General features: G+C 38.3%; 5 protein-coding genes and 2 non-coding genes across 9 annotated transcripts; 5 read left to right on the top strand and 2 right to left on the bottom strand.

Annotated features, from left to right (window-relative positions):
* Positions 1 to 38302: 38302 nt before the first annotated feature.
* Positions 38303 to 44118, bottom strand: LOC140155783 (uncharacterized). 2 transcript variants are annotated; one of them, XM_072178747.1, is made up of 3 exons: positions 44006 to 44118; positions 38657 to 39481; positions 38303 to 38521 (listed from the first exon to the last, which is right to left on the bottom strand). In XM_072178747.1, the coding sequence occupies exon 2, from the start codon at positions 39416 to 39418 to the stop codon at positions 38690 to 38692; it is 729 nt and encodes a 242-aa protein (XP_072034848.1). In that variant the 5' UTR covers positions 39419 to 39481; positions 44006 to 44118; the 3' UTR covers positions 38303 to 38521; positions 38657 to 38689. The 2 variants fall into 2 exon arrangements, with proteins under 2 accessions (XP_072034848.1, XP_072034847.1); XM_072178746.1 differs by having other exon boundaries at positions 38303 to 39481.
* A 4157-nt stretch (positions 44119 to 48275) lies between these two features.
* On the bottom strand, positions 48276 to 61417 carry LOC140155782 (2-oxoglutarate and iron-dependent oxygenase JMJD4-like). 2 transcript variants are annotated; one of them, XM_072178744.1, is made up of 7 exons: positions 61266 to 61417; positions 53494 to 53743; positions 52890 to 53055; positions 51031 to 51165; positions 49804 to 50071; positions 49522 to 49665; positions 48276 to 48985 (listed from the first exon to the last, which is right to left on the bottom strand). In XM_072178744.1, the coding sequence occupies exons 2-7, from the start codon at positions 53741 to 53743 to the stop codon at positions 48443 to 48445; spliced, it is 1506 nt and encodes a 501-aa protein (XP_072034845.1). In that variant the 5' UTR covers positions 61266 to 61417; the 3' UTR covers positions 48276 to 48442. The 2 variants fall into 2 exon arrangements, with proteins under 2 accessions (XP_072034845.1, XP_072034844.1); XM_072178743.1 differs by having other exon boundaries at positions 61270 to 61417.
* Positions 61418 to 61622: 205 nt separating this feature from the next.
* Positions 61623 to 78926, top strand: LOC140155781 (nucleolar protein 58-like). Its single transcript, XM_072178742.1, has 14 exons — positions 61623 to 61733; positions 64522 to 64598; positions 65035 to 65087; positions 65206 to 65330; positions 66010 to 66146; positions 66613 to 66677; positions 67354 to 67488; positions 69968 to 70113; positions 74231 to 74357; positions 74839 to 75002; positions 75780 to 75914; positions 76493 to 76826; positions 77231 to 77331; positions 78622 to 78926. Exons 1-14 carry the CDS (start codon positions 61689 to 61691, stop codon positions 78670 to 78672), a joined length of 1695 nt encoding a protein of 564 aa, XP_072034843.1. The 5' UTR covers positions 61623 to 61688; the 3' UTR covers positions 78673 to 78926.
* Positions 65422 to 65510, top strand: LOC140156116 (small nucleolar RNA SNORD70). The gene has a single exon (XR_011859481.1). It is a non-coding gene; the product is annotated as a small nucleolar RNA SNORD70 (small nucleolar RNA).
* On the top strand, positions 66838 to 66924 carry LOC140156117 (small nucleolar RNA SNORD70). The gene has a single exon (XR_011859482.1). It is a non-coding gene; the product is annotated as a small nucleolar RNA SNORD70 (small nucleolar RNA).
* Positions 78927 to 84585: 5659 nt separating the features above from the next.
* LOC140154695 (uncharacterized) lies at positions 84586 to 85509 on the top strand. The gene has a single exon (XM_072177262.1). The coding sequence runs from the start codon at positions 84586 to 84588 to the stop codon at positions 85507 to 85509; it is 924 nt and encodes a 307-aa protein (XP_072033363.1).
* Positions 85510 to 87622: 2113 nt separating this feature from the next.
* On the top strand, positions 87623 to 107471 carry LOC140154307 (leukocyte surface antigen CD53-like). Its single transcript, XM_072176882.1, has 11 exons — positions 87623 to 87694; positions 96888 to 96948; positions 97535 to 97624; positions 98797 to 98845; positions 103700 to 103752; positions 103958 to 104032; positions 105596 to 105664; positions 105931 to 106020; positions 106294 to 106380; positions 106715 to 106796; positions 107366 to 107471. The coding sequence occupies exons 2-11, from the start codon at positions 96892 to 96894 to the stop codon at positions 107398 to 107400; spliced, it is 687 nt and encodes a 228-aa protein (XP_072032983.1). The 5' UTR covers positions 87623 to 87694; positions 96888 to 96891; the 3' UTR covers positions 107401 to 107471.
* The last annotated feature ends 301 nt before the right edge of the window (positions 107472 to 107772 follow it).

The following is a 107772-nucleotide window of genomic DNA, read 5'->3' as shown; positions in this document are numbered from 1 at the left end:
ATGAGCCACAGCAGTGCATATTGTAATCAATCATGCACACACAGCTGCAAGGGAGTGGTGCCTGATGGCAGTGCTGTGGTGGGTGGTTCATGATTGGAAGGTTGCAGGTTCGGATCCCGGGATACCATGGTGTTGTTCATTTAAACTTAAGGCTCTTGCTGCACAGGATGGCAAACTTTCCACAAGAAGTTAGACTAGGGAATCAGGTCCAAATGACAATGCACACTTAGGCCTGTTTGAGATTGCTTTGACATGACCTTCACCTTGAATGCATCTGTACCTTAAACCTTAATGAAGCTATAATTGTTGCAATGGTGCACCCACTTTGAAAATTGCATGGCAAGAGGCCAATTTTGGGGCGCAAATTATGATGCGATACAAATTGAATTTTTAGCACTTGATATATTGAATGGTATAGGATCTGTAGTACTACAAAAGGAGGTTCCAATACACCTCCATAGCAGGATGTAATATTCTAGCCAGTCAGGCATGCAATTCTAAAAAGTTGACATCGACTATCAGATTGACATGCACAAATCAGACAACTAGCACAGATCTCAAATCATTATTCACCAAATGGGAGGTACTTTACTACCCAACATCAAAGTTAAGGTCAATGTGTGGGTGTGGGTATGAAGCCGGCCATGTCTGTACATTGGACTATTTTACAGGATAGCGATAACAAAGGTGCTATAATATATTATACATGTCTATTTACAATATCACTGTTGAATTCATAGTTCATTGTGTTTACTTCACAGGGTCCTGAAATGCAATTAATCATTCTAATAATGTAAATGAGACTGATTAGAAAAACGGGGTTGGTATCCCAGCAATGTCCATAAACACGGAGTAAAACAACACCCAAATCACATCTGTAGCAAAAAGACTACAAAGTTGCAGCAGTTAGGACAGTGCATTGTGTGCTTACTTTCATAAAATGACCAAATAAGCACAACGTTTTACACTAAATAAAACTTGACATACATATGAAGAGATAATACTTTACAACGGGGTCATTTTGCATCTCAAAAAACAGATGTGAAAAGTAGCATTGTTCAGTGGCATAAAAAAGTAAAAGCTTGACGGGGATACATAACATGTTGTTATCCAGCATCATGCCACCTTTCACTTACTACACTTTTGCCCAATCCTAAGAAAACTTTAAAGCTATTTAATTTCGGTAGTACTTAATTTTGCTAATTGCTAATGACCACCATTTTTGTGGGTATTTAATTTCGCTAATCCAGCAATTCATATTTACAATTCAATGTAAAACTGTCAAATTTGCGGGTATTTAATTTTGCAAATTAAGGCTTCTAGCGAAATTAAATCCCAAGCCAAATTAAATGGTTTTATAGTTTATGAAAATGTACAAAATTTGGATTCAGAATTGAAATTGAACTTATAGAGGTTATCCGTGTTCTATAAGCTGCATATCCTATCAACGACTGCTATACCTTGTTTAGGACTTTCAAGAGAAGTACCTGCATGTGCAACCATGACTGTTTCAAAATAGCCCGCCAAAGTCATGCAGGTAACTCAGAGGTTGTGCATTGAATTGGTTTGAATGAGGAATACTACGGGACCCAGTGCCTTTTGTTAGAAGTTACACATGAGTAAAGTGGATAACCTCTATTGGAGAAATAGATAAAGAGCAAATGAAAGTATGAGAACACTGGAGTATCAGAACAAAGAGAGCCAGGAGAATGACAAGCAAACCATTCCTTTTTCAAAATTTGGCAGCACAGGCTGAATATTGTGTAATTGTTTTATACCAGTCGCTCCGGAACCGGGGGTAGGGGGAATAACTTTGGCCAGGTGCAATTCCCACCAAATATTTAAAATCTTCCAGAGTGTCTGTATATGGTTTTATTTTGCTGTTGAGTATTTAATGACTGTAGGTACTATATTTTTTTTATCACATCACTTTATTGTACTTCTGTACAGATCCACCCTCTTATGTCAACAGAACTGACAGGAATTGGCGGTTTATCAAGATGAACTCACTCGATGGCTCACTCCGTTGTAAAGGTTACTTATCTATCTCCTTAATGTACATTTTACAATAAAGAGAATACCACATGGATGCATATTTTGTAAATTGATTGATATTTTTCTTCTTTTTTAATGAATAGCCTTGGTAAATAAATACGAACAAGCATACAAATATAGCATGAATTCATACAGAATCATATAGGTTGGGAAATGCCTTAGAAGTCTGGCCCCTTACTTTAGCATAGACTTGCCTGACACCCCTTCCAAAAAGTCCCAGCTATACCACTGAACTTGTGACATGGTCACATCAGGAGCTATCAGGCAAAATTGGATGTCATCAGGGGTGTGTCCAGAAACCTTTAACTTGGGGCTAAGAGTCTACCTGAGGACTGATGGCTGAAAATATGCAAAAATATGCTGCTGATTGTATAGGCAATCCTAGAGGCTGAAGCCCAAAGTCACTAGTCTTTGAATTGGATTCTGCCTCTGCTGGTGGCATACCAGTTTTTAGGAGTTTTTAGGGGAGAACTTTTTGTTTTGTTTTTGTTTCCTTAAAAAGAAAGTGTACAACCAGTGTGTCCTCCCAACCATGACATATGGCTCAGAAACTTGAGCCATGACTCGGAGAATGGAGCAGAAGTTGAGAGTGGCTCAACAAAGTATGGAAAGGAGCATGCTAGGGATCACAAAAAGAAGGGGCAAAATCCCTGCTGTGACCTTCACCCAATTGTTGGTGGATTGTGGGGCAATACTGTAAAAGTTGACAATTTTGTGATTTAATTTTCACAGCACTTTTTCACTTTCCAAGCAACTACCGCGAAATTCATTTTGTATGTAGAGGTCAATTCAACTGAGCTTTGTAGGATCACATTAGGCAGAGATGGCTTATTTTGGATATTTAGTTATTTTATTTATTTTTCACCCAACTTACCTGGGTGAAAAATCAATCAAATAATTAACTGTCCAAAGCTATAACATTATATAAGGCACCTCCGCCTAATGACAAATTTTAAAACAAGTGAAACAGTTATATAAAATTGGCACAAGCAAAAAATTAATTGTGCGAAAATTGCTACTTTTCTACTATAAATATGCAAAGCAAATATCCATATTCCCATGTATAACAGAGACCTGCATTCCATATTGCACAATGATTAAATATTGGAGCAATTCATCATGTAGAGATTTGCTGGAAATGAATAGCATTAAACACACATGCTCATGATGGTGCCACTAAATACACATTGAACAAAACAAATACTAAGGCATTCATTCATTCACAGACATTTACATTTGAGACACAAAATATGTTACCACAGTAGGTTTCAATGGAGCACACTAGGAAAATTTTAAGTTGAGTTGCAAGCAGGTTTAACAAACAAATCCTTAACATTTTCGAATTGTTTTACTGTCATTTTGCAGTACAACTTTAATATAGCCACTATTATTTTGATTAGAGTTGGAATTGAATTGTTAACATGTGAGCCTGATATCAAAGCCATGACAATTTAATTTAATTGACTTTCTTTTATCCCAGAGATTTCTTACAAAACAGGACTTGCTACTGTGCTATGCATGCACCAGAATCATATCTGAAGAAGTAAATTGTGAAATATTGTAATAAGAATTCTGGGGTAATACTGGAGCCAGAAACAATATATATTAAACCAGTGGTGTAGCATCATAGGGGCACATTCCCCCCCCCCCCCCAATTGATTTGAAAGTAAAAATTCACATAGGAAAACTGCTGAAAAATGGCTTTGTGCCTCCAATCAGGTCTGGTGCCCCATCATGGTTGTTGCCCCCCCCAACCAATAGCATGACTCACGCTGCGCCACTGTATATAATGTGTGAAATGGATGGACAGACAGGCAGAAAACATGCATATGCAAATAAATGCATATAAACAAAAGTTAAATTTTTCCTCGCTACTTTTCTTCCCTTGTATCACCCTATATTACCAGGCACCTGCTATTTAAAGTACAGTCAATCATATCCAAACTGCATACACTACAGCTGTGATGCAGTCTGATGATCTGAAAAGAAATGCAACAAACATATACCCAGACAGACAGACAAACAAACCTGTCTCACTATTGTATCACCCTGTATCCATCCAAGCAGCTGACTGGTCTCATCCTCTATTTACTTGAATGGTGCGTGTGATTGATGCAGATAGATGCTTGCAGACACTGACTCATCAGTCAATCACAAGAGAACTTCCTATCATCTGAAAGGAAAAACTGTCTTATGTGGTATATATCAACATTAATATTTTTTATCATTATAATTATTATTGTTTTTCTTGTAATTTGTGCACCATACAAGAAACAAACTTGTTTATGGATCTTATTAACTATTACAATCATTGTTTTTTGTGTGTGTGTGTGTTGTTTTTTTTTTTTTGGGGGTTGCACTAACATAATTTTTTTCATTAAATGCTAATATCACAATTTATTCTGCAACTGTTGTGTAAAATAATTTATTAATCTATGTAAATGTATGCATAATTTGGGTGATAATATTTAAAAAAATTAATGTGCAAATATGTTCTACTGAATACATCCTGTCATCCAAATTGTAATAAATTTGCAATAATTAATTTTGTGTAATTGTTAGTACTCATCTGAGAATGTAGGTGGAAATTTAGTTTACACTATCTATTATTACAACAAAAGAGTTGCATTATTTGATTTGCATAATATTAAGCAGCACATTTGCATGAATCCATTCGCCCCTCTTAATGATCATTCTAACATTATTTTACAGGGGCATAGCCTGCTTTCTTGGTCGGGTGGGATGGGGGAACAAAAATTTTGGGAGCAAAATATTATCGTTTTTCAGAGAGAATGTGCATATAAAATCTTTGAGCTTCCAAAAAAGGGCAATGTCGTGCATAGTAAGTAAATATTTTGATTTTATACTATTTTGGCCCATGATCGGGATGAATTAATTGATTGGCCCATTTTTTTCCTTGCCTTCATAATTTTCTCAGGGTGGGCACTTTGCCCCTGACCACACCCCCCCCCCCTCCCCCGGCTATGCTACAGCGTTTTAAGATATTTTAGCTACAAATCTCAAATTACAAGGCAAGTTTACACCCCTGTTGACCTGCCCAATGCATTTATTTAAAACTCAACTCTCTATCAGGGGCACAGGCAGGTAGTGCAATGTACCCCTTGGCAAAAAGGTCTCTCTTTTCAAAGGTGAAATATACAAATGTGCCCAGGTCCAAATTATGAAGAAACATAAACAAAGGGGCCACGTTTAGGGGGTCCAATCCATGTGTGATTTGATGCACAGTGAGACAGTTTGTTGATTCCCCCACTCCATTCACTTTGCTCCCCATGTCCCCCCCCCCTGAAAAAAAATCCTGGTGCCACCACTGAATGGTGTACTAAAATACCATGTGAAAGACATAAGCCTGAAGTAAGTTAGTTTAGTTACATTAGAATTTAATAATTTTTAGTACACCTGGGATCTCGGGTTAAGGAAAAATGCCTACTTTGGCAAATTCCGCACCAATATCACCCATGTATATCATCAGCTATGTGGTATTCGGCATTCACTATACAACTCAAGTGCAGTATAATGAACAGCATGTAAGTTAATTTTGCTTTTGTCAGGCAAGATTAATTGAAACCCGGTCAATTGTCATTTGAAAATAACCATTTTGAATAGGACATTCTAATATATAATAACACCAAAATAATCTTTACACATAGCGGTCAACTTTGAAGTGCTAATTATGTCAGGGATCTAAATTCTTTTATTTCATTTTCTTTATTTCTTTTCTTTTTATATATCACTTTTGTCGGTCAGGATTAATTGCAACCCGGTCAATCGTATTGGACTGTTTTGAATAGGACAAATGTCACTAAAATCTGAAGGTTTTTTATATAGAGTCATTGCACTATACCTTTCATCTTTCAGAGGTCTGCCATTTACTCTTCCAGTATTATTCAGGGTGAGGAGTAGTGCACTGATCTTCCAGGGAAAGTAAACCCTCACAGGTTTGAATCTCAAGCTTTGCATCTCAGGCTTGACAACATTTTTGGTTCACTAGTATAACCACCAAAATCTCATGCTCAGTTTTGACCATAGATAGTGTCTCCTTCACTATCTATGTTTTGACCAAAATACTTTTAGGATGCACCATACAACAGACAATTATAACTAATACTCTGCTTGAATTGAACAAGGGTGCTGATCCAAGGTGATCATACCTGGGGTGGTGTCACTGGTAAAATGCTACGCATCAGTATTATAATTAGGGACGGCGGTCCCAGATAGGTCGTCAAAAAGGGTTGAACGTAGAGTGGTGTTGATGTTTTTTACGGGGTCCATTTTTGGGCATGTCAACATTAAGTTGCAATCAATGATTCAATAAGAGGGAAATGATTGTGTGATTTACTAGGCTTGGATGAATAACAAAAAAACAGCAATCCTTACCCAAAGATTCACTTAGTGTAAGTGGGGATGTGAGATTACTTTACTGGTGTACAGCAACATTTAAATACATTTTCAAAACTAAAACAAATATCATTTGTGACTTTTCCAATGCCACAAATTTGAAAGACACATGATGCTTGGCAGGGCACCTTTATATAATTTATGTAATGCGATCAAGCAAAATCAGTCGGAACTCGGAAATAGTACATTTTCAGTTTCCTGTAGATAGTAAAAAGCATGTACAAAGCTGTATTTTGCAGAAAACCCTATTGAAATTGAACAACCAGGGGGGTTCCAAAGATATGAGCAATCACCAACTGAAGAGTTTCCAAAACAAGAGGAAACAAAAGGAAATAGTTTCTTTGTTTGCCTATATCTCAAAATCAATATTTCCGAGTTCCAACCGATTTTGCTTGATCGCATCACATATATGCACTGAGATACCCCGCATAAAAAGTATTGGAACACTAAAACAAAAGCAATGTCTTAAAGACACTAAAATTAAATTGCAAAATAAAGTAGTCGTTATTTGGCACAATGCAATTTTCCACTTACCTATATACGCATGTGAATGACAAATAGTGGAGTTTGAAGGTGACAAATTAAAATATTTCCTCCTTCAATTAGATTTCTGCTACGCGTACTTTCTGTTACGGGTTCAACAGTGGTGGCACCATGGTTGGGTGAGGGAAAAATCCCCCTTTTTCACTTTTCCCCCAATGCCACCCCCTCTGAAAAAATATTCCTGGCACCGCCACTGGGGTTCAATAAAGCCTGACGGATGAACGCTCACTCCGCTGTGTTCAATATCTGCATACATTGAGAGAAAAGTAATGCAGTTTTTGTCACTTTTGGAAAGCTCTCTTTTTATAAGTTGGGAAAACATGGAAAATAAAGTATCATACCATATGAGGTATCAAAATACATTTTATAATTTAGTTTTAGTGTCTTTAATAAATGGCTTTTGCTTTTTAAAGCACTTTAAAAGTGTTCGGATACTTTTTAATTTATATTAAACCTTGCCACGTGAATATAAACTTAAGTACTTTGTACCTTCATAACCCGGGTCCATAACCTGAATATATGACTTCTTCCCATTTCATAAAAATAAAGCACTAATTTTTTCAAAGCAAATTAATACAAGTTGCTCATCAGAGCATGCTAATACAAGTCACACTTGACTTAACAACAATTATACCAAACTAGCCCATGCTGGGGATTTTCAGGCCAGCGGAAAAATCGCTCACCTTTCACATACATTTATGGCTAAAATTCCTTGGTAATATTATTCTTCATGATCATGATATTGATTTGTAGGATCATCCTGCCTGGCTTATTGGTACATGGAATTGGGAATTTGGTACTGCAAATCACACAAATATACAATTTCTGCACCACTGGAAAAAGCGTTTTATACTGGGATATAAAATAATAATATTTCCAAAACCTGACATTGTGTCTCTTGCATATAAGCGTTCAGACAGAAATGTTTATAATTACACAATGCTTCAAAACTACCTATTATACGAGTATGTGGCATGTTTTAGAGTGTATTCACAGCAATTTTTGGATATAGTGATGCTCCCTTTACAAGTCATATTTTGTAGCATTAATAGTCAAACCAGGAATATCCTTGGTCATATAAACCTTGGGTGCAGGGGTCACATTCTTGTGCGTCTGAACGCCCAGGGACCCCTTGTTTTTGTTTTGGATGGTTTGGACCCAAATTACAAGTTGAAATTGACCAAAGGGTACAATCAAAATGCATGGACCCCTTCAATCCCGGCCTTCAATTTTACGATGCACAGGAGCTAAAATTATGGGTAAATCCTTTGTCGAGTTGCTCATAATAATATTTCGTCACTGTCGATACAAAAAAGTATTTGACCATTTATAAAGTTCATGCAGCAGAACCCCTTAAAATTCTCATATCCCTTAAATGTGGGTTTTGCAGGGCTTAGTGTCTGGAAAACATCAATTGGGCCCTTTAAATTTTGGTGCTCATGTTATCCCTGCTTGGGCGACTCTACACGCGGGGAGGCTGGATCCACATTAACGCATTCCTGTGTTTCAATGTGATCTCCTCTTGTGCGCAGAGATGGCATCGTGTCATGAGCGTCCTACACACACCTGGACACACTGTAAAACACTTACCATGCTTACAAGAAATGTGCTCACTATGCGATCATTTCCCAGATGCGGATTTAAGCGTTACATAGACACCTTTTATTATGGATGCACATCCCTGGAGATCGCATTGATGTATTTTAATGTGGCACTTGCTCTTGTGTGGATTCACAAAGTCAATTAATGGGTCTCATTTTGGCAACAAGTATAGAGAATGGTTTTTTTAATCAATGGACACATCTCCGTACAAAACAAATTGAGAACTCCTCTGGGCTCAAGATTGTCTTCAGCAATTTAAGCCTCATCTTGCCAGATGATACAAAAAGTATGACATGTCTCAAAAACTGGTTCAAATTGACATAAACCTGTATCCTATGATAGAAAATATGTGACTCCTGCATACAACTGAGCCCGGATGTCGCCAGTGCCACTATTGAGATATGCTCCATCGAACTTAACAATAAACAATAGGAAAGAAAGGATTTATTGACTGTTTTATTGATTTTTCACTACTTAAATGTCAAGTACTATAGACATGATATACATCATTTTAAAGCTAATTTCAAGCAGAATATTTTGGTTGAATATCTCAAAAATGATGATTGGCGACATCCGGGCTCAGTTGTGGCGAGGAGTCACATATAAACAAATTATTTTTTGTGGCAGAACTGCTCATGTGCTTAAAACATATTTTGACTTTGGGTGTATACATATGATGGTTGGAGTAAAATGTGTCAAGCAGAGTGAATGCAGTGCTTTTTGCTCCCAGAATAACCTTTTGGGAACAAATGTTTGTACAGCACGCAAAAATCTGCCATTTTGGAGCTAAAATGGTAAAATATGCGAGAGATGTTAATCTGGAACGCATCAACACATATGCATCTGGTAAAATACAAGATTTATTTGGTCACAAAAAAAGCCTAATACACATTTGCATAACATTGGGGGATGATTGCATCCAGGATTGCATGGCCCCTCCTCTGGAGACCCCCCCCCCCACACACACCTATTTGGCCATGTGTCTTGAACTCGCCCCATTTTGAGTTGCGCAGCCTTTTTGAGCTTATTTACGCCTTCCGAGGTTTAAGTTGACATAAAATGTTAAATATGCACTCCACCCCATACAAACTATACATTTCCCGAAAGGAAATTGCATGAGGAATCCAAATATGCCATTAAAAAAATTGTAGGGGATATTGTTAAGTTGTCGCGACTGAAATTGTCAGCTAAAATTTTACTTTTTCATTTGTTATCTTTCAAACCATATTTTTTTAACCTCTGCCCCTATCTTTAATTGCTCATCATATTTGAACTCCCCATGAAATTTCCCTTCAGAAAATGTATACTTGTATAGGGGTAGGGCATATATACCTATTTTCTTACTTGACCTTTGTTCTGTGACCTTTGACCCCACCTTTGACCTAAAACATAGCTTATCTAATACCTCTTTACTTATGGACACTTGGGTCCAAGTTACATGGAGATGGGCCTTTTAATTTGTAAATGGGAGCAATTAAAAAAATATAACAGCAATGCTCATAATGCTGTGTCTTCCATAGGATTTGTACAGCCCGCTTCCTCAGCCACGGCTTCCTCAGCCACCGCCACCCTGAATATTCCAAAAACAAATGGACATATCTCCAACACCCTAAAACACACATTCATGAATTTCGCACAGCATGTAGTATAGAGTTTCAGCTTTAAATTGACACCACACTTATGTCTGTGGTTGTCAAGTTATAAACATTTTTGGCGGAAGGATCTGGAAAAATGCAACGCCGCCACCCTTTTTGGGTGGTGAGTTCAAAACACATGGCCATTTATATCTATGTTGCAAAAATATGGTTGGTCACATCCATACATGTATAAAGATATGCTATATGCATTTAATTTCTATAATTATGCATGATGACATCATTAATTCACCGACTGCTACCAATTTCCCCCAAATCACCTGCCAATGTAGAATCAATGGACATTAACAATTGATGGATTGTCTGTTTGGTCTACCAACAGGTGTTTTGTAGACAAAATCCCATTGTCCCGATTCAACCATAATTAATATGGTAATAAATGAATTCAAGTGTAGTTTTGCAGCTTTTTGCTTTTGACTTAAGTTTCCTACATTATTTTTCAAGCAGATTTTTCAAGACTAACAAATAAAAGTGGGTATGGTACTGTCTGAAGCCTAAAAATTAAAGATTTGTAAATTGTATTTTTTTTAGCTGACCCTAAAATCTTAAAAAATAGTCAGTTTTGTTTTCATATTTGAATTTTCATATTTTTGGCATGAAATTCGCAAAATGTTTGTTTTCGTACTACACAACTCTTAGATAGGAAAAAACAAGCCTGACAAACCTGATAAATCATAGTTTACTAACATAGTTTGTGGTAAAATGTTTTTAATGTTATATGTGGCAAAAAATTAAAAAAATTACCGACCACCGACTTTGGAGCGACACAAGCTAATGAAGCTCATGTCATCTTTCCCCCTTTAATAAGCAATACACAAATGGAGCCTACAAAACATGAACTTGGGTGTAAAAATTAATTGTGAACCATTTTCACACTTATTCCGTTTCTGGCAAATAAATCTTACGGGTCATACACATAGTTGAAAATGTGGATTTTTTTTCTTCCCCTTTTTCAATGAAGCCTGTGATTTGTATCTACACATGTGGGTGTATATTCACCCACAATTGATTCTTCTTCATACCTACACACTATGCATTATTAATATTTTTTCAAGCTGCTTATTTTAATCCAGTACATGGGTGAAAAAAAGAAAAGGTTTTGTTCAGAATATTTTGTTTACCTTACTTTAGTCTGGATCAATGACCATGAAAATGAAATCAATTCAATCACATTCATGCAATTTTTTTAATGCAATTTAGTTATATGTTGTGCATACATATGATTCACTGGGCGGATCAAATCTTTTCTTATACAAAATGCTTTTTAAGAAGAGTGGGTGTAGCTGACAACACTATATATTATTTTACACAGTTGAAGTCAGAAAATTGACAATGATTAACAGCTCCTTAGTTTAGGTGGACCAAGCATGATGCGGTATCCTACATGTAGGGATCTTGCGAGTTCACAGGCATAATTCATTGCCATGTTCTGTCATTTGACAAAGGTTTTTAGACTAAGATATCGTACAATTTGTATTTTCTGACTATCAACAGCCCGAAATTTACAACACAACAGCCTATGGAGCGCTGGAATACATGTAATTATTGGTAACTCACAAATCCAATGCCTGAATCAACTGAAATTTTTGGAAATAAGTTTTTTTCATGCATATCTAGATTGAACCCTACCCTAAAAAGAGAGATGCTAAAATACCCTGTAAGCAAGAGTAACATTGAATTTTGCCATAGAAGCCTTAAGTAATTTGGGGAAACACCATTTTTGGAATTTATTTTGTTTAAAAATGACTCCTTTTAAAGCCTCCTTTTTCTATTTCAGAATTGTTAATCAGCACATGAAAACAACAAATATCAAAATATTAAGAAATATTATGAAAAGTGCTATGGACAAATTCTATTACACTTGGTCCACTTTAAAATTGTGAAAAATAGCCGTGTGTAAACATTGCTTCACACTACAAGCAAGTTATTTCTTTGTAATTCATTCAGGTGTATTCAGTGTATTGTGAGTCAAGCTCTAAGAATTAATAACAATGAATTAGAATAAAGATATCAGATTGATTTTAAAGCCTGCTCTGATTCACCACCACCCAGACCAGTGAATGCATTTTCATTTTGTTGTATATCTCACTCTATCAACAGAAGCATTCAAGAGGGGCACACCATATACACCTGATATTCATTTTTCGTCTTTGCAAAACCCTTTTCTTTATCTCTTACTGTTTTTGTGTAAATGGCATTAAGAAAAAATCACATTTGGCTTCAAATAGTGTATTCTTGTTTACTTTTACTGGAAGCAATGTACCCCAACCATCCTCACTAGACTGAGCATAGCTTTACAATTCACTTCTTTAAAATACCGATTATTATTATTATTTATATATTTCACAGTACAATTACCGAATAGGGTGCAACTTGCTAGACTTGAGTCCATTCCTGGTTTACGGAGTTTAGGGTTAGGGTTTATGGTTGGGGTAGGGCAGTCTTGTAAAGACTAGACGAGTTGCACCCTATTCGGCAATCTCCCCTATTTAACATTTTGTTTGATCCATTTATTATTTTTTATCTACCAGGAAACTAAGATTACAGTTTGACTACAAGGGGGAATAAAAAATTATATTTGGGGAATTGAATTGGCCAATTTCGCTTAAAGACAAAATGAGCACCTCAAAATGAAAGCGTGCAGCAGCTTTGAGACAAACTATTTTTTTGCCTCAAATGAGTTTGCAATTGGAGCTAATCAAAGAGTTAGCCAAGGTTGAAGAGTGTAACCCATATTAATCATTCTAAACTAAATAAGTACTTATCAGATCGTCAAGTGGCAAAAACAAATAGTACAATCTTTAGCATGATAATACAAGTGGATGGTGTATACATGCCACTGTTAATGTACACTGGACTTCACCCTCCAGACATGCTACCTATGATTAGCGTAGATATTTTGCTGCTACTAGTATCAGTGACTGACTGTGTGGGATGTGGGTGTTATCATTAAAATAGATTTAATTATTTAAAATAATAGTTATATATGAATTTGAAGTAAAATTTAATTTTTAATTGATGTCCAATCTCATCTCTGCCACATTCTACTTTCCTCTAACTTAATGTGTACTGAAATTAAGGAACTAGAACTTTCAAGAATTAAGAAAATTTGCAATATCTAACTTTAACAATAATCAGTCTACATTATGACTACATGTAGTTAGCAGTAGGTATCCATCTTTGGGTCAAATATCATTTATTCAACTATATTGATTTGTGATGAAGTGGCAAAAATTATACTGTTCTATAGCAGACTTGATATGCAATTCAGCTCATTAATATGCATTATTCGCAGATAAAGAGACAAAACTGAACAGCATGATCATGTACTGGAAAGTTCAGCAGCTGTTGTATTTGAGATGATAGTGAATGATAATATTTATCTCATCTGTGCTTCCGAATAACCATCCCATCAACATGACTTAAGCTCAACACATAAATTTTAACTGTGATTACTTTGTATAAGGGCAAAAATAATTTCAACACATTTTGTGGCAGTGGAGGTTGGTCTCACTAGTAATGGTCCATCATTATTTGATTTCTTCATTATGTTCAATCTTGTGGGTACATTACTGAATTTGTCTGTTTGAGAGAAGTGTTCACAAAAACCTAGATGTAGATCACAACAAATTACATCATTGCTATGGATGAAAGTCCATCCAATAAAGTTGCTTCTGTTTTATATATTATTAAACTCATCCGAAACTAATGACATCATCTTAGCTGCTGTCATCAATATCCCATCATGCAAACACCCTTACACCAACTCTGTATCCTAGCAATTAATGCCATTTGTTGTGATTTACACTGGTTTCTGAGGTGATCGTCATCAGCATAATGTGTCGATGCAGCCATCTTCAACTTGATTTAGATAAGGTCTAAATATCTTCCATCAGGGCAAAGGGATCTGCATGTTTGTATACAAAATGCACTCATGTGAAAACGATGCAACCAATGCCACTTGGAGTCACTTCCACCTCAATGGTTTGCTGGAAATCATTAAGGAAATATGATATAGTACCTTGTCTCTTGTTGATCTGACCTTTTCTCATCATATAGATACTGATATAGACAGACAAGACTATTTAACATTTACCACCAAGTTGTTTTTAGATGGCCTTTAATTGGCATTGCACCTTCATGTAAATGTGCACAGACATGTATGATTTGCTCGGGGAAAAATGGGACACAAGTCACAACTTTTCTTGCATTACTTACAATGTAAGTCCTCCATGTTTGTCTTTTTAAAGACAAAAATGCATGAATTTTGTGCTGTTATATCGCAAAGAATTTGCCCTCAATTCTTAAATGTTGTTAGCATACTTCGAAGGATTTCAGTCATTTCACAGGTATATCTGAACTGAACAGAAAAATTATGCATCTCTGTCTTCTCACAGGCAAAACAACCAAGAGGACCAAGAAGCGTAATCATGATTAAATGTCAATTGTAGTCTAGGGGTACATTAAAAAAAAAACTTGTTTGACTGTTATTAATGACAATACACAATGTATAACATACATCATAAAAAGAATAACACCAAAATAATCAAACATACCTTCTACTATAATTCCTTTCATGATCATTTATTAGTATCTAAATCAACTGCCATACAATCAAATTAAAATTCATGTTCAACATGTTATTGTATTTCTTGCCATGGTTTTGAAAACTAAAAAGGAAAGTTTCATAATTTATATATTTCAAGAGGTATTTAATTTTGTGAATCAGAGAGACATTTTCTAATTTTATTCATTCATTAGCAGACTATGGAAAACTGATGGTATCAACAAAGAAAATGGTATTCTTGGTTTACCGCGTGTGAATTAAAAATCTAAAAAAAATCCAAGAACACACATAAGCTCAAATCAAGGTTCTGAATACACATTACAAATACAGGTACATTGTACTGTACTATGAATATTTGATTTCTTCACAGATAACACCCAGCCTTTATGAATACTTATCTTGAATACAAAGTGATATCTATTATTAATATAGAATATGAATAAATGCAATTCCATGGTATCGAATTGACAAGTAATTTAAAATGATTCTTGTACAGGAAAAATATTTCTCACTTACTTTTTAGAGATGATTTTATGTTGATAAAAACAGTAAATAAACAAACAAATGAATTTTAATACTTCTACACAGGCCCATAGCAAGGATTTGGGGGGGGGGTGCATGGGGTTAAAAACCAAGTAAAAAGTGGACCTTTCATGAATTTTTCATTCAAAAGGGATGATTTCAATGTTTTTACAGAAAAAAGCAGACCTGTTGTGAACGTTTTCTTGAAAAAGAGCTGATTTTCAATGTTGTTTTTTTAAACTGATTTTGTTTAAAATTTAATTGGCAGCAAGGCAATAGCCAGAGGGGTGTCCAGGTGTCATTTGGATGCCCTGTTTTCAATTTGGACACCCTAAAATTCTGATTTTTACAATGGAGTGAATAGGAAGTGGACACCCTGATTGTGTAGAATAAGGTATTTTGGACACCCTATAAAGACACCCCTCTGGCTTACAAATGTATGCCTTGATTGGCAGTGGGGAAGGGGGTCGCATCCCTCCTGGCTACGAGCCTGCTTCTACAAAATAATAAAGGCCTTACATACTCTCAATTTACATGATTCATTTGGTATCACATTCATTAAAAGCCTATATATATCTTATATACATTGTAGGCTGTTGCAGCCAAAGTGAAATAGAATACAGTGATACTGGTGCTAGGAATACGAATGCATGACAATCAGTAGATTGTATCACAGATATTGGAATATATCTGTGATTGTATACTGAATCTCTCAATTGAATAGACGGTTACTACCAAGGTCAAGGTGGAATTGAATAATTGTGATCACTCTGTTAACTCAAGCTGAATGAAGTGTTCAATTTCTTTTGTACATTTTTGTTTTTTTCTGTGACAAAGTATTCTAATCTCTACAGCCATTGAGAGCGTCTGAGTTGATATACAGACAAAATTAATTCAAGATTCAATTGACACCATCAAAATACCCGTAAAAATAACACAAATTTGCCAGAATCTATACCAGGTTTTTAAAATAAGCAAAGTATTTTACTGGTTGACTGCATTGCCACAAATATTCATGGATTCTATTGCAGTTTGTACAACAATATTTGGCTGCTTTAAAAGTTTAATTGAAATACATTCCAATGATTTTTATTCAAATTTAACCTTGTTATCGCATATTGATGGTTACAATAAGACACCAGTGGTAATAATTCAACAAAGTGTTGCAATTACGTAAACTATGTAGTTATGTACATTTTTATACTACATTGGGCAATTTCACTCATTATTTCCAGTTGAGTTCCATACATTGTATACCCCCTATGAGAGACATGACCTTAATCTCCCACACAAGGGGTGTAGATTTCAAACAGAGTCAGCCATTCAGGTAACCACATTTGAAATTCACGCTCCCTGTGTGGAAGATTGAGGTCACTGTCTTCTAAAGTGGCCATATGGATTTCTACAGGAATAGCCCGCTACCTTCTTGTATAATAAAACCTTCATGAATACACATGAATGTGCCTACACTATTCTAAACTATAATTTCTATAACAAGTGATAACAGATAACCATAGATCTGCAATACCCAGAAATACCAATAATTCATGTCTTGTACTCTTCAAAATATACAGAGATTTATTACAAAAAATTATCTCAAATATATGTACACATACACTCTAAATTAAATAACATCTATGCTAGGGTAGAATTTTGGTGAGAGTACATTAGTGAGTGCGGGGTGCATTGGTGTTTGCCTGCAAACAAAGACACACACAATACTTTGAACATTTAAACCGCTGACCTACCTGCAAATAAGCATTTTAGATGTTTCATGTTCTTTATTGTGCATTTTTACAAAAATGTATTAGTTGGTACTGGTGCAGACTGTGTGGTGTATGTATATTGCATATCATACCCAGCTAAAATAGATACATTGTACACACACAAAACCCACCATTTTGCTGGTGCCGATGTGTATGCGTGGAAAGAATGTGCGGTATTGCATGCACACATTTTTTAAATATGCAATTATGCATACCTTGTAAAATATGTGCAGGGGTGTGCATGTGTTTATGTTTGTGTGCGTATGAGTGCCAGATACTGTATTCTCTCTAATAAATGCCCCCCTCATATTTTTTTTAAAGTTAAAGTACAGCATGTAGGTAAGCTTAAAACTGGCATTTGTTGAGTGCCATTTTGCCGAAGTGGCTCACTAAGAACTAAAACAGGAACTAAAATGGAAGTGACCTGGTTTTTTTTCTTTGTCCAAACACTTATAATTGTGCAGACTCCTGTCCTGCCATTAGAAGAGTTTATTAGAGAGAAGACAGTAAATACATGTCATGTAAATGATGAAAATGTGCATGTAATTTGTGAAAAATACATTGTACAAATAAAATAAAATTTATAATAGCATGTTTTGTTTTCATCAAGTGCCTTTTTTAATTTAAATTATTTTAAATTAAATTATGTACATACGTTGCTAAAATACATGTAAGTACACTGAACATTTGAGCCATGATTTACTTTATAATGTGATTTGATGTGATTAAAATTTCACCAAAATTCTACCCAACACAGCTAATCACGCACCATCAAAATTCTTGCATCAGAATTCATTAAATATGGTTTACAACAAAAATGAGATTGCGATAAATTTTCAAGTTCAAACTTCAAAACTAATATTTCAAGTTCAAGGCATAAGCCACAATGCAAGGTTGTATTTATTTTAATATTAAAGATGATGATCTACAATGTAGACACACATTTTATCAAATCTCATACTTGCAGTACAGTATTTCTTAAAATCAATACATGGGAAAATCTAGCAGATGTACTGCTCTTATTCTTTAAACAAACAAATAAAAATAAATAAACAAACATAAAAAAAAAAATTAAGACTTTGGAGTTGTCTACCTGGAAACAGGCCAGTGATCCTTTTGTACATAGTATTTCATGTGGTTTTTGACACTAAGACCTACATGTACCATTGCTGCAAATGCAGATAGACATTTAACCTACTTATGTAATTAGCCTAAGAGGAGGAGGTAATTCAAATTCTAAATCTAATGCTGCAATTCATAAAGAAATTCACCTCATACTGATTTGGCCCACATCTATATGAGCCAATTTTCATATTTTTGTACCTCACATTGAGGCCTAAATACCAAAATAAACAAATTGCCAAATTTTGAGGTAAATTACAATAGCTGTTTTGATATTAGAAGTAAAAACATGTTTCACAACATTGGGTTATTCCTTCATGTAATTTTACACGAAATTAGGGTTAGGGTTAGAGTTAGGGTTAGTTTAGGGTTAGGATTAGGGTTAGGGTTAGGGTTAGGATTAGGATTAGGCTTAGGGTTAGGGTTAGGATTAGGGTTAGAGTTAGGATTAGATTACACGAAATAATTACATGAAGGATCGACCCAACATTGGTCCATAGAACTGTATGTGTGGTAAATCACATTTGGGGATGAGGCTATCACTTTTTCGACAGAGGAGCCATCAATGCTGCATGTACCGTACATGTACTGGGTACATACATATTATGTATAATCAAAATTCAAACAGTTTTTAACGTCTCAAGTGTTTCTAAGCAAACATTCCATTGCCGATTACAGGCTTTCTGTGCACACAGATACTGGAATCATATACTGTAGGTTTGTGGTCACACTTTTTTTTGCCTCCTATTCAATTATGTACATAATGTACATGTATGTACTATGCAGTAAAACAAGACCAAATGTTGCACTTTCTGACAAAATATGCATTACATGTACAATATGTAGTCTGCCTGGTTAAGGTTCTGAGAAATCAAATTAGATATCAAACTTCAACAATACAGAGAGCAAAAGAATTAAGGTACCAGCTATGTTCACCCTGTATATATTCTAAACAAAGACAAATTTGTCCAACCTCATTTGTTGAAATTGGTTGAGAATTAAAGAAACAATGATTAACAAGGCGGTTCTCGAACCACGAGTCTCGCCTGCTTTTGTGACCGCCTGCTTTAGCGATAACTGTTGGTAGAGAGGTAAATGAATTTGGCGGTTATCGGCTGGGCACGATTATCTGGCCGATGCTAACTGTACCCACCAAGTTTCATGCCCATGCAACAGTTTTTACTAATATGACCTCAACTGAACCCTGGTGGCCCTGAAATGACCTTCTAAAATTTTGGCTCTAAATGTTGACTGTACTCCTCGTGCTAAGTTTCATGCCCATACGACAGTTTTTACTAATTTGACCTCAGATGACCCCTGGTGGCCTCGAAATGACCTTCCAAAAATTTGGCTCTAAATGTTGACTGTACCCATCAAGTTTCATGCCCATACTGAGTTTTACTAATTTGTCCTCAGATGACCCCTGGTGACCCCGAAATGACCTTCCAAAAATTTGGCTTTAAATGTTGACTGTACCCACCAAGTTTCATGCCCATCCGACAGTTTTTACTAATTTGACCTCAGATGACCCCTGGTAACCTCAAAATGACCTTCCAAAATTTGGCTTTAAATGTTGACTGTACCCACCAAGTTTCATGTCCATCCAACAGTTTTACTAATTTGACCTCAGATGACCCGAAATGACCTTCCAAAATTTGGCTTGAAATGTTGACTGTACCCACCAAGTTTCATGTCCATACGACAGTTTTTACTAATTTGACCTCAGATGACCCCTGGTGACCCCAAAATGACCTTCCAAAATTTGGCTTTAACTGATGACTGTACCCACCAATTTTCATGCCCATACGACAGTTTTTACTAATTTGACCTCAGATGACCCCTGGTGACCCCAAAATGAACCTCCAAAAATTTGCCTTGAAATGTTGACTGTACCCATCAAGTTTCATGCCCATACGAGTTTTAATAACTTGACCTCAGATGACCCCTGAGTGACCTCGGATGACCCGTAATGACCTTCCAAAAATTTGGCAAAACCAAAGAACTATTTCATCAAAGTAATAAATCAAAACAGAAAGATGCTTCCTTTACGAGTTATCACTCATTGAAAGTGCTACTTTGCTATACTTTACATGGAAAGCGACTATCTTAAAGTCGTCATATTTCCTTAATTTCATGACCGATCAAACTGTTATTGGGACATGTGATGCAGTTGAAAATTAATTATTAAAAGATTTGGTGACCTCAGTTGACCTTTGACCTTGTATGTGACCTTTGACCTCACGAAATTGGATAAAGTATGTTGCGCTGAAAAATCAAATTTGGCAATACCAAAGAACTATTTCATCAAATAAATCAAAACAGAAAGATGCTTCCTTTACGAGTTATCACTCATTGAAAGTGCTACTTTGCTATACTTAACAAAGAAAGCGACTATCTTAAAGTCGTCATATTTCCATAATTACATGACCGATCAAGCTGTTATTGGGATCTCCAGATAAGCTGTTCACAAGGGTTTTTGTTGCTTGATACGCATCAAATACGCATAAATTATGCAAATTAGGTACTTAATTAGCATATTTTGCGCTGAAAATCTAATCAGGTCGAGAACATCTGGCCACGCTTCTCCCCACCAAGTTCGTCACTGTACCCCATACGGATCTCCAGATAATCTGTTCACAAGGTATTTTGCTTATTACGCATAAATTATGCAAATTAGGTACTTAATTACCATATTTTGCGCTCAAAATCTAATCAGGTTGACACCCTTTGGTCATGCTACCCCCTATAAAGTTTCATCATCATAGCACTTACGGTTCTCAAGATAACGCGTTCACAAGCTTTTTCCGAACACACACACGCACGCACACACTTGCACACGTGACACGAGTGCGTACCCACAATAACTTTGTGCACGCAAGTGTATACCCACAATATCTTCGGGTGCATACCCACAAATTACAATAAATGCATACTGGCGGTACCCAAAATAACTTGCACACACGTGTGCGTACACACCTACCCACATAACCCTGAAAATGGGGACATGGGTAGAGATGTAGGAAATTGGGGACAACCTATTGCATGACATTATGTTTGAAATTTTTATTGCTTATGTGTAGGTATACCCTACTTATCAACAATCTGTAGTGGGAATTACAAATTTCAAATTCCTTGTCCTAGTGATTTTTTACATTGGAACTGTGGACACACACCAATACACACTCAATGAGATTTTTAACATGAAATATGGGGATATAGAATATCCCCATTTTAAATGTAAAGTTCTGGAAGTGTGTATGGGTATTTAACATATTAACTGGGGACATTGGAACTGTGGACACACACCAATACACACCCAAATGAGTTTTTAACATGAAAGAGGGGAAAGCGGAGTGCGTTCATATAAAATGTGAACAACCCCTCTCAAGTTCTGGAAGGGTGTGTATATAAATGTTTAAAGCCAATTTTAGCTACTTTAGGAAAAGTATTGAGAACTAAAATGAAATGAAATAATAAGGAACCCTGAAAGTACATTGTATGTTTTAATTCTCCCAGTCCTGGGGTTCTTTCAGATCTGGAAAAATTATTCTTGTGCAATATTTGCCACATTTCCCTTCAACATGGCAGGATTCCCACAGGAGTCAATTGGGGAAGTAGGGATATCTCCAATTCTCTTTTGATTACATGGGGGTGTGGCAGAATGTTGCAATTGGTCGTATGCCATGAACTGGGTACGCTAAAATGGGGGAGCCATTTTTTTGTCAAGTTTCATTCAAGTTTATTCTTAAAGTACCTGACTGTGTTCAAAGTATTTGGTATCAATTTATTGCTAGAGGTCTGCTCTAAAAATAAAACCATTTCCAGCACATTTGGACTAGTATTGCATTAGTGTTGCATTTGAACTACAGGGTGTCCCAAAAAAGAGGCCCCACATTAGCCCTCTTTTTCTCCTATTTCTGAAAAGTTGATCAAATATATTTTGGTATGTAAAGAAACCCTAAATCGTTAGCTTTAATTAAACCAAAACAATTCTTTCAATCGGCTCACAATTTTTGAAGATATGCCCTCTTTAAGAAATGTACGGTACCTGTTTTTCACTCTGTCCATGGATGAGGTTTGGCTACATCAAAGATTTAAACGAAACACACGGTTAATGACATGGATAGATAATAGCATTAGTCTTGGGAAAGCATTCACTATAAGCGAGGATCACCAGCTAGCTTCAAACATCTTAGCAACCCTGTATTACTGCTGCATTCGCAAGTATCCGGCGCACAAGGCCTTAAGGATGGTACGCAGCGCAATTAATGCAATGAGAACTAGGGCTGAAACCTGTATTCGTCACGGAGGCAACCAGGTAGAGGGCAGAGCAGCACAGTAAACTCACTTCAAAAGAACCAAAGACAAACTAGTCCCAAACAAAAATGTTTGGTAGACTCATAACCGGTGCGATCTTACCTTTCCGATGTTGATTAAGATACTTCTTGCATCGATCCCGAGATCTTGGAAAAAACCAATAGTCATTTTGTCCCACATAAATGAATAAATAACAAAAACCCCGATCCCCGAGTGGACTCACCCATTCGGTGACGTCACCTACGATAATCATCCCTTATCCGACTTGGGCAGCCCCTACTCGGCCAAACTTGTAGGGGCGGCGGGGTCGGATAATCAACATCGGAAAGGTAAGATCGCACCGGTTATGAGTCTACCAAACATTTTGTTTGGGACTAGACTCAGTACACCGGTCGATCTTACCGTTCCGATGTTGATTAAGATACTTCTTGCATCAACATCTGAAAGATCGATCTAGCAAGTAACCGACGGATGGAGGTACAAGATTGGCCAGCATCTGATAAGGATCGGGAGAGTGGGTAGCATGGTAATCGCGAGGTCAAACTATTTCCCCCCTCACGGCCGGAAACAGAAAGACTACGTGAACAGACAAAAACCCTGAACTGAAAGTTCAGTGGTTAGAAATAGAAACACTGGTTCTTACCATGTTGGAATTCTGATTGTCCGCAAAACACCTGATACCCAACCACCATATTATCCCCGCAGAATACCCCTGGAGAACTTATCGCCTGGTCGTTGGTTTACGTTTTGTAGTAAACCGTGGAAAAGGACGACGGGTTCTTCCAAGACACAGCCTGACAAATCTCTTCTATGGGGACCCCCTATGGTAGGCCCACGAAGATGAGATAGATCTGGTTGAGTGGGCCTTGGGGCGGCGTCTTTTGCCGCCCCGAGTCCACCAACACCTGGACCAGCCACCGTGCCAGAGTCTGTTTAGCGGCTGGACCGTGCGGTTCTGCGTGAGTGATAAATAAGCGGTCATGAGCCCCTCTTAAGGTTTGTGTTCGGCCAAGGTAGTGCTGTAAGCGCCCTCACGGGCACCACAACCTGTCTTGACTATTGACGAACCCTGCCCAATACTGGGGAGGAAGAGGGCGAGTGTCGGAATGTACTTCGCTCATTTTTGCAAGGAAATCCGGCGAAGAAACAGCGTCGCTCCGTTGTTAGTAATCACGGAGGCTGACTTGAGACTGCGTGCAACTCTGAGCAGCGCCGTCCCGAAGCCAACGCCAGAAGAAAGGCCGCCTTAAGAGTGGCGTATTTAAATTCGCTTTTGACAGGGGCTCAAAGGGGACCCTTAATATACTCCAAGACTGTGTTGAGGTCCCATGGAGGGACCACCTTCCTTTCGGCGGGCGCTTCGTTGAACATACCGTCGAGAAGAAGACTTAGGGACCCATCTGAATTGATAGTCGACCCGTCTTCAAATCCCGATGAATCGAGAGAATGGCTGACTTATAGTTGGCTATCGTTGCCTGCTGAAGTCCTGACCTGAACTTTTCTGTCAGAAAATCTGCCACTAGAGGCACAGGGGCTCTAGTGGGAGATGTATTTCTCTCATCGCACCATGCGTAGTAGGGAGCCAAACGCTGACTATACGTGCGGAGGGTAGACTCTCGTCTACCCCGGCGATGAGAGAAGCAGCTTCTGATGAAAAGCCTCCCTCCGCCGCCGCGTTCCCTGATAAGGGCCATGCAGCTAACTGCAGGTGCTCTAGTGGTAGACTTGGTACCTCTCCTCCGGGCATCCGGAGTAGATTTAATAACTTCGGGAGTACTCGCGGCTGAGCCGCTAGTAGATCCACCATCGGTCGAAACCACAGGTGTTTCGGCCAGAACGGTGCTATCAGAATGACGTTGCAATCCTCCCTCCCGATCTTGGTCACCACCCTTGCGAGCAGTGAGATCGGGGGGAAAGCGTAAGCAGTCATTCCTCCCCAGTCTACGGCCAGAGCGTCCACGGCGAATGCCTGTGGGTCTGCGACCCTTGAGCAATACACGGCAGCTGATGATTTCGATGAGATGCGAACAAATCTATCGAGGGGTGGTACATCACCTCGAAGATCGTCTGGGCGACCTGCGGAGCAAGGGACCATTCTGTAGGTCCCGACACCTTTCCTCGTGACAGATCGTCCGCGAGGATGTTGGTGACTCCCGCTATGTGCATCGCTCTCAACGTAATCTGCCTGGCCTTGCACCACCCTATCAGGCGTAGTGCGTGCAGGCATAACCGTGGTGACCTGGTGCCCCTTGTCTGTTGAGGTAGGCCACCACGGTTGTGTTGTCTGTTTGGACAACGATATGAGATCCCGATCACCTTCTCGAAATGCTGGAGAGTTCTCTCCACTGCCCAAAGTTCGAGAAGGTTGATATGGAACTCCGTCTCCGTGGCCGACCATAGGCCCGAGACTGAGTCCCCGTGGATGTGGCCCCCCCCAGCCCAGCTTTGGCGCGTCGGTCGTCACTACGTGACGCACCGCTTGTGCAGGAAACCTGACACCTTGAGTCAAATTGGGCTGATGGGTCCACCACCAGAGTTCCTCTCGCGATCTCCGACATCGGAACCGCGAGGGATATTGGGTGACGACTGGGCCTGTAAAAGGCTAGAAGGTGTAGTTGTATAGGCCTCATGTGAAAGCGGCAGTGCGGTGCGAGGTCTACCATACTGGCCATAAGGCCCAAAACCTTCATCCATGCCACAGCGGGTGCCCCTCTGACTCGGCCAAGAGTCGGGCACACCTCGCCATGTTCGTCACCCTCTCGGGTGAGGGCACCGCGATCCCCGCCTTGAGGTTGATCTGGGCCCCTAAGAATAGTGGTGTCTCGTCGGGACCAGATTGGATTTCTTGACGTTGATCAGAAATCCCAGGTCCCGCACCGTACGGACTACTAACTCCACGAGACACTGTGTCTCCAGCGAGGTGCGTCAGTAAATGAACCAATCGTCCAGGTAGCAACACATGTTGACTCCCTGCGCTTCAGGTACGCTGCCACCGCCCTGACCAGGAGTGTAAACACTCTGGGGGAGGTGGACACGCCGAATGGCAGGCATCGAAACTGGTAAGTTTGACCCTGTACCTTGAAGCGTAGAAACCTCTGATCTTGAGGTGCGATCGGAACATGCAGATATGCGTCCGAGAGATCTAGCGATGCCGCCCACATACCCTTGATGGGGCAGGCTAGCACCGGCGAAGTCTCCATTCTGAACCTCTTGGGCCTGATGAACTCGTTCAACGGCTTGAGGTTCCGAATGGGCCTCCAGTCGCCGGACTTCTTTGGAGCCAGAAAAAATCGTGCTCCAAAACCCCTTGGTGAAAGGGGGGTAGACCGGGACAATCGCTTGCTTCGTGAGAAGCTGAGTGACCTCTGACAGTAGTGCCCGGCGCTGGGGGCGTCTGGCGGCACTACCGTGGACCTCTGAATCGTGCAGGCGCCCGAGGGGTGGCTGGTAAATTCCAGCCTGTAACCCCCACTGACCACTGACAATACCCAGGCGCCCGGTGAGATGGCATGCCATCTCTGGGCGTAATGCACAGCGGCCGCCCACAGGGGAATCCCCTGTGGAAGTCCAAACCTGCCGGCATGGACTGTCGACCGCCCGTGCCCTCAGGACCGATCTGGTTTGCCACCCTTAGAAGAACGGCTCTTCTTAGGGGGCTTGCCATCTGGTCCAGCACTACTCTTGCGCTTCCCAGTTTTCTTGGGAGGTGCTGGAGTAGCCTCGGGCTCGGTGTAGTCTGTGGTGCGCGTCCTGCTGAAGCCGGAGCTGGCGCTGAAGAACGCTTAGAAGACTTCTTCTTCTTGTGCTTCTTCTTCGCCTTACTGCCCTTCCCCTGGTCAGGGCAGCCTCCGACTTCTTCAGAGTGCTCTCATTGGTGGCCTTCTTTGCCCGGTCCTCAACCGTGGCGCAAAGGCCTGTCCAAAGAGTAGCCCCTGTCCCACCGAGTCTGACTTCTTCATTGCATCAGCAAAGTCGGAGCCGTAAGTTGACTGGAGGGACAGACAGGCATTCTCCGGCGAGATGACATCCTATGGGCTAGGCCCATAGAACTCTCGTTGAGGTTAGCTGTTAGCACCGCTAACAGATTAACCTCGCGGAAGAGTTCGGCGTTGCCCGTGGTCGTTCGCTACCTTCCTACCGAGGTGCTCGGCAAGCGTGGTAGCGACGCTAGAGACTCTGATAAGCGGCGTGCTCGCTTATCGATGAGCTTTAGCTCCTCCTCCCACTGGGGAGAGCGACCCGTCGCCTTGGCGCTAGCGGCAGGCGCTTGGCAACGCCTGGATCCATGTCAGGGACCCTGAGGTAGGTTTCGTAGTCCTCCTGCGAAACACGCGGTGGAAGCGTGCAAGCACGCGGGCGTCGAAGCTCCAGCGAGCCTGACAGCCCTCACGAAACCTACCCTTGAGGTCCGCCGGGAATGCAAGTGCGGGCGACCCTTGTGTGGACGCCGCTAGCTGGGCATCCTACTGAAAAGATGCCTGGTCCTCCTGAACGGACTCCTCCTGAGAGAAAGCCAGGCCCAAACCTTGGGCCACACGGCTCATCACCTCAGCGGTGTCCGCAGGCAGACCATTGCTAGCGAGTTCCTCACGGGAAGCGGGGAAGGATACCTGAAGCTAGCTGCACAGTCTCATCAGACTGTGAGTCGCTACTGGTTTCATCTTCCGACTCCTTTCCCTCGCCTTCAGACTCTGACTCACTCTCTGATGAGGAAGAGATCTGACGACGGGCATCTGAAGGTGGACAGGGAGGTGTCGCCACCGTGTGGCTAGCCAACTGAACACCAGCAGAAGAGGGAGTACTCCCGCTAGACCCCGAGATGCTGGCTCTAGCCCCCCGGGACCCGCACGCTCTCGCTGCTGTCGCCCTAGCCATAGCAGTGTGCGGCCTACCCTGAGCTGTATCAGGGTTAGCCACTCGCCGCCGGTTGGGTAACAACTGGTGGTACTGCTTGCCCAACGCTAGGCGGCACTTGCCACGGTGGCAGACCGTGGAAGAAACCACCCTGCGGCGGATACCACGGGCATACCCTGTTGGTAGCTGACCCTGAAAGGATCCGCCACCAGGGAAACCCCATGGAACGGCAGTACCCGTACCGCCTCCCCCTGTTGCCACAGAGACTGTGGTAACCAGGACGAGTACTGCGGTACCTGCGTGGTTGTAGCGTAGGTGCCCGGTAGGGCTCCCGGCTGCGTACCACTGTACCCATGCCTCACAGCGTTCCCCGCTAGAGGATCAAGCCGTGTGTATGGGTACCCCGCTATACTGGCTGTCCCTTGGCTAAAAGGAGCTTGCCTAGTATCACGGGTAGCTGAGCGTGTATACCCTCGATCAGTCACCTCGCTACCTGAATAGGCAGTATCAATCAATGGAGCCATGCTCCGCTGAATAGATAGTGATCGATCATAAGAGGGTAATTGACCCATTGACTGTAATGGATCACCACGCTCTGCTGGCTCTCGAGGACATAAGTGGGTTGTTGATCAGCCAGGCTGTTCAAACTACCTACCCTAACCTCTTGAGCCTCGCCCAAGGTCGCTGTGTGTGGCGGACCACTCACGGCAGCTATGGCTGCGCGTGCATAGTGGCTACCACTGAAGTCAAGCCGTAGCTCGTCTCGGTAGCTGCCACTGTTTGCACTTGGGTCGCTGTCCCGTGAGAGACTGCGAGCCCAACCCCGTATAGCCGCTAGCCAGTCCCGGAGGACAGCCGGCAGCCATTCCAAGGCCCAGGGAATCACTCGGCGGTCCCACCATGGAACGCTGCCGTGTGACAACCCCAGTTGGTTCTGCTAAGACTACACCTGAAGCGTTAGCCCGGTATCGTCTCTGCTAAACCCATGCACGCGTTTTCATTCGACCCTTGCGGGAACGAAAGGCGTGCTGCGTGCGTGGATCAACAGGCAAGCCCGGGTTCCACTGGCACGCTGCGTGCTACAGACCGGCCGAGGCAAGTCCGCTGCACGCTGTATGCTAGGATTCAACCCAGGCAAGCCCGGGGTACCCTTGGCATACTGTCCGTCGCCGGCTACTTCAGCGGGTGCTAGACCCGCTCGTTCGCCAGCAATAGACGGGTGTCCACCTGCAAGAAGCTCGCTAGAGATCTCACTGGTAGACTGGTACTGCGCCTGTTAGGGGCAAGTGCCGCCCTGCTGCCTGCTACGAGCTTAGACGTAAAGTCAGTGCTTTCGCTGGCTGCTAGGCCTTCGGGCTCGCTAGCAGTCCCGGAGGGTCCGCCTGCTTGCCGGGACCGGAGCCCCAGAGGTTACCTTAAGCGTGGCCCTTGCCTGCCTCGCTAGTACCTACCATATCAATCTTACCTGTAGGCTTCTGTTTCTTAGTCTTCGTCTTCTGTCTGTGTCGAAGACCTAAGCAGCGCTACTTTCTAAATCCTCGAAGTGGATGTCCGATAAGCCTATGCAAAAGGAAGCACACTTATTTGATTTAGAGCAATCCCTGTGGGAGTAGCAGAGTGGATGCGGGTCCCACTCTGGCACAAGGGAAGGGCATGATTGACAAGGCCTAGACATTGTAGTAAACGGGGAGCGTACAGCACTACCCCCGAACACAAGCTCAAGCCCAATAAACAGACCCACACGCACAGTGGCTGACGCTGATGTAGTGGTATGATATAAATATATATATACAAAGGGATGAAAAACTGAAAACCTTTTGGGGAAGATTTGTCAGGCTGGTCCTTCGAAACCCACGAACTCTTAGCAGTAACTTCGTCATCAGACGCGTGCTGAAAGATATAACGATAGAGCACACCATAAACATAGCGATAATCACTCACCATACATGTATACACAGTACTGTACAAACATCTATTGTAACTTACTAGTCTGTTATAGTTGTTTTACGTGAGAACAAAAATAAAATGGCGTCCTAAGGGCGGCCATTTTGAAAACGTGTGTCCCGTATACGAACGGAAACACACATACAAGCTAAGTTTTTGGATCGTACTATGTCGTCAAAACTATCTCCCTAGCGACTATACTGGTTGGTTTTTACCTCAGTGTAACAAACAAACTGTATATCTCGTCCTTTGGTTCGTAATGATACTTAGCGTTGGTAAAGAAAAATCCACACGTCTATCTCATCTAGAAACCAAGGAGGATAAGGGATGATTATCGTGTGTGACGTCACCGAATGGGTGAGTCCACTCGGGGATCGGGGTTTTTGTTATTTATTCATTTATGTGGGACAAAATGACTATTGGTTTTTCCGCATCTCGGGATCGATGCAAGAAGTATCTTAATCAACATCGGAAGCGGTAAGATCGACCGGTGTACTGAGTCTAAACAGCCCTTTTCAGGGTACCTTTTATTCCAAAAGAGAAATGACTTATGTTGTCAATAAAAAGAAAGCAAGAAACGAGAAAAACATAAGTAATTGCAAGTATAGCAAAAGAAGTCCCATCCCACATCAATTTCGCCCAAATTAATGACACTTAACAAAATCCATAACCCATAAGCCCACCGGTAAAGCCCATTCCCTTAAATAAAGTTGTTATATTATAAAGTTATCATCGAGGAATGTTTTAGATTCATGCATGGTATATGCACTTTTCAATCTTTGAAGTAGCGAAACCTCCTCCGTGGACAGAGTGAAAACGGATACATTTCTTTAAAAGGACATATCTTCAAAAGTTATGAGCCGATTGAAATAATTGTTTTGGTTTATTAAAGCTAACGATTGTAGGTTTCTTTACATACCACAATATATTTGATCAACTTTTCAGAAATAGGAGAAAAAGAGGGCGCAATGTAGGGCCTCTTTTTTTTTGGGACACCCTGTACAAGTGTAGGGAATTGAAGGAAAGGATGTATACAAACAAACTAAGCATGATTCAAATGTGGTTATTCCAACAGGTTGTGTTCTTTATGTTGGAATAGATATGATACATGAAAACAATAAATTTGTACTTGGGTTCAAGACCATGAAGACAATATGTGCTCAATATCCGCCTAATAATATACCATATTTAAAGTCACCCTGTATAGTACCATTTTGCATAGAGATGACAAATAATATATGTACTTAACAGAATGTACAAAGGGCCATTTAATTACATAGAAGAAAATGAAGTTTGTATTCCATGACTACACTTACTACATTAAACCTGTTTAATTTTGATGAATTTCGTACTAATGAGTCAAACATAATCACCCTGTATAATATGTTGATCACCCTGTATACTTAATATTTGAGTATAACTATGGGCAGAAACTCACGACTCATGTATTTCTCTTTCTAATTTACATTTTCAGTGATGAAATATAGGACTGCTACTTAAATAAAGAAGTTAATTGATCTTCAAATTAATTTTTTGCATCAAAAAATACAGTCGAATTTGACCACCTGTATGATCAACACAGAACACCACCAGTCGTCCCGTTTATGATTTGTTTGTGGGCCATTGTCATATTTTTTTTAATCCACATCTGTTTTGACTTGTACATTTTGGGAGAAAAAGATGACTCCGGTATATCAAAATTTCAAAATATGTATTTTTTTTTTATGTTACACCCTATAGGAATTTTACCCGCCCTGAATATTGGATCTCTTTTTGCCGTATCTAACATCCTTGTAATAAGCTTTCCAAAAATATATATGTGTGTGCACTTTAAATGTAAGGAATAAAAGTTATGCTTACTGCAGTACATATTGGTGACGTTTATGTCATTTTTCAGTGTGTAATATTCATGACATACGACCAATTACAGACACTTATTTCATGGATTCTTACTAGTCAATTGGGGAAGAACCGCGAAATAAGGATATCTTCATGTTTCTCTTTTGTTTACATGGGGATGTGGCAGAATATAACAATCAGACACTTATTTCATGCTGAAATTGGGGATACACACAAGGATTCTTACCAGTCAATTGGGGAATCGAATTGGACACAAGGGTGTGGCAGAGTGTCGCTCTCACAGACACTTATTTCATGCTGCAATTGGGGATACACACAAGGGTTCTTACCAGTCAATTGGGGAAGTACCGCAAATGTGAATATATTCATTGGGCATTTAGGTGTGGCAGTGTCACAGTGGCAGGGTTCTTACCAGTCAATTGGGGAAGTACCGCGAAATGTGAATATATCCATTGGGCATTAAGGTGTGGCAGTGTCGCTATCACAGACACTTATTTCATGCTGCAATTGGGGATACACACAAGGATTCTTACCAGTCAATTGGGGAAGTACCGCGAAATGGGAATATATTCATTGAGCACAAAGGTGTGGCAGTGTCGCTATCACAGGCACTTACTTCATGCTGAAAATTTGCTATTTCAGATTATCCACACCCCCCCCATTTCCAACTCCTTTTCCTCTCAATATTGCATGGGAATTCCCATCACGAAAATGCCTAGATTGAATGGCTATAATGCCTATTGCTCGGGAATTCCATTTATGTAAATACCTATTGTTTGGGAATTCCCATCAGAAAAATGCCTCTTGCATTGGAAATTCTCATCACAAAGTAAAGTACTCAAACAAAAATGTGCAATTGTAAAGAAAAAAATAACCAAAACATGAGATTAAAATTGGTCTGAAACTGGGGTAAGGGCTCTGGTATGAACGTTTGTCATTTAGACAGTATTTTTTGTGGAACATGAGAGCACATCATGCATCAGACATATCGAATTGAATTCTGAATACGAGGAATGTCCTGATGATATCAAATACCGGTAATTTTGATTTTTTTTGAAATTTGTGATATAATTGGCAAGATTTTTTGGCAGGGCCAGAGGGGTTGGGAAGTGATTTTTGGCAGGCCCAGAGGGGGCAAATGATTAAAAATTGATATTTTTGATATTTAACAGTCCTCAAAGTAAACTTTCTAAATCTAATGATAAATCCAAGCAATCCAGGTAAATCATCCACATAGTAAATTGCTCAACCAGGCCATCCTACACTCATTGCATTATGTTCTGATGTTCTGATCTGATGAGTGTAGGTCGGCCTAGCCTGCTTGGCTTGCCTTCATGAAACAATGTTGTAAACAACAATGTTTTAATCAACCACCAAGTTCATTTTAAATATAAATCTAATGATGTGTACTTGCAGTGTATGTAGCTGGGATGAAAAGCTGACAATCAAATGAAATGTTTGACCTTTCGTATTGAAGATATGGATTTTTTCCCAAAAACACCTAATTTTTATTTTTTGTGGTGTTTTGGGGAAAAATACATATCTTCAATAGCTACATACACTTTTTATCCCAGCTACATACACTTTAAGTACATATCATTAGATTTATAAAGTTTACTTCGAGGACTGTTAAATATCAAAAATATCAATTTTTAATCATTTTCCCCCTCTGGGCCTGCCAAAAATCACTTCCCAACCCCTCTCGGCCTGCCAAAAAATCTTGCCCCTCCCCCTCCCATGCTAAATTTTTTGGGATCTAAATGTGCAAACCTTAAGGGATCTGGAATGAGCGTTTTGACAGTATTTTTTTGTGGGACATGAGAGCACATCATGATGATCAGACATATCCATAATAATAATGATATCAAATAATTTTCATTTTTTGAAATTCACGATATAATACAAATTTTATGACAAATTATTAAAATTTGATATTTTTCACATTTTTGATATATAACAGTCCTCAAGTAAATTTTATAAATCTAATGATATATTCTTAAAGTGTATGTAGCTGGGAGGAAAAGCCGACAATCAATTGAAAATTTTGACCTTTCATATTGAAGATATGGATTTTTTCCCAAAAAGACCTAACTGATCGTTCCAGCGTAGGCCTCTAAATACCATACCAAACTATTCATGATTATTGATAACATGAATAAAATCAAAGCAATTTTTATTACCGTATTATTATGTGGGATGTCTATAAAATTAATGTAGTAAATTATCCGGTTTTTTTGGTTTGTTTGTTTTAAAATTAGTAATTGAAGTATAAGCCTACTGTACAGTTAAAATATTATGCAAGAAGACATCAAAAGGTGTTCATCATTGCGTGTAAGAACACTCACTAAATTTACCACTCTTAGAAATTGAGCAACTCCTTATGAATTAATTAAGCAACACCCAATATAACAAAATATATATTTTCCCGGTACATACTTCTCATTCGACGTGTAATACTTTTTGACGTCACGAAAAGTATTATACATAAAATATTATATGTAACATGTGGAGTCTGCAGACTGCCTTAAGCGGTACCCTTGGACAATAGTATTACCCATATACGGATTCATCAATAATTACCATTTTATTCATTCATTAACATAATAGCAAAATTTGAACCTCTAAACTCAATATAGATATTGTTAAATCTATCATGTTACCTACTGAATACCTGGGTTTCTTCACGTATCATTTAATAAAGTGTTAAGTGTATGCTTATAGTTCCTAAATGCTGCAATTGGGGATACACACAAGGATTCTTACCAGTCAATTGGGGAAATGCCGCAAAATAAGGATATACCCCATTCCTCTTTTTTATAACATGAAGGTGTGGCAGAATGTCAAAATCACAGACACTTATTTCATTCAGGATAGATACAAGGATTCAATTGGGGAAGTACCGTGAAATAGGGATATCTTCATTTCTTTTTGTTACATGGGGATGTGGCAATCAGACACTTATTTCATGCTGAAATTGGGGATACACAAAAGGTTTCTTACCAGTCAACTGGGGAAGTATCGCAAATTGGGCACAAAGGTGTGGCACAGTGTCGCTCTCACAGACACTTATTTCATGCTGCAATTGGGGATACACACAAGGATTCTTCCCAGTCAATTGGGGAAAAATAATACCGCAAAAATAAGGATATCCCCATTCGATCTTCTTTTGATAACAGAATGTCACAATTGAAACCTAAGTATGGGCCCAATTTTCAGCAGCTGTTCTCGTAAAAGATTCTTCTCTACAGACTCCAGTACAAGGTATCAATTTGGAATTGGAGTGGCATAATTATAGTTTCTGTATTTTCTCATCTTCTCTGGTTTAATCAACAGTTCACACACCATGCAAAATGGAACAGGACATTGGTAAATGCCAGTTTAGGGATTGTGCAAGGTCTTGATCGATGTGAATAAAGTGTTAAGTTTGTCACCCATTTTCTCTTGTGTGCTGTATGAGCATAAGAATTTATAAAGATGTTGTTTTAACAATAATAATTTTCCCTATCCAGTAACGATGTCCCGTGTTATATGAGATGATAGATATTGGCCTATACTGGTACACAAAGAAATGTTAGTACCAAACTGGGGATGACGTACTACAATTACAAATCAGCAGGCCTAGGACCAGGCTAAGGTAGCCTAGGTCAACATAGTAGGCCTTATCCTGACAAAACCAAATCAACATCAAAGTTAAGGTCAGCACGGAATATCCCCATTTCAGCGGTATTTCCCCAATTGACTGGTAAGGATCCTTGTGTATCCCCATTTACAGCATGAAACAAGTGTACATAAATTATGGGTATAATCAGAAATAATGGCACCAAAGTGTGACAAAGTGGTCAAAATTACAAAGAGTGTTCTTGCGACAAGTGAGTTTTGGAACATTTATTTTGCGCCATGTAGTCTTTATATTTTCATAAGTAGACTATTAAGTGACTAATTTGAAAGAATGTGGTACTTAATAATAGCAAACATTTCAGAAAACCCATGCAAAACTTTTTTAACTTGTACATTTTTACAGTGCATGTTTCAAATACAAGTACCTCTTTTCACGCTAGCATGTAACACTCCTGACCATATGGGGAAGAAAATTGGGCATATTATTTTTTACATGACAGCTATGACACCATATACATGTACAAAACACAGTTTTTGAAGGATGAATTTCCGTGCTGGTCTTTTTCATACAACAACCTCACGGTGCCATTATTTTTTACTTTACCCATTATACATACCATTCTAGTTTTACTGTTTATAATACAGTGGCCATAAACCAGTAGAAGGGCATATTAGATACCATTGTCAAATGAATAGAACTCACACCCTAGCATGTGATTTACTATGAGTATGAACATCACAAATTGAAAATCTAGGCCCCCTATAAATAATATAAACACCGGAATATAAACTCGTTAATGAAGAAAACAGCATGAAATCAAAACAGTACTCTGATATCCACATTGCTGATATGAAATTCTGAATAGATATCAACAAGTAATCATGGTAATGACAAATTGGCTTCTGACAGAGTTACAACAATCCCCAGAAATCAAGATTGGCAGCCAGAATGTTGACAAATTTCTGTAGGCTACATACTTGTCAATTTCAGCTTATAACCATGCAAAATTTAGTTGCAACCCAGCAAACACAAAAGCGTTTTAAAAAGCGTTTTAAATAAGTTATATTTTGGCTTTTGGTTTAGGTAAAAACGTTTTAATAACATTAAAATGTCGGGTTATATAAAGGTCATGATAACGTTTTAAAACGTTTTGTATGAAAACACACTCCAACAATATTTTTTAAATGTTTTCAAAAAATGTTATTTTAAACTATTTTTGCAAACATTTTTGCCAAATATTTTGTCAATACTTAAATAACATTATGTTAAAATATTTGAACCCAGCAAACACAGAAATGTTCTTAAAATGATTTTTTTAAACCTTTTAATAACATTTATATGTCAGGTTATATAAAGGTCATGAAAACGTTTTTAAAACGTTATTGCAAATATTTTGGGCAAACATTTTTCGCAAAATATTTTTTTTTTTTTTTTTTAACATTCTGTTTAGAATGTTTTGTATCAAGTTTTCAAAAATGTTTTTGGAATGTTATTAAAACATTTTTATACCCTTTATATGTTTGCTGAGCAGTAGATTATCAAAAATGTTTTTTAAGGTTATGAAAACGTTTTATACTCTTAATATACCCTTTATATAACCCGACATTTAATCGTTTTCTGACAACCTTTTATATCCTTTTTGCGAATGATGTCGAAAAACGTTTTGTGTTTGCTGGGAAGTTACTTACGTTGAAGTTGAAAAATATGCACAAGTCAAATGAGCTGCTGGCCACATTAGGTTCACTTTTGTCCATGGAAACGGGGACATCAAATTGGGTTGGCTTATTATATTTTGTCAGTGGAAATGGGGAGATCACATCAGTTATTTTTTTTTTCTGTGGAAATGGGGACACACTCAGCTTGATTTTGACTGTGCAAATGGGGACGTCACAACAGTGTGGTTTTTGTCTGTTGATATGGGGATGTCACCTAAACTGTGTGTAAACTGCATTGTTAAAGCATCTTACACACATGTGTGTGGCAGATTGGGATAAAACCATGCAAACTGGGTATGTACCTCAAATCACCCCAGATTTTCAAAAATGCATTTTACATCAAATTTTAACATATTATGACCATTAGAGAATTGGGGATATCCCCATTTCACCGTATGTCCCCAATTGATTGGTACGAATCCTTGTGTGTATCCCCAATTTCAGCATGAAACAAGTGCACACCCCCACACACGGACACACACACACCATAGTGATTACTAAGTCTCTCCCTGAACATTCAGGCGAGACAAGCGAGACAAAAACCCAAGAAGGAACAAAATCAAAAGTTGCAATTCTAATTAACATTCTAACAAATGCAAAGCACCACACTATTTCTCATGTTTGAGAATGCTCAAGTGTGCAAGTCAATAGGGCATCAAATGGAGCAATCTGCAAAGTTCTTTTGAATTTGCATTTCCTTGGGATTTTGGATGACCATGTCTTTATTTCTTGACCAATTTCAATGATGGAGGTCTTGAATCTGAAAGATGCAGCTATCGGCTAATGGTTCTAATGACATGATCTGTCTTTGTTTAGGATATAGTAACAGGGGTGAAAATAACTGGTACCGTACCTTAAATCTTTGGCTATCTGTAATTAATGAAAACAGGGACTGTCTTTTGGAATTTGCAGGAGAGCATTAAATAGCTCTTCTGGAGCCTTCAAGGAGAGTTGTTACAATAGAATGTAAGGAGAGAATGGTCAACTAAGGAGAGCTAAAAATCACTCTCCTATATCAGATTTAAGGAGAGCAGTAGAGAGTGATTGCTCTCGCTCTCCTCAAAAGACAGTCCCTGATGAAAACCCTTTAGAAAATGATAGATCATTAATCATAATCAAATTATTTATGTTTAAATCTAGAATGGTTGAAGTCCCTGTATGATTACATTAAAATGACATTTTTACTGTGTAACTTACAACAAAATACTACAAATCTTATGTGTATGAAACACAACTACAGATTATTTTTCAATTTCAGATGGGTTGAATGTCAACATTCATAGATTGTCACTCTAATGGAAAGTGGCTTTATACCTCTAAAGGAGAACTGTTCATAGTATGTATCACACCTGTCCAGCAGTTGGGCATATTACATTTTGCATTAGCCTAAATCAGGTAGGAATAAAACCATGGTAACTGTAAGTTTGATTATTTTTTAATTTCATATTCTGTTTGTACCCGAAACAAAACAAGTCACTAAAGATAAATATGCAGGATGGGAAATAAGAAGCGCCAGACCAGGGGCTACTTTGTAAAAACAAATAGCCCCTGGTTCATGTGGTTTTACAGGGAACCAGGGGCTAATTTCAATGAACCAGGGGCCATTTTGAAAGCACATAATTACTGATGTTCGACAATGTTATGATAAATACCTTAATAACCAAATGAACAGGCAGAGAATGTAAGAAATATAACCTAAATTCTATGAACAAAATGCACAACTCTGATTAATAGTCAAAATGACCAAAATCGGTGGCCCATGGTCACGTAGGTATTTCCTTGAGTTGTGAACCAGGAGCCTTTTGGGGCTATACGGGAGCCAAATAGCCTCTGGCCCTCACTTATTTCCCAGCCTGTAAATATGCAGGAACACGAAAAACAGATGATCTGAGTGCTGCTCCTTTTCTGGCTCACGAGAAAACTCAACTTGGTCACCCATGTACTGCCCATGGATGCAACCTGTTCTATAAACATAATGAAAACAAATGAAAGCTTACAAATAAATGCCTAATAATATGAAAACCAAATCATTCAAGCTACATGTACAGCACAGCTTCAGCAAGAGGCATTTTTACACAAATTCTTTCCTTAATGCGCACCTTATTTCACATACCACACTTGCGTGCATCTCTTCATGATTGACTTTGCTCATATCTTCTCATGGCAGCCAAACCATCATCTATTGCTATTTGCAACGGTGATCCCTCTTCAAACGCATTATCAGTCAATTCAATCTTCTGTAAATTTGAGAGTCCTGTCGTTAGTTTAGCTGGCAATGTGGTTAGCCTATTCCTGAGCAGCCACAGTTCACGAAGCGCTGACAACTGCATGATCTCATCAGGCAAACTCTCCAGTTGATTATCACTGAGGATGAAGATCTCCAGATGTGTCATTTTGCCGATGATCGGTGGAAGTGTGGTTAGCTTATTCTGTCGGATGTATAACTCTCTTAATCCACTCATCTCACATACTGCCTCAGGAAACTGCTCAAAGTCATTACCATCCAGCCACAACTCCTTGACCGTTTCCAGCCTGGATATGTGTGGTGGAAGAGATCTCAGTGAGTTGAAGTCTATCTTCAATACTCTCAGGTTGACTAATGTACACACAACATCTGGAAACTTCTCAAATGAGTTCTTGGTAAGATGTAATTCTTCTAAATCTTTGAAATTCCTGAACTTGGGTGGTAGCTCCTTGATATTATTCTTGGTCAGATCTATACCAATAATATTGACTTCAGCTAGGACTTCATCTGGTACTTCTTCCAGCTTATTTTTCCCTCTACCTTTCAGTTCCAAACACTGTTTTAGATCACCTCTGGCATTGAACATGGGTGAAAAACTCATCTTACGAGTCGCCATGTTGACTTTTACTCTCGTCCTGCTAATAGTTTTTCAGAATTTGATCAACAACCGCCTGGGATCCTAAAAAGAGAAAAAGAAATTAGAGAAAAAAAGCGTAAATTTAATTATTTAATAATGCACTGCTATCTGCATGGTATGATCAGAACTGCACATTCATATAATTCATATACCGGTCAGGGTTCGAATTCGGCTGTATCGCATAGAAGTTTGCTCCACATTTTGAAGTACATGTAACTGCTACCCAATTTTGCATTTGTATAGAGCACTTTTTATAGTGCTTTAGTATATGGAAGTATCCTGATTATGATGAATTAGCCAAAAACTGCTACGCAAAATTTTTAAACGAATACGAACCCTGATACTGGTAATTCACAAACTTCATTCAGATATAGTTCTAAGTTCTGTAATCACACACAGGTGAGCGGTGATCGTATGGCATGACAATCTAAATTTTAATTTTTATACTCGATCGCTTTTGCAGAAAATTGATTCTCACACATGCTCAGTATTTACTTCCGACGTTCCGTTTTCAGAGCAGCCGAAAAATCGATACAAATCACTGATGCAAGAGCGAGTTGGAGAAATCTCATCTCCCAAGCGATGTTGCTTGACATGTTAATGCATCAATCATTTCCTATCAACTGGATCTATTTATTTGCTAATTAAAGTCTTAGCTTAGAGCAAGGGTTATCTATATTTTGATGTCTAAACTTGAATTTCAAGTGCAATTTTAACATTTTTGATGTGATGCTGATCCCCTGACAGGCCCTGTCATGATTCCATTGCCTTAAAAGTTACGTACATACACACACGCATGCACGGATCTGTCGGATCATACTTCATCAATTTCTACTAGCTAGATTTCGATAGCTTAATTTGATTTGAAGCTATTGGTGAGTGCATTCAAAGCCAGACGTCTCGCGTAAGCTCTAGTCTAGCTATTGCAAATGGGAAATGCATGAATTGAAATCAGAAATGCTAACGGAAGACATCACAACGGCACCAACTCTGCACAGCTTCAGGAGGCGGCTCGCAAAGGTTTTTTTTTCACACTCTCACATTTTTTTGCGCACATTCGACCTGACCTAAAGTAATTCCACCAAAGTTGGCGATAGTACGACTTTTTCTAGTTGAAGCTGCCAACTCAACCAGATCCAGAAATGCAAGGCTTTTTAATGCTGGCTGGGGGGGGGGGGGGCGGGGGCAATTTGCATTTGTTTAAATACACTATCACTGTCAGTGTCACTATGATGACTATCACTGTGAATACATAGGTATCCCAGGCAAACCTTAGTTAACACATTTGCTTGTCAGCGAAATTCGCAGAGACCGGGGCCCAAACACAAAACAATGCATATTTACATAGAAATTTGAATTTTTTTTTTTCGAGAATAGGCGGTGAAGGAAACCTACATAAATATGTTTTCTATACTTCACTTGACCCAAATATATGATTTTTTATGGTGACTGATAATCAAGTCGCACATGGAATTTTAGAGGGATTTTGATAGCAGTTCCATTAAAAAAAGCTGCTATCGCCATGAGACTAAGTCTAAGATCTAGAAACACCCCTAAATTAGGTATAATACAAAAAAAATTGAACTTTTTTGATTCTCATCAAAGTAATCTCATATTAAAGAGCTAAATGAAAGAAAACTGATGAGGCATAAATGAATGTCATACGACATGTGGTTGCGGAGATATGCTAATTTGAATGTCTCAATTTTTCAGCCAATTTCCTGAACAAACTTTTTGTGCATGCACATATTAAAATGCTTATAGGCCTATACTGTGCATACTGTACACAATTTTAAGAAACAAGCACTTGCTATTTACCGGTACTGAACTGTAAATGTAATCCTAGATTGATTGAATTTGTATTGATGTGAACATAAGGGCCTATCATTTTCTTTGGAAGGAGGGGTCCCAAATATACAGGGGGGGTCATAATTTTTGGAAAGAAAAATAGGGGGGTCATAAAATTGATGACCAAAATGTAGGGAGTTGCAAGATGACCACAGATAGTGTGTTTATCTTATTCAAAAAGACTGAATACAATTTTAGCCTCTTCAGGGGGTACATGTAAGGTGTATCAGTGGGTGGTGGGGAGGGGTCATAAAATTTTGTTGCCGAAATAGGGGGTTATAATTTTATTGATGCTGACTTTTTGTAAATTTGGGAGCCCACAGAAAATGATAGCCCCTAATATACTAAATGAACATGTATGAGTAACATTTTGTTTTATTTCTGTTTTCTGATGCAGATTCCAGCTTTGACAGAGGATGGAAACCAGGGACTGTCTTTGGAATTTGCAGGAGAGCATTGAATAGCTCTTCTAGAGCCTTCAAGAGCTGTTTAGAACATTTACAATAAAATGTAATGAGAAAATGGTCAACTAAGGAAAGCTAAAAATCACTCTCCTATATCCGATTTAAGGAGAGCAGTAGAGACAAAAGGCAGTCCCTGGGAAACCACAGTGAGGGCCAACAGCACATATGCAAAAATAAAGAAAAACCTATTCAAAAAGATGAAATTTGTGTTGAAGTGTCTTATTTTTTGTCATTGAAAAACTCACGGTTTTGATACTACCCACCCGAGTACACCTTTACACTGATACAAGGGGGGGGGGTAATTTGTTTGAGGGGGCACCCTTTAAAATGTTTAATTATCATAAGCACTAGCTGATCACCCCCCTCCCCAGGAAAATGTTTTGAGCAGGCACCCTTTGGAGCACTGGCTGGCGCATGCTCCCTATTCCGAAGATCATTGCGGAAACTCGAGGGCCAGTTCACTTGATCATCAGAATGGGGTCACTCCTGCTCAAGTATGAACCCCCCGCCCGCCCCCAGCGTAAGTTTTGTCTTTGAGCAGGCACCCTTTGGAGCACTGGCTGGCGCATGCTCCCTATTCCGAAGATCACTGCGGAAACGCGAGGGCCAGTTCACTTGATCATCAGAATGGGGTCACTCCTGCTCAAGTATGAACCCCCGCCCTCCCTTCCCCAGCGTAAGTTTTGTCTTTGAGCAGGCACCCTTTGGAGCACTGGCTGGCGCATGCAGCATGCTCCCTATTCCGAAGATCATTGCGGAAACTCGAGGGCCAGTTCACTTGATCATCAGAATGGGGTCACTCCTGCTCAAGTATGAACCCCCCGCCCCCCTCCCCCAGCGTAAGTTTTGTCTTTGAGCAGGCACCCTTTGGAGCACTGGCTGGCGCATGCTCCCTATTCCAAAGATCATTGCGGAAACTCGAGGGCCAGTTCACTTGATCATCAGAAAGTATGGGGTCACTCCTGCTCAAGTTACCCCCCCCCCCCATGATGTAGCGTCATAAGACTACGTCCCCCCATCAATTTGAACATTTAGAAAATCAAATAGGAAAATGGCCAAAAAAAGCGGCCTGTGTGTCCCCCCACACCCGGCCATCATACCCGATGTGTCCACAGTGCTAGCGCTATGCATGATGGGATAGGAATAGGAAAGGTCCAAATTTGCTTCTTCCCCCGACTCAAAGTCGGCACAGAATGAGAATCTATCCCAGCATCCACAGCATGAGCCCATTCAATTAGTATACACAAACCATGCCGGGTTAAACATGCTCACTCACTGGCAAAAGTCGCCGAATTCATACTACACAAAGTCCCCAGTTCACTCACTTTTTGAGCAAGGCATCCATCCAATCTCATCAAACCAAACATTTTTATGTACAAAAACTACATTTATTCACCGCGTGCTCCATTTAACTTACCGCTCAACTCCGTTATTTAGATATTTGGAGAGTAATTTCCGAAAACAATTAGATCGAAATCGTCACTTTCAAACCCACTAGAAAGTCGCCAAAATTTGCCGCGACCACGCATGCGAATCATCTGACCTCTTCCGGGTTATGATCAAGTTCAACCTTTTGACTTGACCTTGTAAGCTTTGGAACTGTTTTTAACTCAATCTAATTCCCCAAAAATTTTTTTCAAAAACATCGCCGTAAAATTTCCTACCGGTAATGAATTTCCAAAATGGCGCCGGTCGCGCGATTTCCCTATGCTGAGAGAGGCTGAATATTGCGCATGCTCAGGTAAGGAATGCTACCTAAATGCCGTTTTGGGGAATTTTGCTAGCTATCTTTTTGATGAAAGTCCATCTTTGACAAGATGTAACTTTGTTACGGAAAGTGCTATGACAAAAATGTTTTCAGTTTTGGCTTTCTTTACTCAATGGCTTTAATTTGATATGTAAAATGATGCAGTTTGATGGCAAATTTGAATTCACCTAGGCTATACACATACACACACTCACATCATGCGTCACCAACGAACGATTGAACAATGAGGCCTCATGAATAATATGCAAGAATTCTTAGCATACAAAGCAAGGGGTTAGTCTGTATATTTTCTTGTCTGTGGTACATTTTAAAATCATTATTTACATACAAATTCATGAATTTATATAGGGTGCAAAATTCTGCACCGTTTACGAACGCTGAAACGCCAAGCTCCGATCTAAAATAGATTACCCCTGGGCCCCTGCTGTAAGACGATACTCTGATAATTAATTAGAAACATTTTGACAATATCCGATCTTGTCTTACCTTAAAAGAAATCGCAATTTCCACTGAATTGTGCCTTCTTTTTAGCTTTAAATCTTAATTCTGCCACGCCTGTGTATTGCAATCAATCAGCTCAGCAACTAGCTCGATGTCAGAAGTGAAAAGCATAGTTGCCAGTTTCTTTTCCTCATTCCTAAAATGTTACTTGATGCAAATCCAAAAGCTTCCAAAGTGATCGTGTTGTGGATTTTTATTAAAAAGGAGGGGGAGAACTGATGCAAAAAAATTTCATCAAAATTTTTGGGGCCCCCCTTTTCAGACCTCAAAACGTCAGGGCCCCACTTTTTGACATGAAAATTATGGGTCAACCCCATAGAAAAGCATATAAACTCAATTAGCTTCAGTTTTCTCAGGAAAATTTGTAATTTTTTCAGCCCCCACAGGAGGGTCACAACTTTTAAGGGCTCTCTTTATGCATCCGTCCCCCCTAACAAGTGTTTGTGAGCGGTCCCTAACTTTCTTTTCCTGAATATCATCAATCCAAAAGTAATTAATACAAAATATAATTCACTGTTTCATTTGAATTAGAATATTAAATATATTTATGATAATCCACGATTTTTTAAAATACAAAGTTAGGCCACATAAAATTTAAAATTTGTTTCATGTCCCCATTTTGGAAAAGTGATTCATGCACTGACTAATAAACTTGTGAGCATTAAAATTTAAAAATATGATAATTGAAAAATAAAGATCTGAAGCTGAGACGAATATACCTAAATATTCGTCTCAGATCTGGAGTGATCCCAGAAAGTGAGGAGGGAGGTGGACACAAAACAAATTGATTTTTTTATTTGGCCTTGTCATTATCATTTCATTGAAAACTGCACTGAAGCCATCACACAGTTGTAAGATCTGGACCTGGATAAGAACATTAGACTGATTGATTGGTAGTGGGACTGTGTGATTGTGAAGGAATATTCATTGTGAAGATCCCTTATGTTTGACAATTTTCTTATTTTATGATGTCCTTTCAGTTTCACCCAATTCTGCTGTTCTGGACACTGGGCAGGTATCAACAACCGGTTACAACCTAATTTACAACTTAGGCGGCTTGTGACCGAGTTGGCATGATCTAATATTTTTGAAATTTCAGATTTTATAGGCCACCTACTTGTGTTTTTGATAGCTTGAAAACTTGTTTAATAGGTCTATTCTTGCGATATGATTTTTTTTAATGTAGAACTGAGGGACAAGACAGTATTAGCCCCTATAGGCCGAGCCTTTATTAAAGATTAAACACCATGTACTCGGGCATGTACTCAGAGAACCAAAAAGGCAAAGACCGCTCCACCTCGAAAAAGACAAGCAGTTTTTTGGGTATAGCATTTTTAAGGATTGCCACTGTCAAAAGGCCCTACATAGTAGGGCTAGACAGTAAACTAAACTGAGTATACCCTCGGCCTAACATGTCAGTATATTTTGTTTTAATCCTCCTTTTTTCAATACAGGAGAACTTTCTGATGACAAGCCAGCGTCAATTCAATTTGAATCAACGTGGCAACTCTTTACCCGTTACTGTATGGCAGCTAGTGTAGCGCCATCATAAATATTGCTTGTGTGTTTGCCCAAAACATAAATTTGGCCCTAGAACTTGAAAGAGAGGCTAGGGCTAGACTGGCTGCATTAGCAGAGCTAAACTTTTTTTTCCTGAATTAAAAAAAAATCAATATTGTTTTTCAGATGAAATATAGCTAAGTACTTAAACTGGGAATAAATGTATAAATTACATATTTAATTTTTGGTCAAAAAAAAAGAGACAAAAACAAAACAACAACAAACAAACAAATGGACAAAACCTTTAATTTGCATGCTTTTGTACAGACTTGGCACAAATTGCAATCAGAATACCACTCCAATTTCAGTCTTTTGTTATTTTAATAAATAATTCTAGGCCAAATCTGCATAGATTGAGATTAGTCTTTGATGTTTCATCTCAACAAGATACTTGTTTTAATTCCAAATAAATTAGTGCTGTATACTTCTGGAACCAGGAGTAGATCTTGCAACTGTGTGGGGGTATGTAGAGTTGGCACAATTTCAATCAAGAGGTTTACTGAACTTACTGTGAATAGATATTTTTACACCACGACAGTCCATAAAGACCCTAGGATATATCTGGATGTGTGGCCCAATGCCCCAAATAGGTCTTTGTCATGTCCACTTTGTCTAAAATTTGTTGGTTCCAACAAAAACCTGGGTATGCCCCTACCAGAAAAAGTTAAGCAGTGGATTGTTCATAAGATCATCAACAAATCCTGCATTTTGACAACTATCCTTTAATGTGTTAAACCCCACTTGTAAAAAAAAAGGTAATAATAACTACAGACCATAGTACCATTGTTCATACTTTATTGCACATTTCAATATTGGCATGTTTAAATATAAACTCAACATGATTAAAGTTATATCAGACCCATTGACATAACCAGTGCCCCCCAAACAAAAACACTGGGAAGAAGAGCAAGAAATAGGAAAATATTAGGCTCGCACATAAATACTACAACTTATGATCAGAAATTGGGAAATTTTAAATCTTGCCCCGAAAAGGTCATGTCTGGTTACGCCACTGATCAGACCAGCACAAACCTCTGACTGGGTTATGATAATTTTCTTCATTTGCCCTTGACTACAAGAACAAACCAAAGGATCAGTAGATCCCTATGAACAAACTTGACATGTTAAAAATGGTGATTGCATTTTGCATGTTCCTAAGAACTTAACAGGGCCGGCAATTGCCGCGCCAGTTTTGAGCAAAGCAGAAAAAAAAGTATTAGAAAAAATTATTTCTCCTATATTTAAAGCATGGTTTCTTGCGTGTACATATGCGGCACGTTGATCATGCAGACACGCACATAAAAAGTATGTACACGCACCATTCGCACTAAGTAACGCTAAGCTAACGCAGAACACCATACTGAACTTCAAAGCTAGTGCCGGTGACTCGAGGTAGATTTATAGACTATAACTACGCTCGCTGCGCTTAAATCGGGGGAAATTACAATAATCATACAGTGATTTGCCAATCTCACACAAAACCGGGACCTTATTTTGGCCTTAACTTAAGCTTAGAATATACGCAATTTTGTTGAAAAAACAATAGGAAATGGCCTCTAAGCGCATTCAGAAACAAAAATTTTCAAGGGACCTTATGCGGGCCCCTGGAGCATTTAAAGCTCCACTCACTGTGCTCAAATTGGATCGTATATTGCGAGCGCAGCACCACTTTTAAATTACTTGCACTGAGCCTGCTTGAGTAGGGAGGAGTTGAACCTTGTAAAAATGTTGAGGTATCACAAAGTACAGAAAAAAATGTATCCATCTGTAGAATTATTTTGAAAGTTAATGCAAGAAGCCTTATTGCAATAGCTGCCAGGTGTCAGATGTGTGCAAAATAAAATGCAGAAATTGTCAAATGTCTATAGGGCAGCTATTGCAGATAGGCCCTTTTCTGTACTAAACATGCTACTGTAAAAGTGGAAATTTTCACACGATTAATTTTTCACGCTTTGCCAATTTTGAACTGTTTCCTTTGTTTTTTAATTTGTGATTCTAAGTTTTCTTAAATTGACTTATATACAATTACAAAAGGAATATATTTGTGTGTTGTTATTTTAGCAGCTTGGAACGGGAAAAGCGCGAAAATAAATGTATCGTGAAAATTTTCACTTTAACAGTAGTACCCCTGCAATTGATCATCATCTTGTTTGTTTAATATTGTAACTATTGCCTTAGTGTTACGTGTTGCACTCATTTTTGTGTATTATAAAACCACACTTTAAGGGATCTAAAATGAGCGTTTATTGCGTTTTGACAGTATTTTTTGTGGGACATGAGAGCACCTCAGACCTATCGAATTGCATTCTGAATACTGAAGCATGTCTTTCTGATATCAAATCATTTTCATTTTTGAAAATCACAATATAATACAAATTTTATGACAAATTATAAAAATTTGATATTTTTCAAATTTTGATATATAACAGTCCTCGGTAAATTATATAAATCTAATGTTATATTCTTAAAGTGTATGTAGCAGGGAGGAAAAGCCGACGGTCAATTGAAAATTTTGACCTTTCATATTGAAGATATGGATTTCATATCTTCAATACGAAAGGTCAAAATTTTCAATTGATCGTCGGATTTTCATTTTACCTACATACACTTTAAGTATAAATCATCAGATTTCTAAAGTTTACTTCAAGTACTGTTAAATATCAAAATATCAATTTTAATGATTTGCCATAAAATGTGTATTAAATTGCGAATTTCAAAAAATCAAAATTATTTGATATCAGAATGACATTCTTCGTATTCAGAATGCAATTCGATATGTCTGATGTGCTCTGATGTCCCAAAATAAATACTATCCAAACGTTCATACCCCAGCCCTTAATAACACAATCATTTAAGTACACTTTACAGGGAGTACTCATTCAATGCATCACAGATATTTCTGTAAATTTGTTTTGGATCATCACATAACACATTATTTTCAAGTTCTTGGAACTCCTCATTCTTCATCAGACATTCTAGAATTTTCTTGACCTGATCAATATCAAACACTGCATGCCAAACACTCTCTTGACTTGAATCAGGTAATCTTTGGCATGCAGATATTTCATTAATAGCCATGCTTTCAAATGTGCCAGACAACAGGTGTGTAGATGTATCATCCTCACACAGGCTTTTACTATTTTCAGTTGTAGGCAATTCACCAGAAAGTTTTTGAGTTTTGCACACTTCAAGGGATTTTGTATGCTCATAGTTCAGTTTGCTTACACTGTCGTCGTCATGGGTATTGTCATGTTTCAGTTGATCTAGATCAGATGATTTGGAAACGACCTGTTCAGACATTTGTCTGGAACACCTTCTAAGCAACTGGAGTCTATGAGAAGCAATGATGTGTAAAAAGAGAAAGAATTCTGCATAATCAATTCCAGTACTGGCTTTCATGATCAACTGTAAAGAAAAAAGAAGGAAAAGGAAAACATTGTTAATAATAGTTTGTAGTCGTTTGCATCTGACTGACACACACACCCCACACCTGTTTGTAACCACCGCTAACCAAAGACCTCAACCAGAACAAGGGACACACTACCTGCACCCCCTATATAAACTTATCCTTATGTCACATGAATCTGTGTGTTCCTGTGAGTCACATGATTAGCTTTACCGCTGCAGTCACAATCTAATGAAGTCCCACAGATGTGGCGGTGAAATATTATAAGTAAGTCACTATTTTGTTGAGAACTGTTTAAAACATTCCTTTTACCACACACATTTGTGTTTCAGTCACCTCATCAGTCATCATGGATCGACTGTTTAAGTTGTAATTACCCTACACCTCTGATGATGTTATTAATAATTTGTTTTGATGCTACACTCTATATACAGTGGACATCTAGTTACACACAGATTTCTCACATGTGTGTGCCCTCGTATGCAACACAATTGTGCCCACAACACACACACAAAAAACATGCACACATACTGACCTGGCATTGGTTATGCCATCCTTCCATATCTATGCAATCACTGATAGACTTTTGTATTGTACACAATTCTTGTTGCAAGAATTCCCACATGATATCAATGTTACAGCCATTGAGCCAGTTATGATTGATTGAAATAGTATCTTCCTGAAATAAGGAAACACAAAATACGGTTTATGTTGCATGTTATATTAATTCTAATTGATCATACACGCAAAAATGTTATAAAGCATTGGAGATCCAAACATGTTTTATCTTAAATATGTGCATACAAATCAAACTTACCAGATTGTAAACTTGATGATGCCATCCACTGGGCACAAAGATGACTTCCCCTGCTTCCTGAACTACTTCAAATGGTTGGCATGCATTCTTATAGTTGGGATATTTCTTCCCATCATGCAGTTCACAGGAAGTGACATCATATGGTAGATTACCAAGGTGATCCTTGAGATGCCTCTCTTCACCTGGAGGAAATAGGAGCCACTTTTTACGTCCACAAATATTAGCTGACCAACTGAATGACCGGAACACATCTGCATGAAATGGAGTCCTACACAAGGAAACAAAATTTCTTTTAAATCCAAAAGATAATGATCGTGTGAAAAGCAGAACCTTAAAAACCCATGCTGCATATTGTATATTAAGTTTGAGATCAATTCTTCACATTTTTGCATTCAATATCCCACTCTTTTGAAATACTGTCCTCAATACTTTTTATAAAACGGGCAGAGTTCCCTGTTTGATTGATTTTATATTTTGATTTCATTTTGACAACTAGAAAAAAGATTCAAATTAGACTGATCGTATAGCGCTACATAACAAATTTAATTTTCAATCTATTTAAACCGGCAGTCCGAGACAGCAGATTTTGCATTGGGCCTGATAATATTCAACAATGCACACCTGGCCCATCCACCAGTAGATTTTTTAGATGATATGAGACAAGATATACGATGGCCCTTTGGGACAGTTTCTAGACTACTTCTATGTAATTTATATTAATTTTTTCAGATTTTTTTGTTGATCTATTCTTTCTTCCCAAGTTGGGAATTGTATACAGTGATTGCACTTCCAAGCTTTTTGATGCTCTGTCTGGATGGCTGTGTGTATTCCCCATGGAGTGCTGAAAAACTGCTGATTAGTGCAAACATGGACATTTCATGGCTGTACCTAGGGGATTGGTAATATGTTTTGAACCATGTTGGCTGCACCAAGAGACCCAACATGATTATTCATCTAAATGAACCTTTTCTCATTAATTATATGGGCCCATCAATCCCAATGCCTAAAAAGAAGAAGACCAGTGAACACTGAACAGGAACATAAGCAAGCATGTCATGCTTAAGACAAATGCTTTAGATCATGAGGACAACTCCCCAAATGGGAGATGGAATTTACTTGGAGTTGGATGTCACTCAAAAGTCAGTAGCTTTACAATTTCACTGGCCCAGCAGCCCATTAGAAAACCGAGACCTAAGTCAGACCCTGTACAATAATGACTCTACCTACCACGACCCTTTGGGTCCCATGTACACAAATCTGTAGTCATCATCGGTTCTATCTGACCGCAAATCCCAAAATTCATTAAGCCAATCAGATGTGAAGTAAATAGGTGTCTCATAGGCCTGGTACTCAGTGAACACACTATTATAGGAAAAGGAATGTGAGAAACTTATTGTGTAAATATGAACTGACAGAGCCAGCTACAATCCTGGAAAAAGTCTCAGGGTACTTCAGAACCATGGATGAAAATGGACCCCTGTCCCCCATACAATGTTAATGTTGTTGGGCCCAATAAACACTGATTGGTGGGTGAGGAGGAATATGGCTTCAAGACGGATTCAAGCTACATTCACAACATTGTTTGAAAAACACCAAGTAACAATTACATGAATGATGAGACAAACACAGAGCATGATGCAGCAAGTGTCCTAATACATTTTTTCCAGGAGTGTAGATATAAATGAGTTGGACACAGCTCACAGTCGCAGCTCGCAGGGGAATTTGAAAAATGCCTAACTTACCAGGGGCTGGGAGCCTAAATTTGGCTGTTATCACCCAGAATTAAGCTACACTTTTGAATAATTTAACAGGGGAGATAGCACCCATCCTCAAACCAAATTGTAGCTCTGCTTGTACCATTGTTAGCTCAATCGATAAGGCGTTCGACTATGGTGCGAGAGGTTGTGGGTTCGAACCCTGGCGGTGCCTAGTACACTCTCGTGGAAAAATTGAGTAAGCTTGAAATTCCCCTGGACAAGGAACTTACTGCTAATTTGTCTCGTTGTAACCCGTACGAAACTCGGGGAGCTGATCCTGGTTGCGATGGTTATTTGTGGAATGCCTAGGGTGTGCGCTCTTGAAGCTGCAAAGTCCCTGAATTGTTGTTTAATGGTTTGTGGAATGATGTGGGCCGTGAGTGGTCAGCGACAACCTGTAAAGTGTGCTGAGGCTTGTGGATCAACGTCTAGGCGTTGTACCCAAAGCGTAGCGCACTATAAATCATACCCAAACAGTATATAAAATCAACATCCAATATAAGCTTAGTTACTCAAATTAATAAATTCAAAATATAGTTAATTACAAGAATATACTGCAGTTTAATTGGGAAGCAAACTGCCTTAAGGGGGTACTACACCCCTGGCCAATTTTGTGCTTATTTTTGCATTTTTCTCAACAATTATAGCGCATTGGTGGTAAGTAAGATATGTATATTATAGGGGCAAGGACGACAACTACTGCAGTGAACATTCAGCAACTCAAGGCAAGTAGTTATTGATTTATTGATCAAATATTGGTTTTCCCCCCTTTTTGACTGTAACCCCACAACTGTTGTCTGTGCTGAAATGAAATTTCCAGTGCAGTAGTTGTAGTCCTTGCCCCTATAATATACATATCTTACTTGTCACCAATCCGCTATAGTTTTTGAGAAAAATCCAAAAATAGGCACAAAATTGGGCAGGGGTGTAGTACCCCCTTAAGGGTGGACGAGATATTGTTGGTCGAAGCAACCAAAAAAAATCGATTGTCATCATCTAAATCAATATATTATTGAAAAATAACACTTTGATGTTTTGCAAGAGTGCATTCTACAAATCATATACTTTGAAAACTTGCTTAATTTATTGTTGCTAATGAGTCATGTACGTTTTACAAAAGTGTTGTTGTTTGAGCCCTTTTTACAACATTACTCAAGAACCACAGGATCTACAAAGGATATCTTTGATATTTGGATTCTTCTACACACTCGCTATGAATTGAGCAATGCAATTTATGCCAAACCTACCTACCATTCGCAAGATGCTGCGAACTACCAAATCGCAACAATTTAAAATAGTTGCTAACCTTAATACAAACAATGACCTTACTGAACAAAGTGCCAATCCTTGAGATACAAGCATCCCTCCTTGGATTTGTGTCCTTTGCTGATATGGTCCTTCCAGTACTCAATGTAGTTGACAAGTTTCATGTCTGTTTTCGGTTGGGCATAATATTGCACTTTATTGCAGTCTGCTACCGGCACAAGAGCATCACCTGTAAAATACAAGACTAAATGTAAATGAAGGTTGATCCAGGAATGATCCTTACACCACCCGCACACATACGCACCCAACATGCACACTACACCAACAATATAGGCTACACAGCACATACCTATTTTTCAACTTACAACTTGGGGTAAACATTGCATTATTAAGTTTTTTTTATAATTTCCTAATTTTTTCCTCAATTACTCCATAAAAGGTACATTTAAAATTCATGTTACCATAGTTAAATGTAGTATTAAGGCTTTCATTACTAATGAACAACCCTTCTACATCTATGTGTATGCCAAAAAAGATCATCATAATGCAGGCAGGTAAATAACATACAAGTTCAAAGAGTCTATTCCCTGAAATTTATTCTCACTTTTTAGGTTAGGTATTAATATTCTTAGTAAATAGGTTAAAACATTAATAAAAAAACATTTACCAAAGTTTGATGCCAAAAAGTCCAGATTTGGTTGTCCATCTTCTTTGACCCATTCCTTTACACTCCTCCACTTTGCAGTGACATATGAAGACAATAGGCAAGGTCTATTCGGCAAAAGATATTTGACAAAAAAGTCTTGATAACTTATCCTTTCTGTAATGTGGTCGACACTCTTCACTGGTTCTTTTCTTATTTGGTCAATGACAACAGATTGTATTTTATGGAGTGTTTCTTGAGTTAGACTATCCATCTGTGAATAAAGAACAAACCCCATTTAGTAATTAGGTGGGCCTAATTAGATGAACTGGCCAAAGCAATATAATAAAATCCAGGCCTCCAAGTGGGGGGGGTCAGTGCAAATGACAATATTGGGACATGCCGCCAATGTGGGTAGCATTTTTGAGCTTTTGATATACAATGACCTCATTTTCTTGGTCAATTTTGTTATATGGATGGGTCCTTTTTTATATTTCATGCAGCGGCACACCCCTACCCAAACCAAACTTGAGTACCTCCCAGAATAAAATACAACATTATTCAATATCAATACAAATGACTATATGGGGACATGCCGTAAACATGTGTAGCATTTTCGACCTTTTGGTATATCAATGACCCCTTTTTCTTAGCCAATTTTGGTATGGATGCGTCCTTTTTTTTAATATCCTCAATTTTTTCAGAAAATAGCCCTTTAAATTTTCCCAAAATTTTGGGGAAAAGTTGTAACAATTAATTATAAGACAATTTGTGTTAAATTTGGCCGAAAATGTTGAATTTTGGTATATCGATGGGTCCAAATTTCTTGAAAAATTGGTATATTGATGGGTCCACTTTCAAATTTTCAGCGGCACACCCCTTCCCATGCCAAACTTGAGTACCTCCCAGAATAAAATACAACATTATTCAATCTTAGAAACAATTAGGATTTACTCTGCATCCACATGCATTACATAATGCATCTTTTGTGGATCAAATATATTTCATCAATTGATGGCACACATTACAGTGATGGACAGATGATGCACTGATAATCATACAATAAAATAAAATAATTTTGCAACCCGTGGCCAGAAGACAAAACTTTGTCACATAAAAGTGATTGGTCAGTTACACCAGTGGAGGCAGCGGCACTGAACTCATGTCGCAGTTTCAAAGGTTCACCCTGCATTCATAAAAGTACATGTACTCACATGTTCAGTTTTGTGATATCCTTAAAAATAACACTATACTTCCTGCACCTCTTTTCTTCATCAAAAAATTCACAGCAAAAAAATACAATTTCCTCGCCACCATCATGACCGTGTTTATCTCTATGAGATTAAATTTTTGTTATGGTGACGATCGATACGGTCACAAAGTACAAATTTGGTAATTTTTACACCTTCAAATGTACCCAAATTTTTCACACATGCACTAGACTACCCCGTAGTCCACTTGCCCATTCTGCATTATACTCTGGGTATTGTATTTGAGCTTAAAACTCTTGATTTAATTAATGTGTGCACAATAATGATAGATTTTCACATCTGATCTTTTTAGTCACCCTACACCCTCTGTTTGTTAGATCCCCAAGTGGACTACTGACATTGGATTGCGGTCAGAGATGCTTAACACGGCTGTCTATGAGCTTCTATGGATGAGATTGTCGGAAATCTGGCCTACTAAAATTGGCCATGATGTAATGCATCATTAAACGGATCTGGCTAGTGATTGGTCGCCCAGATCTCGTTATGGTTTAAATCCTCCGGGTATCTATCATTACCATTAATAACTACATGATACACAAGTCTGCCGCCATTGTGTGGTGTAATTGCATGAACGCGTCACTAAGTGCATGAGCGCGTATTGTATTTGCTTGCGGTTAAATTTGATTGATAAACAAGTGTGATTGACAGTGTGAGTGTCAGGGACTTTGCCCACGCAAAATCGCGTTTAAAATTGGAAGTCCATAGTCTATTTTGAACCTGGAATTTCGCGATTAATAAACTTGGAGATTTTAAAATCAGAATTGTTCAGTGAAGTGCCAATACAATTATGACATTATGTTGCAATTTATGTTACATTCAATAATATAAGCCTACGTACAATTTACTTTTACTGTCACTAATATGATTATATAAACTTTTTCATAACAATTTTATACTAAATACTAGTATATATTTTGATGTAATAAATATCAGTATAATTTCGAGTTCAACTGAATGCTTTCATCATGATTAACATGCTTTTATTTATCAAAAATAGACTATGGCATAGTCTACACATGCACCAAATAGCCTATGTTTTGTTTAAGTCTTATCTTCATGTGAGGAACAGTAAGAAGTGATATTTTGTTTTTTAAAAATGGATACTGTGTACCCTGGACCAGATATGCATGGGAGCCTCAGACCTTTGTTATGAAGAAGGCCAGTGGAAATCGTATTCGTAGTGACGGAGGTGTGAGTACCTCGGGCTACTGTCACGTCGGTAGAGTCTCCTTCATCAGGTGCCATCACCAACCTAGACTTAATGAGCACAACTTGGATGGATGGATGGATGCTTTTAATGTGAATTTTAATATGAATTCTCTTGGTCGGGGCCACGTCACATCCATTCATGCATTGGAGTGAAAACAACTTATCGCATATTTTTATGTGCAGACCAGAGAGTCGAACCTGGCACAATAGTGTCATAGCTTGTAATACACTCCAGAGTTCAGTGAATGCGAATGTTGTTTTCACTCCAATGCTATTGTCAGCCGGTTCATGCCCGGATGTCCGACCGACAGAATATGATATTTGTAGTTCTATTATAAACTATTTCGTGATCCTAGCATCATCTTTTTATGACATTTTTCAGTAGATATCCGCGAAAAAAGCTTATTCCCAAAATTTCAGTTGATTCCGATTTTGCGCTTGCGAGTTATGCATGATTTAGTGTATTACACTGCTCCATAGGCCACTGTTGTAATTTCGTTCTGGTATACCAGAACGAAATTCAAATTTGGCGATATTTTTTGGTAAACGAATTAATCTGCAAGAAATATTTGGTACATAAACATTATGTAGCCAGAGGTATCCAGTGGTATAAAAATCTCAACTTTTTTTGAGAAAAGTGGGGGGATGAGGCTGTGGATTAGTCCTAAACCTTAAACATCATTTTCTGAGGCGCGGAAGTACACCAAATTGGTGTCGGGTGACCTTTGACATTCTTTTGTGGCGAGTGACATGGTCTTTCAATTCACGCCGAGTGTCCTTGACAGGCTTGACTTTGCTTCAGTGGTCATGAAAGAATTCAAAAGATAACCTCTGCCCCAATAATCCCAAGCTATTGTCTGAAACTGCACCTCGGAAGATGTATGGTAAGAACTCAGTCCTCAAATGATAGTCATATAACGACCAAAAGATAATGCTTCCGTCAATTGCAAGCCCGGCTACCAGGGACCCGGGCACAGCGGGGACATAGCGGGGGAGATTACCAAAGGCAATTGTAATAATCCCGCTATGCCCCGGTATTGTCCCGGTACCGGGCACAAATTGTGGGCGAAACCCCCGGTACTGTCCCCGCCCATGCCAGCCGGGTTTCAAAGTGCTGTATTAAATTTTCAATGTTTTTAATCAGCAAATCCAAAATTTAAGTATTTTCATGGCCCCGCTACCGGGACGACTGATTGTACATCCCGGGTACAGTCCCGGGTACCGGGGACGTACTTTCTGGTAATTTCAGGGTGACAGTCCCGGGTATTGTGTCTACAGTGCCCGGGTCCCTGGTAGCCGGGCTTGCAATTGACGGAAGCATAAGTGACTGACTATAATTGAGGACTGGTCTGAGTTCCGCAGTCTAGCTGTGGATTAGACTGCGGAACTCAGTCCTCAATGATAGTCAGTCACTTATCTTTTTGTCGTTATATGACTATCATTTAGGTATCCCAGGTGAATTCAAATTTGCCATCAAACTGCATCATTTTATATATCAAATTAAAGCCCTTGAGTAAAGAAAGCCAACATTGAAAACCTTTTTGTCATAGCACTTTCCGTAGCAAAGTTACATCTTGTCAAAGATTGACTTTCATCAAAAAGATTCTCCTAGCAAAATTCCCAAAACAGCATTACGGGGTGTTTCTAGATCTTAGTCTCATGACGATAGCACCTTTTTTAATGGAACTGCTATCAAAATCTCTGAAATTCCATGTGCGTAGTCTCTCATCACCAAAAAAAATCATATATTTGGGTCAAGTGAAGTATAGACAACATATTTATGAAGGTTTCCTTCTTAAAAAGCTTCTTTTTAATTTCAATGTAAATTTGTATTGCCGGTTTAGGCCATTTTGACTGACTAACAAATGTGTTAAGGGGGCGCAACACTAAATCACTACGCATTTTATGTAAGAACAAAATTCGGCTAATATAGTCCATAGTGAGTATGAGATTGTAGCGACCATATCTACCGACATGTTCACTTTAAATCACTCAATATCAGCTCATGTGAATTCGACAAGTGTCTTTAATGATAACATGCAGAAAAACCGGGACATTGTATCTCAAAAGCAATTCTCTGTGGCGGATGAAGACAACTTCCGATTTTGAAATGTGAGTGGTGAATTTAGTATATTTTTAGGCCATATTTTTTGCACCGCTAAATAGCGAAAAAAGTCAACGGTCATCGATATATGCCGACAAAGTTTTGGAATCTACAGAAACAGAGCTTTAATTTGATACCAAATTTATTTTGCCAAGTATTGCAGGGGCGCCAGGAATGGCGCTCGAAGTAGGCCAAAATCACACGTTATCCTATGGGACGCTTATTTAGTGTTGCGCCCCCTTGTAACGGCCGTCGTTATGAACGCGTTCTTTTTACATTCTTCGCGTAAAATAAGAAATGCGCGTCATGAAATGTGTTCTATTTCAATCATGATGATAAACAAGGATTACGAAAAGTCACCCTGATGAATTATTATTGGGAAAAATGCTTTATTGGCCGAGCAGGCGCCTGCAAAGTCTAGAAATTGTATCCAAAAATCTTCAAAAGGCTCAAAAATGGGTTTTAAAGTTAATAGGCATTGTTAATCTGCATGAAGCCGTTTTGCTGCATATTCAGTAGGCCTATGCAAAAAGATCATAATTGTTACTACTGAAACAGGGGGGTGTTTGTACTTCACACTCATTAACAAGTGCTTTCCAAAACAAAATGGCAAGACAGATAATCTAGAAAAGAAATTAAACTTGGTTCAAAGACGTGCATAAATTGTTGTATGTCACTAGTTTCAGTGAGTTTTGTGCAAACTCTCGCATATTGGAGGAAAAGTCGAAATATGCGATTTTTTTCCAAGCTTCGCACTGATCTTTAAAACAACATTTCTCTTGAACGAAATGTCGCAGAGACATGAAATTTTCGTGTTGTGCTACAAATTTTCTCTAATTTAATTAATAAGTGACAAATGTGGATTTTGAAAACTTTTAAATCCTTATAAGGGGGGCGCAACACTAAATCACTACGCATTTTATGTAAGAACGAAATTCGGCTAATATAGTCCATAGTGCGTATGAGATTGTAGCGACCATATCTACCGACATGTTCACTTTAAATCACTCAATATCAGCTCATGTGAATTCGACAAGTGTCTTCAATGATAACATGCAGAAAAAACCGGACATTTTATCTCAAAAGCAATTCTCTGTGGCGGATGAAGACAACTTCCGATTTTGAAATGTGAGTGGTGAATTTAGTATATTTTTAGGCCATATTTTTGCACCGCGAAATAGCGAAAAAAGTCAACGGTCATCGATATATGCCGACAAAAGTTTTGGAATCTACAGAAACAGAGCTTTAATTTGATACCAAATTTATTTTGCCAAGTATTGCAGGGACGCCAGGAATGGCGCTCAAGTAGGCCAAAATCACACGTTATCCTATGGGACGCTTATTTAGTGTTGCGCCCCTTGTAACGGCACGTCGTTATGAACGCGTTCTTTTTACATTCTTCAGCGTAAAATAAGAAATGCGCGTAATAAAATGTGTTCTATTTCAATCATGATGATAAACAAGGATTACGAAAAGTCACCCTGATGAATTATTATTGGGAAAAATGCTTTATTGGCCGAGCAGGCGCCTGCAAAGTCTAGAAATTGTATCCAAAAATCTTTAAAAAGGCTCAAAAATGGGTTTTAAAGTTAATAGGCATTGTTAATCTGCATGAAGCCGTTTTGCTGCATATTCAGTAGGCCTATGCAAAAAGATCATAATTGTTACTACTGAAACAGGGGGGTGTTTGTACTTCACACTCATTAACAAGTGCTTTCCAAAACAAAATGGCAAGACAGATAATCTAGAAAAGAAATTAAACTTGGTTCAAAGACGTGCATAAATTGTTGTATGTCACTAGTTTCAGTGAGTTTTGTGCAAACTCTAGATATTGGAGGAAAAGTCGAAATATGCGATTTTCCGCTTCGGCACTGATCTTTAAAACAACATTTCTCTTGAACGAAATGTCGCAGAGACATGAAATTTTCGGTGTTGAGCTACAAATTTTCTCTAATTTAATTAATAAGTGACAAATGTGGATTTTGAAAACTTTTAAATCCTTATAAGGGGCGCAACACTAAATCACTACGCATTTTATGTAAGAACGAAATTGGCTAATATAGTCCATAGTGAGTATGAGATTGTAGCGACCATATCTACCGACATGTTCACTTTAAATCACTCAATATCAGCTCATGTGAATTCGACAAGTGTCTTCAATGATAACATGCAGAAAAACCGGACATTTTATCTCAAAAGCAATTCTCTGTGGCGGATGAAGACAACTTCCGATTTTGAAATGTGAGTGGTGAATTTAGTATATTTTAGGCCATATTTTTTGCATCGCGAAAATAGCGAAAAAAGTCAACGGTCATCGATATATGCCGACAAAAGTTTTGGAATCTACAGAAACAGAGCTTTAATTTGATACCAAATTTATTTTGCCAAGTATTGCAGGGACGCCAGGAATGGCGCTCAAGTAGGCCAAAATCACACGTTATCCTATGGGACGCTTATTTAGTGTTGCGCCCCTTAACTGAGGTTTCGATGATACCTATATCATTTGAGGACTGAGTTCTTACCATACATTAGGTATGCTAGGTGAATTCAAATTTGCCATCAAACTGCATCATTTTATATATCAAATTAAAGCCCTTGAGTAAACAAAGCCAAAACTGAAAACCTTTTTTTCATAGCACTTTCCGTAGCAAAATTACATCTTGTCAAAGACTGACTTTCATCAAAAGATTCAGCTAGCAAAATTCCCCAAAACGGCATTTCGGGGTGTTTCTAGATCTTAGTCTCATGGCGATAGCAGCTTTTTTAATGGAACTGCTATCAAAATCCTCTATAATTCCATGTATGCGACTTGATTATCACCATAAAAAATCATATATTTGGGTCAAGTGAAGTATAGAAAACATATTTATGTAGGTTTCCTTCACCGACCTATTCTCGAAAAAAATTCAAATTTCTATGTAAATATGCATTGTGTTTGGGCCCCGGTCTCAGCGAATTTCGCTGACTAGCAAATGTGTTAACTAAGGTTTGCCTGGGATACCTACATCTTCCGAGGTGCAGTTTCAGACAATAGCTTGGGATTATTGGGGCAGAGGTTATCTTTTGAATTCTTTTATGACCACTGCCAGCATAGTCAAGCCTGTCAAGGACACTCGGCGTGAATTGAAAGACCATGTCACTCGCCACAAAAGAATGCCAAACTTAGGTGTGGATCACACACACAAAAAAAATTCGGCTCTAAATCCAATCACCTACATGTACAACTTTTGAGACATAAGTCCCAGCCTAGGCATCATCATCGCCCAATGAAGCTTGCATATTGTATAATATAGCATGACAGGTCCATTTCATGGTTTAACCAAATAAACAAACATGCAAACATTTAAACATCATCATGTTATTCATATGGGCGCTGCCATGACAGGCTCGTTCACAGAGCAACGTTATATGAATCAATATTAAATTTATAATTTTGTATTTTTAATGTAAGTTCGTCAAAAATATTTTATTATATTAAATAAATATATATTTTAATCAAAATTTGATTGTAAAATATCTACTTTGAACTTTTTTTTATCTAAAGTTAAAACTACATCGTGGACCAAAATAAGTTCACGCATGCGTACATTTTCCAGCACGTTCTCTACCGCGTGGTCGAAATAAGCTTACCGAAGATGTTGGTCCTCTTTGAATCACCGGCCGGTTATGCCATTTTTAAGGTAATTTAGTTTTTAAAGATAATATATTAGAGTACACAATATGATTCCTTTATTTTTATATGGCTGTCAAATTTTAAAAACGGATAAATCTGGCATCTAGCTCTAGTTTAGCGTCCGTGAAATGACTGCATGCAACCAATGCATGAATGCAGGTGCATGCCATGGGTGGTGTGGTGCAAAATTTTGAACCTTTCACAATGCTTGAGGACAGCAAATTGAACATGTTGAATAGACTAAGGAACTCAGTCTTTGTCAATTCAATATTCATGATGATAGTCAGTCATGATTTATCAGTTGGTCGGTCACATGATGACTATCAACTGACAATTTTTGACTTTTGAGCAACGATTTTTTATATTTTTTATGTGATTACGTTACGATCATCATCATCACCTGTCGTCGTGATCGGCTGTGTTCATGTGTTTACTTCCCGATTATAATCAAATGCAGCAAACCTTTGATGAGCGCGACTACCGCGATGTTGTAAATTCGGAGCTAACATTAACATTACAACGCGTACGGCGGTAAGGCCAATGAAAGTCAATTCCTTTTTTCCCGTTACACAATTTTTCATGACTGTGTAGGTGACCATTTCTTTTTTCATTATTTCATACCATTTCATTATTGCATCTGTTACATGTGTAAACCAATAACTACCCATGTATACATGTGATAAATCACAGTTTGTAGTTTACAGATGTAGTTTACAACCACACATGAAGGTGATTGTACAACTATATCAAAAGTTTCACAATATTTTTTTACGGGATGAGATCAGAGCAGATCAAAAGTGCGGGACAGAGAAGTGAGTAGGTATTCATTATTAATTCATTATTAACCATACACCATGCTCCTACTGCAAAGAAAATCCCTGAAAATCAACAGAAAGAGATTTATGATAGGCCTATATTTAAAACCACAATTATTCAGGGGTGGAATTTCAGCGAGAGTCGACTCTCGCAGAGACTCCCGTAAAAGTCCTATTGCGAGAGTCCATGTGGACTCGTGCTGGAAATGATCGGCTCAGCGAACTTACGTTTAAGTTCAACACTCGCGATCGCGAAAACATGACTCTTCCTTCCATGTTTACAACAAGAGCAGTTTCCGATTTTAATCAATACTGCCAATTACATGTAGTCAATAGCTTGTTAGTTTGTTTGTATGAATGCATTTTAAGTAGGCCTACATGTAATACCTTTTGGACTCCCGCAAGATTGTACAACGAGAATCCATTTACAGGAATCCATGGATTCTCGCAAAACTCTCTTGCGAGAATCCACTTGGACTCCTGTGGCACTTTACGGAATTCCACCCCTGATTATTTATTTGTATGTAAAGTTTGTTAGAAATCAACATTTTATTCAAAATAATGAAATATTTGGCCAGCAATTGGTTTTGAGCGGAGTAGGGTAACGGGAAACAAGGAATCGACTTTCATTAGCCTAACGGCGCACAGTTCATTCATAAATTTCCACTCTGCAACAGCAGATTGCCTCAGCAGCCAATCAGAGACAAGTGGGTCCTACGCAGTAAATACGCGATGTATACTTCAAAAACATGCTCGTCAAAGGTTTACTGAATTTGATTATAATATCACTCAGTATCAGGGGTCTCGTTAATGCAATATTTTGTGTGAATCCCACAGAACCATTTCGTCAAAATATTCACACACAAATGTGACGTGTCATTGGCACTGCACTGTCATGTCAACTAAGACACTTTTGGGCAGGGTCGTAAATTGAGGAATAGCCAAAAATCTGCCCAGGTGATTTTTTCATAATTTATGTTTGTTGCGAATTTGTGATGTTATTAAGGGAGTACTACACCCCTCGATAAATTTGTGAATATTTTTGTATTTTTCTCAAAAAATAATAACACACTGGTAACAAAATGTATATATTATTGGGGCAAGGAATCCAATTACTAGACTGGAATTTCAGTGACCCAAGACAAGCGGTTCGTTATTTATGATAAGAAATAAGGTACCGATACGATGTACCTCATTTCTTATCATAAATAATGAACCGCTTGTCTTGAATCACTGAAATTTCAGTGTAGTAATTGGATTCCTTCCCCCAATAATATACATAACTTATGTTACCAGTGTGTTATTATTTTTGAGAAAAAACAAAATAGTCACAATTTACCACAGGGCGTAGTACCCCTTAATGTTAAAAATATTGTCTGATAGTTTCAGACCGGAATATATAAAATAACTGGCATCTTGTATTTTTGAGACATTTTTTCAAGGTAATTCCTACTCTCAACATTGTCAATAATATTTTTAAAAGCCGATATCTCAATTTCCAATTTTATAATACCATAACTTACATTTTTGTATGAACTCAGTATCTTCAGCTAAAGAAATGTCCGATTTCTTTAGGGAAAACGGGGTTGTGGAGCAAAATATCTCCTTATTCAAGATATGTAAAAACCTCAAAATTGATAACCTGCCCAAAAGTGACAAGGTAGAATTGACAATTATGTAAACAAACAAGCAACGGAGTGGGCATGACATTCTTCACAGATTACATTATTAAACCCAAGATTAAACTTGGTTTGTGAACATTACCATTCATGCATGATGCATTACATTTATCATCGACATAGAATCTATAATCGGGTAAAATCATTGGTGATCAGCCAATTCAGATTGAGGGTAGCATCGCAAGTTTTATTGTAAGGTATTAACGTGATGGAAAAATAGTTTGGAAAATCATTTATAGTGTCATACATTGTGCATATTCTGGCTTGAATCGTGGTAATATCTTTTGTGGATTTATTTCAGCTGCTTGATGAGAGTAAGTTGCAAGAAGTTGACAACATTTACAAAGATTTCTCAACACCAGAAGGAGCAAGTAAAGTGTAAGTCATGTGTTAAAATGTAGTCCCCAGGCCACTAAACATGCATACATTAGACATGTGGGCCTATGTATTTATTTTAATTCTCTTCAAAATCCTGTAGCAATCTTGAGAGCTGAATTAGTCAGTCTTATCTGTTAACTTGCTGAATAGGAGTGACCCTGGTCCTAATAATATATTCAAATCATATCAAGGTTAATTCGGGGGATGATGGGTTCATTTTGTCAAGATAAAGATATTGGAACATTTTCTTTTATCCCATGTGTCTGCTACACTCTGTGATCATATGAAGCCCCTGATGCCAATTTTTTTCTGATCCAAAACTTTACGTATATAGTATCCATTATTGCGCATTCTTTTAATGATCTAACTTTCTTTGTTCAAGCCTGATGTACAATATGATTGTTAATGTTTCAATAATTTATTTTTTGTTTTGCAGATTAAAGTTAAAACAGTTTGAAAAATTCACTGACACTACAGAGGCATTAGCAGGTAAGTAATATCTTATTTGATACTCTACCTGTCTCTCTCCTTCCTCCTCCATGAATCACAATAAAGATGAGACCTTCTGTAATCACTAGTATAAATGCTTCCTTTTATAATCCTACAGCTGCTACAGCCGCCATAGAAGGCAAATTAAATAAGAGTCTAAAGAAGATTTTGAAGAAAATTGTCGCCAAAGATGCACATCAAGAACTTGCAGTGGCTGATGCCAAGTTAGGAAACATAATCAAGGTAGGAACCTGTTTGTAAACCAAATCCCCATGCACACTTCATATCAGTTCTATGAGCCTGGTCTTGTGTACGGTTGTTCTGTAAGGCAAGGTTGATTGTTGTCTGTGATGTTTCAACATGAGACTGATCATAATTGATGTTAGCAAACTTGATCGTCACTACCTCTGAGACAACATTCTCTCCAGTTCATATAAGAATGTGAAGATGGGGCACTAAGCGAAGGAAACAAATAGAAATAGTAACTTAGAAATACTACATAGTAGGGGTCTAAAAAATAAAAACAATTAACAAATAAACAAATGAAATATCCACAAGGGTCAAACTTGTGTGTTCATTTCTTAATTTATTCAAATGGTTGGTTACAAATATTACGATAACGTTACTTTGGTTTTGTATGCATTTTTACCATTTGAATAGTTATGAAGTGAACCCAACTTACAACTTTGCCATTTTACTTTTTCTAAACCTGCCACAAATGGTCCTTGCACTTAGGACATACATAAAAGGACTCCAGGTACGGTACTCTCTAAATTTGCAAGGGAAAAGTTGCACATTTGTCATAAATAGTAACTTGAATAACTGGAGTTGGTGGCCATTTTGATTCCACATTCCTCTGCATGTATGAACAAAAATTAGTGTATTTTACGACTGTTATATCATATATTCTTATCTACTGCAGGAGAAAGTGAGCCTAGGATGTGTGTGCAACTCATCCATACAGGAGCTGATGCGTGGCATTCGTTCACAATTCACCAGTCTTGTACCTGGCTTGCCAGAGAAGGAGATGACTGCCATGACGTTAGGTTTGTCACATAGGTAAGAACAGCATGGAAATCTTTTGGAAAAAAAAACTCCATTGTTTTCTTAGCCCAGTAATTTTAAGAAATATAACATACTGGAAGTAAATTTGTTGGTTTATTCTCAACAGTTGCACTGGAAACATCTAAGATTGGTGTGAAACCATGGAGCAGCTAATAAGTACAACTTTGTTGCTGATATAATTATTTTATATTGCCTAATATGTATGATGTTGGACACTGTACTTTCACTAATTAATGTTATCGTATTGATCTGTTGTCGGTGATGTTAAAACTAGCTGATCGTTGTGATGAACACTCAATATATCGTCACTACCACTGAGACAACATATATGCATACTCGTTAAACAGTAAGCTAATCCTGGTTCAGTTATTTTGTTTACTAGTAACTACCAAGAAGTTCAAATGTACTTGAGTATGGGAGAACAGACTGCTATAATTATTTTTTATATTTCCAATGTCAGTCTTTCCAGATACAAGTTGAAATTTAGCCCAGACAAAGTGGATACTATGATTGTACAAGCCATATGTAAGTAACAATAACAGAAGTTTTATAAATTAACTTTGCCCACCAAATACTTCTTTTCTGCAATATATTATTTATTTATATAGTTGTTAAAACTTCAACACATTTATTTCTGTACTCCCCACATAAAAGTGTAGGTAGTGTTGAATACAATTATCACTATTGATTTGTTGTCAGTGATGTTAACACTATCTGATCACTGTGATGAACATTTAATAGATATCGTCACTACCACTGAGACAACAATTAAACATGTTCATTTGCAGTAAGCTTATGCAACAAGTGTACTTGTTCAGTTACTCCATAAAATGTTTATATATTCCAAGATTCTTTTATACAAATCCGAAGCTGATATTACATAGATAGCGCTGTGTTGTTGGTAAGGCGTTACATTATGTGGCAAAATGTAGTTTATGTCATCGCTTACTTTTATTTTGTTGCAGTGTGTAACATGTTCAGAAAATTCAGTTCTGTATTTATCCTAATAAGCTAAAACAACAGGCATAGCATTTGAGCCAATTTCAGCATTTTTTGAGATGAATTTTTCAGAATCAATTTCAGGGTGATGACCCAGTATGGTTTATAGCATGTTTTGATTGCAGTTAATCATCAATTGTTAAACGAGTCACAAACGCAATAATGTGTACATGACTACATGTCATTGTTTCCCCTCTTACAGCATTATTAGATGACCTTGACAAAGAGCTCAACAACTACATCATGAGGTGTCGGGAGTGGTATGGATGGCATTTCCCTGAGCTGGGTAAAATCATCACAGATAACCTGGCATTTGCTAGAGTAGTCAAATTAATGGGTGAGTTGGTCAATCAGAATAAATAACTTATGAATGTTCTTTACAGTGGCTTATTTACACCTGGTATGCAAAGGAAATAACACATACACATCCAATTTCTCACTGGATGTACTCTGAAGCTACTCCGGATTACCCCCAGGGCTAATCTGTAGCGGTGCACCCCAACGCGAGTCAAAAATCCGTGGACTACTCCTATCCGGTTTTCCACGGTGTACCTCCCGTAGAGACAGCCTAATAGCGGAGTACCTCTAGAGGTACTCCGTAAAAAAAAATGTGTGATGATCTGTTGCCAGATTGAATGCTATTTTCTCAATTTAGCTTTATTGTATGCTTTTATTAGGATATATTAGGGATTTTTGTTCTTTCTTTCTTTCTTTTTTTCAAATATATGTTAATAGTATAATAATAGAAAATAGTAAACAAGTAAATAGGCCTATAAACAAGTTCAGAAATAAGCAAGTAAAATTAATGAAGTAAATAACTGACTAAATAAATTTATCAATGAATAAACAAGTAAATAAAATAATAGGTAGGCCTAATTAAATTAACAAGTAAAAACTACACAAATAAGAAAGTAAATAAGTAAACATGTGTAGGCCTATTAGGCCTAAAAAGAATAGTACTAAATAGGCCTAGGCCTATGTAAAATAATCAATATTAGAATGATAATAATTATCATTAACTTGGTTGTTATTTAGCTTTTTAATTTGATTACCTGTTTGCTAACATGTTTTTTCATTTGTTTGAGTAGGCCTGCATTTGTATGTTTTTAAGCATTTTTCTTTGCATATTATACTTGAATGATTGGTCATTTATTTTAGGACCCCACTTTTATTCATTTATTTTTACGCTTTTATTAAATTTATTATTAGTTTTATATTTATTATTTATTTACGTGTATTATATTATACTTATTTACTTTTTAATTGTTTAGTAACTTATTTAAATATTTACTTTTTAATAAATAAGTGACCAATCATTCAAGTATAATAATAAGCAAAGAAAAATGTTTAAAAAACAAACAAATGCAGGCCTACTCAAACAAACGAAAAAACACATATCAAACAGGTAAGTCAAAGTAAAAGATGAATATTACAACCGAGAAAATATGAAAACTGCGAGTAACATCAATGAAAGTTAAAAGACTAGTAGGCCTAGCCAAAACATGTAAAATATCAAAAACTGTATTGCAAGTATATTAATATAGGCCTAAAGCCTAGGCTACGACTTGCAACAGTAAAGTAATGTGGTGCAAAATGTTTGGAAAACAGCATGAAAACAAGAAATTCAATAAGTATAAATTATGAATAAATTTTAACTGTGGGTCCAATAATAAACTCCTGTAATAAACAAACAACATGGGAAAGTAGAACAGCGAACCGCAGTATGCACACTTTCTTTAAAATACAGAACGACAACGTCATGCAAGCATCTCAAGTTTAGCAAAACTAAAAACATAACAAGAAACACAAAATTAAATAATGATTGAAAATGATTTTAAAAACAAATTGAGACGAAGTCGTACTGTCGTTAAACAAAAGAACAAGTTTCTACAAAGGAAACAAAACCACTAAAAAAGAAACAAATTGATAGTCCGTGTCTCCGTGTGCGGCTGAAAGCGATTCATGACGCCCTATGCAAGCGTGCAAACATGGTCAATCAATTAATCAAAACAACAAACACTGACAAACGTTCGCTTTGCTAAAATAGCTAGATCTGGCGCACTAGTGCGCGGCCGATTCTGCGTTCGGCGAGTTGTTTACCGCTGCCGGTCAATGACCCGTTTAGCTGCGGTTGTACACGAGCTGACTTCGGTGTTACTCCAGGGTTGGCTCGTGGCTGACAGCTATCAGATGTACTTCAGAGTAGCTTCTTAAGAGTACCTTTGGAGTAGCTCCGATATGGCGTATCAGAAGTTGGCACTAGAGTAGCACGGAGTTGGCTTCTAGACAGACCATGGATGGAGTAGCAGCGAAGTAGCTCTGATATGGTGTATCCACTATGGGGTTTGCTAAGGTGTAGCTACTTGGAGTAGCTTCAGAGTAGCTCTATTAAGGTGTAGCTTCAGGGCTACACCAGGTGTAGCCGCGAAGGTAATCTGCCGCGGGGGTAAACCGTGAATGAGAATCTGGATGTGTACATAGATCAAAATGCGAGTTTCTAGACTAAATTACGATTTACGATTCTTAATTTTAAACTAAAACATTGGATTGTTGTACGGTACATGTAGTGTGAAGCATGCATCTTGATGACTGACTGCAAAAACATGTTTACACTTTAGTGTTAAAATTCTTGATCTTACAAAACTACTTTCCCCAAAGTTAAACATTGTTGTTGCAAATATTGGTATTTGGTGTTGTAGGGACTTAGATAAACTCAATCTTTGTTAGTGTGCATGTGCAAAAGGTCACATTGTGCACTTTTGATTGTATATTAAATTATAACGCACATAAATGTATTTGTATTGATAATGATTTAGGTGTAAGGACCAATGCATCATCAACAGACCTATCAGAGATTCTTCCAGAAGAGTTAGAGGAACAGGTCAAATCACAAGCTGAAATCTCCATGGGAACAGAAGTATCTGATGAGGATATTAGCAACATAAAGTACCTATGTGACCAGGTAAGAAGGCAGCTGTCAGGCTCTTGGTTGCAAATGTAGAATGTTTGGGAAGTAAAAATAATGAGGGATTTTATGCACAAAGAAAACAAAAGAAACATGTAAATACCGTAACCACCCGGGTATAAGCCCACCCCCCTAGATGGGCGATTTCACTCAAAAAATGGGGTGGGCTTATACCGGGAGGGGCTAGTGTATGGAATTTTTTTTTTCCAAATTTGTATAATATTTAGGCCTTTCCCTGTTTTTTTTTTAATACAAAAAAAGGTGATCATAATAAAGTTATCAAGTCAAGCAAACCATGTACAGTGTCATTGTATCAGCAGTCATACACAGACCACAACCCCCCCCCCCCACCACCACCACCACGCCAGTATCCAAGATAAAACCCGGCTAAAGTTTGTGCTATGCATGTACCAGTACAGTACATGTACAATAAAATGTTTTCATTATGCTCCCAAGACACGAGAAAGCCCCTGTAGACAGACCACGAGGCCGGGTATAAATGCCCAGGGTTTAGCTAAGGCCAAGTAAAATAAAAAAACATGTTTCACGTCCAGGTTTTTGAAAAAAGAGGAAGAGGGACTTTTTATTTTTATTGCAAAATCAGTGTAAATACCCATAATTAGAGTTGTTTTAGCGTATACAATAATGTGTGGAAAAAGGAGGCCTCTTTTTATTTGTTGTTCTGAGAGATATATCCCCTCTAACTATCACAAAACCTTATAAAAGTGTTTCTTGTTTATTAGCAAGGCTATTGAAAGCATCTGTACTTCATAGAAATTTTTTTTTAAAGTTATAACTGAATTTCAAAAAATAAAAATAAAATTGAAGAAACCTCAAAAAAGGAAGTGGGAGGGGACGCTTGAAACATGTTTATTTTTTATTTGGCCTTATGTCCACATGCAGCCCAAGAGCTAAATGCAGCCCAGCCAATCAACACTCGCGTTTTAGTGGTGTAGCATAGTGATTGACACGGGGATTGCCAAGAAGCACATGTGTAAACAGATATTCACGTGCTCAGACCATGCAGCTCAGCTATTCAGCCAATCAATACTGGGAGGGTCACTGGTAGAGCATAGAAGCATGAAGCTGTAAATCAGTCCATCAGTAGCCATAGGTCATTGATATGCAAAACATTGCCAATTGATAATGGAGCAAATCCAGGTGCACGACCTTTAAAGGTCGTGCACCTTTCATGGTCTTGTTTTGGCATAATACGATATTTTATTATGAAATGCATGAATGGGGGTGTTAAAACAAATTCAATTGGGATGCCATTAGAGCACTCAGGAAAGTGCCACTACCCTAATTTATAGAGTAAACAAACACACAGACAGACTGTTTCTTGTTTTCTTGCTAACATTCTTTTTCAGTAAAAAAGGATAATTAAAAAAAAAAAAAATAGACCTGCTACCGTCTTAAATATTTTGGTGTACTTTTTTTGCTTTTTTGGTCAACCAAAAATGAAAAAAAAAATAAAATGGAAAAATGACTAAAATTAAAAAATTCAATCAGACGGTACAGGACAACCTTGCTATCAATTTATTGTGATGCAATCTAGCGCAATGACTTGGTTGTTGTATTTATCAAACATGTTCTTGTTGGTGTTTTGTTTTTGAACTGATTATCTTTTGAAAAAAAACTTGCAAGTGATTACATTTTAACGGGAATTTCAGCAACAGTGCAATATTAAAAACAAATGGGCAACAACTGATTCATTTTGTTAGATCACATCACAATAATTATTCAAATAAAAACAAACATTCAAGAACAAATCTTCTTGACCAAACTTCTGTTTTCCATTGTTCATTGTAAGTTCTTTACCAAATTTTTAGATTCATTGTTCAATGTCATTCATTTCCTCCTCTTCAAATCCTTCAAAGTCAATATCATCATCGAGTCTTCCCCTCATCGTCAAATAGGAGACCTGCAGCATCATTCTCCAGATCATCTTGTTCATCAGGATCAGGCAACTCATCACACGCTTCGTCATCTTCTGTGCCGTCCATGGCATTTGAGATGCCGCATCTCAAAAAGCGGTAACAATAATGTCCTCTGCTACTGATTCCCACGCACTGCTAACCCAATTGATGACTTGCTGGCGAGTGGCCATTCTAAGGTTGCCGGCTGGTGTTCGCTCATCATGTGTTGAGAACCACTCGGTCCACAACTGACGCATCTTATCCTTGAATGGTTTGTTGACGCTTCTAACATCCATGGGTTGGACAAGACTGGTACAACCAGCAGGGATATAAACAATATCAATGCCTAGCTCTTCTAGAAGATCTCTGGTAGCGGCAGAGTTGTGGGCTGTATACCTATCAAGGACAACCAACAGAGGGACAGTATCATCATGTTCTCGCACCGCATCAAGTCTATTGCGAATCCATCGTTCAACTTCAGGTGAACGCATCCAACCATTTGGTGATGCTGCCACTTTCACATTGTCAGGAATGTGAAGTGCTGCATGAACACGTGGGGGGATCTGTCCATTACGCTCTTTAAAGTAAATACACGCCGGCAGTTTAATACCACTGGCGGAAGCAGCAAGGGCAACTGTAAACCCTTTTTTGCACCGCCTGTTGTTGCTAAACGTATAGTGCGTTGTCCGCGTTCATTATTTGTCCGTTTATACACCATATCAAACCTTACCATAGTTTGATCCATGTTCACAATATTGTTCAAAGCATAATCCTTTTCCTCTCGCTTGTGTATTATTGCCCGTCGGAAGGCCAGCAATTGTTCTTGGTAATCTTCTGGTACTTTCTGGGAATCATTGGTCCCTCTTCAGTATGCCCACATTATTACGACGTTTCCATCTCAGTAGCCAGCCATTTGAGGCTCTAAAGTCTGCAATGCGTTGCTGTACTGCTATTTCCCGAGCTTTGTTTTGCAGCATGAAATTTGTAACAGCACAGCCTTTATCACGCTTCGATGTTTAAATATTCCAAGAGTTCAAAATCCAGTGCCAGGCTGAGTGGTTCTGCCCCGGGATGAACTTTCTTCATTTTTTAGTCTTTGATCCGCCGGAAAGTTGCAATAGCTCCTCGTATTTCTGCTCCCATTCTCGAACAGACTTGCGCCCACAACCAAATTCATCTGCTGTTGCAGTCTGGTTTAGACCATTCATCCGATGCCACTGTATGATGTCTACCTTTTCTTTTACTGTCCATGTTTTTCTCCGTTTAGGCATTGAACTGTATCAAATTGAACAAAAAGCAACTTTTGTAATGATACCCCAATAGATTTAAGAGAGCGGTTGATGTGCCAAAATTTATGTTAATGAAGCATAACATGTGCCAAGTGGGCGAGGCTTAAAGGATGTCATAAACTGTCCAAAGACGTGTCTACTGGGCGGGGCTTAAGGGCATACCTGGAGCATCGAGCGTGTGGTCTAGCAAGCTGTAACCAGTTTGGGTGATCTGGGGAAATACCCTAACTGCTCACATATCATTATCGTAATCTGCGTTCACTGTAGCTCACTGTTGTTTATAAATTTGAGCATAAATTGGCTTAATAAATCCTCAAAATAAAGAGGAAAAACAAACTTAAAATGAAATTATTCAACAAGCTTTGTTCAAGAGATGTCAGATTTATTCATTCACCATTGATTTGATGGTATTATTTGGTCAAAATTAGTACTGGGCTTATACCGAGTGCACCCTAGTTTCTCAAATATTTCAAAAATAGGGGTGGGCTTATAACCGAGAGTGGGCTTATACCCGGGTGGTTACGGTACTTGCATATTGTTGTGAACAGTTAGAACCAAAGGATCCAGCATCAAACATTAATTATGTACATTTAGTCACATGTGTGTCTTCCGGGATCACGCAAGGGGTTTAACACGAACATCTGGACACCATTTATCATGGGCCAGAACTATTTTACTGTCCTTTACACACTTTGCTTAATTTTGGGAGCTCTCAAGTTCTTGCCACCATATTCCAGTTCATGGATATTTTGCTGCTCACTGTGGGACTTTTCATGTGTGTAACATTGATCAGTCTTTTGCTAAGTACTCATTTTGTTGTCATCGTAACAAGTAAAATTGAAGAGAACACCATTGACTGCAACAATTGTGATATTAATCATTATTACTCTCTTTTATCTTCTGCAGGTAATAGAAATCACAGAATACAGAGCCCAGTTATATGATTACCTCAAGAATCGTATGCAGGCAATAGCGCCTAATGTGACTACGTTAGTTGGAGAATTGGTTGGTGCTAGGCTAATATCACATGCAGGTAATTTATACAGCCTAATCTATTTTGTATCCAACTGCAAATTTTTACGATAAACTTGGCTAAAAATAACATTGGGTTTTTTTGGTAAAAAAGGCATGTAACTAGCTAGCTGCAATGTCAGAATAGTGCATTTAATCTATAGATTTGTTGTCAGTGATGTTAACATTATCTGATCATTGTGATGAGCACTCAGTATATATCGTCACTACCACTGAGACAACAAAAGTGAGAAAGTCCCTTTTTGGACTTGCAATGTAAAATATTTTTGTGTTGTGGAGATTATGATGGCTCAGAGATGTCATCTTATTAATATGTTTTTTAACCAATTCTTTAAAAAATGGAGTGTTTTGCATTTATTAGTGTGTTAGTTTCTCCGCCAATTGTTTCATGCATACAGTTCAAATTAAATCACCTCCTCCAAGTTGAGTATATTACAAACTCCACTTACTCAGCATATCAACGTTGCTTTTTCATGTTACAGGGTCACTAATGAACTTGGCAAAACACCCATCCTCAACAGTACAAATTCTAGGTGCCGAGAAGGCTCTATTTCGAGCTTTGAAAACAAAGAAAGACACGCCAAAGTATGGTTTGATTTACCACGCATCACTGGTGGGATCGACAAATCCAAAGAATAAAGGAAAAGTGAGTAATTTCTAATAATACAAAATAAATTGGTATTCAAGTCTTTGAGTTCAAATGACTCAATTTATGTTTGTGTAACCAATCAAAATAGTGGTTATCAGGGACCTGTTTGCTTGCTTGCTTACTTGAGGACCTGTTTTATTGCATAATTAAACGCACTTGAAGTAAATGTTCAGCCAATAGATTTCTTGCTGTGTTTCGTTGTAGACATGTAGTAAGGGAAAGAAAAAAAACGTATCAAAAGTACGGCCAAAATGTGATTTCGCGGTGGAGCACCATTAGCAGCCTGAAAGTTTGGATATTTGAACAAATGATTTTGGGAAAAGTAGGCTAACATCGTACAGGCCAAATAATGTTTAACTAATGTAGGGCAGGGAAGTGAAATAATTAAAATAGAAAATTTATTACCGTATTCATTCCAATAAGCGCCCATGTCCCAATAAGCACCCACCAAGGGCATTTTCAATTTGCTAAATGATACCATTAATGTTGAAGTGACTGATACACGTTGATACAGTAAAATAGCTTGAGGATTTGAAGTCCTGTGTAAACTTGCAATACATTTACTGCATCAGAAAAGCTACTGGAATGTCTTGGGACCCTATATTACGTAGGTAAATTTGTCTCTAATGAAAAAATTAGGTAAACTAGGTTAAAAATAAGCGCCCACCCAAAATGACTTTGTAAAGCGCGCTTATTGGAATGAATACAGTAACTCAACTGTGACTGTCCATGACAAATATATTAAACTTTTATTAATGTTCTCTTTTTGTGCAGATCTCCAGAGCACTAGCAGCCAAGACTGCCTTAGCAGTGCGAGTAGATGCATTAGGGGAAGATGATAATCTGGAAATTGGTTTGGAAAGTAGAGCAAAGCTTGAAGCCAGAGTCAGACAGCTAGAAGAAGGCGTGGTAAGATATCATGGGAAATTATGATCACTTGTAATAGATCTATTCAAAGACCATGTTGTTGACAGAATTGAAGACTATGGTGTTGACAGAATAGTCATTTATTAACTGAATTTGCACAAAATTAAGTATTACGTGCATTACTTAAGAGCTCAGTCATTTCTATGACAGGTCATAGATATTATGCACAGTGTGCTCATTTTAATCAAAATGTGACAGTACTTGGTTGTGTAAAAAAAAGTATTTATATTGAAAGGACTTCTTTGTACCATAATCCTTTTGGGTGAACCTACATGGACCTCCAAGTGAATAACTTACAAACTTGTAAGAAATGGCCAAAAATATGGTTTGTGAGTATTTTTCCTTGATAGATAACCTGCTGCTAAGTCTGTGTACATGATAGGATGGCTGTGTTAAAATCTCTCCAATTCTCTGCACTGCATTTGTATGCTTTGAAAACATTTTTAAGACACTGTATTTATGAATTTGGATATTTTTCTGTTTAAATGAGCAAACAGTTGCAGCGAACTCAAACATGCATTGCTTAATAAATCCAATTTTATCCTCTCAAATTTTAACAGTCGTTCAAAATCAGCGGAAGTGGCAAGTCTAAAGCCCGTGCAGAAAAATACCAGCACAAGAGTGAAATTCACACATACAACACCGGAATGGACTCAACTCTCCCGACATCATCTATGAAGAAGAGGAAATTCAAAGAGGAGCAAGATGAGGAGGAGGGAGAGGAGGAACCAAAGAAGAAGCTGAGATTTAGTGAAGATCTTGAGGATGAAGAGCCTGCTGTAGATGGTGATGATGGGGAAGCCAAGAAGAAGAAAAAGAAGAAGAAGAAAGACAAGGCTGATAAGGAGGAAGCTGTGAAGGAGGAACCAGAGGAGGAGGAAGAAGAAGTACAAAGTAAGCTGGGGAAGTTATGGGTTGCATAAAGCACATCATAAAGACCTTAATGAAACAGAATAGATGAGGCGGCATGTCACATCATACTGCTTAGAACTTTGAGGCCCCATGCTTTTTAAACCTTGTGCCAAATCAAATGTAGGCAATGGTGCTTGTAGAACTGCTACTTCAAACATGTAATAGGCCTTATTTTATAGACGTAGCTAACTTAAAATACCTGAAGATGAATATAATTTGCCAAATTTCCCATTGAAATCTACGCAATTCCCCTTCCCCTTGTGGCCATTGCTGCTTGATGATATCATGAAAAAGACATCATTTACGTCCCTGCTATACAGTTATTATTGAATACATGAAAAGACAACATTATATAATGATCCGGACATTTTTTTTCCTTTTATCAGCACCAGTATCTGAGAAGAAGAAGAAAAAGAAGAGAAAAATGAAGGAAGAGGCAGAAGCCGAACAAAATGCAGAAGAGGAAGAGGAGGTAGCACCGGAAACGGTAAGTAGGGTTTGCGTGTTTTTTTTGGAACAACTACAGAATAATGTTAAAACAGGGAAAATATGACACAACATCCAACCCGACGTTTCGAAAAGACAAAACTTTTCTTTTTCAAGGAGTAAAAAAGGGGACCTGCTCTCAATGTTTATATATTTTGTGTTACTCACCTAGGTTTCATTATCATTGAGGTATAGGACTTTTTATTTTTTCGGAGAAGAGCAGGTAGGGCAACTACTTGATTATATTTCTACATGTTCATACTACATACTACAAAATTTTAGAAAATTCGCACGAGTCCGTTTTTTTAAATCACATTTTTTCCCCTGAAATGGGGGTTATAGCGCCCTCAACGGGCACTCTCTCCATAGGGCTACATGTAAAGACCAGTTATAGACAAATGGCCCTAAAATAAAACGGACTCGTCTGCGAATTTCCTCACATTTTGCATATGATGTAGATTTAACATCTGGAATGTAATGCAAGTGATGTCGTTGCTGTTCTTCTAAATTCATTTTTAAAATGTCCGCCCCAGACCAAGGTGTGGATGTTGTGTCATATTTTCCCTGTTTTTAATTTTATCCATTGCTAGTGTGACACTGTTGTATCCTTTTGGATCCATCCTTTGGTTCCCTGCTGGTCAGTTGGAACAGATTTTCCCTGTTTTTATATAGAATAATGGTTCACATCCCAACCATGTAATCCTAACCCTAACCTCTAAGTCCTAACCCTAGTACTAACCTGAAAACCTTTGACCCCCAAAAAAGTATTGTTCAGTTGTCCTTCACATCTCTGACCCTGTAAACAGTCGGTCAGTCAGTTGGACTTTTCTTAACTTTTCTTAATTTATTGTTTAATTTAGCATCTTTCATATCACAATACTTAATCTTAATTGTGCAGAATGCCTTAGAAATTAATACACAAGTTTGTAAGACACTATACTATTTTGCCTAGGCATATCGCACTGGCAGGCCGATTGCATAAAATCACACCTGCGTTCATGCGATGCTACACAGATTGATGTGCTGATGTAATGATGTGATTCAGTTAGCCAATCAGAACCCAACTTCATGTTTACGCCATAAACTGCGACAAATCGGGCAGTACGAAAGATCTTTGCAAAATGCTGTAGTAAAACATTGTCTTTTATTCATGTTGACCTCATTTTGCTTGATCGGGTTATGATACATTGTAAATGAATGTAAAATTGAAATATACATTTAAATAAAATTGGAAATGTTGTTGAGTGCAATCAGTTAAAAGCCTTTCATTATTTTGTTTCTCTTTTTACAGCCTAGTTCTGAGAAGAAAAAGAAGAAGAAGAAAAGGAAGTCCACTGACTGAGATGCCACCATTACCAGATAGCGTAATCATGTAATATGTTACAAATATGCACATTTGTATTCAACAATTGTGTATAAAATATATTAAAAGATTCTATGTAATTCCAAGGCAGCAGTACATATTTTGGTATATCAACTGTATGACTGCTTTATAAGGTGACAAAAAAAGAAACCTGTTCTACAAGCCTGACCGACCCAGATTTTGCAATTTGAGTATTTTTTGAACTGTATGAAATTAAATGCAGCAGTTTTTTGGTGGGAGTGGTTTGATTTTGACTTAAGTCTTTTGAAAAAAATTCACAACATTTCAGAAGTTTTTTGTGATTTTCTATGGTCATTTAGCCTCCAGAAAAATATCCCAACAGACCAACCGAACTTGGCAAGTCTGTCCAGCGGTAGAACAGGGAAAATATTTGTGATGCGATCAAGCAAAATCAGTCGGAAATATTGATTTTGAGATACAGCCAAACAAAGGAAATATTTCCTTTTTGTTTTCCTCTTGTTTTGGAAACTCTTATCTTTGGAACTGGTTGTTCAATTTCAATGTGGTTTTCAGCTTTGTCAATGCTTTTTACTATCCTATAAGAAACTGAAAATTTAATATTTCCGAGTTCCGACTGATTTTGCTTGATCGCATCACATTTGTGACAATTCTGGGTGCACAGATGTACCCCAAAAGAATTGGTGATCATTCCAACACAAAGTACTGTTACAGATTTGAATGTGCCATTAGTAAATATTGTTTGTTTGACAAGAAAAAAAAGGAATCATCATCAAATGCAGTGGATGTTGATAAATCTGCAAATGTGAGGCCATAATAATAGTGTGGATACTTGAAATCGGGCGCGTAGCAAGTGTCTCGGGGGGCATGGACAAGGAGCAATGCAGGGCCCTTATAACATCTACTTATCCCCCTTATTTCATTTTTGCTTTTGCTCGGGGCCGGTGGACTTTGTCCGCCCTGTCCACCCACTTGCAACGCCCCTGATTGAAATTTCTTTTCTTTTTCAAAACGACATAACTTGTGTTGACTCACAAATGTGTTTTGTTTTTAGAATTGGTCTGACATTTTGATACGGAGTAAGGTTTTTTAAATGGATAATGGATTGCTTTCATGGACAGTACTTTTAATGATGGTTTTAAGGAAATTCTCCCTACAAAATACTTATTGTAGCATTGTGTTATAAGTAGAAGTAGTTGGGAGGAGTATTGTCCCATAACAATGGGATACTTTGAAATCTGCTGATGCTTTTCTGTAATAAAATTGGACTATGATATTTTTGGTAACTTGCAGCAGCTGCATTTTTTACCTGTCAGGAGTAGAATCTCACCAATAGTGAGATTGAATTGTTTTATTGTTGTAAATATTTCCTTGTTTCCTTCCTAAATAATTTCTTTTTCTAATCAAATAAATCCATGTATTACTTTCTTTTATAAGACCAGCTTTGTTGGCATGTAAATCAATGCAGCTGAATTTGATATTATGCATAAATTTAGGAAAAGGTAATCTTGGCCTGAATCTGCAAATCAGTGCATGCAAAGGGGACTCTTGTAGTGTAATTGGTCATACATTTTAAAATCAGGTTGGTTTACTGTGAGCAAATCTGGTAGAAAAAAATGGAATCTTACACCTGTGCAGTGCACTTGCTAATGTAAGTTGTGTATGATATGTGAGAGCATTTGAAGATATTCCCACCAGAAGATAACCCTATAAAGAGTGGTGATGCAACTATAAGCAAATATGTAGTTCTTAGTGGTTTTATAGTCTGATATGGACCTTCTTTTGTTTGGATCATAATGATGGTCATCAGGTGCATCATTGTTATCAAAGTTTTAACAAATAGACATGATCTAGCGGTTCAGTTTGAGAGCCACTAAACCTGCAAGTTAATGTTCACTGCCATTACATTTTGTTTGTTTTATTATGCCATTCACAAAGTATGCAGAGATAAGCTATGTAAAATGTAACTTGTCACAATCCGTTGTACACAAATTCTGTCATTAGCTATGGTCAAGAAAAGACTTAGCAGTTCATGTACTTTTGAAAAAGATGCATATGCCATTTGAATATATAAACTCATACGCAATGATAGAAGCAAACCTTTTGTATGTAATTTAAACCTAGTTGCAGCACAGAATTGAAACCAACTTCTGACTGAATTGAATTTTAAATATATACCAACTTTATTTGTACAACTTTTAGTGACATTTCATGTTTCATATTTACTAGAATTCAGAATTGCCGAGTTTATTTCTGCCAGTGCAAAACAAGGATAATGTTTTTAGATCATTTCATACTCACCTATACGCAAATATAAAACGTGTGTGGATTTAAGAAAAAGCTGAATTTGCCTCTGTTCATCTATTATGCTGCTTACTAAAGACATTTCCTATATTTCATTGGTGGTGGGTAAGAAGTGTCAAGTATTCGTCAGGTATCTAAACTACATGTAGATAATAAATTTGTTATAACAGGTTAAATATTATGTCATATATGTTGACAATGAGTTGGTGCTCTGTGGTGAGGAAAGCAGGTGATTTGGAACGGTGTCATCTGTACTTTGTAAAACATACTTTGGTGCACAAAATAGAAATTGTATAGGCTGTAACTATAGAGCAGTTTATCCCGTAGAATCTTAAGAAAACCAATGGTTCTGCACTTATTCAAATGGCCATAAAGGGCATATCATTCTAAGCAATCACTAGGAGCGTAGCGTTTTTATGATATCACTTCCATCACTGATCGGTTGCGAGCATGCCCAAGTATCAAGTCAACAGCCAGGCAACATGTTTGCATCGATTGCATGCTGCTAGTGATTGTGAAAATGCTGCCAGCGTTTGATCACTAGCATTTTTTGAATCGCACTCTGCAATTGCTGGTATGATATGCCCATAAGGTGTAATTACAGAATATACATGTAGTCTGCCCTAACCCTAACCTAATTTTGTGGGTAGACCATTATGTAATTATGCCAAAATTATTGCTTGGATGAAATGCTGTTTCAAACAAAACTGGTCTAAAATGTGTCTATATGCAAATCTTGCTTTACAATGACAGGGGCCGAGATATAATGGCAGGTTTTAGTATTAACACTATCTTGCATTGATCAGGACATTCACTGTCGAAATGAAATGCTTTCCTTTTATTAACAAGCATATAAGCTGAGTGTGAAATGTGAAATTATTCCGCTAAGTTGAATACATTTTGAAGCAAGATACCATCAATGTACTGAATTTATAGATCTGGAAGTTTACACTTGATAGTTGAAATGTAGTGGATCTCAACACAGCAAAAGGTCATCAAAATGTTTAATTTTAATTTTCCCCCAAATATTACAGTCGGTTACATGTATTATTATTGTATCTGATATGTACAAGTAATAAAACTATTTTGAAGATTTGTACAAAGTATCATGCGTCTGTGACAATGTCATTTTCTATGTATTAAATAATTTTTAAGGGAACTCTACAGATGACTAAGAATATTCTCGGGTTATATACATTTAGTTTTGGTGATTGCAAGAGCAGTGGAAGGATTGAGGGTTGGTTCTTTGAGACAATTAAAATAAAATAACTATGTACCTCTCAGAAGTGTGGGAGGGGTTAAATCCATAATACTGGGTCAAATATCATAATGCCTGTTCGTCTGGCAACAAGTATTATAACAAGTAGGCCTATAGTTTGCACTGTCTGCCATGTTTCCTTTACCAAATTCCAAAGTCAATAGTTAAATGGACCTAGCTTATCCTGTATCTCAGTAACCAAATATAAGAGGCGGTGCAAACTATTTTTGTTTCAATCCTGTGACTAGATAATTTAGACCTATTTTAAAAGAAATCGTAGCATTTTCAAATTTTGACTCAGTGTGATGACATTTGACACCGTTTGTCTTATATATCCATAACCATAGGTCGTAGATAGTAGAAACTATACTTAATGTGACAAGATGGATAATTTGATATGCATTCTACAGTAATCATTTTTCATTTTTGGCCCCTGGAATTATGGTTTCCCCTCTCCTGGAGTTAACCCACACATAGGTTTTTTTTAATTGTCTGAAGGCACCAATATCTGATATTAAACTGGCCTCAAAAAGAAACTTATAATTTTTCACAAGGTCATATCTTAAAATCCTCTCCATAAAATTAACAAAAATTGCACACAGGATTACTTCAATACTCCACTCTAAACACATGTCAGTAACCAAGCAGTTATCCAACTGACACAACAGCAAAATGCACCGACATGGAACACCTTCCTGGACCAAAATTCACAGCCCAGCAGATTTCTTTGGCTAGGTTTCAATTATTCGCCTGTACATGAACAAAAAATACACACAGGATAACTTCAATACTCTACTCTAAACACATGTCAGTAACCAAGCAGTTGTCCAACTGACACAACAGTAAAATGCACTGACACGGAACAGCTTCCGGGACCACATTCACAGGCGAATAATTGGAACCCAACAAAAGAAATCTATTGGGATGTGAATTTTGGTCCAGGAAGGTGTTCCATGTCAGTGCATTTTGCTGTTGTGTCAGTTGGATAACTGCTTGGTTACTGATATGTGTTTAGAGTAGAGTATTCGCCACTTGCACGGTTCCGCCATTATGCACTATGTGCGGGAGAGCCTCGAACTGGCAGCATACATGAATGGGAATTGAACCAGTCATATAACATTCTGTGTAAGGTTACGTAATTCTTCCTTTCATGTATGCTGCCAGTTCGAGGCTCTCCCCGCATATAGTGCATAATGGCGGAACCGTGCAAGTGGCGAATTGAAGTAATCCTGTGTGCAATCTTTGTTCATTTTTATGGAGAGGATTTTAAGATATGACCTTGTGAAAAATTATAAGTTTCTTTTTGAGGCCAGTTTATTATAGGCCCAAAAATTAATGATCCGAACTGTTGGGTTGGAACAATTTGGTATACCCATCTTCCCCAGTGGTGTCAATCCGTCTTGTGAAGTGTGGGGGGGGCGTTGGGTCTGAATTGTCAAAAAGTGGATCATTTCTTCAAATAAGTGGGTGGGACACGTCCCAATGTCCTTCCCCTTCCCGAGTGACCGAGTCCTTCGTTCCAAAATGAACAGAAGTGAGCTTCCATGGCGTCAGAAGGTTTAGTAAATAGACACACCAATGTGTACATAGTAAACACGGTTACATATACCAGATATAATTAATTCATTTTGACTGCCTGAAAGTGTTTAATTAGTTTGAAAAGGATAAATATAATAGATAACGGGTACAAAGTACATCGATGTACAGAATTAATTTAGTGCTTGTTGAGTCAAATATCTCGACGACTAGTAGCTGAATTTACTTATAAATACACACGAATGGCAATCAATTGGGGATGAGGGACTGAAAAATGGTCCTTTGAATCATCAATATGAACATTGAGGGTGAGTAATAACACATTGAATTTAAACTTTATGGATCATGGAAGCAGTTGTAAGCAGTAAGACGAATCGACCTACCGGTATTTTCATGATCCTTCACTTTAGATGGGTTTTTTTTAATATTCTTCAATTCCGTACATCTTGACAAACATCGGATGACATCACATTTGTGGGTTGAGCCTACGGATACGGTCCAGAGTGAGATGATCTTCTCTGGTGCCGTCAGTTTTTTGTTTTTTTTGATGGGTCTTGTGTGTAGGCTACCTTGAACATGTCGAAAAAGTTGCCCAAAACATGAGGTCTATATGCTAATAGGCTCTAATAACATTAGTAATATCGACAGAAGTATTGGTCTTAATTAGATTTGAGAGGAGCTGCCACTTGTTTGCTATTTTATAACTATTTTAAAATAATTTCTGACATAATTTAAAAGTGATTTAATGTCTCAAGTTTTAAGTAACATATCAGAACTGAGAACTTGCAATTTAATTGTTACATTTTCAGAATGCAATGGATCCACACAGAAGGCCTGTTAATCCGGAACGACGTGTTATGCTATGGGGACTTCCCAGATCTCTGTCGACCGTCTTCCTCAAATGTATCAGTTATGTCCCTGATATTCAAATTATCAATGAGCCATACAATTGTGCAGCCACCTTTGGACCTCAGGGATTCTCTATGCCATCAGATCTGAATGGTGTCGACGAGTTTGGGGAATTTATGGACGACGTGAGAAAAGAAATAGCAAAAAATCCTGAAGATTACAAAAATGGCTGGGATGACGAAAACTGCACATTTGAATGGGTAAAGCGAACTCTTGAAGCAGATTATCCAGGGAAGAAGGTCGTTTTCTGCAAAGATTTTATTTTCAATATAATGCAAAGACTTGATTCGATTCCGCGGGGTTATAAGCATACTTTCCTTATTCGTGACCCGCTGAAATTATTCCTTTCCAATCGAAACTTATCTATAGATTCACTTCCGACTCACATCGCAGATACATTTCAACTAGATGAAGTGTCTAGTTGGCCAATGTATCCAAAACGTGGATACGGTGAATTACTTGACCTCATTGGGTACCTCAAGGATCGAGACTTGGTCCAATCAAGTCCGATCATAATTGACGCCGATGATCTTCAGAATCATCCCGCCTCAATTCTAAGCCAATATTGTCAGGCTGTTGGAATTCCGTACAGTGATGGTCTGCTTACGTGGGAGGCGGGAGATATGTGTGTTTCACGCAACTGGTATATATCGAAGTCCTACTTGGCAGCAAATCCAATGATAGGTTTCTATGACAACGCTTTTGACAGTACCAAATTTCATTCAACCAAGGACCTACCAAAATCAATACCTGATGATGTAGTAAGATTAGCACGACAAGCTAAGCCGTATTACCAAGCTCTGTACCAAATGCGTATTAAACCAAACTGAACTGCTGAACATTGTTCGTAATATTCTCAAGACACTAATGACAGAATTATATACACTAAGACACCGGACTAAGAGTAGACCATGTAGTGAATTGAATTTTGCATCACTTTATTAATTATCATAAACAGAAAATATACGAAAAATATTAAATGTAATGCAATGTACATTAAGGTCCCACAAAAAATTCTATGCAAACGTTGCTATCCGTTTGCTTCGAAGCAAACTTTATAAATCTAATGATATAACAGTGTCATTTCTCAGGTGACTAACTTTAGAATTAAAAGTGCTCAAACCCATTACAAGTAAAAGTGTATGTAGCTGGGATGAAAAGTCGTCCATCATGATCATATGAACATTTTGACCTTTCGTATTGAAGATATATATTTTTCCCCCAAAGACCTAAAATCTTAGATGTTTTTGGGATAAAAATGTATATCTTTCATAGTGATGGACGGCTTTCCTCCCAGCTTTACATACACTTTGAAGTTTACTTCGAGGACTGTTAAATATCAAAAATATATATGTTTAATAATTTGTCCCAAAATTTGTATTAGACCTATATCGCGAATTTAAAAAAAATCAAAATTATTTGATATCAGTAGGACATTCCTACTTCAATTAATATTTTTTTTTTTTTTATGTTTCTGGCGAGATGTCACGAGGCAATTCTCAAAATAAAATATATTGATATTAATCCGCGCTGTTCTAAGGCACGCCGATTACGAGCTGATCAAAGTATAGACATTACTTTTTCCAAGTCAAGAGAGGCAAAGGGGTCCATTCCCGTGAACAGGAAACAACAGGAAACATGATCCCAAAACGAACGTAATCTTTTAGTTGTCTTCATATTTTGTCGACATTTCTGAAATTAAAATTGGTTTAATGCTCGTTTTTACCCTGGAATCATTGAAACATTTGAGCCTCATAACCATGATAACTGCTAAATTGTTGGTGTAAAGTAAATAAAAGTATAATAGAATGGCAAAGACTTGACAAATCCATCTGTGAGGTCAAATCTGGGCAAAAATATCTAGGACATGTTTTTTTAATTCTTTTGAATTTTGATCAACTTAATCATGTGTTAATTAAAAATATTTGAAATTTGGGCAAAAATCGGGCTTTTTTGTGATTTTTTAGCAAAATTTTGCATTATTCAACCATTTTTAGTGAAAATTTCTCAAAGTTGGTCAAATAAAATAAATTAAAAAAACGGATCCTAGATATTTCCTCGATCATTACTGATCAATCATTTTAAGCGACTTCAAACATTTTACTTCCAAGTTTTATCCTCGACGGATCTCTGAAAGACACAGAAATTAAATGGGTTCAAATCGTTCTTCCATGTAACATAAACGTAGGTGTGCCTCAAGGTTACATTCCCGGACCAATATCGTTCTGTCTTTTCATTAATAATAACCGAATGTTTAAACAATTGCGTTATGCAAACGTTAAAAATAAATTCAAATTTGTAAGCCTAAGGGTTGAAGAAGAGATATCAAAACTGAAATGATTGGTTTGATTCCTTTTCTCATAGGCGCTATGTATTATTTATGGCGTATTTTGTAAGGGACACGGTGACATACGGTAACACTTGGGTCAATGGATAAATCCATGGTCCAAACCTGTGCAAAGTGTACAAGCCATGCTAGCCCAGAAAAGTTAAAAGGAAGAAAAAAATAGAAGCATAGAAGGCCAACAATCAATATAAAATTATAGCCCTTGGGTCGTGAGAGAAACGGGAAATTCTTACTCCGTGACCAAATACAAAGGCTACAACATTTATCATGCATGACTGTTTTTTAAAATCAATGGATTCATTCCAGAAATGCTCTTCTCGGCTCATGTCGTCTTAGATTGACAAAGGTAGACACTTGGTGGGATACCAACCCGTTGTCTACCAAGAATTTGTATAGAAGAAGAAGTAGGCCTATTATATTCCTATCATGGGTATAGTGGATTCGCCAAAATCCCGCAATTTTAAGCATTATGCGCGTCGCGTCGTGTTATTCGCGGCGCGTTAAATGGCGACTACGCATTAGCCACGCGTTGTATTCCACCTCACCTAGGATACTGACACGGCATGAATGATCTGAAGAAAACAAGATTTCATGATTACCGACATCATAATCGACAATTTGAGATAGAGCCTATATATAACAAGTGATCACTTTATTGCGATTATCAGGTGAGTTTGTTCGTTTGTTTCAAGGTACGGATAATAATAATGAATCATGAATATGACTTGCATACGCATACGAAAATTTGGATTGCATGATTGCAAATGTATTCAACATGTGTTCAATCATGCTCCACCGACCCGTTTCCAGTGCATGAGTGACTTTTGAGTTGCCATGCATGACTCATGGCACGAGCTGAGACTTGTTAAGGGGTGAAAATGGGGCGAACGCTGCATTTTTTAGTACAAAGGTCCCACTTGGCATGAATGTTCCTTGGGGCAAAAGGAAAAGATTCATCCAAAGAGACACTCTGTATCTATTCTGTCGGTCGGACATCCGGGCTATCTCTAGTCTCGGGCCCAAACTTCATGTGGCTCACGGTTTGTCATGAAGAACAGAAACCGGCTGTGAAGGAGGCTACATAGCGATGTTGCTGGAGTGACCTTCAATTTCGGAAAAAACGACACTCGACCATGGAATTTAATTTTAAGTTTGTCAGTATATAAACGGTAAATCAAGTAAGTTTCTTTCACTCTGAAGACTTAGAAACGGTTGTTGATTCCACTGACTATTTGCGATCGAAATTTACATTACACCAATGACAGAAATCATCAACAAAAATCGAATCAGGGACTTGTTTTTACTCGAACATCATCAACAGGAAGTGACGTGACACGGACCGACAGAATGCATAAAATCCCCTAATTTGCATAAATTATGCTAATTAGCACCCAAAATATGGTATTTTCTAACTTTTAGCCCATTTCACTTAAAAACATGTGTAAACAGTTGAATTTGGATTAATTTAGGATAAGGAATTAATTTTAGGATAATTTTGGGAATATGTGGCCATTCTGACTCCCCAAATCCAAGATGGCTGCTGGCCGCCATCTTTAAAATATGCGTTTTTTACAACTTTTGAACCAATCGAGCTACAGACTTGTGTGGCATATCAATTAATACTAACATGGGGGTGGGAAACTCATTTCTGGCACTGTTTATAAGATAGGAAGTCATTTGAAAAGGGCACAGTGGTTTTTAAATGTAAATTCCAATGTACCAGTCTTTGACAATATTGTAGATGGATGAACATGTTTGTATATATTTTGGTTCAGTGCGTCACCAAAATTTTGGTCGTTGGCAATTGTGGGGATTTTCTATATTTTGCTTTTTTGAAGTCTAGGATTCACTTGTAATGAAAACCAATGTTTACCATTTTTTAAATACCAATATGGCGACTATTTTGACAATCCAAAATGGCCGGTTAATCTGCACACACGCAGTCATGTTCAGTTCCTAAAAGTGGACCTTTGAATCTGAAATAGTTACTTTTTCTTCTTCTTCTTCTTCCATGGTTGTGCAGTCCTCATATGGATGAGTATCAAACGCACTGCGAGGGTGGTCATGCGTGGTACAAGCATGACATAAACAAAACAAATTGTGCGCAAAATAAACAGGTGCGAGTAAAAACTGGTAGCAAGATGATTACTGTTAGCAGGCCCTCAACGCAGTCTTGAAGGCGTTGAGGGAACAGGATGCAGCGCTGGGTCGGTTGACAGGCTGTTCCAGTCACGGATGGTGCGTGGAAAATATGAGTTTAAGTAGGCTGTCGAACTACACCGCGGATATTGAAAGCGGGAACCATGGCCTCTGGTGATTGAAGCTAGTGGAGTCATGTACTGGGACCACCTGATGTCGATGAGGTCAAACCGTATGCGATACATCATCTCCAGTCTGCTTTGGAGACGTCTGGTAGCCAAGGTGGGCCATTGGAGATCTTGAACCATGGCTGACACACTGCTGGAGCGATCATAGTCACCTGTGACAAACCTAGCACAACTTCGCTGAACCTGCTCAATCTTTCTGATGTTGCGTTGAGTATGAGGGTCCCAGGATGTGGCGGCATACTCAACTATTGGGCGAATGAAGGTTTTGTAGCTGGTCTCTTTGATCTTGTGTCCACAGTGGCCGATGTTTCTGCTAAGGAAGGCTCTGATGGAATTGGCTTTCTTTGCCACAGTGTCAACATGCATGTTGAAGTTCAGCTTCGAGTCAAGGTGGACTCCAAGATACTTCGCAGAGTCAACAAGCTCCAACTCGTGGCCATGGATGGTGTATGAAGCCAGGACTGGTTTCCGCTTATTGGTGATTCTCAACACCTGACACTTAGAAGCATTAAACTGCATCAACCAGCGGGTTTCCCACTTGACTAAGCAGTCAAGATCCTCCTGAAGATGTTTGCTGTCAGTGGATGTTGAGATGCGCTTGTACAAAACACTATCGTCGGCAAAGAGTCTGGTAGTAGACCTGGTAGCACACTCTGGCATGTCATTAATAAATATCAAAAACAGCAGAGGGCCGAGCACACTGCCCTGAGGCACACCGGATGTTACTTTGGACGTTGAACTTGTCTGGCCTTCAAGCAGGACTTGTTGTGTGCGTTCACTCAGGAAGTCTCTTGTCCACTCTAACAGGGTCCCCCGTATACCGTAGTATTCGGCCTTCAGGAGTAGATGGCGATGGGAGACCTTATCGAAGGCTTTGGCGTAGTCAAGCAGGATCAGGTCTATCTGTGACTTGTCATCCAGGCTCTTCGCAAGATCATCAATTGTGACGATTAACTGAGACTCGCATGACCTCCGTTTCCTAAAACCATGCTGGGCGTCGGTGAGGATGTTATGGTCAGACAGATGGCGGATGAAATGGCAGTGCACGATGTGCTCCAGAAGCTTGCTGAGGATTGATGTGGATTTTATTGGACTATGCAGTCATACTTCTTCTTAGCGTGTCCAAGCGCAGGGTCAAATGCGCCCGAGCCAATAGCTGACGCAGTGACGAGCAGAATCGTTGAATTCAGCTAGGTCCTCATGTGTGCCCCATCTATGGACAGACCAACATGTGTTCCATAGTCTGTGGAACCGTTCCACAATCACAGGTAGTGTTTTGTCCTTCTGGTAGGTATCCCCATTTCTGCAAAGCGACCTTGCACCTTCCGACCCCTGATCTTAGTCTGTTGAGACACCGCCACTCAGGCCATGTGGAATCAGCTCCAGGTGGTAGCTGCTCACTGGGTTGTAGTCCCATAGCTGGTGAATTGGGAGATCTCTCTTTCCACAGGGTGAGTCTTTCCGCTTCCTTGGAGACTGTCCCAAGAGGTTGAACTTTGCTTAGGAAGCTTCCTCTGGATCTAAGGCGTTTGGGTGCAGCAGTCTGGTTGAACATGGGGTGTTCATATCAATGGTCTGACGCTCATGCTCTTGCATGCTGGTCACTTGTCGGCGTACATCTGGAGGGGCTATAGCAGCTAAGGTGTAGAGACTCTCCGTTGGTGTTGATCGGAGGCATCCAGTGACAAGTCGACAGCATGAGTTGAGTGCTGGGTCCACCTTCTTGGCATGAGTTGATCTTCCCCACACTGGGCAGGCATATTCAGCACTAGAGTAGCATAAAGCCAAGGCTGCTGATCTGAGAGTGTCTGGTCGGGCTCCCCATCTGGATCCAGTGAGCTTGTTCAAAATGTTGTTTCGTGAACAAACTTTGCTCCTCTTGTCTTCTCAATGTGGCTCTTGTATGAGAGTGTACGGTCGAGAGTGACTCCCAGATATACGGGTGTTTCACAGTGCTCTAGTGTGGTTCCAGATCAGGTCACCTTCAGTTGACGTTTAGCTTCACGGTTGCGGAGGTGGAAAGCACACACCTGTGTCTTGGATGGGTTGGCACGGAGGTAGTGTTCCTCATAGTATGGCATGAGCTCATCCAGGGCTTTGGAGAGTCTCTGTTCCACAACAGTGAAGTCGGTGTGTTGTGCACTGATGCCAAGATCGTCTGCATATATGAAGCGTTGGGTGTCTTCACTTCTCGGTTGATCATTGGTGTATATATAGAACAGGAGAGGTGCGAGAACACTGCCTTGGGGTAGTCCGTTCCTGGGTCTTCGCCACCGGCTCTTCTTGTCTCCAAGCTGAACAAAGAACATCCTGTTGTCAAGCATGCATTCGATGAGCTCCGTCAGGTGGATATCTTTGGTTAGCTCCAGGATTTTGCTGAGGAGACATCTATGATTGACGGTATCGTAAGCTGCTGAGAGGTCGACGAAAACAACTCCGGTTACCAATCCATCCTCAAATCCATCCTCAATGTGCTGGGTAAGGTTGAGAACTTGGCTTGTTGTTGATTTGCCAGGACGGAAACCTGTTTGTTCTGGGATGAGTTGCTCGTCTACCACAGGTGCCAGTCTGTTGAGCAGGAGGCGTTCGAATAGCTTGTAGGTATGGCTGAGAAGCGATATTGGTCGATAACTCTTTGGGATGGATGGATCTTTATTTCCCTGGCTTCAGCAGACCGATGATGTGAGACTTCTTCCAGATCTTAGGGAGTCTGTGGCTGCGACGACAGGTGTTGTAGAGCTGTAAGAGCCATTTCTTTGCCTCTGGACCAAAGTTCTTCAGCTGCTCAGTTGCGATGTTGTCAAGGCCAATTGCTTTCCCTGGTTGGAGTTTGGCGATTCCTGCTTCCAGCTCCTGCATAGTAAAGGGCTTGGTGAAGCCGGGGTCTCCGCTGTATTTCTTGCGGTCTAATTTGGTCTTATGTTTCTTGCCACTTCTTCCATTCAGGAGCAGTTGGTGGGCAACCTGGTTGGGTGTGACTTTGGGCTGCAGTGGGGCTGTTGTAGGGTCAACTTGAAGTTTGCGGATGGTGGACCATGCCTTCTTGCTGTTGTGGGTCATGTCTGCTGACTCTAGGAGGGTATGCCAGGTCTTATTACGCTCTTTGGAGATGGATTCCATAACTGTCGCACCCTTTGCTGTTGTTTCCTCGGCGAAAGGGTCAGCTTCAAATATGGTTACATACTCTTGGTATTCTTTTGCACATTCCTTGGAAAGGCCTGGTATGTATTCCACCCTGCAGCCTCTATATGTCTACGAGCAGTCTTGGAAACTAGTTGGGCAAAGGTGTCATAGTTGTCTGGAGTTGGAGTAATTATCTTCACCTTCTGGTCTAGCTCTTTTGTGAATCCGTTCCAGTCTGCTTTCTTGTAATTGAAGCGTCGCTGAAAAGGCACTATGTTTGGTGAGATTACGGTGTTAACGTGGATACCAATTGGCCGGTGTTGTGTTTGGGGAACTGGATCCAATACAATCTTCTTACACATGTCAGAGATGTTGTTAGTGACAATAGCTAGATCAGGGTTGTATCCTCTCTTCCAACGGGTACTATGGAACGAAGGAGGAAGTTTGGAATCATGAATAAGGTTCAGCTGGTGTTTGTCTATCCATTCCTCAACTGCAGCTCCATCGTTGTTGGTTTCTTTGTAACCCATTTGAGTGCTGTGGCTGTTGAAATCGCCGATGAAGATACATGGCTTGGTGTCAGTGTTAGAAGTGAAGAGAGTGAGCTTGAAGTCTTCTGCTGGTGGCTTGTAGACTGATGTTATTGTTACATTACTGAGCTCAACAGTGATGACTTCAATGTTGTTGTCATCAGACATCATAGTGGCTTCAATCACAATAACTTCATTCACAAATATCGCACTCCCGTATTGACAATGTGGTCTCTCAACGGCAAGGACCATACCGTACCTGGTATGGTTGGGCGGTGGTTAGTCGCTCCTCTATGGGTTTCCTGTAGGCACAAGACATCACAGTGGAGATTGTTGCACAATCCGCTGATGATATTTTGCTTGGCGGTAGAGAATCCTTCGACATTCAGTGATGTAACTGTCAAAGCAGGCCTTAGAAAAGGTCTGCTTGGACTTCCTTTGGCGATTCTGGGCATGATGGAAAGCTTCTAGATGATAAGTTGCGCTTGGTGGTGGCAGGATTGGTTGGTTATCCAGGGCCGCGTGAACTATTGGTTCGGACGCTCCTACCATGACCCCAAAGTCATACTGATATGGTACTAGTTCAATCCGTTTAATGTAATACCATAAACCAGTGTGTCATTTACCACGCATGTTTTGAAGGTACAAAATCAGGAATGATTGAGAGCAGTTTTTTTCTGACTCACCCTGTATAGCAAATAAATACACCTTTAATTTAACTCCTTTAATCAAATTAATGCCGGAAATGAGCTCTACAGCCCCAAATTAGTATAAATTGATATATCACACAAGTTGGTAGCCAGTACTATGATTCAAAAGTTGTAAAAACGTGTATTTTAAAGATGGCGGCCAGCGGCCATCTTGGATTTGGGGGTCAGAATGGACACATATTCCCAAAACAACCCCCAAAATTAATTCCTTATCCTAAATTAATCCAAATTCAACTGTTTTCACCTGCTTTTAAGTGAAATGGGCTAAAAATTAGAAAATACCATATTTTGGGTGCTAATTAGCATAATTTATGCTAATTAGGGGTTTTATGCATAGAGACAGAGTGTCTCTTTGGATGAATCTTTTTCTCTTGCCTCAAGGAACATCCATGCCAAGTGGGACCTTTGTACTAAAAAATGCAGCGTTCAACCTCTTAACCTACTGATCGGGGCTGTCATCGATCGGGTCACATGCAGAACACACACTCACCGCGTTATTCAATCCTTTTTTGCGTGTGCATGCAATCCACCCAAGCCAGTCATGCAGTGATAATGTTATTTCATTGGAATAGGAATTGAATTTGATTTTGGCCATTTTACATTTCAATTCAATTCATTCAATTGAAATTTCTTCTTCCGATATATATTCGTGCATAAGTTGCATTTTGAGTATTGTCGCACGGGCTTAACGTGCACAGTTCTGATGTGATGCGAAGGTTAATGTTAGCATGACCCCGGGGGTCACTCCCATTCCATTGTGGCCTGCACACCATCCGCGATAATCAACTTTTGAAAAGCACCCTAAACAAGAACCTTTTACGGGCCCCTGAGGTTAAAACCCTTGGCTAAAACCAGTGCCGCCGAGAGCTATTACGGGCCCGGGGGCAATGTGAATGCACGGGCCCCTTTGATCAGTGATGACGGTGCAGGACTTCATAAGTGTGGATGTGTATGTGGGGGGGGGCAACAGTGGCATAAATTTCTTTGTAACATGGGGGAGGGAGGTTGGTGGTCAATCCTTGAACATATGTTGCAGATGGGAGCGAAAGTAGCATGTTTAGATGCCAATAATCAAATATGAACATTGAAGGAGACAAATGCGCGCGAAGCGCGCACAAATTTGCAATTTGAACGGCATTTTGCTCCCAGATTAAGTTTCTCTGAACAACTTCCACGCGAAGTGTAAAAAATTTGCCAATTTAAAGCCAATTTGAAGCTAAAATGATCCAAGTATGAACCGGTGAATTATGAGCGCCAAGCGCGCAAAAATTTGTTATTAGAATTAGCGACTTTTGCTCCCAGATTGGACATATTGAAAGAAAATTGCCAATTTTAAGGTAAATGATCATAAATAAAGTGAAGGGCAGTAGGGCACAATGCGCGCGAAGCGCGCGAAAATTTGCAATTTGTGTTCCCACGATTAAGCTGTGCACTCCCCTGATTTCTCGTAGATTTCATTATATCGAGGATGATCATTTTGGCAAAAGCAAAGAGTAAATTCAAGTGAAATATTTATTAGAGTGTGTGCTTCAAACGCTATCTTGTATTTTTTTTAAATAAAATGCACGTCTTTTTTCTTTGTTTTTACGGGCCCGTTACTTTTGTTTGGTTTTTATGGGCCGTAAAAGAGCAAAGAAACCATACCTTATAATGGACCCGTAAAGGCAAAGAAAAGAGACCGTAGTGGGCCCGTAAAAAGCAAAGAAAAGATACCATAGGCCCGTAAAGGAAAGAAAAGAGACCTTAGTGAGTATGTAAAAAAACCTTAATAAAGCAAAAGAAAAGATATGACCCATAAAAAGAAAAAAAGAGACCTCGGAGAGCCCGTAAAAAGCAAAGAAGAGATACCTTAGGCCTAAGAAAAGAGACCTTTGTCGGCCCGTTATATAGTAAAGTAACGAAAATATGCCTTAATTGCAAGATATCTATTCTGAACCTTTTACGGGCCCCTGAGGTCCGTTTTCTTGGCTTTTAATGCCCCATAGTAAAGTATCTTCTCTTCACTTTTTACGGGCCCCCTAGGACCCCGGGCCCCGGGGTAACGACCCCGGTTACCCCCCCCCCTTGTCGGCGGCAATGGCTAAAACGATACCCTAAACAGGGATTTTCAAACCATAAACAGGGATTTATTCCTTGCATCAAATTTCATACCCTAAATTTTATTTCCGCGTATTAGCCATTGCAATTTTGCTACCCTTTTTCCCGATTTTTCATGTTTTTGACACCCTAAACACGATACGCGCGTATCGTGCCTACCCACGAAAAACTGCCCTTATTCTGCGTTTTTATTATCACAGATGGTGTACAGGCCACAATGGGAGTGAACCCCCGGGGCATGACCTCTTCTGATGCGAAGGTTAATATTAGCATGCATAGGGAACTCTTTTGATGCGAAGGTAAACGTTAGCCTAGGGAACTCTTCTGATGCGAAGGTTAATGTTAGCATAGGGAACTCTTCTGATGCGAAGGTTAATGCTAGCATAGGGAACTCTTCTGATGCGAAGGTTAATGCTAGCATAGGGAACTCTTCTGATGCGAAGGTTAATGTTAGCATAGGGAACTCTTCTGATGCGAAGGTTAATGTTAGCATAGGGAACTCTTCTGATGCGAAGGTTAATGTTAGCATAGGGAACTCTTCTGATGCGAAGGTTAATGTTAGCATAGGGAACTCTTCTGAAGCGAAGGCTAATGTTAGCATAGGGAACTCTTCTGATGCGAAGGTTAATGTTAGCATAGGGAACTCTTCTGATGCGAAGGTTAATGTTAGCATAGGGAACTCTTCTGATGCGAAGGTTAATGCTAGCATAGGGAACTCTTCTGATGCGAAGGTTAATGCTAGCACTAGGAACTCTTCTGATGCGAAGGTAAATGTTAGCTTAGGGAACTCTTCTGATGTGAAGGTTAATGCTAGCATAGGGAACTCTTCTGATGCGAAGGTTAATTCTAGTATAGGAACTCTTCTGATGCGAAGGTTAATATTAGCATTGGGAACTCCTCCCGGGAACTCCTTTGATGTGAAGATGGAAAATATACCGTAATAGCTGAAACGAATATAACGTAAATTCGTCTCAGGTATTAATAGTCCAGGTTGGTTTATAAAAAATGATATCGCTATAAGATTTCCAAACACTCTTGTTATAAATTTATAATAAATGTTTCTCTATCATGCAGAGTGATGTCGTGTTTGAAGTTCGTGCGAGTACTTCTTTTCCTTCAGAATTTCATCTTCTGGGTAAGGACATATTTATGTCAAAACGAAAAAAAAAATTCCAGTTATAGCGCAGTCACATAACAGTATTATAGGCCCGCCCATTTAATGTAATCAGCTGCATACTGACTTCAGAACGAGGCTACTGACTTTGGTTTAGTTCTTTTTTGAGTGGTGGAAATATAAATAGGCCTATATGTGCTGAAATGAAGATTTGGTCAAACAATTTCCGGCTTTCTGTAATTGTCATAAAAATATCATACATGAAGCGTGACCTATTTTTAACTTATTGAAATATTTATGATATCTAAAAGGATTGAAAAACATTTTCTTTTTTTCATTGAATACGATTTGTAGTGAAAAGATTTTATTTTTCAATTAGAAAAAATGTGTGCCTAAGTGCCGTCGGTAAAAGATTTAAAAACAATGAAAATCAATTTCAGTTCGACTGCATGTTTAATAGGCAAAGACTTGCCCTTCTTTGTTGCTTCTTTCATTGATTAAAAAGATTTATTCATTTATATATTTATTTATTTATTTATTTATTTATTTATTTATTTATTTATTTATTTATTTATTTATTTATTATTTTTTTAATTTTTTATTATAGATAATAGGTTTGGTCTTGATAGGAATCGCATCTTACATTTTACTTGCCAAGGACTTATCAGTACAACTACAGTTTCTTGAAGGCACACACGTAAGTCAAACTAAATTATGCGATTTGTCTATTATTTTGTCTGTCTGTCTTCATGTGTGTATGTCTGTCTGTCTATCATTATTTGAATGAAAAAAGAGCAGAAAGAATAGTTCAAAGAGCAGTAGCGGCATCGGATATTTTTTTCGGTGGGCATTGGGGGAAAAGGGAATTGATGGGGGTATCAACAAATTCCCACACACAAAGTTGTCGTAATGGGGGGGTGTGCATCGGACACACCCACCCGTGGCGCCGCCAGTATCGGAAGGTATATTAATGTTACTATTTCGATTTACAAATTGATTCCGCAATACTTTACTTAGTAGAATCAGTTGTGTACCATGTTTACGAGCGTAATGACTCAAGATCAAAATCACCTTTTCACAGTTGCCACACGAATACACAACAATAACATACTGTTTGATTAAGTTAACAAAATCTGAATCTTATTTGAAAAATAAAATATGATTTTTCAATGAACAATAAATCCACATAGGCCTAGGCCTACTCGTACTAATGATTACTGCTTACTACTTAACCGGCAGTCTTGTTGCACTAATGTTCTGGACGACCGTATATCCTCAGGCCAAAAAACAAAAATTGAGTGCATGCCATCCAGTGGGATTTTTGGGTTGGGACGGTCGGTCGGATTTTTTTTTATGACTCACTACTGTATTATAGGCCTGTAGGCAAAGAACATTGGTCATGTAGAAAGATACATCAATACTTCACTTCAGACCTTCAATACGCAAGAATCAAGATACACCATAGAAATTGATTCAATTAGAACGACTGCATACCTTCCTACTTACAAGCATAAGACAACAAGTTTATTAGAAACATTGATGCATGAATGGATAGTTATAAATGTTATAATGAGTTTATTGTAATGATTTTCTTAAGAAAAATGTTGTTGGCCAAATTTAGCTTTGAAATGAAATTTAGACACAGAAAAGGTAATTAAAGACCATTAAAATTTTAAACTAAAAAAACCCAAAAACTAAAGGGCCGGTCGGTGGAGGGCCAAAAAAAAAAGCAACCACATTTTTTTTGGCCTTATTTGCTTGTCCCGTTGGATCTCTGTCCAGCGAAGTCCATCGTTGACTTCAATTTGTGTGGCTCCTTTATTTATTTTGTTTATTAAATTATAATTTGCCTGTTGTTTTCCCCTATAGTTGATTTGTTACGTCTGCATAGGCGTGGGTGTCGTCCTATTTGTAATTGGTAAGTGTAGACCTATAATAATAAATGAAAGTGTATCATGACTGGAGTAAATATTTTATGGTGTAAACACACGAGCGTATATATATAAGTTGGTAATGCAAAGAACTGTAAAAGGAACGGGGGTGGGGCTGGCTGACCCTATTTTTATTGATGGCCGAGCGGATTTGCCACAATTTTTGGAGCAGCGCCACCCCTCCTTTTAGGGGAAAATAAAAGTAGCGAAGACTGGTTTCTAAAAACGCAGATTTATGCGAACAGAAATATTGCCACCATCAGGGTAAGTTGGTGTGGCAGAACACACCGAGGTATCCGTCAAAGGAATCCTGGTCAGGCTTAAAAACACAATAAACAATGAATATAATTATTTGTTAACAAGTTTTATTAAAGTTCTTACTCTACAAAATGCACCTTACTCTACTACATGAATAACAGTTTATGTCACAAATGGCTTACCATACCTGACTGAAAGGAATGATTTGATTTTAAAATGCACAGCTGTTTAATTGAACAATTAGCAACAGTGTGTTTTTCTGCTGTTATGACGCAAATGGCCTACCATACTTTATGTTGTTTCGCAAATGGCCTGCCATACTTTGTTCTATGACACATTACATCATTTTACATAAAGTTTCACAATTAACATTACAAAGAATACTTTTTATTTGAGTTTCATCAAAGCATCCTATACACTCTCAGAACATTGGATAAAAAATGAATGGGCAGAAAACAGTTGGTTAAAAAATGCCCAACAATGGTTAAGATTCTTGAAGTTGGGCAAAATACAGTTTAATACATGGTTGGTCAAACCTGTCAATATGGTATTTACACAATGTTGGTTAAAAGTTAACCAACCTTGGTAAAAAACATCATTTTCCCGCCAATAAAGTTGGGCAAAGTATGGTTTTGCCCAACCATGGTCACATGGTGTTCCTTTGCGAACTGTGATTGGTCATTGTGTTGGGCAAAAATGCATTTCAGAAAACAAGATGGCCGATATGAGTGGCTTGCTGCAAAGCGGTGGATCGGGGTCTTCAAGATCTGTTGGAGACATTTGAAGGTATGAAATTATATTATAAAGTATATCATTTCATCGGTTGATAACACTTAGATTTAAGTGTGTGCGAGGCACGACAACCGGTACTGCTTAAGCAAGCTTACGATGCTTTATGGTGGTATAGCTGTCGTCGATAAAGCATCGTAAGTCTTGCTCACAGTCTGGCCTCGCACACACTTAAACTAAGTGTTATACCCGATAAAATGTTTATAATATAATTTCCTGCCTTCAAATGTCTCCAATTGGTTAAAATATGAACAATGAAATGAACTTCCCATTCATAGTGTTTAACCAACTATTGGTTATATTTTGCCCAACATGCTTTGCCCAACTGGTTGGTTACCGTAATGTTAACCAGTAGTTGGTCAATGTGTTTAACCAACCTGTGGTTATATTGTTAACCAACCCAGGTTGGTTAACAATATAACCAACTGTTGGGCTGTTCACCTGTAAATACATGGTTGGTTAAAATTTTAACCAAGTTGGTTAAAATTTTTAACCAATGTTCTGAGAGTGTACAATGACAAGTAATACATGGTACCTTTTTTTTAGGTTTCATCAAAGCACCTGACACATGTAAATACATAAACAAAGTTCACTGCACTATTAATTTCATGCACAAACTATTTCAAATGCCAAACCTTACAATTGATTTTTACCTTACTCCTGAATCCAATTTGTCCATTACAACTGTACACTATTTCCTTCTACTGGTATCACCTGAGCACCTTTTTACCTTGAACTCGCCAATTCTCTAACTATTTTAATCTCACACAATCCTGAACAATACACGACTCTAACATTGTACACAAATGTTAACTCGCAATTTAAGCGCCTCAAACCTTCGCGTCCCTAAACTCTCACAAAAGCTCTCTCACAACTCGCCTAATCTGCAACTCCTAAATGCATAAACCACAAAAGCGCAATTGCCAACATTAATATTACATTTACAATTATTTCACAAAATGACATTATGAATGCACACTGCAAGCATTATTTTTGAAACCATATTACGCCTACACACTGAACACATGTTTAGCGAATGTCCTCATGGAAATCTATGTTGCGCACAACCTTCGGGAGCTGATGCTGGGAGCCACATCAACACATTCTGCACCACTGCGCAGATTTCCACTTGAAAGACAATCTTTTATATAAAAACAAGCTTTTTATACAATGACACATTATGGCCACCACAGACTTCAAAGTGCACGAGGAGTCTGCATAGCTCTAAATAGAAGTCAGTGAAACTTCCGGTATAGCAGTAATACGCCGTAGCCACCCGTCAGTGTTACTAGTATCTCTACTTCGGGTTTCTTCTGTTTTCTGCGTGTCTTTAATGAAATACAACCTGTTTACTCATCAACACATATTTTTGAGTTGGTACACAAATCCCGTGTAATTTTATCCAATACTCAACTTGACAGATTTCAACACACACAAATACAAGGTTTCAACAATAACTGCGTCACTTATCACATTACAAAAGTTCTATTTTTGTCACACACCAATAATCAATAATTTTCAATGCTAATTTTGTCAACAACGGCTTGCCATACTTTGTTTAGAAATACACATCTTGATAAAAACAGCTTACTATACATTTCACAAATTGAGCATTTTACATAAACCAAGGACTTTCATTCACAAAATGCACACAGAAATACAATAATTGGATATTAAGGGGTGCTTTACTGGGCTTAAAGGTAACTACCGGCTAGTGAAAGCAAGAAGACCTGAAGTTGACAATTTTACTGTACTTTCCAACTAATTAAAGCAAGAGAGACCCAGAAGCACAAGAGTCTCCACCACAACCGTTTAAGGTAAGGGAAGGCCTAAAGTATGACACCATCACATATCCAATATATAACACTGATAGATTATGCAAATCTTGAATCAAATGATGCATTAATATACCTCTACACAAAGCATTTAGCCAAACCTGAAATATGATTACGCAATCAGCATGCACAAATTTGGTAAATTTTGCAACTACATGTTATTTAAAGTCACACATTATTTTAACCTGTCCTACTTTTTACGCAAAGTGCACAATATCTGAACCATGCTCAAAATCGCAATTATGACGCTTTTGGCGCACCATACTTTTTCTACAAAATGTCAATCAACATGATACAATAGCTTCAAATATTTATTTACACAAAGTTTGACTTTCTGTACACAAAATGTCATGACAATTTGCAATAATCTGTGCTGCTTGTTCTGCAAAAACATAATATTTTAACCCATTTTACTCTCCACAAGGTTTTGTCCCAATCCCTGCCAAACAATGACCTGAACTTGAACCCTGACCCAATTTCAGACTGTTTTACTCATCAAAACAATGTCCAAAACAAATAAAACCCACAACATTGCTCAAAACACATCCCAATTTGGCAAACATTTATTTTACTCATCCCCCCACACAAGAAGCACAAATTGTTTGTTTACATTTAAATATGCATATCAAAATCATAAACTCACATTAAAAATATACACACAATGTCCATGATGTCGTCGCCTGTTGATCGCGGAGTGCACTTATCGAAGAAATTAATAAATCCGACATTTTGCTGGCCAGCTTTTTAACTGCGAAATGTCCATTGCGATGCAAGAAAATGACGTCTTCGCTAATTGCTAATCACTTCGTTAAAATACCATGTCCATTGCGTACGTCATGAGCTGCCCAAAACTCCATTGAAGATGTAACTCCAATCCAGGCGATAATATCCACTCAAATAATGCGAATCTTCCCCCATTTCTCAGCATACTTCAAAGTAAAATGTCGTCACAATTACAACTCGTCAACTGGGTAATTTGTATCGTCCATTCGCTGCTGTCAATTTTGCTCTGTCTTGTACACACGAAAATATTGTCACGGTAATCTCCATCTCTTCCAAATTCTCGTCTTACTCCTCCAGAAAAACATACAAAAGTAATATTATCTGTCCATTTGTCGAAATATTGTCTTCTCTCGTCGCTTTCTACTCGCCTATCCATCACGTAACACGGTCTGCACACAGTCGTCGTCAGTCTCCTGAATCAGTCTTGGTCAGTCTGCCTAAATCAGTCTCTCGTCTTGGTCCGAGAAGTTTCTCAAATCGCCCAGCTGAAAACCCACGCCAAAGTTGGATCAGCTGACCTCCGTCCAATCAGCGTCCGCGATTTCCAAATCCTCACAAAGGGCGAAGCCGCTTCCTGACTGACGGTGCTTATACGCGCTGAATACAATGGAGAACTTTACAATAACAACTTAAATGTGGTAAAAAAATACCTTGATGTGGCCGCAAAAACACGTGATTATTTGGCTTGCAAAATAATGGAAAAACACGCTATTTATACGGGGGAAATCCCGTTACAGAACCAATCATAACCAATGTTATAACCGCTGAGTGTGTGCGGACGACCGTAACATACACACGTCAAGCGTCCCGCTTCTGCAAGTATAGTTTTCCTCTTTTAAAATGATATTTCAAATTTCAGCAGCAAATTCGGGGAAATATTTTCTAATGGGACCAAAATTGACAAGTGGGGACGAAAATCACCTCCACACAAAAATCCTGGCTACGTCACAAATGTCTTTAAAAAAATTAACTCGTTTCTCGTAATATCAGCTATGTATCCCGGGTATGTAGCATCCCCGACAACAGATCTCAGAACATAGCCTATAGTTGTCGACAGATCAGATCGGGAAAGTTGTCGCAATCGTTTCGCCAATTTGCTTTTTGGAGGTCGGACTTTTAACAGAATTCATATTAAAATAAATCAACGTTTCGTTTTGTTTTTCGTTTCCCCTACAGGTCTAATTGGATGCTGTGGTGCCTTCAAAGAAATCAAATGTTTACTGATAGTGGTAAGTCATTATTAAAATGAGCAATTCTGTCATTTACCAGACTGGGATTTAAAACCTTTGATAGATTTTATACACCATAATATCATGATTAGTAAGCTCGATGTGAATCTCAAATCTCTTGAAAAACAACATCCCCGGTAATATGCGGATAAAAACGTTTAAACCGACTCATGAAATTAATATTACTGTTCTTTCTTTCTTATAGTATGCAGGTGTATTAGTTTTACTGCTTCTTGTTGAGATTACAGCAGGTTTCTACATAGGACACCAGTATGATCAGGTAAATGGGGCAAATGGGCATCTTTATTTTCCTGTCAAAAAATAAACAAGGAGTCACATTAAATAATTTTTCCAATTTGAATAAATAATTTCTCCAACGTGAATTTTTTTTGGAGCAAAATTAAAAATATCCGTGCAGTTTCTGTTTTGTATTTCACATCACCAGGATATGAAATGACTGGGATCATCCAAATCATCCAGATTATCTGACTTATGTCAGCATGTGTTAATGTTGCTATCTACTGAAGATGTCTGATATCCGATCATGTTGTTAATGTTACTATCTACTGAAGATGACTGATATCCGATTGTGTTAATGTTGCTATCTGCTGAAGATGGCTGATATCCGATTGTGTTAATGTTGCTATCTACTGAAGATGACTTATATCAGAATGTGTTAATGTTGCTATCTACTGAAGATGTCTGATATCCGATTGTGTTAATGTTGCTATCTACTGAAGATGACTGATATCCGATTATGTTAATGTTGCTATCTATACTGAATATGTCTGATGTCCGATTGTGTTAATGTTGCTATCTACTGAAGATGGCTGATATCCGATTGTGTTAATGTTGCTATCTACTGAAGATGACTGATATCCGATTACGTTAATGTTGCTATCTACTGAAGATGTCTGATATCCGATTATGTTAATGTTGCTATCTACTGAAGATGTCTGATATCCGATTGTGTTAATGTTGCTATCTACTGAAGATGACTGATATCAGATTATGTTAATATTGCTATCTACTGAAGATGTCTGATATCCGAGTGTGTTAATGTTGCTATCTATTGAAGATGACTGATATCAAAATGTGTTAATGTTGCTATCTACTGAAGATGACTGAGTGATATTAGCTGATTGAAATTGAGGTTTGAAGAAAGCATGCTTTTGGGGCAGCTAATAAAAAAAATATAAAAAAATCTTCAATTTTTCCAACCTGAAAAAGGTTTGGCACACGATAATCATTTCTTCAATTCAGAAAAAAAGCTCGTTTCAAAAAATAACTCAAAATTGAATACTGATACTGTATAATTCCCGACTAGATTATAATATAGATCACCTGTTTAAAACTATTTTTATAAATTGACATCATTTTGTGGTAACCATATTATTTTTAAAAAAACACAGATTTTTTTTTATCACATCATGAAAAGTGTAGTGCGTCTCTGAAAAAGTTTCAGGAACACTTATTTTGCCAGAAATTTGAGGGGTCTGCCATGCTTACTATATGTTTTTGCCTATAAGTATGTCACAGGTAGACCTGCAATATTTATGGTGCATATGAAGGAGAAAACTTTACAGATAAATATTCTAGCATGATCACTTTTGTAAGCACATAAGAAATTCTCAAAATAGGCCGCGTAGTTACAGTAGCATTTTAGTTCACATATTTTTTGAGACGTGATTTCAGGCAGATCACGTCAGCCAATTTTCCTATAATTTTGTGTGGGTATGTCGAAAACCCTGAAGAAATATTTATGCTCGTTATAATTCGGAGGGCAACGTAGAGCTGTTTATATTGCTGCTATATGTAATGCCATTGGTCATTTTCTTTTCAGTTCGTGTCTTACATGGCTAAGGCTTGGTATCACTTAGATGAAACAACCATCAATACGATTCAATCTCAGGTTTGTAATTGTATAATTATGTAAATTTCGTTGAAATGAATTAACCAAAGGCAATTATCAGTAATGCTACTGGAAAATTCAGGTCGGGAAATAAAACAATCCGAATCTATGTGTTGGTACGGTAGTTGGTAAGGATTAAAAAGCCAAACATTTAGGCCTATATTTGCTATTATCACGTAACGATCAATCAACGGTATGATATTAACTATATTATAATATACTCTTAAAATGATTTTCATAACATAATAATATATTTTTGTTTCCAGTTTAAGTGTTGTGGATTCAATGCCAGTGAGGAATACAAAGGTGACGAACCATCGTCATGTTACGATCCTACCACATCCGTACTTTATGACGTAAGTTTAATTTATTTTTAAACCAAAGACCTGAGAAAATTTGCAAAGACCACCAATTTGTCGCTTTTTGGACCTTTTGTAAGGAGTTTGGAGGTACGCTCTCAATAATCGATATGCTGCTAATATTAGTCGTGCTAATGGATAAAGAAATGGCTCCAAGTTCAAATAAGTTCGATCTTCACGCTTTGATCTTTGAATATGTAAAAACCATCTTGTGGTGATTGTCTGTTAATAAGTTGTATGAAAGTATCATTATTTTCTTCTTCTTAATAGGCATCTTGCTATTCCAAACTGGTCCGTGTGGTGGCTGACAACATCAGTGTATCTACATCTATCGGAGCCGTCATAGGTGCCCTTGAGGTAAATCCGGGACATTCTCATGCAATTAATTAATTTCGTTTCATATAATATGTTTTATGTATTTCCTCTTTTGTCTAGTATAGGACATCATATTCTGTAATCCCTCTCTGGGTTTTTTTTTTTCAGTTTCAAATTGTTTTTTATAGGTTTTTTTGGTTTTTTGGTTATTGTTTTTAATTCATTCAACACTAAGCCAAGTTTTTTTTTATCTTTCCACAAACACTAAGCCAAGTTGCGTCACCGAGTAGTAATTGTTAAAACTTCAACATTTGTGAACTTCGATACTGTTACTGTTATCGTCAACATTACGAAATTTGATGTGTTTTCCCCCTAGGTTTGCGGAGTGATTTTTACCGCTTACATTTTGTACAAGAAGAGGAGCAGCAGAAATCAGACGAAAGTGGTCCCTCTGAAGAGTAAGATATCTTATCCAAAAAATTGACACGTATGACTTAGTTTAAAAGTAATAAAACAGTCTGAATGAAGAGCAGGGAGGGTGCATCGCCTGAAGAACGAAGGAAGTGTTGCTTCCAGAGGTTAACTTCAATTGAATTATTGTTAAAAATGTGATAAAACACTCGGCATTCGTAGCAATTATGACTTTTGTAAGAGTGCTCTTACACAAGTTAAAAAAATTACAATCAATTGATCAACCAATTGATCACCAATAAATCAGTATTGTATTAATATTATAAAAATATATAAGACGCTGAAACTTTTTTTACAAGGTCATGAAAAGCAGAATGAGTGTTTAGTCGCTACAATTCCATTTTTTAGATGGACATTAATTATTTTCTCTTCCTTTTGCGTAAAGAAAAGGAAAAAATAGCACATTTTCTGACAATAATTTTAACGTAATCTTGGAAATGGGATCATTGTTGTGTAGTATAGCGTAACTGATAGATTATATTTCGCAATTTGATTTTAAAACTAGTAATAATATTAATTTGCCTTTTTTTTTCGTGCTTGTTTGTTTTTCCCATAGATCCGGATCGCCGTACTGCATGGGAAACCGCTTGAAGCCCATAGAATTACTAAGAAATAGTGAATGAATATCAACACTGACTGTAATTTTTTGTATCTTAGCTATTTTTGACAAATATGATAATTCAATAAACTTACATCAAAAAAACAAAACTTTTGAGGTAGATGTTTTCGTACGTACTTTATACATGTTATGATGTTAGAGAAACGTCTGTGGCGTAGCCGGGATTTGAGTGGGCAAGGCAAATTTTCATCCCCACTTGTCAATTTTTGGTCCCATTTTGATTCATTTTAATGACACTTTACTCGTTGCCATGCCATCCCCTTTATAAATCTGATGATTTATACTTAAAGTGTACATGTAGGTGGGATGAAAAGCCGACGATCAATTGAAAAATTTGACCTTTT

This window comes from Amphiura filiformis, chromosome 6 (assembly GCF_039555335.1).
Source record: "Amphiura filiformis chromosome 6, Afil_fr2py, whole genome shotgun sequence".
In the NCBI taxonomy this organism is placed as follows: Eukaryota; Metazoa; Echinodermata; class Ophiuroidea; order Amphilepidida; family Amphiuridae; genus Amphiura; species Amphiura filiformis.
This window is presented reverse-complemented; position numbering and strand designations above follow the sequence as displayed.

Excerpts from the sequence above, each read along its gene's own strand:
- LOC140154307 (XM_072176882.1), top strand. The coding sequence starts at position 96,892 with ATGTCGTGTTTGAAGTTCGTGCGAGTACTTCTTTTCCTTCAGAATTTC. Across the intron at positions 97,625-98,796 it reads AGTTTCTTGAAGGCACACAC|TTGATTTGTTACGTCTGCAT; the intron begins GTAAGTCAAACT and ends TTTCCCCTATAG. Across the intron at positions 106,021-106,293 it reads CCACATCCGTACTTTATGAC|GCATCTTGCTATTCCAAACT; the intron begins GTAAGTTTAATT and ends TCTTCTTAATAG.
- LOC140155781 (XM_072178742.1), top strand. The coding sequence starts at position 61,689 with ATGTTGGTCCTCTTTGAATCACCGGCCGGTTATGCCATTTTTAAG. Across the intron at positions 65,331-66,009 it reads AGTTAGGAAACATAATCAAG|GAGAAAGTGAGCCTAGGATG; the intron begins GTAGGAACCTGT and ends TATCTACTGCAG. Across the intron at positions 66,678-67,353 it reads TATGATTGTACAAGCCATAT|CATTATTAGATGACCTTGAC; the intron begins GTAAGTAACAAT and ends CCCCTCTTACAG.
- LOC140154695 (XM_072177262.1), top strand. The coding sequence starts at position 84,586 with ATGGATCCACACAGAAGGCCTGTTAATCCGGAACGACGTGTTATGCTA.
- LOC140155783 (XM_072178746.1), bottom strand. The coding sequence starts at position 39,418 with ATGGCGACTCGTAAGATGAGTTTTTCACCCATGTTCAATGCCAGAGGT.
- LOC140155782 (XM_072178744.1), bottom strand. The coding sequence starts at position 53,743 with ATGGATAGTCTAACTCAAGAAACACTCCATAAAATACAATCTGTTGTC. Across the intron at positions 53,056-53,493 it reads CTTTTTGGCATCAAACTTTG|GTGATGCTCTTGTGCCGGTA; the intron begins GTAAATGTTTTT and ends TGTATTTTACAG. Across the intron at positions 49,666-49,803 it reads ATCATCAAGTTTACAATCTG|GAAGATACTATTTCAATCAA; the intron begins GTAAGTTTGATT and ends TCCTTATTTCAG.